At 40.2% G+C, this 141,593-nt stretch overlaps 6 protein-coding genes across 8 annotated transcripts; 3 read left to right on the top strand and 3 right to left on the bottom strand.

Moving 5' to 3' along the window:
- The first annotated feature begins 1,292 nt into the window (after window positions 1-1,292).
- Window positions 1,293-35,197, top strand: LOC102786174 (rho-related GTP-binding protein RhoN-like). The gene is made up of 5 exons (XM_006791210.3): window positions 1,293-1,643; window positions 2,956-3,043; window positions 24,790-24,899; window positions 29,054-29,188; window positions 34,162-35,197. The coding sequence occupies exons 1-5, from the start codon at window positions 1,539-1,541 to the stop codon at window positions 34,414-34,416; spliced, it is 693 nt and encodes a 230-aa protein (XP_006791273.1). The 5' UTR covers window positions 1,293-1,538; the 3' UTR covers window positions 34,417-35,197.
- A 17,270-nt stretch (window positions 35,198-52,467) lies between these two features.
- Window positions 52,468-78,595, bottom strand: LOC102786462 (uncharacterized). Of its 3 annotated transcripts, none has more exons than XM_035907811.2 (21): window positions 78,527-78,595; window positions 77,131-77,219; window positions 76,950-77,003; window positions 76,787-76,867; window positions 76,617-76,705; window positions 76,491-76,527; window positions 76,268-76,392; window positions 73,441-75,999; window positions 73,189-73,265; window positions 71,738-71,873; window positions 71,280-71,337; window positions 68,484-68,587; window positions 67,991-68,196; window positions 67,742-67,829; window positions 65,417-65,494; window positions 65,208-65,248; window positions 64,576-64,659; window positions 60,636-60,693; window positions 57,659-57,732; window positions 56,802-56,862; window positions 52,468-52,701 (listed from the first exon to the last, which is right to left on the bottom strand). In XM_035907811.2, the coding sequence occupies exons 2-21, from the start codon at window positions 77,202-77,204 to the stop codon at window positions 52,607-52,609; spliced, it is 4,179 nt and encodes a 1,392-aa protein (XP_035763704.2). In that variant the 5' UTR covers window positions 77,205-77,219; window positions 78,527-78,595; the 3' UTR covers window positions 52,468-52,606. The 3 variants fall into 3 exon arrangements, with proteins under 3 accessions (XP_035763704.2, XP_035763706.2, XP_035763705.2); XM_035907813.2 differs by having other exon boundaries at window positions 67,991-68,193; XM_035907812.2 differs by having other exon boundaries at window positions 73,189-73,262.
- Window positions 78,596-80,976: 2,381 nt separating this feature from the next.
- becn1 (beclin 1, autophagy related) lies at window positions 80,977-85,890 on the top strand. The gene is made up of 11 exons (XM_006791212.2): window positions 80,977-81,128; window positions 81,212-81,276; window positions 81,996-82,054; window positions 82,149-82,239; window positions 82,413-82,549; window positions 82,644-82,838; window positions 82,926-83,072; window positions 83,230-83,379; window positions 84,327-84,387; window positions 84,482-84,624; window positions 85,169-85,890. The coding sequence occupies exons 1-11, from the start codon at window positions 81,002-81,004 to the stop codon at window positions 85,335-85,337; spliced, it is 1,344 nt and encodes a 447-aa protein (XP_006791275.1). The 5' UTR covers window positions 80,977-81,001; the 3' UTR covers window positions 85,338-85,890.
- Window positions 85,891-86,011: 121 nt separating this feature from the next.
- LOC102787066 (serine/threonine-protein kinase tousled-like 2) lies at window positions 86,012-97,964 on the bottom strand. Its single transcript, XM_006791213.3, has 21 exons — window positions 97,423-97,964; window positions 96,294-96,388; window positions 93,873-93,944; window positions 93,135-93,204; window positions 92,891-92,928; window positions 92,616-92,708; window positions 91,695-91,802; window positions 91,133-91,225; window positions 90,685-90,795; window positions 90,285-90,421; window positions 90,028-90,180; window positions 89,619-89,685; window positions 89,399-89,496; window positions 89,227-89,308; window positions 88,929-89,020; window positions 88,726-88,815; window positions 88,002-88,171; window positions 87,725-87,863; window positions 87,412-87,523; window positions 87,211-87,318; window positions 86,012-87,043 (listed from the first exon to the last, which is right to left on the bottom strand). Exons 2-21 carry the CDS (start codon window positions 96,384-96,386, stop codon window positions 86,864-86,866), a joined length of 2,106 nt encoding a protein of 701 aa, XP_006791276.2. The 5' UTR covers window positions 96,387-96,388; window positions 97,423-97,964; the 3' UTR covers window positions 86,012-86,863.
- Window positions 97,965-101,665: 3,701 nt separating this feature from the next.
- Window positions 101,666-120,100, bottom strand: itgb3b (integrin beta 3b). The gene is made up of 15 exons (XM_006791214.3): window positions 119,975-120,100; window positions 118,992-119,077; window positions 118,117-118,321; window positions 117,726-117,978; window positions 115,738-115,900; window positions 115,344-115,505; window positions 115,147-115,242; window positions 113,644-113,733; window positions 113,084-113,218; window positions 109,927-110,371; window positions 106,241-106,463; window positions 106,066-106,166; window positions 105,768-105,887; window positions 102,697-102,863; window positions 101,666-102,154 (listed from the first exon to the last, which is right to left on the bottom strand). Exons 1-15 carry the CDS (start codon window positions 120,045-120,047, stop codon window positions 102,086-102,088), a joined length of 2,388 nt encoding a protein of 795 aa, XP_006791277.1. The 5' UTR covers window positions 120,048-120,100; the 3' UTR covers window positions 101,666-102,085.
- Window positions 120,101-122,582: 2,482 nt separating this feature from the next.
- On the top strand, window positions 122,583-136,550 carry cpn1 (carboxypeptidase N, polypeptide 1). The gene is made up of 9 exons (XM_006791215.3): window positions 122,583-123,011; window positions 124,582-124,778; window positions 126,357-126,512; window positions 130,564-130,740; window positions 130,858-130,969; window positions 132,905-133,044; window positions 134,072-134,171; window positions 135,879-135,997; window positions 136,116-136,550. The coding sequence occupies exons 1-9, from the start codon at window positions 122,777-122,779 to the stop codon at window positions 136,224-136,226; spliced, it is 1,347 nt and encodes a 448-aa protein (XP_006791278.1). The 5' UTR covers window positions 122,583-122,776; the 3' UTR covers window positions 136,227-136,550.
- The last annotated feature ends 5,043 nt before the right edge of the window (window positions 136,551-141,593 follow it).

The raw sequence follows: 141,593 nt of genomic DNA, 5'->3' as shown, positions 1-141,593 counted from the left end.
CCTGCATAAAACAAGTCAGATCTCCATAATAACTTAATGTTTTCATCTTGATGCATGCTCAATCATCCAGGTAAGTAAATCTCCAAACGTTGATTCAACTTTTGGCGATTTAATGTTTTCTTTCTTTTCCCCGTTGTTCACCTATTGATCATGTTTACATGTCCATTTGATCATTTTTGTGAAGACAGACAAGTTAAAAGAAGAGCTGATGCATATCTTTTTCCTGAAATCGAAAATTAGGATGTTTCCTCGGCAGAGGACGCCCGCTTTAAGTGTCTTTTTACTCTCTTCACATTGTCTTTGAACAAAATAAACTTGTATCTGCTGAGACTATCAAACATACTGTTAATAAATTCAGAACATATGGTTTCCTTTTACATGTCACATTAAACTCTTGACGAGGCAACGTTTTTAGTTTTCCAAGGACAATTTGACAGTTTGCTTTCTTTCTGATGTTTTAGCAAAAGCAGGCAAGCGCACATTGGCTGTGGGATTTAGTAAAATACTGGAAAACAAGCTATTTTTTCTCTTTCTCTTCTCTCTTTTTTGACCAGAAGGTGGAGCTAACAGGCTGCAAATGTTCTTTAGAAGTTCTAATGCGCTGAAGCAGATCACACAGATCTTATCCCTGGTAACAAAGTTCAGAATGAAGCTGGCATCCTGTGTTTATATACAAAAGAGCAGATTAGTCATGCGTGGGAGTCACACCGGAATCCTTCTATCAGCAGCAGTGTTAAAAACCTGATTGTCACTAAACTGTGAAGACTTGCAAAGTAAATCTGCTTATTCTGCCTGTAATCATAAAGATACTGATTTTGCTACCACGGTGTATATTTTGTATATTTGTCCTGATTCTGCTCTGTGAGATTGTATCAGTAACTCAAAGTGACAGTTCATAGATCTATAAAAAGTAGACGTGATTAATCTGGCTTTTTTTTTTTCATTCAGCAGATATTCAGTTGTTTTGAACAGAGATATATGAACCCACCTGGGTGGATATACGACGCGGGGGGTGACGCTGTGTCAAGCTGGGCAGAGTCTGTTATAGAAAGACGTGAACAGTTGCAAGTTTTCATTCAAAATAATAGACTGTTAGCCCGGCTGTATTAGCGCAATAACAGCAGCTGCTCGCAGGGTTAAGCTGCTTTTCTAGCATGGCGCGGATGGAATACACTGAGCGTTAATGTTGTTTACATGGCCGGCACCACGTAGGCTTTAAATGTGAAAAGCCAAACAGGAATCTGCATTTTAAGGACGTGACTTTGACCGAAAGCATCAGCTGTGCGCCTCACTTGACTGGAAGAAGCAGTGGAGCGCAGCAGCGCGCAGAGCATGTAGCCGAAACTACACCAGACTGTGGAGTTGAAGTTTTCTTTTGTTTTCTTTTGTTTTTTTTCTTTATCCGGAGTGTTTTATTCCATCTGTGGGGAAAAAAAAATAAACATTTAAAGCTGCTCTTCGACATTATTATTTGCTTGGAGCTAAATGACAAGGAGGTAGCGACACAGAAGCACTCAGTGATTTAAACAGGGGAAACCATGGAGAGCAAGGGATTACTTCGCTGTAAGATTGTGGTTGTCGGGGACAGCAAGTGTGGCAAGACGGCTCTCCTTCACGTTTTTGCTAAAGACTCGTACCCAGAGGTAAGTCAGCATTTATTAGAAATAGAAATACGCACAGCAGCCCTGAATGGTACGACGGCACAGGTGCGTAAAGTCCCTGAAACCACGCGGCAGTGTTTTCACGTAGAGTGAGATCGCTTCAAGAATACTTGACACTGCGGATCATTGTGGGAACTGATTGATACCTAGTTAAATGTGTGGCCTGCAAACATTTATTATAATGTATTTGTGCCGCTCTCTTTGAAAAATATCACGGACGTTAAAACTCGAAACTGTAAATGGATGTTCTTTTTTTTTTTTTTTTAAAGAAACATGTTCTCGTTGTGTATTATTTCATCATGTCAGGATTTTACCGGGGTTTGTGTTAAGCCTCATCTAAAGGGATGCAACAGCATCATGTAAATTAATAACTTAATTAGAATTCAGTGGCCAGTTATCACTGAATTTTTGGCCTACGTGCGCTTTTGCGCACTGTGTCCGTCTGTTGATGTGGGACTTTGCAGGTTTGACCAGAACAACAGAATAACCGCCTGGGAGCTAGATTGTGTGTTGTGAGATATTAAACCCGGGAGTGTGTAATGTTTTATAGTGGTGACCGAAAACCGAATAGAGACAAAAAGTTCGCACAAGTAATAGTTTGTCTCTCAGAAGTAGTACTCTGTCTTCTATACTTGATTACATGATTTTAATTACACCAATAAGACATCTGAAGTAAGTAATATATATATATATATATATATATATATATATATATATATATATATATATATATATATATATATATATATATATATTAAAAAAAAAAAAGCTTTTTAAGAACTCAGTTTATGACAAAAAACTTACAGATTGTGGATGGATAAACCCCAAAGCATACATTTTCAGCAAAACTAGAAAGGAATGCAGACTAAACACACTAACAACAACAGGAAATGTGTTTAGTGAAGAAGGAAGAACTTGTGCTCCAAAGAAGGAGAATTTTTATGTGATGCAGGAAATGCATTCTGTCAGACTCTTGAACTGTCGGGATTAATCAAACCAAAGCTTTTTGAACTAAAGTTCAGAACTTGCAAATAGGTCAAAGCAAAGTATTGGACTCATCTACTTTCCACACACACACACACACACACACACACACACACACACACACACACACCATCTCTCGCCTCTTGACATTCACAACTGCACTTACCATCCCCACAGCAGCTATTTGAATTAATTAGGAATCTGACTGTTTTGTGTCATGAAAATCACACCGTCTTTCTTTTTTACAGTGGGCATATCATCTCCTCCAAGCTTTGATCTAATTTTAGCCACCACACGCCTCTCGTTTCAGAATTACGTTCCCACGGTGTTTGAGAATTACACGGCTAGCTTCGAGATTGAGAAGCAGAGGATCGAGCTCAACATGTGGGACACATCAGGTGAGATTCCCAATCATCTCTTTATGTTCTCCTTTCAACTCAAGATTATCACACCAAAGTGATGAAAGGTGTGCCGCATCATCAAGCCGTGATGAGGTTACTGAGCGAGGAGCTCCAGATCGGCAGACAGCTGACTCCTTGGAGTGTTCCGCAACTTCCAGGCTGTGGGCCAAAAACATGAGCAACCACAATGTGTCAGGATAATCTGTTGAGAGTACTGACTGTTTTGTTTTTTTTAAATTTCAAAATGAATTAATCTAGTCTGGGACGCAGAAACATAACTTGTGTGTGTTTATATAACTTCAGTCCAACTTCAGAGCTAATCTGACACTTTCAGCAGCAGCTGAAGTGTTATGTGAGGCCTCTGAACAGCTTGTTATTCAACACATACCTACTCCGAGTAACAACCACAGCTAATCAACACATGAAAATGTAAATTAATTGCCTGCATACGTGATTTTGATGAGGATTTTGGCATCTTGACTGAATTCATGCAACATGGCACCAGTTTATTTGAGATAACAAGTGTTCTCTGTCCACTTGTAGTGCTGAGAGCTTGCGAGGCTGTTGCACAAACTCTTAAATGTGTTCACTGAACATTTTTTGATTTACAAAGTCATTATATCTTTTCAAGACTTCACTTTGGAGAGATGATCAGACGGAGGGCCTCTATGGGTCTCCAGATGTGCATTAACTCTCTCCCTTTTTAGCCTTTAGACCCCTTCATGTTTCATTTCTACTTACAAAACTCCCCAAAACTTGTTCTCACGCAGCGTGAGAGCAGCTTTACTGCAAAGTGCTCCATTAACCTCCACCCGTGCAGACAGGGAGACCAGCTAGGCAAGCTGGAGATTAAGAGCTGCTGCAGCTGCTTTGCGGTGGGTGAGGCCGCTCTGCGGTGTTTAAACAACACCCTGCGAAATTACCGGCTGGCTCACGCACACACCTTTCCCTCACTAAAACACTTAAACAGTAATTTACTCCGCCTCGGAAAGAAATGCAATTCACCTTTTTGTGCGAAGCAGGTGCCGTTCAGAATTGTTATTGTGTCACATTATTGGAATCTGAGCGGACATGACGCTCCCAGTTGTGAATGAGTTTATGAGGTGTGAGGTAAAAGAAGGGCCAGCTTCTGTCAAAAAACTCCATAAACATGTATAAGACAATAAAATCTGCTTATTTGTGCTACTGTGAAAGAAAAAGAGGAATTAGATTTTAATGTGGATTACTTTAGGAGGGTTTACAGAAGGATTTACTCAAGTCAGAGGGATTTTTCTTTATATACGGGCACCCCAAAATGTTGCACGTCTAACTGAAAAGGATTTAAAAAGCAATACTATCTGATTTTATTAGAATTTTTTAAACAAAGCTTTATTATAACTAATAAATGGTACTAAAAGCTATAAAAAGGAGCCAATTCTGCAAGCACCAGTAGTTACAGGAATAGTTTTATGTGCTCATTAGATGCCTTGATAAGAATCAGACGAGAGAACTTTTATTATACAAAGAAATGGCCCCATATTGAGCAGCAGTGGTTAACGGGAGCTGATCCAACTCTGACCTTAGGTGGCTTCTTCCAGCTCTCTTTAAGTGAGGAGGAGACATGTGTGTTGCCTTGCAGCATCCCTGCCAGCTATTCTGGGTTTGTGTCAGGAGACCGGTGCATCGGCAACTACATCAGTAACACCACAATTCCCTCTGGTACCTGCTGTGTTTTACTAATAGCTGAACGGGGGGTTACAGTCACCTGGTGTGCTTACATGGAACTTTCTGTATATACACTGATGCAATACCCTTGACTTTTAAACTTGCTCCTGCTTACTTTATGCAATCACAGATTTATGTGATTTGATAAAGAACATGCTTTAGCTGATATGTGTGTTTGTGACATGTGGCATGGCAGTGTGTGCAGTTTGTTTAACCGCAGGTGAACTGACTCAATGAAATTGAAGTTGTGGATGAAACACTAAATATATATAAAAAAAAAACAATCCCAAGCTTCAGAGCGCCAGAGGTTTCAAATATATAAGAGCAAAAACTCATCACACATTTTAAGCTATGAAGCTTGAACTCCAGTGTGGATAACAGGGGAGGAGATAAGAAGAGAAGGATCATGTTGAGTTGTTGTAGAGGCTCACAGATAGGAGAGTGTATTAGGCAAGGTGCCAGAAGCGGTCTCTGAGCTGCCCGCTTATTGTGCAGAAACAAACAGTGGATTTAATTAATCAGGCGCTTGCTGTGTGACCGAACACTTGCCCCCTGTCTCTTTCATTCTTCATCTTGCCACACAACCCACCTCCTGCTTCCCTCTGCTACATCCAAACATGCTTGTAGTTTAAACTCCCTTCCTTGTAGGTTAAACTCTTTTTTTTCCTGCCAATTTAAACTTTACCCTGAATTTATTGCCCACTGGCTCCTTACACTTCCTCAGTCTTTCAGTCATTGTCATGTTGCTCTGTTTCTGTCTTCAGTCATGTGGCGCTGCAGGTGAGACCAAGTTGAGTTCAAGCTCAGATAAATGGCAATGGCATTCCTGTAAAAAAAGAGACTCTTTCTAAATGGTTCTGCACCATTTCTATCAAAACAAGAGTGTCGTGCCAAAGGCTGGAGTTGGTATGCCATCACAAAACTAAATCAATGAAAAAGAAGTGCATTGAGTGTATTGTAGTTAGAATACACTATACCTTCTATGTCTCCTCATCATGACACAGAGACTCATTCACTGTCCTATAGTCCTGTTGGCTGGACTTTTGCAACTCATTATCATAAAGATGTTGAAAAAGAATCTCCAGTTAATCCAAAACAGTGCAATGAGACTTCCATTGGCCATGCATTAAATAAATAACACTGACTATTTTCGTCTGGGCCTCCAAACTCCGCAGATTGAGCCCCATCATATCTTAATGATGGCATAGTATTATATTATCCCAACAGAGCACTTTGCTGGCTGACTGCAGACTTACTTGTGGTTTCTGGAATTTCTAAAAGCAGATTTCAGCTCCTGTGGAACCACCTCAAGATACAGACACCCTATCTACGTTTAAGATCAGAATAAAACATACTCTTTGATAAGGCTTATAGCTGGGGCTTGATCAGGTGACCAGGATCCATCTATTAGTTATGCTGCTATAGGCTCAGACTGCTGCGGGACTTCATGCAATACACTCAGCACTTCCTCTCCACTCACCTCTTGTTACTCCCCATATATCTCATTAAATTCTTGTCTTCTTTCTTCCTTAGTCTGTGTTTTATCCTGTCTCCCTTTGTTCTTTCAAACTCCTCACCCCCCACCACCTCCTAAAACCAGTTGAGGCTGATGGCTGCCTCTCCCTGACTCTCATTCTGCCGGAGGACTCTTCCTGTTAAGATGGAGTTTTTCCTTCCCACCATTCCAAAGTGATTGCTCATATGGGTGATCAATTTATTGTTTGTGCTTTATGCCTAATACTGTAGGATCTTTACCTTACAGTAATGGCTTGGATTGACTGTTTTTGTGAATGTGATTTATAAATAGACCTGTTTTGAACTGGTTTGGATACTTTAGTATTTACCTAACCAATCAACAGTGACTCCCAGAGCAATGCTGTCTGGTTTATGCAACATGGGATGAATGCAAATAAGCTGTCCAGCTCTATCAAAGTTAATCACTGGTTTTAGTACAAGATGATGAAAGACTGGATCTGATTTTGAATCACTGATGTGGTTGATTCATTCAGAGGTCTTGAATGAAGATATTCCCCCCCCCCCCCCCCCCCCCCCCCAAAATCTCTAACGTTCAATGGTTTAATCAGTATTTGCATATACAGAGATCAGCCTTGAGGTTAAATAAATAGCACCGACTATGTTTGTCACAATGCAATTCAAGACTGGGCCCCCAAACTCGGCATATTGATCCTCTACATAAAAAACTTAATTCACAGAGGCCCTCACACATTACATATATTACCTAAAGGATTTGCTGCCCCTTTGCCAGACACCATACGTTTACCCCCAAAGGTTTTGTGCCCATACCATGATGGTTCGGAGATGTTTTTGTTAGCAGCAGGCGTGGCTACCCAATATGAGGTAGGCATTTTTAATGCTTTGGGTGAATGGTATGGGCTTTTATTCTAATTCATCTTCATAAAAAGCCTCTGCATTGTTTAATGGACAATGAATCCCATAGAGTCATCAGATCACAATAAAAATAAAAATAAAAAAAAAACCTAGAAAATAAAAGTAGTCTAAAATTGCAAGCATTATTGATTATGATGACACAGCAGTTGTGTAGCAAGAACTTGTTACTCTTCAAATAAAAAACAAATAAAAGTCCTTAAAAATCTGATCCCAGCTGACCTAATTTTGTCATAACAGTTTATATGTCTAGATTTGCCCTTCTCTGCAGTTTTCTCCTCCTCTCTTTAATTTCATCGATTCTTCCTAATATCCCTTCAGGCTGCCAGCCTCCCACCCGGCTCCTTCTCTGTCTCTGTCTCCCAACAAGTCAAGGTCAGGAGTCCCACTGTATTGGGGCAGTGCCCTCTCAGCACTCTTGCACTTGATTAGCTTACCTTGCGTTTTCTTTGTCTGTCTCTCTATCCATCTTTATCTCTTCCTCACTTTTCACTCACTCCTTTTCTCATTTCCTATACTTCTTTCTCCCAGATTCCGGCATATGGCTCACTGTAATCTGTCTTTATACGCAGCGACAAAAAAAAAGAAAAAAGATTTGGTTCCATACTGAAGCAAAGCATCCTGGAATCAGCAACAAATAACCCCTAGTCAGAATGCACAGTTAGGTCCTTAGATATGTGGACAATGGCATAATCTTTGTCACAATAAACCCAAACAGTGGATGGTCATTCTTGATGATTTTTTTTTATTTAGGGTCATTATCAAGGCTCAAAATTAAGACTAAGACTATTCTAAATATAAGGGTTGTTTTTTATACCTGGATGAAAATCCTTTGCAGTCAGTGACTGTATGAAGTCTCAAACCCTTCATTTTGCTCAATAGCCCTGTACACTACAGAATTCAACCTGCTACTACTATCAGCAGTCACATCATCAATAAGCAGTAGCTACATGGGCCCCATACATGCAATCTACATCTGCATACATTCTGCAATCCTCCACTTTAGTGTTTTTCTGAGTTCATTCAGGCTGAGCTTTGTTTGTTTTTAACCCTGGAGAACCCATGGGGTCAAATTTGACCCCATGGTTTCCCTAGAAAACCAGTGAGGTCGGCTCTGACCCCATGGGTTCTCCAGGGTTAAAGAAAAGTAGCAGATTGTTGATTTGACCACTCCTGATATTTTTGCTGTCTCTCTGACAGGTTTTATACTGTGGACATATATACAGTATTTTTTTAGCCTGAAACCATGAAACTTGTAGCTGCTTTGGAATACAAATGTCCTACTGTAAAACCCAGACTGGTTTTTACAGGGATGAGGAAGTAAAAGAGCAAGAAAACAAAAAACCCAAAAATCCTGTAGAGCCAAGGATGGCGTGCCAACAGTGAGCTCAGGAATGTCTTCAGTTTGGATGTTGGATACTGTTGTGAATTCCGGCAACAACTTGCACTGCACTGGTGCTAGGCTTGGTTCTGCCTTTCAGATATGGAATGATCTCAAATGTGCTTATGGAACATTGTATTCATTTACAAATGAGAGTCAAACCTCTCACAGCATGTGCACATTTGCACTTACTGCAAATGTGCAGACTTGGCAGCTGCCTGCAACTGAAACAAAGAAGGCTGAAGTGACATGGTATGGATTTTTTGTGAGATGGTGGAAGAAGATTGACATGGAAAAATGGGCAAAGGTGAAACGGAGGCAAATTGGAGCTGCGAAACGAGTAGCGCTCGACTGAGTGAGATAACGACCCCTCCTATTAATGAAGTCTGTTATGAACAACAACTTAATTATATTGGACGCATTGGAAGATGTGAACTGCTTAAACAAAATCAAACTAGCATCACAAGCGGCGTGGAAGATGTTTGAGAGTCTGCTGTGTGTAGACGTCCAACAGATCAATCAGATTTTGCACTGCTGTTAAACACAATGTCCACACAGAAGTACCCCATAAGTGATTGAAATCATGGAAAATCAGTGATGATGGTCTCCTCGATTTGCATTAAAATCTCTTAGGACCTTGTATTGAAAATTCCAGTGAACAGCGTACAAAAGCAAAAATAACCATAGATATTTTATTTGCTTCATATGCCATGGAATAACAAGGGAGCAGGTCTCACCTGACCATGAAACTGCTTGTCATTTCATTACCTTTGAGCGTCTGAACATAAACATGGCTGTAATCCTTAAACAGATATCACAATATTTTTTTAAACAGCTTGAACTGAAGCTAAAAGTCTGTACTTCAGTCATGACTGATTGCTTTGAAACCCATTGTAATGGTGCGCAGAGGCAAAATTACAAAAAGTGCACCATTGCCTAAAATACTTGTGGACCTAACCGCATGTGGGAGCTAATTAAATGTTTTCCACTGGCTCCCAGTGTGATTATATTTTGCTGCACTGATTGTCCTGTGTGGCTTTGTTCAAGTCAAACATTTTTCTAACTTGAGCCGAAAGGAATTCAGATTTCACGAGCATCTGTTTTACTCAGTTATCAACCAGTCTTTGAGTGCGAGGCTTAAAAAGGTCATAAATCAGATTAATACATAGACTCCAGGGATGGCATTTACATTCTTAGCTAATTGTATGGTATTAATTATGAATATGCCCTTAAATGACTTTTCCCTGGATACTTAGGTAAAAATAAATCATGGTTTTATTATATTAAACTTCACATTAAATGGAACTTTGTCCTGGTTCACCTTCTAACATTATTATTTTTTAACTATTGTATTTGGGAAAGTATGATATTAGGAAAAGCTAACATAACTACATGTAATATAATATAATTTATTATATTACATATTATATATTATATATATATAATATAATATAATTTGACATACCTCAAGCTTTTGTCCTTGTCCTAACCTCCTGACAGCCACCGGTCCTCTGAGACCAGTGAGGCTTCAATGAAATGGATCAGTCTGCTAGTAACAAAGTGCATAAACATTCATTTAAAACTGATTCTTTGCTAGGTTGTTTGTTATGTGCACACACTCCTTCATCCCTGAATGATTCATAGGTGAGTGTTAAACAATCCTCTCAAAAAGTCAGGTACACGGACTGGACTGAAAATGAGCAGAACGAGCAGCCAATGTTTCATTTTTCAGCCCTAAAAGTTACCCTTAGATCTGATCGCTGTCATCGGCAGCATTTTCTGTTGCAACGTGTTGCTCTTTTGAGATATAAATAATAAACATTTCTCTAAAACGCACCTTAAATTGCTTGCTCAGAACGAAATGGCGCTGGGCAACGAGATGGTAAACATAATGGAGTCAGGTGTTTTCCTCAGGAAATGAGGAGCCCGACATAGCTCAAAGGAAAGTGGATCGTGGCGTTACATTCAGAAACATGACTCTAAATAAATGAAAATGTTACTCTAATGTCAACCTGAAGTATAAATGCGCAGCTGTTTTGGTTCCTGCTCCTATCGAGAAGCTAAAAAATTGCAGAGTGCTTTGTTTCAGCATATTTCACACACGCCGAGTGTGGACACATAATGAAATGTGACCGTTTGGCTTGTGCGTGTTTCTGTCAATGCAAAGAAATGCCGTGTAGCTGAATTCTGACCTTATTCCCCCCCCCCCCCCCCCCCACCCCCCCGGGGCTAGATGACACTGAAATGACTCAACTCTGCATGATGCACCTGCCACAACAACAAAGGTGTTCAGATCACCTGGGTTTTACAGGTAACTGTGTGAACATGTGAGGTATGAGTTAATAAAACAACCGGCTCAACCTGCATTATCACACCTATAGCAAGTGAACAGTGAAGGAATGCACTGCTCTGAATTCTACTTCAAGTTAGCTTCCTGCTCACTGGAACTTTCCTAACTTCCTCGAGTCGACAGGGACATGCCCCGACATGTTAAAACACACACAGATACTTAAACACACAAGCAGTGAAAATACTGTTTGCCCCGTTGAATCCAACCTTCCAATCTATCCCAGGTCAGCAGAGTCTGTGGCAGAGATTTCCTCAACAATCCATCATTCATTTATGAGCTCTTTTTTTATGACCCCAATTACATGTTGGCTCCTTGAAAGCAGCACCCAGATGTGCTTTAAGCGAGCGTCTGAGCAAACGAGTGGCACTGGCTCCATGACAGGATGGAGCGGAGAAAATGGTCTGGTGTGTCGAAGCGTTTCAGAGGCTTTTTGGATAGAAGTGTGGATAGCAGGGAACTGGGTTTGTAGTCCAAGTGCTTTTGTTTTTTTTCTTTCCTACTGAACATGTGCAGGGGTGTGTGTGAGTAAGGGTATGAGTAAGTGCTGAAAGAGATTACACAAGTGGGAAAATATATAAATAGGGACAGTGAAGGGATGGAGGAATGTAGAGTCCTGGTGGAGTGTTAAGTGCTTGGAGTCGTGGATGGGAGACGGTATATGCTGAGTGTCAGTAGGGTTTTATGGTGCGAGCTTGTGCTCCAGGCAGCCTGGTCTCATTCTCCTCTGCTCATGCAGTCCATTAGAAGACCAAGGGTGCATTTAAAATGAGTGGCCTAGATGCGTCTCTACTCCCATTCCCCAGGGACACGGAGTCTGTTTCTCAGCTAGTACCTGTAGTGTGTAACTCAGCAGTCTGTCTAAGACTTTTGAATGAACTTGAGCACAGCAGACATCATCGTTCATTTAAAACATCAGGTAAAACAACATGACATTTACCACCCAGCACAATGCGCAGACTTACGGAGACATTTTTCACGCACTAACGCATATGGCAGGTGGCATATAGAATATACCGCATGCCTGTTACAGCAGCTCTTTCTCATTTTTAATTATATGCCTTTATTCCTCCGCCAGCAATTTGTGCTTAAAATGGGAAATTATGCAGTGCAGATGTACTTTCTAATAATTGGTTGTCATCTCTTTTTTCTTTTTCTTTTCTTTTTAAACCTTCGCCATGACTCCTCTGCCAAGACAGGAACTGAGGCAGAGGTTTGTTTGTCTGTGTTAGCGAGACTGTGCAAAAACTACCAATCTTTATATCATGATATTTGTTGGAGAGCTGAGAAAAGGAAGAAGCCTTTCATTTTTGTTTCGTCTTTGGTTCACCTTTGATAAAATTGCACAATAGGGCATTGGTGGAAGAGAATTAAAAAAATTTTTGTAGAGCAGAAGCTGCTTAGTTATATATTCTCTCAGTATTTCCTTTTTATGAATAATCTATGAAGGGACTGTTTGTTTCTTTTTGTTTTTCATGATACATTTTCATTTTTGTTTACAATTCATTATTTTTGTTTATCACGGGTCTGGAAGCTAACAGGTGTTAGCCTGTGTCGTTGATATAAATGTAGTGAAGTACTGCTGGTCACTTCAATACATGAGTTGCATAAGTTTTAGCTAATGTAATTACCATGGCAACATCATGGCAATGTCATGGCAACTGGGTATATCACTCATGTAGCACGTTGTCTGACAGTGTGTTTAAAATCTTTACTTTTAACCTGATATAACACATTCCAGCAGCACAGGCCTTTTCACGTGACATTGTGTGGGAGACTGCAAAAGAAAAGCAGGTTAATCTGCTGGTTAATCCAGATAAATAGAATGATAATAAAAGGTCAGAGTACAATAAAAGTCCTTGGAACTGGTTAAATGTGCTCCAACATAGCAAAAAGTTAAACCATGAGAAGAAAATTACCTGTGACTGTAGCTCTACTGCTAACTTCCTTTAGCATTTATTTAATCTTTCGTATTCTCTGTTATATTCTGGTTCATTTTCTTGATTTCGTAATATTTAGTTATTATCTTTTGTGATCCCTTTGTTCCCCCAGTCAAACCCCATTATCTGTCTGGTCTTTGTGTAGCTTCTGTTGCTGTGTCAAGTCCTCGTATCTAGTCACAGGCTTAGTATTGGTTATGTTTCCTGTTTTATTGTGATAGCATGTTGTCTAGTGTTCCCTTATTATTAATGATTTGCTCCTACTTTGTTTCCCATGTGTCTCCACTTCCCCTAATCACCCTCCTGTGTGTGTGTGTGTGTGTGTGTGTGTGTGTGTGTGTGTGTGTGTATAATGTCTCAGTCTCTTCTTGTCCTTTGTCAGAGTTTACTGTTCAGTTTCTCGGTGTTGGTCTGGTTCCTGGTCTTTGGCTCCTAGAATCTGAGTTCCTTTACGAGTTTATAGTTTACAGTTTCCCCTTAAGTTCTGCGTTTGAATCATGTAGTTAAATATATCAGCTCAATAAAGGGCTCGCCTTTACTTAGACCTCCACCTGCCTCTGTGTCTGCATCTTGGATCCTTCCGTTCTCACTGAAAAGATTTTATTACACACTTTGTTTAGACACAGAGGCCACTCAAGGGGTATATCCACTTAAGACCCTCTCTATCCCTTATCTATAATGCACGATGCAGCTTTGACCACTCATGTCAACCCCCCAACACCTGCCATTACTCCTGCAGCAGGAGGTGGTGGATGGTTTTGACCTTGTTTCTACTGCATGTGATTCACCATAATTAAAGTACAAGCATGAGTGAGCCTGGTTTTCTGTTTTCTGTATTCACGTTAAGGTAAAGTAAAATCCCTGAAATACAAAGTAATTAAGTGAATGCATCCACACAGAAGACAGGGATGAACCAATAATGAGAACGATGGACCAGTTGATGGAGATGCGCCACAGAAAAATGAAATGAACTGTTAATTGATCAGATTTAAAACACACATAATCTACACAGAGGGACCGTGTCAGGGTAGGGATAGTGATCCTGAAAATGTTGATGGTTCAGCTTTCTCTTACTGAGCTCAGGTTTGCATTCACACTGTGTCCTTCAGATTAGAAGGGGTTTGCTGTTTCAGCTACTTTTCATTGCTTCTAACAAATACACTCTTGGCCCAACTATTGCAAATTGGTGCTCCTGATTGGGCAGTTAAGTTCATGACAATCTTTATAGTGCAAATTGTGCCGGCAATAACTTTTAGCCTAGCTGCAACCAACAATTAGGCACACACAATCGGTTCATTCTCAGTAGATCACGTCAGAAGACTATGAATGTACCGATTCATATACCAAATTTACCTTTAATTGTTATTAGTTATAACATAAGATTTACATTTGAAAAGATTTACTTTTTGACCCAAATAATCATTCAGAAATGATCAAAATCATTTTCTGTCGGTTGATTAAATGTTTGCTTGTCGTACCTCCAACTTCTTAAATGTCATGGCGCATTAAAAATAATTACTGACAAGCACAAAAATGTGTAGTCGTGTAAACGCTGCGTTTAGTTACCACTCGATGACATTTCAGCTCTGCGCAGAAGAAAACTGTGATTCTGTTTCTTAATTAACTCAAATTTAGGCAAAACACTTTAAGAGCTTAAGCAAATGTGTTTTACCCACTTACTAGATCGTGCAAATTTGTGATATTTAAACTACATTCAAAAGGTCTGGTCCAGACAAGTGGTGAATAACGGAGGTTTTTATACTTTAAGTTTAAATGTAGAATGCGGTGCATGGAGTCACATACAGTTGGGCTGGTTGAGGCCCAGATGCCAGTCTGTTCCCTCTGTCATTAATTTAAAAGACTCCTGCTGGATTACTGCTGATTTCAGGCAAAGTACGCTCAGTGGCAGCGCTCTCCCTCTATGCCTGTTGAGTTAGAAAAATAACATCACGTACAGTTTTTCAGCGAAATCCAGCCAGGTTACAGCTGCTACTTGGCAACACTCTAAATGAAAAACTTTAGCTAGGCTTGGGTATAAACAGAGACAGTGTAATCTTGTTCCTGATGGCGCATAATTTGAAGATTTTCCAATAAAGAGCTGGTCCCACTTCAGCGTTCAGCAAAATAACAGACAGATCAAATACTCCAGCATGAGTGCGGTAAAGAAAATCCAAATCTGTTGTCACATTGCTGACAACCACATTGTGCAAAATGTGTCTGTCTGTGCCTGCGACTGCCAGGGCCAGCTTCACTCAGTCCTCCACGCTGCTTTTCAGGCTATTATTGTTCAGTATTCAAGCAGAGAGGTATGCATAACAACAAGCACGGTGTGCTCTGGCTACACGAATCTCTGATTCATGTACACCTAAAATGGATTATTCTCAGTACAGAAGAGAACGGCTTACCTGAGGAGCAGTCCTAGCCTTCTCCTCGTTTTTTCCTGTCAAAATAAGAGTTCCAGTTATCATAAATGTGGTGCGTGACGAGGTCAAGGCATTAATTGATTTATATCAGCTATTAAGAATAAATAGAAAACTTCTGTAACATGAATTTTTTTATTATCTAATGGCAGCCGTCAGTGGATGGATTTACACTTGTCATGGCTCAGCTACCATCATCCTGACCATATATGACCATCTGTTATGACGTGAGCAAAGTTCCATACAAAGGCCATATGATGACCTCTGTGCTGTCTCCATGGCAACTGAGAAAATTCCATCTGTTTATAAACGGTGCTTGACTTTGACCCAATGGGTCAGGGGATGTGCGACTGAGTATGATGTAATTAGACTTTTTCAGGTGCTTCAAACACAAACAAGCACAGAGTCCAAGGGGTTAGAAGACTGATATGATATATGATCACTTAACAAGTTCATAATATTTGATTGATCGAGCATAGGCCTTTCCTTCAATCCCATATGTGATGAATTTATAACACAAGCTTTAATGGCTCAGTTACATTAGGAATAAAAAGAGACACAACCTGCTGGAGAATAGCTCTTTCAGTCACTTTTGATTGCAAGATAGTTACACAGGTCTCCTGATTGGGTAGCAACCTGTCCCCAAACAGTTGCAGTTTAACTCAGACTGACTGCAGTGATTGACAAATGTAAAGGTTTGCAAATAATCACCATCTTATTGATAAATGCATACAAGTCTGTCAGTCTGCGCTGATGAGTGCACAGGCAACACATCTGCAAAGGGGAGTCAACTGGTTGCCACCTGTTATATTCTGATTTTATTCCTACGCAAAAGCAAGATTGCTGAGAGCCTTTGCAGTTTTGCAGTAAAATTGCAATCCTGCAGTAACTACATCAGTATTTTTAGAGCAGTTTCTGACTTTCTGTTTCAGCTCTCTCAGGACTTTAAATGTAAGTAGTTAAATTGTGAATGTGAATTTCTGTGCATGCAAACGGCAACAGATTTGGAGTTTTCACCATTTAGCAGTGAATCGCCATATTATCACAAACAGATTGCAAGTAATTGTCACCTTGACCCTGTTGAAATGCAAACTGATACAGTGAATCCGTCTTATTGCTGTTTTATCGTCGTCTTGATGCCCCGTGGTTCCCGTCTTCAAAGCAACCAGTTCAAAGGCAACGAGATCACCGTTCCATTTGCCGCAGTCGCAATAATTTTGTTAGTGCTGCAGTCTCCAACCGCTGTTTTCCTTAGTGTGACATTAGCACAAGAATACTGTTATCTCCAAGTCTAGATAACCCTGATGACATCATTAGGGTGCTCGGAGATGATGTTAGACATCAAGCATTTGTTTTGATTTTGGCTTTGTTTGCTCCACTGCCCTTAGATTAGAAACATTAAAACGCTCTAACGTGTCTAGAAAACTTTGTAGCTCAATAGCTTTGTAACTCGCTTTGTTTAAGTGGCAGACAAAGAGATAACAGAGGAAAATGAATAAAACTTTTATGTTAAAATGATGATGCTTTAGCTTTTTACAGAGCAGCAGACAAAGCAGCAGACTGTCTGCTCTGCACGGTGTCTCAGAGTGTTTACGAATGTACGCCGAGTGATCAGCCTCGTGGAGCATGCATACAGAGTGGACTGTATCGCTGCCTGGTGCTCAACCGAACTTACAGCCTGATTCCATATTGTCTGCATATTTCACACAGCATGGGTACGTAGCACTAATGCTCAGCCACTGCAGGGGGCATTATTTATATGTTCGAGGCGTAGCAGATGAATGCATTAATCAATGGCATTCATTTCTTGTGCTGTTTTCTGTCTGGATGTATTTCAGGAATGAAAACCCAAACTATTTCTTCAGAAGGGCACGACTAGGACAAACAGGATTTTAATATTAATGAACATTTCTGCGCTGTGATGAAAGTTGGCAGGAAAAAGTGCCATAAGAGGGGATTAATAATGATTTTCTGTGCTAACATCTCAAAAGGTGTGTGTGTGTGTATGTGTGTCTGTTTCTTCAGAATCATGCAGCTATGCATACAAAAGGCTACGACGAGTCTGATTGTCTCTTATCAGCAGCTTTACAGCTTTGAGCTTGACTAACCCGAGACAAAATACAGCACAGGAGGTTTAATAATGAGTCTTTACAAGTTCAGACAAAATATAAAAAAGAGATATCTCTGGAGCACATATATAAAAAAATCACAAACAAGATTTGGCATATTAAACATAAAATAATATAATATTCCTGCCTTATTTTCTTAATTAAGAAACCTGCCCATCGGGGATCGTTTAAGGCTGCTCATCAAGGAATTCTGCTTCATAAACAGTGAACTTCTCTAAAACGTGCAGGTGGCTGATGAATTAAACAAAAAACAACAAACACAATAATTAAAAAAGATTACGAGGCTACAGATTCTTAAACTGGACTGATCAAATATCAGGGAGGATTTTACCGATAAGGCCATTCAGAGGATGGAGCGCTGCACTGGAACCGTTGGTGAGAAACATTTTCGGTGAGGTAAAGATTTTCTTTTCTACCATTTTTCTTAAGAGCAGCACACTGGCACCATGCATATGACAAACGTTCTTGTTTACTACGCGCTTCCCTCATCAGTTTACAGCGATGTGAAACAATTAGTCAGGAAGAAGTGTTGAAATGATGGAAAAGCTTTTTCCACACAAAACTCTTCTTCTTGCAGCTTTTGTAGAGTGAGCTGTTTTTTTTGTTTTGTTTTGTTTTTTATTGATTTACACTCAACAGCCACTTTATTAGGTACACTTTATTAGTACTGGGCTGGACTCTGCTTTTGCCTTTAGAACTGACTTAATTCTTCAATCGACAACGTGCAAACATTCCTCTGAGATTTTGGCTTGTTTTCACTCGACAGCATCGCTCAGCTGCTGCAGATTTGGTGAATTCAGATCTTGTTTGAGATTATCTGAGGTTTTGACATGGAGCATCCCCCTATACATCCCCCATCTACACCACCACCACTAGCACAAGGCACTGGTGCAAGGCAGGATGGATCCATGCTTTCATGTGCTTTACATCAAATTCTAATCCTACCATTCAAATGAGACCAGGCAATGTTTTTTTGAATCTTCTGTAGTCCAATTTTGGTGAGCCCATGTGAACTGTATGATGCTGTATCCCATCTGTTTCAAGGTTTATTTGTTATGCGTTCAGAGATGCTCTTCTGCAAACCTTTTGGTTGAAACAAGTGGTTATTGTAGTTCTAGTTGCTTTCCTATCAGCTCAAAGCAGCCTCGGCAGTCTTCTCCTACCTCTGGCATCAATCTGTATTCTTTGTAAACTCTTAGTGTGAGAAAACTCTAGCAGATCAGCAGTTTCTGAAACAATCAGACCGCGTGGGCTTCTGATGCTGGGTTTGAACTTCAGCAGGTTCTCTTGATCATGTATATGATTAGCTGGCTAATTATTTGCAGGTGTAACTAATCAGTTGGCTGGTGAGTGTGTCCTGTATGGAGTTGAACTGGATCAGAAGACATTAGTGATTAGTTATTTTAATATGTCACTTTCAGTTCTTCAAAATTGGAAAAACATATATGCAGCTGTAGCCCTACATCACCTTCCCAGGTCTACCTCCTGTACCTTGAGGATATTTCCTGACAGTGTCATCTGCATCTCGTTGGAGTTCTGATTATCAATTAATAGCCAACGTTTTAATATTTATTAAACATCAGGATGTGATGCAAATAAAGAATCGTGTTTTAAATAGTCTCACAGCTCTGTGTAGTGACCACTTGACCCTATGGCAGCTTGTGCGCACTCAGATTTTTCAAAGCGTTTTGTAGAGTTTGACTGAGAATCCTTCCTAAAATGTAAAATTCTAAGCAGCATCAGAAGATTTTTTAGAAGGACAAACATCTCGAAACAGAGAACAGCCAAAGGTGGAACACAAGTGGATTACATAAAATTACACGAGTGCTTGGAGAGTAAATGCGTATGAGTTACAAACAAAGAGGGAAAAAGGAAATGCAGATTTTTGTAAGCACCAAACATCAAAGCATGAAAACCTCATGTGGAGTCACAGCATGGTGCTGCTGTTTCCCAGACTGCTTTGCATCACTGTACCAAACATTATACATCAGCCACACATCTGAAACCTACTGACATTTATTTTCTGTAGATTGTTTACATCCCAGAGTTTTCCATTTGTGGAAAGTGCATCTGGTAGTACATTTTGGTTCCAAACTACATCTGCAAACTCTACTTAGCTGTAAATGCAATTAAACATCCAAATCTTGTTCTGCATGATGGCTGAAGTCCGTGTACTCTGAATGCCCTAAATGACACTAACGTCGTTTCTTTGAGATTGCTAAATTCATGCAGTACCCCTGAGGCGTCGCATGTGTCTTTTATGAGTTTGATCAGAGGGTTTTACTCAGAGACAGATGGACTGATCTTGCTACAACAGCAGGAAACTCCCCATGAGGGGCATCATACTACAAGTCCCAGAGAGCGTCAGAAAAGCTCAGATCAATACACATTAGCCTCTGCTCGAGTGCTGAACATGGATTAGCTGACTTCATGGAACCTTGAAGCTTCCAGTGTCTGCGTGTGTGTCTGTGTGTGAATGTGTGTGTGTGTCAGCATGGACGGGACAGACAGCGCGATCAGCAATGCGCCCAATGATGTTTAAAAGATCCCAAAGCGCAAGTCCATCTTTTCAGATGAACTGCAAAAGTTGCAACTGCAAAAATTTTTTCCCTTGATCTGGTATAACACTGACAGGTAATATGAATAACACTGATTATCTCTTCATCATGGCACCTGTTAGTGAGTTGGATATATTAGGGAGCAAGTCAACATTATGTTGTTGGAGTTGATGTGTTGGAAGCCTGTAAAATGTGCAAGTCGAAGGACTGTGCAGGTCTGAGAAGGACCAGATTGTGATGGCTAGACAAGTGGGTCAGACCATCTCCAAGAAAGGAAAGAACAGTAAGGGAACTAGCATCAGGGCGTTCCAGTACAGTTCATGCTTGTTCTGATAAAAAGGTGTCAGAATATAGAGTTTGTTGCACATGGGGCTGCATAGCTGCAGACCAGACATAGGTGCCCATGCTGATCCCTGTCCACTGCAGAAAGTGCCAACAGTGGACACGTGAGCATCGGAACTGCACAACGGAGCAATGGAAAAAGGTTGGAAAATGGTGGCCTGGTGTGATGAGTCTTGTTTTCTTTTACACATGGATGGCCGGATGCATGTCAGTCGCTTACCTGAGAAACATGGGAAGAAGGCAAGCCAGCGGAGGCAGTCTGATGCTATGCGCAATGTTCTGTTTGGAAACCTTAAGTCCTGCCATCCATGTGTATGTTAATTGTTGTGTACCGCCTGCCTAAACATTATTGCAGACATTGGACGTCCCTTCATGGCCACAAAGCAAAAAAGGTTCAGGAATGGTTTGAGGCTTCCAAATTTAAACTGCATATATTGTTCAGCCATAATAAATGTCGTCACATTATATTATTTCATATACAAGAAATAGCCACAAATATCATGCTTTTTGCTGCCTTACCATTAATTTATCCTACTGCTATGGATTGAAAGGATTTTAATGATGCCAGCAGCAATCTTTCTCGATTTGCTTAATAATTCCAATTCAATTTTCTTTCTATGGGAGATTAAAACGTTCACAGATTTTCAGCAACGCAACAGTTTTATTATCTCTGAGTCAGAGCATGGTGTAGAAAACGGAGTAGAGAAGCAAGTTGGATGCGTTTCAGGTTTGCAAAAGGTCAGCGTCTATGAATTTGTTGTAATGGTTTTGCAGCTGTTAAAAAAACTCAGAGCCAGAAAATAATATAAGGATTTGATAAGCCCGGCGGCATGTAATACTTGTGTAGCTGTGTTCAGTTTTGTTGTACAGAGTTGAACTGACAGGATGTGACTCCAGGCGACTGAAATGAAACAGATCATTACACCGACAAAAATGATTTCTGTGAGTTTGAACATTTGTTGGAAATGTTTGGCATGATGCGAATGCACAAGCTAATGAAATATATAGAACTGGACAAGATGTTTTTAGAGGTTTTAATGCAGAAATGACAGTCCTAATCAAGAATCACAAAGGACTGACTGCTATAACAAGTATGCGATGCAAGGTTATTGCAGTTAATTTAAACTAACTACAAACTAAAACTAGATGTGAAAAGAAAATATTTTGTTTTGTCTGATGAAGGACATGTTTATTGAGGCTCTGGGTGTCTACATGGCTGTGATTTAACTGTTTTTAAAATGTTGTGTTTTTTAATCGTATAAAAATTAAAAAAGAAAACCCAAAAAACACGTAAACTAATAAAAAATAAACTAAAACAAGAAAATCCACTCTGGGAACCACCTGGGAAAAAAAACTGAATCAAAAACAAAAAGTCAAAAGCCAAAATAAAATAAAAATAAAAAACTATATTAGCTCTAATGTGATGCTCACATTTTGCAATGCAGCAGCGAAGTGACCAATAAAAATCAAATTAAAACTACATTAAGCTAAGTTCTGATGAGAAAACTAGACAGAAACAGAAACTTTAACAGGAAACCTCAGAGGCACATGATATACATAAAGAAATACTGATATTACAGTGTTAAAAAACAAATGCCTAGATTATGATTTAAGTAAATAAAACAGTTAAGTGTAAAACATAAACCACCACCATTTGAACACATTTCTAAATACACACTTTCCCCCCCTCTAAACTGGCACTTGCTTGTCCAAACTTTGAGAACCCCTGATTCGCAGGAGGATCAGTGCATTTTGTTTTATTTCCATTAACATCTCGACTACTTTGGAGTCAGAATTGTACGTCCTTTGGCATTTTGCAAGTCGGCATGAGTCTCAGTGATGGTACCTGAACAAAACACATTACTCTGCACAGTTGTAGCCTATATAGACCTGGTGTAAGAGGAAGTGCTTACTGTGCATCTCTGCAAATGACTTCTTTTACAACATCTCATCCTACTGCCCAGAATGAGCGAGCAATATTTCATATAGAAAGTTTAAACTTGCATGCCTGTGTTTTTCTTGCTTCTCTTCACAGTTTTCTCTGTGACCTATATTTCTGCCACTGACACAAACCTAAAGGAGAAAACGGTGTCATAATCAAATAAGAAATATGTAAAACTGCAGAGGACCAACTCCAGAGAGAAAGACTCAAACTTTTGCACTTTATGACTGCCATCTGATGCAGCTGAAGAACAGCCATCTCAGCTAGTACGCGTGCGAAGGGAGTCTGAGGAGGTTGTTCGGTGGTTTATGGCAACTGTCAGATGCACTTCCATGCTCCCTCTCTTTCTTAAGCCCTGCTTCCATTAATCATCCTCATTTTCTGTGGACGTTAAAGACGTATCCTGCACCTGCAAAATGCTAAAGCACAAAAGGGGAAAGTGGGTGTGTGTGGTATGTGTGAAAGCTGGGGGCAGGAATTAGTCAAAGAGACAGGGGAGAAAATGGTTGTGCCCTTTAGTTTGACATTTTTGACCACAGCAACACACGTGCGCGAACACATTTTTGCTTTGGGGCCAAATTCTGACGGCGCAACACTAATGAGGGTAAATGTGTCAACTTTTTTCCTTTTGTTGCAGTCCTGTGCCTCCAGGTGTGAAGATGCTGTGTAATCAGAATTTGAAATGTCTTAGTTTTATGTTTTATCAACTATTATGATAGGATTTTAATCCTATAATTGAATTACTAAAATCTGTGAGCTAACATGAGGCTGCCCCCACCCCAAGGATTTATTTCTAACAAGTAAAAGGTTTGATCCATTGTAAGATAAATAAACAACCCACAAACAGAGCACATCTGCTCACCTAAACTTATAATGAGCAACGGTATGCTACAAATAGTTCAAACAGGGTCCCCAAACTTTTAAAATTCTTCTCACTTTGAGTTTTTTATGCAGGTAAGGTATTCTAATAGCACTAAATCAAACAGCATTTATTTTCTCAAGACTGGACCGTTGCCTCTCTGGCATTAATGAGAAGCAACTCTCTCGTTTCCAGCTGGTTCCGAATTCAGCAGCTCTGCTTCTTACTGGTTTCTGCAGACAGACTTCTTACCTACGCTGGCTTAGCTCCACTGGCTTCCTGTGCATTTCTACAATTGATTTTCAGATTTTAATGATCACTTTCAAAGCTTGTCTGGATCTGGCCACAAGGTACATAGAAGAACCATTTTTTCTAATAAGAGCATGCTCACAGCCTTAGATCATCAAAAGACCTTTGAATCTTCATTTTCTAGCATGGTGGTTTATACTATATACGATATACAAATCCAGTTGGGGGTAATGTCAGGAATGGCATCAGGTGTTTATTTTAAAACATATTTTTTTAAAGGGATTCTTTTACCTGTGATGTCTTCTGTCGTCTGGTTATTATCCTTTAGTTGTCTTGCTAGCTGCCTGCTCCAGCCCTCCATATATTTGACTTATTTTTTAATTCCTTTTGTCATATGTGTGTGTTGGGTGGGTAATATTAAATCTTTCACTAATCCACTGCAGTGTGATGTTGTTGCCTGCGATATAGGTAAGAATACAGAACAATGTGAGGCAGGTTGTTAAATGAAATCAACAGTTTTTACCATGTCTAGTGCTTAAAGATCAGTAGCTCAATAGTGAAGTCATGATCATGCACATTGGTGCATTGGTTAGCACTTTGGATTGAGATTTAAAAAAAATCTTGATACATGTTTGATTTGATTGGTTAATAGTAAGTTAGTCTTGTTCTACTGACCACCTCCTTCATAAGTGAAATACATTTCTTTCCCAGTACTGCGTATACTTGGCTAACAGGCCAATATTTTTCTGTCATTTGAGTACAGAATGAGTCATAACACACATTTAATTATTCAGGGTAAAAGAAGCTGTAAACTTGTAACATGAATGAAATCCCACAAGCTTCATTACTTTTCAATTTAAAAGTTGGGCTATTTTAAAAAATAACTTAAAACGAGCCAAATTGATTTCTGTGCTTTGACAGTTGTGTTGCAGAGGATTCGGTCGGGTTCTGTGGGAATTTTCTGTCAATGCATTTTTTTGTTACGTTGCCAAAGCTCTGTGCACGGTGACAATGGCACCGAGTGCTGAAGACAATGACGGCGAGGGAGACCGTGCCTTTCTGTCTGGATAGGAATGTGTCCCCTTGCCCAGGTCACAACGCTCCGTTCAGTCTGGGCCCCCGACAAAAAAACGCACGCCACTCCATAAAAACATACCAGGTGACGCTTTGTTCGAGTCGTTCATTATATCGCTGTCACACGTCGGTCCCTTTGACTTATTCAAGATGGTCAGAGGCAGACCCGAGGACCCTGTGTTGCGAAAGCAATGAATCACACCCACTTGTAGTCATCTGCAGAGTGGGTAAGCTCATGGTAATTACATTTAATCACAGTGATTACCACTAAATGTGCTCCATAATGACTCTCCTTGTGATGATAAAAAAAGTAAACTCTTCGGAAAGTAACTAAATTACATATAATCCATCTGGAAGTGCCGTTCATGTCTGTGTATATTTTCTCCCTGCAGGTTCAGCTTACTATGACAATGTGCGGCCATTAGCTTATCCTGACTCAGATGCTGTGCTCATCTGTTTTGACATCAGTCGACCGGAGACGCTGGACAGCGTACTGAAAAAGGTCAGTGTCACATTGTTAGATGTGTGAATGTGTCCTCTTTTTTTTAAATTTTAAGTGCATTTTGTCTCTAATTAGGGCAGTGTAGGTAAAGCAGCCATCATTACAATACTCACATTAAATATGCAGGTTGAAGGAGTCATCTCTTCTCTTTATACTGGAAATCGATTCCTCTATAGAGTGACTAGATCTACGTCATCAGAGATATTCAGCTTCCAGCTTTCACCATCACGTCTGTGTTCAAGTTAAGGCCACCATGTGTTCGTTCACTGATAACCTGATCCTTCGATCTACGATAGGAGAATAAAAAGAAACGATGAGAAAACATTGCCAGCTGTAGAGGTAGAGACTGGGATAACATTTAAGGTTGGGTAATGCTTTGTGAGAGGCATACACGGACAAGCCAACACATGAGATACAGAGATTAATGGGGATATTGGGAATGAAGTGAGATTCTGGAAGAAAAAAGAGAGAGAGAGAGCACGAACAAATGGTACAGAAGGGAAAAGGGGGAAGCGATAAAGAGTCAAGTAGTGTTCATGTAGCAGAGCATTACTTTGAGAGAATAGTCGTTGTAAAAGGAAAATTAGAGGTTGCAAAAATTGCTTAGGCGGAAGGTTCTCAGAGATGTCAGAACAAAAAGTGCTGTGCACTTATTTGAGACTGAAAGCTTGCAAATGGAAAATACATTTAAAGCAAAGCAAACTGCAGAGAAACAAGACATGGCGGCAGATTGCCATAAAAAATTTAATTAGGTGCATGAGATCGTAGCAGAGGATAAGCTTTGTTTCTAAACTTTGGATAAACTTTGGATAGAGTGACCGCTCGACATGTCACTTTGGCATCCCGTGCATGCATTGTAAGAGCGGCACATTCACCGCGATTACTAAGGTCATTTGATAAGGTCAAAGTTGAAGTTCTCAAGTGGACCCCCTGTAGACGTGAGAATTCGCTCGGCATTGGCAGATATGCGTTTTCGTCTGGTATTGATGAAGTCATTATGAATAATGGCACGGATGAGAGGAATGTGTCTTCCAAACAGAATCAATTAAACCCCTTTTCTCATGTTTTAAGAAGATTCTGGCTTTCAGGGGATTCATTTTTCCTGCTTTATTGATGGTGAAGAAATTGTTTTTTTTTAATACTTCTTCTATCTGAGGCACACAGTTCCATCTGTGAGCACAGAAGCTCCAAAAAAAAAAAGAAGTTGGCTTAAGAGAACGTAGCTAAAACAGCTTGTGTTAGAAAACGCATGAATTTAGATGCACCTAGGTCCACTATAAGACATGATTAAGAGATAATTAATTTGAACCGTGGATCAAACAGGCAAAAATGAGCATAATGGGTTCACCTCTACCTGACTGCTGTGGTACGTGCACGTTCTTGGTTTGCACACAGTGAGAAAGTGAGGAAAGTAAAAACAACAACCTCCGTTTTTCTTTTTTGATAAACCAGCGCCTCGGCTCCAACAGCTCGCATTCTGCCTCTTTGTGCTGCTTACCAATTCTTAACATTAACACAGACAATAAGCCGCTCTTCCCATGGGCCCTTTGTGACTCATCTAAATTGCTGCTGTTCACCAGTTGCGTGCGGTTTGGCACAGGGTCCTATTGAAAGGCAACAGCTCACTCTGCACAACGGCGCGCTAGAGCCCGTAACAGCAGCGACGCAGGCATCCAGGAGAAAAGATCTCTTTGTAAGGGAGAACAAATGGAGCAACAGTGCTCAAAGCGGTCGCCTCTGCCATGGTGTGAGGAGATAATGAAAGGAGTCTCGGAGAGAAGGAGGCGATAGAGAGAGTTTAATAGCTTGAGTCATATTTTGGCCTGTAATGAGAATTGTCTGTCTCGGTCTTTATACAGCATTTATGTCCATGAGCATCCCCCCCCCCCCCCCCTTCTATCCTTTGATTTGTTGATTGCAGTTTTCAAATAAACGATGGAACATTTAAGACATGGAGTGATATAAATTCCAGTTTCAGAGCAATGAACAACAGTGCCAGTGTTTCATATTAATGATACAGTAAGCCAGAAAATGCTGGTGATTGTGTGGGTGTTGCTCCAGCCTTCAACTTTAAGATTTACACATTTTTGATGATGTAGTGTTATAAAGTCTTAATATTTTACTTCCAGTGAGCCAAACTTTCTTGGAATTTTTTAAGTGATCGTGAGTTGTAGTTCTCCGGACTTTCAAAGTTTTTTGTTGAACTTTGCCTGCTTTTTAATTCATTTTCAGTTCAGCCTGTGTAACGAAACCTTTTCGGAGGATTTTATTTTAAAGCTTTAAAAACTCAGAGGATGAACCACAGTGTTATATCTACATGCCGCAGAAAAGCAAAGAACCAATTTTAAATTATATCTTTAGGCACTTTACTATTGGCCTGTCACAAAAACACATAATTTGTTCCCGTTTCCTTCATTGAATAAACAAAACAGTTTGTCAGGCATAAAATAACATATTTGCACCAACAAGTTGTTTCCCAAAGAGCTATTAGCCAAAAACGTGGCATGTTGCAGTAAGACATGAGAGATGCTTCTACACCTTCAGATGATCCGTCTACTGGTCACTGAAGCCTCATCAGAAATGGTCTCAGTGGAAGTGTGGCTGTCATGAAGCTATTATTAAGGAAGGGAAACTTAGAAAGTTAGAGGTATGCCACATTACACTTGACTGAAAGTCAGTGGCATCAGGCCTTATGCCATGATGAATCCAACTTTGAAATATTTGGTCATCAATATGTACAGAGGAGGTAAATATTCAGTGTCTATGGCCCCTGTGTTGGCTTTGAAGAGCTTTGAATGTCCTTCAAGAAGAACAGAGAATACATATAATCCTCAAAATATTATTTGGTCATACCAAAAATCCTAGAATTCCAAATAAATGGTACGAGCTGGTGCTTTTCCATGAAGAGCTCTAAAAGTCAGAACCAGAATCTTAAAACTAGCAAATATTTGTACTTTCCATCAAATATGAAGAAAGGTATCAGGTAAATAACCCGGAATAGAATAAGTTGTTTTCTATGTTATTCTTTTTGTGTTGTAAAATCATTGCAGTGATTGGCTGTACATGAGTATAACAAGTATCATATTTGCTCTTTTTGATTTCTTTTATTTGGTACATTAGAACACAGAGGAATTATATCGGTAACATCTTTATTTTATTTTATTTTTTTATTTAACATTTCTTTAACCAGGAAGATCCCACTGAGATTAAAAACCTCTTTTTCAAGGGAGACCTGGCCAACATAGGCAGCAGCAAGTATCTCATAGTTACAAAAATCACCCAATTAAACACAGGCAAGAAGAACTCACATATAAGAAAATAACATTAAAATTCAATTAAAATGATGAGCAAACTAATTGAGATAGTTTGTGTATATTATTAAGTTATTTTTAGAAATTCATTTTATTATTATTACTTTAGATTTTAGTGTTTCTTTTACAGTTTTTATATGATAAGCCTGTCAGTTCCACATTTTGAATGCCATTAATCTGCAGTGTTAATCTGCAAAGAGACTACACAGATAAACTAACTGAATATCACTGCAGCACGGTGAGAAGTTAAACTGCTGGACAGCAGATTTGCAGATGGGATTAAGGCCCTCTCAAGGCAGGAGATAAGAATTTATGACCTGATGGAAAGGAACTGCTCCCAAGTCAAATAAATCTCAATTCAGCACCTCATTTATGAGCATTTTAATAATTGTAGACTGTTCCCACATGTCTGCATACACGGGCATTTTTTAAGCTGTGAACTAGGCCCCTTCATTCCAATTATGGAGCTCTTAAAGCTACAATTTAAAAAATGGTAATTTAGAGAAAAATGTGCTTTGGAAATAGTTTGAGGAAGATTTTTTTTCCTCATTTTCTCCAGTTCAGAGAGAAAGGACTTGACAAGCCTGCAAACAAATCTTACCTAAAATCCACCGAGCCTTATTTCCAAACCGTATTTACCGACATCAACAGTGCGTTCGCTTCAACCAGGTCCTAAAATCTTATGAAAGGCTTCCCACAAGAGCATATTAGTAAGAAGTTAATGTCCAAGGTTTTCAAATGAGATGCAACTATGAACATAGTGCTCAAGTACTCAGATACTCTCGTACTGTAGCATAATAGAGGTCATGTGCACTGATATATGTTTGTCTCTCTGATGCACAGTGGCAAGGTGAAACACAGGAGTTCTGCCCCAATGCCAAAGTGGTGCTTGTCGGCTGCAAGTTGGACATGAGGACGGACCTCAACGTCATGAGAGAGCTTTCCAAACACAGACTCATTCCTGTCACACATGAGCAGGTGAGGAGTTCACAGAAAGCACCACTCGCCTCTAAAATTTGAATGGAAATTAGCTGCTTGCCCTTTTCTGTACCCCGACAGTGCTGCAGAAATGCTGCCCGTGAAGAGCTGGTTTTTAAGAAAATTATAACTTTAAGAATATGCATGACGTATAGTTTTAAATGCACAGTTCATTGCGGTTTTCAACTGCAGTGACATTTATTCGCCTGTAGTAGAAATTATATGGTATCAGCACAGACAAACGGCACCTATTACTTTCCTCCCTTGTGCACACAGGCAAATATTTTTGAAAGTGCATTTGAAGAATGAGACTTGCGTCAGATCATAACTTCCACAAATGTGAAAGCACAACGACTATAAAGGAGCTGGAACTGAAGGAAGAAGAAGACAAACAGCAGGATGTGCGATAATACGATTGTTTTGTTTGTGTCTTGGAGCAATGAGCAGCCGCACGCATGAATTTTAATAGCTTATTTTCATGTAAATGTGAATTTGCTCTCCTTGGCAGCCTTTTGTCAACAAATTAATATTTTCCCACATCTCTGACAAAGCAAAGGTAACGACCTGTATTGTCCTGTCAATAATGACATCAAAATTGGTTCATCACAATCTCAGATTTGTTTCTTGTTATATATATTTTGCTTTGGCTCAAAATTCATAGAAGCTTCTTATTGGACCGAAACATCAACATATTGTTTTAAGACGTTACTGCAGCTATGCAGGTCATTTAACATGTCTTTTAATACATATGCATTGAATTATTTACATCCATACGTAATCATTTTACCACAAGTGTTAATACACATAACCAGATAACAGTGAAAAAACAAAGGCTGAGTAATGTGCTTGTACACCAACTGAGGATTGGTTTTGCAAGGCCTCCAAGTGATGCCTGCTGCACAAAACACTGGACTCAAGTGGTGGGCACTCAAGAGGGCAGTCCAATGTAGCCCAGCCATCTGTTGCTTGCCTTTAGACACTCACTATAGAACGTTCTGATGTTTTGGGTTTTGGGGGGGGTTTGGACAACAGCCCCTCAACCAGATGCCATTTGCCTCAGGAGAACCTGTTAGAGGCACGTTGCCCCAGACAATATTGCTCATGGGCTGAGTTGGGCATGCAAGCCCCATCCACTGCTATAAATTAGTAATTTTTGTGATTGAAGCTATTCATTTACCATTTATTTTATGTTCCTGCCCTTATTACTATGGCCCTGGGCCGTTTCTAGTGGCTGAAGGAATAAAACGCAAGGGGCAGAAAGAGCTTCGTCTGCACCGTGTCCAGGTTCACTGTCAGGGTCGGTGCTCTCATTTAAGCTTTCTTCCACATTGGAAAGGACAATCCTACTGTAGATGCCACACAGATGAAGTGTTTCATGCATGTCTCTGGGTCTCTGGGTCTGACTTGGGAGGGGACTCTGGTGCAGACCTAGAGGATGATGGTACAGTGAGCCGAGATTAGTCTGAAGTCAGGGCCCAGACCTGGATAAGCAGTAGAAAAAGGATGAAGGGATGGATCAAGTATTGTTAATCCATATTTATTGGTTGTAATAAACATTACATTTGATATGGCCCTATAATCAAAGGCCTTATGATGGTCCTTAATGTTGCTGATTTTATTTCTGTGCTGACAACTTCTACAGTGAAACAACATTCTTGAAAGTGCGGTTTCTTAGTGAACCCTATTTAAAGAGCTGCACTGTAAACAGACTGAAACAAGCCGGGAACTTTACGTTTCACCCACTTGACCAACTGATGCGAACCCCAGGGGAGAGCGCAGTCAGCAGAACAAACTGCAAACCAACTGTGTCACTGTTGCTGTAATTGGCTTAAGGGCGTCAAAATAAATATCTGAAGTGCTGGAGTGTTTCCAGTATTACAAAAATAATACAGCTCGAGCCTTTAATATTTTTCACACGAGCAGAAGTAATGTCGCCCCATATGGCAGCTAGATACTGCTTCAATATGGTGTATCAGTAGCACCGAAGGCTGAACACCTACGCTTTCATTTGTTGTACATTTTCCAAGGAAATGGCATGATCATAAAATAAAGAAATAATGCGACTCAACAAAACATTTTCATTCTGCCATCCTGAGTTTTTGTTTTGCTACCTAAATAACTAGAAAGCACTGCTGGAAAACAGGTGAGCAAAATAGTACTACATATGAAGCCGAAGCTGTCCAGATGTGAAATGGGGATAAACCTTAGAGGGAATAAAGTTTTTGCAACTGCAAAGGAAGGCTTTGAATATTTCATAGTGTGGGGGATATTCTCCGTATGCCCTGGCTAGCAATCAGCTATCAGACCTCAGAGGTTGCAGGCTTTTATTAAGAGGGAGGTGTTAGTGCACACGACCAAGTGCAGGGTTCTGCCATCCACAGAAGCAGGGAAGGGATCGTCTAGCAGCATGAGACAAATGCTTACAATAACAAATATTTAGAGAACACTTTTAAAAATGTCCACCGTGCATGCTTGTTTGCACTCAGAGTAATGAGTGGCTTTTAAAAATGTTGTGCTTTATTTTATTTCATTGGGTTACACAAGGCTTTCCACAGAATTCTAGTGGTTCAATGTGGTTTAAGGACATCTAAGAATAAATAAATAAAATAAAGCATAGTTTCCACTACATGACCCATCTCTCATCCACACACAAAGTTTCGTATGTTTTTAGCTCTAAGTACTAGCTCTCAGCAGCTCTTTAGGTGAGTCAGTTGCTTTTGGATGACAAACAAACATAAACTAAGCTGTATTTTAAAGCTACACTACACGGCATTTTTATAGCAACAGAAAGAAGTGACTGGATGTATTGTGAAGGCTGTTTTTTTTTTTTTTTGCCTTGAAGCGTGTGCACCAAACCTTAGAATATGCTTTCAAACTATTCTTCTCTCAAGCCATTGTCCCACAGGGACTCTGTATGATATTTCGAGAATGAAGTTGAGATGCATGTGAACACAGCAGGCCACTGTTAAGGTCGGATCTTTATGCAGTACTCAAAAAACTCAATTCGGTTTAGGTGAGGGATGGAGATTGAGTTGTGATTGCGCGCGGTAGTCACATGATGCACACTCGCTCGTTGCAAATTCTCAGGACAATTTAAAAAAATGTTGCTCTCGGGGAGCTTAAAGGGTAAAGCCTGTTTATTGGTGGGTCTGTTTAATATCTCTGGCATATATGTCTGCCTGGTAGCATCTGTGCATGTTCAGGTTTGAAGGGCATAAATAAAAATGCTTAGTGTTAGAGTCACACTGGGACAAAGAGTGGTTGGAAATGGGAGCACGAACAAAATTACTGCAGCTGTTGCCTTTAAGATGGTTTCTTAAGAACATCAACAAACACTTGCAGTCTTTAGTGCATTAAGGTGACAGAAAAACTCCAATAAGACTGATTCAGTCTGCTATCAGCCTGCAACTTGAAACAATTCAATCTGCTTTAAAAATTTCAAACCTGATGTAGTTCATGCAGGATGGTGATTTAACTGTAAAGTGCCATAAGTGCTCAGCGACATTGCTGTTATAAAGGAATATAACCACAATACAACCAGTTGGCAGCCAGTTGAATCGAGCCCCATATATCAAAGACACATATTGCTGATTGGCGCAGACTGTCTCGGACTGTTTGTAGTATGTTATAAATTAGATGGCAGTTATTTGCAAATATTTGCCAATCTGTCGGAGAATGACTGCAGTCAGTCCAAGTGGAACTGCAGTTGTTTGGTGACTGTGGTCTCCCGCAGTTTGAGGCTGTGGGATTCTGAAAAATCGGCACTCGGTCTCAAAGTGTGAGGGGAGAAAAAAAAATCAGTACAATCATCCGGAAACCACCGTGCTATTTTCCCTCTGTTGTGACTGACTGACATTAAGTAAATGCAGAATGAGCGAAAACAGCACTGCACATTTAAAATGACAAATCATAAAACTGTACTTGCCAACCTGCTTTGCATATATCCATAGGTTTATTTTATACTATTTGCAAACTGTGTGTCTCACATTGAAATGTTATGATGAAATGAATGCAGAAGGGACCAAAAGGCATGCTCGTAGGCAGGAGGTGGTAAACACAAAGAGCAAGCCTTTTTTTAAAATAAACACAAGATAACACTGCAAGGAAACACACAAGGCGCAAACAAAGCTAGAACACAGTATGGCACAACAAGGAACTTAGTCAAAATGAGGCTTTAAATAGATACAGAAGGTAACTGGGTTGAGTGGACACACTGGGTAAAAAGACAGCTGAAAGTAATAAAGGAAGTAAAACTAAATACAAGACACAACCTGCAAAAGCCTACCAGAATAAAGCTAACAGAGACGTATTAACAGAGATGCAGACTTAAAAGACTCAAAAGGATTCTAGATTAAAACTAAAACCTCATCTTAGTTTTATTTACTAGAAAAAGTGAAGCAATTGCTGTGTTATTCCTTGAGATGGTGTAATATTGTCAGCCATATGTAGTAAATACTAGTTGCATGTGTGACTGCACTCAGGTTGGAGCCACTCAGACAGGAACCCAGTAAGAATGATTAGCCGGCTACAGCTCGCCTCTGCAGGGTGAAGTGTTATACTATTAACTCATTGTTCTGGTTTTCTGACCCACAGCTTGGTTAAGCTTTTAGCACTCTTATGAACCTTTTTTGCAGCAGGAGGCAGAAAATGTTTTCAGTGAAAAAAACTCTGATAAACCAACGGCATACAATTTTTTTAAAGGCAGATAGAGAGCTAGGAACTAGCTATTGAAGGCGCTGTAACATAAAGCTGCTATAGCCACGAATTTTCCTCTAGAGACGAAAATCAAACGAGAAGGAGGCTGAATATTAGATGGAACCTAAAATGTGGTAACATTGCAGCTCATTAAGAAGTAATAATATATCAGTTGTGTGTTTACATCTTGTTTTGCAGTGTTCAAGTGGTCAAAACATAAATTTTAAGTCTTGGCTTTTCATTCTTAATCCTGAGTAACTCACATTGTGTGTTTTCAGGGAACCACTTTGGCGAGGCAGATTGGCGCCGTGGCCTACGCAGAGTGCACCTCAAAGTATTCGGAGAACAGCGTCCGCGATGTATTTCACGTCACCACCCTGGCATCTGTGTCCAACATTCATCGGCCTCAGCTCAAACACGCCGGATCACGCCACGGCCTCAAGCGGGTTTCCCAGCAGCCACCTCGGACTGAGATTCACGAGCGTCCGCCTGCCATTAGAAAGGACCGAGCCAAAAGCTGTGTGCTCATGTAGGACCAGAACCTACCTGCTGCCTGATCTGTGTGTGTGTGTGAGAGTGTGGGTGTGTGTGCTGACGGACCATGCCACACATGAACTTAACTTATTGGTGAATTGTTGTCAGATTCTTTGCACTGCATAAAGGACGATGTGATAAAAGCGAGAACGAATGCTATCCTGAGGAGGTCTTTGAAGGGTTGTTTGTCCATTTTTAGCAAAACTCTGCTTCTTACTTTTCTTTGTGGCTGTGCGCTCATCAGGGGAGGACATCGTAGCGGCAAAAGCAATTTTCTTTAACGCTTGTACCTGAACAAGTGGACAAAAAAACAGATAAATTAAAAACAAGACAGAAAATAGTGCATAGGGAGATGAAAAGGAAAAATATATATATATTCGAAAGATCGTCTTGCAAAAAGCAGCGGTAACCGTGCTGGTGTTGACCTCTATTATTGTTGTTTCCTGTTTTGAAATGCTCCTCTGTCTTCAAGTGTTTAAGCAAATGAAGCACAATACGATGCACGCAAAGCGTTCTGAGAAGTCTGTAAATGTCAGGGAATGAACTCTGCTCTCCCCCGCTGCGCATAACAAATTAAAAATGAAAATCTGGACTCGTGGGCTGAGATGACACTAATTTTCTTAAACCACAAGTGCTTTTAATATTGAAAAATGAAATAATCACTCACCACATAATATTGTTGTGCTGTGTAATTACTGTTGTTCAAATAATCGACACGTCACAGAGGGCGTTGAGATGAATATTATGTTGTATATGTGATAATGAAATAAAAAAAATCGTCTCTGCTAAGTGTTGGAAGATCTTTACTGTGACATATTTATCTGCTGGATGCTTGTCAAAGCTATATAGGAAACTGCACCTCACTTTCAAGACATTTTCTTGCCCAGACAAGAAAATATCTCTCTGAAAAATAAAAAATCATTCTGCCTGCAAAGATGTGGCTTTAAATTTGAAAAAGGTGAAAATAATAAATGAGACAAAAAGTACACACAATGCTTCGGAGCAGCGCAGACCCACAAAACCTGCAAATCCTACATTTCTGTAATCACGAGTCTGTGATCGTGGCAGCAGCTCTGTGAAGCTGTACTTCAGCACAGCAGTGCTTTCAGTTAAATGTGAACATGCTGACTCACCTGTATGTCGGTGACCTGTCATGTAAATGGACTGGCGCCTTTCGACTCTGTTAAGAATTCAAAGCTCTTTCTACTGCAGGTCTCATTCCCACACAATCACAAATAGATTCATTCTTTTATTTATGCTTACATGCACTCGCACTCTGAGGAATGTATCGGGGGCAACTCTGGGTTCAAGGATACTTTGCCATGACTTCCCGAATGGTAGATGAACCTCTGCCACCTGAGCCACAGCTGTACAGTAGTGCTGCTCATCTACAGAAAGACCACCTATGACAATTTGATGTCAGCAGGAAGTTTCTTGGGTAACCGTTCAAATGGTGTGGGCAACTCGGTCATGGGTTGTCCCAGCCCTTTGCACACTTTCATCACACACGTGCAACTCAAACACTCCTTATGATCCTTTTTCACTGAGGTGTCTCCAAACCAGTCTGCTGCGTGCTCTGCTACTTTCTACTACCTCCTCTCCGGGTCTCAGCATGCTACCGTGAGATATTGCAGTCTGGATCAAACTAGTGGACCAATCATGCAGTTTGCAGAGCTAACAGAAACAGACTACTCACATTTGCAATTGCATATTGTTAAGTCATGTTAAAGCAATGGCTCTGACCTCCACATTTAGATAAAAGTCACCTTCTCACTCCAAGGTATAAAGAAAAAACACGGTCTCATCCATGTTTGTCCATGTTTGTGACTTGTGAGTGCAGATCAGTGAATAACCACACAGTATAACATGAATTTAAAGTGTAACCTCAATGTTTTCTCAAACAAGTTTCATTTGGAACAGTTACTGGAGTGGTTTTAAAAAGGTCTTGACTAAAAGAGGCATTAATAATGAAAACCTCGGTGTTTGTACACTAAATAAAATATCAGTAGTCTAATTGCTCGCTCCTTAATGGCAGCAGCTATTAGAAACCTACATTAGTCTGAAATTCAGTGGCTATTTTGAACACACTTATACAAAAAGTTGAAATATATATGTAACATGAATACACTGTATTTCCTGCATGTAAAGAAAAAAAATAATGCAGCTGGTTTTGCTGCTTTTATGAGCCTTGTAGTCTGACCTTTAACTGTTACTTTTGTTCCATTTTATTTCCTGCCACTACGGATAAGGCCCCACAGCAACTCTCTGCCTGTGTGAGTACAGCAAAGTGACATTTTGCGGCATCACTGCCATGTTGCCACGCAGGGAGCGTTAGGTCACTCCACACGCTAGAGGCCAGGCCGGGGCAAACACCCTGTCGGGGGGACACGATGTCCACACCAACGAATGGAGAGAAGAAAATCCGCTCAGTAAACTCTTGTATAATGATTCTCACTAATACGATGTAATTCTAAATAGAGTACATATGTAAATATAGTTACAATACTGGTATAGGTATAGTAGTTTCATGCAGTATTGTCCTGTGGCGGCTGGACTCTGCCGGGGCTGCCCTTTATCACTGACTCTTTACATAACTTATATGGACAGATTTTCTAGGGATAGCAAAAGGCAGCATTGAGTTCCCAGTTTGGTGGCCTCTGTATTACTTCTTTGCTTTGTGTGGAGGATGAAAGCTTGCTGGCTTCAGCAAATGCTGATCAGCTCGTGCTGGGAGTGCAAAGTGGCTGACATCAGAATTAGCACTTCCAAAAATGAGGCCATGGGTTTCAGCCTGAAAAGGGTGGAGCTCTTTCTCCAGGTTAGTGAGGAGCTCACCATCACATGTTGGAGTTCAAACATCTTGAAGTCCTATTCATGAGTGAGGGGAGGTTGGAGCAGTACCTGCAATGATATTGATGCTTTACCAGCTTTTGTGTGGTGAAGAGAGCTGAATATGCTGCTCCTCCAAATTAAAAAGGGCCCAATTACGGTGATTCTAGTAATCTGATTAGATTTCCTCCTGGACATCTCACAGGTGATGTGTATGAGCATACCAAGAGAAGACCCTGAGGCAATCCCAGGACATGCTGGGAAGATTATGTCTCTTGACTGGCTTGGGAATGCTTCGGTGTCCTTGCAGAAGAGCTAGCGGCGTCTGGTTAGTGCTGCCGCTGTGACCGAGACTCGGATGGAAGGCTTGTTAGAATAATAGCGTAAAAAGCGAGTAGTTTCTTTTATAATAGAAGGACCATGAGTAAACAGGAACTAATGAGATTATAATTTCGACTACACCAGCGAAAGCACCCCTCAAGGGTCAGTAAAATCAAGTTAAGAGACCAAACCTGCAGGTTAGAGCCACCTGCAGCCCCAGGCACCGTGTCAGCCTTTGCTGCTGTTTCTTTGATGCTGCACTCAATGTGAAAGACGTCACGTAATAGGCTTTCCAGCCTCTCGGCTGAAGTGAGTAAACATATTTAGCAAACAGTCATCTCTCCTGTCCTTGCAGCCTCACCTGGCTCTGTAACATTCCCAGAGGTGGGAAATAACAAAATGCAAATACTTTGTTACTATGCTTAAGTGAATTTTCAACCATCTGTACTTTACTTGGCTATTTATTTTTCAGGAATTTTTTTTTACTTCCTAGATTTAAGAATAAATATTTTCTACTCATTTTTTTAAAACACATTGTTCTTTTAAATCCTTTCGGTGTAACACTACTTCCTTGACATACTTTCCAGTTCCTCCTGAGGAATCTTGAGGCATTTACAGGCCAGACAAAATACAAAATCTCTCCAGAGGGTTTTGGGTGTGCCTTGGGGTCTCCTCCCCTTTGATGCTGCCCAGAAAGGCTCCAAAGGGAGGAGCACAGGAAGCATCTGAACCAGATGTCCGAATCACCTCATGCTGCTCCTTTTTTTTCCAAAAAAGGGGAATGGCTCTACTTCAAGATCCCTCCAAATGTCAGAACTCCTCTATCTCCTCTGTCAGTGGTTTTATGTAAGACCATTATCAGATGAAGATTTTAATTTGTGTAATGCTTTGGCTTACATCCAAGTTACTGCTAAACACTCTTTGATATTTTACTAAAAAATAGAAATAAAAAAAATACCTCTTTTTGCCACTAGACAAAACAGAAAAAGTCATGAGATCACTAAAGTCAGCAGGCTTTATCCTCTGGGAAACCACGCTGCTAACCCGGCTAAAGATTCCTGACTCGGGTGAAAATATCAGCTAAGCAAGCATCTGTTCTGCACACCAACCTGAATGGAAAAGGACAAAAAGCAGCATTTTCTTCTAATCTAAGGCGATGCAAATGGAAGCTGTGTGATAACAGAACAAGAGTGGCCTGCTTATGAGACCTAAATGTGTATCCCACCACTGCATGCATTGTTTTTGATGAAACAGCACATTCAATAAAACAGCATCCCAGTGGTTAAAGTCTGTATACTAGAAGCTCATGCTTTACAAACCTGTAGCTCATGCATGAAATGTGCAGAATCATCTTCAGAATGACAGAAATTATTCATTCATGTCTTCTTCCCGAAGGAGAAAATTCTCTTTTAGCCTGTTGTTCTAGTGACGGCTGAGCTAGTAGGCACTCGCCCTGTTGCATGCAAGATAAAAAGTAACTTTCTCAATTATGTTTAGGGGTTGTGGCGTCAGCGTGATTGAATTACAGCTCTCAGGTAGGAGGATGATTACAATTAGACAAGTGGTTCTCAGTCCTCAGTATTCAGAGGCCTGCTGTTTCCAATCTAACCGCCTAATCAAAAGGCATTTATCAACTGAAAGTGTTACACTGAGGTAAAAATGAACTCTACCAACAGCCTCTAGGTTTCGAGACGGCTTGCATTGCACGAGTCCCTTGTGGAGTAAATTAGCCACATATAAAATAAGTCACACCCGGTCATGGGAAATGTTTTTATGCAGTTATGAAAACTGTGACATGTAAAATCCATTATGCTTGCATGGGAAAGTTTTTTCGTACACTTTTGAGCGAGACGGGAAACTGGTCGGGTGAATTGCTTCTCCTGCTTTATTATTATATGCACCATTATCTTGATACAAACACGCTCTGCAGGGGGTCCATTTTTCATTTTAATTTTGCTATAAAGTAGCACTGATCACTGACCACCGAGGCTCAACCCTTTTGCATCTTTAATGTCCTTCCTGCCTGCACAGTGTCAGTAGCCATAAAACTGCACCCTAATGCTCCGAGGGTGGGATGTGTCCGACAGGGCTGCTCTGTTATAAGTTCAGTTTTACTCAAATCTCTGCTTTTAAGACCACAAGGCTGGCGACAAGCATCAGCTACCTAATATAAGGCAACGCAATAACAACACCGGGGTAATGGCTGTCGTGTCAGCGGGATTCATTAAAAATGCAGGAGTCATTTAAACAGTATGTAAAATTGAGCAGATTAAAAATATATGTGCCCCGTGTTCACGAGCCGAAAGGCTGCATCTTTGCGTCTCCGGCTCTGAGTAACAATGAAGTCAACGACTTTGTAAAAGCACACAGATATGCAATGCAATACATGCAGGGAGCAGGTTTACAGTAAACACTGTGTACAGACTCGTAAAGGCATCATTAATAAATGGTTAATTGGTAGTTAATTAAATTTTAGGTAAGTCAATGAAATTATACACACTTGGTTTGTAAAGAGAATCCAAATAATGTTCACAGAGCCTGTTAAGATATTTACTTTTGTTTTTGCTGCTTGTTTTTCATAACTTTTACAAGCTGTCTGGTTAGATTTAGATACCAAAAATATCCTTTTAACCCAAAGCGAAGAGGAGAGATTTCTGTTTGGACAAGTAATGAGGGAGACCTGCCAGGGACCGTTGCCAAAGGACAGCTTGTGCAGGAAGGAGGATCGTCTCACTGGTAAATAATAAAAGGCTTTATTGCAAAACAACAATAACCTTTCTTAATCATTAATGTATAGCAAGTTGTGCGCCAGTGTCACCAGCATGGAAATGTTCTTTGCTCTTATCAGCTATGCTATCATGGATATTACTAAACTCACTGACCACTGCATTAGGTATACCTGTTCAGCTGTTCATTATGAAAATATGCAAAATATCAAATGAGCCAATCACATGGCTGCCAATTAATACAAAAGTCTTGTAGACATAGATTGTGAAAATTAAACTGGATGAGCAATAAAAGTGGTTGAAAAGTGGTGTTGGTGACAGACTGTCAGACAGTCTGAGTGTTTCAGATCTACTGTGATTTCCCAAACAACCATTTCTAGGATTTACAGAGAATGGTTTGCAAAAGAAAAACTGTCACTTTTCTGTATGACAATGTCATCTTGTCAGAAGTCAGAGGATGGCCAGACTCCTTTGACTTGCAACAGACATTCAAACGACTTGTTCAATTCAATTCAATTCAATTTTATTTATATAGCGCCAAATCACAACAAATGTCGCCTCAAGGCGCTTCATAGATACAGAGAAAAGCCCAACAATCATATGACCCCCTATGAGCAAGCACTTTGGCGACAGTGGGAAGGAAAAACTCCCTTTTAACAGGAAGAAACCTCCGGCAGAACCAGGCTCAGGGAGGGGCGGCCATCTGCTGCGACCGGTTGGGGTGAGAGAAGGAAGACAGGATAAAAGACATGCTGTGGAAGAGAGACAGAGATTAATAACAGATATGATTCAATACAGAGAGGTCTATTAACACATAGTGAGTGAGAAAGGTGACTGGAAAGGAAAAACTCAATGCATCATGGGAATCCCCCGGCAGCCTACATCTATTGCAGCATAACTAAGGGAGGATTCAGGGTCACCTGGTCCAGCCCTAACTATATGCTTTAGCAAAAAGGAAAGTTTTAAGCCTAATCTTAAAAGTAGAGATAGTGTCTGTCTCCCGAATCCAAACTGGAAGCTGGTTCCACAGAAGAGGGGCCTGAAAACTGAAGGCTCTCCCTCCCATTCTACTTTTAAATACTCTAGGAACAACAAGTAGGCCTGCAGAGTGGGAGCGAAGTGCTCTAATAGGGTAATATGGTACTACAAGGTCATTAAGATAAGATGGGGCCTGATTATTTAAGACCTTGTATGTGAGGAGCAGGATTTTGAATTCAATTCTGGATTTAACAGGAAGCCAATGAAGGGAAGCCAAAACAGGAGAAATATGCTCTCTCTTTCTAGTCCCTGTCAGTACTCTTGCTGCAGCATTTTGGATTAACTGAAGGCTTTTCAGTGAGTTTTTTGGACATCCTGATAATAATGAATTGCAGTAGTCCAGCCTGGAAGTAATAAATGCATGAACTAGTTTTTCAGCATCACTCTGAGACAGGATATTTCTAATTTTAGAGATGTTGCGCAAATGGAAGAACGCAGTCTTACATATTTGTTTAATATGTGCGTTGAAGGACATATCCTGGTCAAAAATGACTCCAAGGTTCCTCACAGTGTTACTGGAGGCCAAGGTAATGCCATCCAGAGTAAGAATCTGGTTAGATACCATATTTCTAAGCTTTTCAGCGCCGAGTACAATGACCTCAGTTTTATCTGAGTTAAGAAGCAGAAAGTTAGTGGCCATCCAAGTCTTTATGTCTTTAAGACATTCCTGCAGTTTAACTAATTGGTGTGTGTTATCTGGCTTCATGGACAGATAGAGCTGGGTGTCATCTGCATAGCAGTGAAAATGTATGCTATGTCTTCTAATGATGCTGCCTAGGGGAAGCATGTATAATGTAAACGGAATTGGTCCTAGCACTGAACCCTGTGGAACTCCATAATTAACCTCAGTGTGTGAAGAGGACTCTCCATTTACATGCACAAATTGGAGTCTATTAGATAGATATGATACAAACCACTGCAGTGCAATACCTGTAATACCTACAGCATGTTCTAATCGCTCTAACAGGATATTATGGTCAACAGTATCGAATGCTGCACTAAGGTCAAGAAGGACAAGCACAGAGATGAGTCCACTGTCAGAGGCCATAAGAAGATCATTTGTAACCTTCACTAAAGCTGTTTCTGTGCTGTGATGAACTCTGAAACCTGACTGAAACTCTTCAAATAAACCATTCCTCTGCAGATGATCTGTTAGCTGTTTGACAACTACTCTTTCAAGGATTTTTGATATGAAAGGAAGGTTGGAGATTGGCCTATAATTAGCTAAGACTGCTGGGTCTAGAGATGGCTTTTTGAGTAAAGGTTTAACTGCAGCCACCTTGAAGGCCTGTGGTACATAGCCGATTATTAGAGATAGGTTGATCATATATAAGATCGAAGAATTAATCAATGGCAGGACTTCTTTGAGCAGTTTTGTAGGAATGGGGTCTAAAAGACACGTTGATGGTTTGGAGGAAGTAATTATTGAAGTTAACTCAGAAAGATCGATTGGAGAAAAAGAGTCTAACTTAACATCAATGGAACTAAGAGTAGCTGTAGATAATATTACATCTGTGGGATGATTATTGGTAATTTTTTCTCTAATGATAAAATTTTTATTTGTGAAGAAGTTCATGAAGTCATCACTAGTTAACGTTAAAGGGATGGTTGGCTCAAAAGAGCTCTGACTTTTTGTCAGCCTGGCTACAGTGCTGAAGAGAAACCTGGGGTTGTTCTTATTTTCTTCAATCAGTGATGAGTAGTAAGCTGTTCTGGCTTTGCGGAGGGCTTTCTTATAAAGCAACAAACTATTTCTCCAGGCTAAATGATGATCCTCTAAATTTGTGACACGCCATTTCCTCTCCAGATTACGAGTCATCTGCTTTAGGGTACGTGTTTGAGAATTATACCACGGGGTCAGGTACTTCTGATTAGAGACCTTAGTTTTCACCGGAGCTACAGTATCCAGAGTCGTACGTAGTGAGGAGGTGAAATTATTAACAAGATAATCGACCTCTGTTGGGGTAGCGTTCAGATAGCTGCTGTGCTCTGTGTTGGTACAGGGCATTGACGATGATAACAGTGGCTGGATTATATTCTTAAACTTAGTTACAGCGCTTTCAGAAAGACATCTACTTTGATAAAGTCCACTCTCCACTGCTGCGTAATCAATTATTGTAAATGTAAATGTTATCAAGAAATGATCAGACAGGAGAGGGTTTTCAGGAAACACTGTTAAATGTTCAGTTTCTATGCCATATGTTAAAACAAGATCTAGAGTGTGATTAAAGTGGTGGGTGGGTTCTTTTACATTTTGAGAGAAACCAATTGAGTCTAACAACAGATTAAATGCCATGTTGAGGCTGTCATTTTTAGCATCAACATGGATGTTAAAATCACCCACAATAATTATTTTATCTGAGCTCAGAACTAAATTAGATATAAAGTCTGAGAAATCAGACAGAAACTCTGTGTAAGGCCCAGGTGGACGATAGATGATAACAAGTAAGACTGGTTTCTGAGTTTCACAGCTGGGGTGGACAATGCTAAGCATCAGGCTTTCAAATGAATTAAAAGTCTGTCTTGGTCTTTCATTAATTAATAGACTGGTGTGAAAAATTGCTGCCAAACCGCCCCCTCGACCTGTGCTTCGAGATTTCTGGTAGTTAGAATGACTCGGGGGTGTTGATTCATTTAAACTAACATAATCATCCTGCTGCAACCAGGTTTCTGTAAGGCAGAGTAAATCAATTTGTTGATCAGTTATTAAGTCATGTACTAACAGAGACTTGGAGGAGAGAGACCTAATATTTAATAATCCACATTTCACTGTTTTACTCTTTGGTTCAGATGTGGATACTGTATTGTTCTTTCTTTGTAAATGTTTAAGTTGTTTGTTGCTGGTTTTTAGTTTGTTTTTTGTCTTTTTGGAAGCAGACAAAGTCTCTATGGAGATGGGTTTTTGGGGGGGTAGCAGGAGGAGAGAAGCTGCAGAGAGGCGTGTAAGACTGCAACTCTGCTTCCTGGTCCCAACTCTGGATAGTCATGTTTTGAGGGGTTTAATAAATTTGTCGATATTTCTAGAAATGAGAGCTGCTCCATCCAAAGTGGGATGGATGCCATCTCTCCTAACAAGACCAGGTTTCCTCCAGAAGGTTTGCCAATTATCTATGAAGCCCACATCATTTCTGGGACACCACTCAGACAGCCAGCAATTTAAGGAGAACATGCGGCTAAACATGTCACTCCTGGTCTGATTGGGGAGGGGACCAGAGAAAACTACAGAGTCCGACATTGTTTTGGCAAAGTTACACACTGATTCAATATTGATTTTAGTGACCTCCGATTGGCGTAACCGGGTGTCATTACTGCCGACGTGAATTATGATTTTACTGAATTTACGTTTACCCTTAGCCAGCAGTTTTAAATTTCCTTCAATGTCGCCTGCTCTGGCCCCTGGAAGACAATTGACTATGGTTGCCGGTGTCTCTAGCTTCACATGTCTGAGAAGAGAATCACCAATTACCAGAGTTTGACCCCCAGCGGGTGTGTCACCGAGTGGGGAAAAACGGTTAGACACATGAACGGGTTGGTGGTGTACCTGGGGCTTCTGTTTAGGACTATGCTTCCTCCTCACCGTTACCCAGCCGCCTTCTTTCCGCAGCTGCTTGGGATTTGCCGGGGAACAGCTAGCGGGGCCTACGCTATCTTCGGCTGCACCAGCTACAGGGGCCTGGCTAGCTAAGGGTGAGAGAAGGGTGCAAAGCCGAGTCTCCAGATCAGTAATCCTGGCCTCCAGAGCTGCAAATATGCTACATTTGTTACAGATATCATTACTGCTAAAGGAGGCCGAGGAGTAACTAAACATCTGACACAATGAGCAAGAAAGTGCAGAAGGGACAGGTGAAGTAGCCATGGTGCTAACGGGTCGGCTACGAGCTAAGCTAGCGAAACAGTACAGAGACAGTGAGTGAATACTTTGGCTATAAATTAGGTAGTGAGTACACAGAAAGTGTGCTTCGGATGAAGCACGTGAAGATTATACTGTGGGAAAAAAAGAATGTATTTAAAAGTTGTTAATTAAACTGCTAAGCAAATAAGCTACTCAGAAACACTACTGTGTTTGAGCAGGAACAGGAAGCGATACTATACCACAGAGCGAGCGAACACCAAGTGACAGCGCCCAACAACTTGTTACAACCAATATATGCAGAAGAGCACCTCTGAACACGCAACACATTGAACCACATACGTAACAGCAGCAGAAGACCGCACTCGATGGCACTCCTGTCAGATAAGAACTGAGGGTACAGGTCACATGGGCTCACCAAAATTGGACAACAGAAGAGAAAAACAAGAATTTAATGCAAAGCACATTAAAGCATGGATCCATCCTGTCTTGCATCAACGGTTTGAGGCAGCTGTGGTGATATAATGATATGAGGGATATTTGCTTGGCACACTTTGGGCTCCTTAATTCCAACTGAGCATCATCTGAAAACCCCATCCTACCCGAGTAGTATGCTGACCATCTCTATACCATCATGACCACAGATTGGAAGTAGTCATCAGAAGATTGGAACGAAATCTCTGAGGAATGTTTACAGCACCTTATTGAATCCATGGCATGAAGGATTAAGACGGTGCTGCAGGCAAAAGAGGGTCCAACTTTATTTCCAGTGAGTAGTGCTAATCACTGTAATTTTCACAGTTAACTATAAAATAATTATTTACTACTGTTTAAATAAATATGCTATAAATATTCCTTAAATTTATAGTAATAAAACATTTCATTGATGGTTACTATGAAGCTTTATTGACTTCACGTTTGTGACCCAGCTTTAAGGAGACAGTGTTTGTGCTGCAGCCAAGGGAGTCAGACCAAAATACAGTTTAAATGCTCTCGGAGCCTTTGGGCCAAGAGGTTAATGAGGATCACAGCGGCAAAGTGCAAAAGCAGACAGGACCATCACGGACAAGTGCGCTCGTTATTCACAGCAGCTTGACTGACATGGGAGCGCATGTAATGTGCACATGAACATCTGAATTACTAAAGCAGGTGAATTAAAGTCGATCCTGACAGGGAAGCATGACTGGGTGGGTTACATTCACATTAGAGATCCCTGTCTTTTTACTCGGGGAAACAACGTCTGTGTCAGAGGTTCATTTTAGTGTATTAGCTCATTTGAATAAAAGCTTGAGTAAATCTTTTTAATTTGATTTTTCTTTTTAAAATCAGCTAATATGCTATTGGTGGGTGAGTGTAATATCGGAGAAGGTTAATCTAAGTTGTTGTGGTGGTTCTGCTGTTGTTTCTTTCATGACAGTGTTCGTGAACAGAAGAATCTCATGCGACCACACGATCTCTTGCCACTTTAAAAAAAAAATAAAAAATAAAAAATAACAATACAAAAAGCAGGAACGATCTCTGCACTTATGCCAAATTTGGCTGGGGGGTAAGTTATTGCCCTCAGGTGTTGGAAGCAAATGGAAGTCAGCTTGTACATGTTTGCACACATGCACACAGATGTGCAGTTTCACAAACAAATAAGCACACAGAAATATTCCAGATGGTCAGGCAGATTGTTTTGTGCTAATTTCCCCTGTGAAATAGGAATATCTTTCACAGCGGGATACCCTGAACTACAGTGATGTATTAAGACTCAACAACTGGATGCATTCGTAAAGCAACCTAATTTTTACACAAACACCTATTCACCCATGCATCCATAATTCACTGTTAAAGAGGCTTGAGCACAGAACTGCATGCTTACTATTTAATTCCTGTACTATAGTAACCTCAGCACCTGCTCATCCAGTTCTTATTCAAAAACTGAGAATTCAAATTATGCTAATGTTCAACTAAAGGTTGTGCTTTTTTTTCTTAAGTCTTGCACTTCGATGCCTTCTTGTCTGTTGGGCCACTATTGGGGCCTTGATTTAAATCTCTGGCCTGACATGGTGACTGCAGTCAGAGTGCAATCACTCTTTGCCAAACACCATGAATGTTTCTGTCAGTAATGATGCCTCAAAATTTTATCCATCTCAATGCTGGGAAAACCATGGCCTTTATGATTGGATGGTGGCCCACTCGCCAGAAGGATAAAGTCCACCACTAAGATTTTGGTAATGTTTTTAACCAGTATTTGCATTTTGAATCTCACAAGCTCATTTAGTTTGTTTCTTTCTTTCAACAAATTGCATTTGATTAGCAGCAATTAACTGCCACTTACTTCTTAATTCCTATGGAAGCAGTAAAGGTGTACTCACACACTGCTTCCACATCTTAGTTTAGTTTTCTTAAATAAATAATGTCACAGAATAACATGTCCTGTTGTGTAATTCACCCAAGCTTGCATTTTAATCATTTTAAGACCTAATTATTTTTATATCCTGTGTCATGTCGGGTCCTGTGCAGCAAGCAGGATGAAGGACCCAAATGCAGGACTCAGAAATGAAAAGTTAAACTTAAATCACAGCTTTTATTGCTTTTTATTGCTGGAAAAACTCTTCATTAACACAAGGAAACAAAACAAGAAACTCAAATCACTGAGGAAACAAGGGAAACCTAGAAAACTAAACTATGAACAGAGAACTGGAACCCTATCATGACACAGCGGTGAAGACATGGTGAGGGTACAACACAACACAGAGCAAGGAAAACACAGGGCTTAAATACACACTGGAGCAATCAGGGAATGGGAGACAGGAGGGAAACACAGCTGGGAGAAATCAGAACTAAAAAGACAAGGGGAAGCAAAGCCAGACACACTGCACACAGGACAGGGACTATCAAAATAAAACAGGAAGCACACAACAGGCACAGACTAGACTGAACAGAGGGGACAAGGAACCCTGACATAATTTTTTTTACCATTACTGTATAAAATCAGCCACTAACCTACAAAAATGTGCAAAAATCTAATATTTCTACTCTCGTTACCTCCTTTTTAAATGTATTATCCAGTCTTGCGCAGCAAAGGGTGATTATTTATTTTATTACCTTTTAATTAACTTCAGAATTAGTATTACTAACACAATCCAAATTGTATTAATTAAGGACTTGCATCCCCTGTTCTTCCTGCTTTGTTCCATGGACACATGTACTTGTACAGTATGTTGGGAGATGTGTGCTGGTTTTGAAGTAAAATGTGAAGCACTTTATAATTTTATCAGAAAATGTACTATTAAGTTGTCAAAAGAGCTTGCAAAGAAAAGCGTCTGGACTTCTTTAAGTTACTTGAAGACGTTTCACCTCTCATCCGAGAGGCTTCTTCAGTTCTAAGGTCAAATGGTGGAGAGTCCCAGATATAAACCTGGTGGGAGTGTCCCCCCCACAGAGGGACAAAAGGACCCCCTGATGATCCTCTAATCGCCTGAGCCAAGGTGTGGAACTGGGTGTGGGTCCCAATCAGCCAGAGTTTCGGGTGAGTTCATTGTGAAACCTGGCCCCACCTTATCATGCGAATTCCTGAGGTCAGATGGCCCAGGGTGTGAGTGGGCATTAAGGCGTCTGGGAAGGGATCTCAAAACTGGATTATAGATGGCAGAGAGTTGGTGTCGTAAACCACCGCCTCTGTTCAAAGATGGTCGCTCACAGTGGACATAGATGGCTTCTTTCACTCCTCTTTCAAACCATCTATCCTCTCTGTCCAAAATTGATAAGGTGGGGCCAGGTTTCACAATGAACTCACCCGAAACTCTGGCTGATTGGGACCCACACCCAGTTCCACACCTTGGCTCAGGCGATTAGAGGATCATCAGGGGGTCCTTTTGTCCCTCTGTGGGGGGACACTCCCACCAGGTTTATATCTGGGACTCTCCACCATTTGACCTTAGAACTGAAGAAGCCTCTCGGATGAGAGGTGAAACGTCTTCAAGTAACTTAAAGAAGTCCAGACGCTTTTCTTTGCAAGCTCCTTTGACTACAATGACCTGGATGACTGAGAACCTTCACAGACATACTATTAAGTTGTGAGAAGGTATCTCACAGAGAAGTAAGCATGACTGTACATTCTTAATATTGTTTTTAAAAATGCTAGAGGCTTGAATTAAAGCAAATTACTAAACTAAACTTTACATTTTCAGTTAGTCATGGGTTCAGTTTACTGCTGACATGATACTGGAAAATCTACTTTTTGTCACCTGGCAGTCGATAAAGAGGATTAGCTTTTCTAAGTGCCACTGCCCCTTTGTCTGTCTATTAAACTGACAAGACACTAAGGCTGCAGTTATTCAGCCAGCTGTACACACAATGGAGGTAAACAGTGTCGCATTGTGTGAGCGTCTGCCATGTGCCGTGTTGTAACCCCAGGTCCCACACAGGGAAACTGAGCTGAATGTACGCTCGGCTGCAGCTCTGCACTGAAAAATCAGCTGACTGGAGGAAAGCAGCGTCCTGGCACGCTGGCGTCTGGCACCACACATCTGGCATTTAAAAGGCCTCAGAGCAAACAAGCTGACATTATTGTTTCACGCAGGCTCCTTTTCTATTTTCAGCCACCTGGTTTTTGATATCTGTTGTTGTCATAGCGATGAATGTCAAGGAATTCAGTATTTTTATTCATTCTGCAACCAAGCGAAAGTCACAAATTCGCAACACAATGCAGACGTTGGCATAAATATTCTTTTCTCGGATGATTTGTTCTTAATGGAATATAAATTCAATTCAAGTTAAAGAACACGGTGCTGAAAATGATGTGGGCTGTGGATGTGGATATGCATTTCAGTCCGTTGAAGTTCATGTTATTACAGACTTTTGAGCCCAAAAACACCTATTATTAAGAAAACATAGGAAGGTACAATCACCACCACTTTGACCTTTAAGCAAACATCTATACGGGCTTGTTATATTGTGTAGCCGTTCAAGCAGACTCATGTCCTTGAGGCATAATTGTTTCCAGCTCAGAAAGTTGAGTGTGGCTGCAGGAGCTGAAAAGGTTTTTTGTTATATCTCTGACCTTTAAACTCGCATGCCTATTTTCACGTTGATTACATTTTTCATCGGGCATGAGCTCTGGTTTGTTGTTACATCGATTACAGTTGCAACAGTTAAGACCACCAAAGCATCCTGATTAACTGTGAGCTAGTGGTACAAGTGCAATATTAGGGTGCTATGCTTTTCACACGGACTGCATATATCTATATATAATGGGAATTAACTAGCCTGTAAATCAACAGTTTATGCAGCTATTCAACTCCTTGAATTAAAGCTGAAAGTTTGCTTTTGAATTTCATCCTGAATGTTTAAGTCTAATTTGGTGGCCTACCGAGCTGAAATTATGCAAACTACATCAATGTGCCTGCATTTAATTTCATTCACCTTCTATTATGTTTATTACTTCTCTTGGTATTTCTCTCACATCCCAGGCAGCCTGAGATTTTTTTACTACTAGCATATGTAACTTGTGTCCCCTGTCACTTATTGCTTTCCTCACACATCCTTGTTAAAGCATAGACGTACTGGTCCATAAGATGTTTGCCTCTGTACACCACCAGAGGGGATTTTAAATCGAGCAATTAAGAAGTGATTAAAGTCGGGACCTTCAACTTTAATTCAAGGGCTTTAACAAAAGTGTAGCATTGACTGTTACATTAGAGTCCCTGTTTTCAGAGGCTCAGAACTAATGAACAAACTAGTTAAAAAGAACTGTTTTTAATAACGGGATGAATATTTTCTGAGCTCTGTCAGGCTTTTACAGCAGCCACCTTCAGTTGTTGCTTGTTTGTGGGCCTCACTGTCTTCAGTTTTGCATTTAATAACTGAAAAGCTCTCTTTTGGGATGAGTTCATTTCTTTCCCTTCACAACCTCTTGGGTTTCTTTTGCAGCATGCTTTGGATCGTTAGACATTTGCTCTGTGAAGTGCAAGCTGATCAGCTTTGCAGCGTTTGGCTGAATCTGAGCAGAGAGTAGAGCCCTGTGCACTTTATAATTCATCCTGATACTCACAATAGCACTCATATGATCAATAAACACCAGTGACCCAGTTCTACTGGCAGCAATATATGCACATGCCATCACCTTGGCTCCATCATGTTTGACAGATGATCTGGTACGCTTCGAATCATCATCTTCCTCTTTTCCCCGCATACTTTTTTCATTCAGGTACAAGTTCACTTTTGTCATTAATCTGAAGGGTGTTTGTTGTTTTAAGATGTTTTCTGTCAAATCTCTCCTTCCTGTTCTTGAGTGTAAAGAGTGGTTTGCTCCTTGTTGTAAAGCCTTTCTATTAACATTCACAAAGGTCTCTCTTGATTGTAGACTTTTACAACAACACGCCTGCCTACATGTTCAAAGTGTTCTTGACTTGGTTAGAAATTGCCAAAGAAAGAAGTCCACAATAATGCACTTGAGTGGTCTTCTGTGGCTTTTCAGGCTTCTTGTTGTTGCTGAGTTGGTCAGTGTATTAATTCTTTTAAGAATGTACCAGATTATTGGTTTGGCACTCCTGAAGTTTTTGCCTCTCTGTGGTGGAGTTATGTCTTGTTTCTTTTAGCCCAGTGATGCCCTCCATCACTTGTAGTGGCATTTCTCTGGGCTCTCCGTGATAAATTACAGTGAAAAGTTTTTAAGAACTACATCGTTCAAAGTCCAACAACTTCAGGTATTCTGTATGCTTCATTTTTTCATGAACTAACAAGGGAGCAGGCCTCACCAGGTCATAAACTGCTCTTCAGTCCAATTAAAAATCCTCGAAAAACAGGGTACCATGTATAAAAACAACAAATTTTTGTAAGAAATGCAATAAAAACAATAAAGTTTAATTAAAGTTAACAAGTCAAGTTGGGGCGTCTATATTCCTTCACAAAACGCTGACACTACAGGAGTGAAGCGCAAAGCTGGCCTCTATTTCCTTTAAATGCTTTGTCAGATTACTGTATCATGGCAAATATTAGAACTTTAGTCTTTTTTATGTTAGTACCATTTTGGAGCAGCAAACTAAATATTTTAGACTGTTGATAAGATTTGAAAAGGAAAATTAAACAAAATATTTCCTGCCCTTATCTGACCCAGCGTAGTAAATCTTTTGTGCCATTTTATTCCCACACAGCGGCTGTTCAATAATGCAGAACATGTTGCAGTTTGCAAACCATGTTCAGGAAACTGAACAGGCATTGTATAGTCCTCATACACAGCACTGACATTTGTGCTTTAAAACCAGAAGAAAAACTCAATTCAGGCCTCTTTAGTCGAGTACTTTATATACATCATATAATGAGACACACAGAAATATGTATAACAGGTGGATATTTTGGAAAAACAAAAAATGGAACAGTTAAATTCCCCATAAGAGGTCATAGTGAAGCCGTGGAAAGATCTCTGGGTTCCTTGGGTTATGTTCTGTAGCTGCTGTAATTTTGAAGGGTGTAGGTCGCAACTGTATCCAACAACCAACCACGGGTTACAACAGTAGCTTGTTTGGAAAGACCTGCAGAGAGGACAGATGTTAATGCCTTCTAAAGATAAAGTATTGAAAGTGTGAACACGCATGAAACAGGACATGAGTGTGGTGTAGGTGTAGGGTTAGAGCAGGTGAAATTCCAACAAAAAGCCTTTGAGGGCTTATAATGTCTCCAACTTTTACATCTGTATGGTTAATGCTCTAATAACAGTAAGAGCTAACAATTGAAGAAGAACCAGTATTCATATTTTAATGCATGAGGCTTGTATTACTCTACATTGTCTCCATTTTCAGCAAATGCCATGAAAAGATCTTCCTGCAGTGTAATAGTCCAGCTCTCAGGCCTTTCTGACTACCCTAGCCTTTCAGTGGCTAAGTCCCAAACCAGCTGCTACTGCTGAAAATATGGATCTAGAAAAACATACAAACATGAATATTTCACTATTAGGAAAAGATAACACTGCATTTATCTGGGACTATTTTCAGCTGGGGAATAATTGTTAAGCATTTATGAGGGGATGATGATGCACTTATTTGTGTGTAGCTCAAGTTTTTAAATTGTATCCACGATATGTAAGGGGTTAGGTTCCAGCACACAAACCCTAACAGCTGTAGTCCTTTAGTGAAAGCATACACTTAGCGACCACCCTATTAGATACATCTTGCTAGTACTGAGTTACCTTCATAAATGCCTAAATTCTTCATAGCACAGATTCAACAAGATGCTGGAAACATTCAGAAATGTTGGTCCAAATTGACGTGATAGAGTACAGTGAACTCACTTTTACGTTCAAGAAACCAGTTTGAGATTATTTGGGCTTAAATGATGCTCTGTTGGTATTATGCAGCCTTAATTGTGCCAAGAAATCAAGGTAGCGTTTTTCTAGTCTACTATTATGTAATTCTGGTGAGTTAGTGTCAAATATATCCTCAGTTTTTTGCTCTAGGCTGACAGGAATTGCACTTGGTGCGGTCTTCTGCTTCTGTAGACTATCTGGTTCAAAGTTTTATACGATCAGAGATGCTCTTCTGCACACTTTGATTATAACAAGTTTGGCCATTCCCCCATGATCTGATATAAACAGGGGATTTTTCTCCAAAGACTGGACATTCTCTGTAATTCCCAGAAACACTCGCACTAACCCACCTGGGACAAACAACTCTGCCACATTCAAAATCCCTTAAAATAACCCCCGCTCCCCAACCCTCAATTCTGATTCTCAGAAATCCGACAAAACAAAATAACAGTCCTTGAGTCAATGTTCTGTACTTACATCCCCAGATAAGGTCTTTTATAACACATGTCTATAAATGCTGCCTTTACACCCATAAATTATAGAGGATGGGTGACTGAGAAAGGCAGTGATTTCAATCAGTGGTGTCCAAGCAGGGGATAGAGGGCGATACATAGCGGGGAACGAGTGGAGGAACTGCTCATTTACCTGCTCTATAGGTGCCAGAGGACATGGAAGAGAAAAAGCTACATTAAATATGTAGCAGTGCAAATTAGGATGCTATGAGGAGGGAAATGGGGTGTTACTTGCTCCCCTTCTCTTTCAAACTGTCAGCTCTCCTCATGCAACATCAGCCCCTCTGTTCTGTGGCCAATTTGTTTTGACATTCCCCACGCTGCAATCTGAAATTTACTCTCGGCCATTTCTCTGCTGCTCAACTCCCTTCACACATGCTTCCCTAAACAGTCACTCTCCTCGCTCTTGTTGGGGACCTGTCTCGTTTTGGTTGGCAGCATCTGCCATTTTCACCGTTCTGTCGCTCTCCAATTGGTCCTTACGGAAAAAATGCATTCGAAACCGCGCAATGATGGACAGACAGGTGCGCTGACATGCACAGAAGCCCCGGATGTCTGTGCTTGTGGGGAATATTCGTTCATTACAGTGAGTTTAGATACAAAACCTCACCCTTAGATTATCTCATACCCAGTCATCAATGTAATAAATTGATTTAAATTCAAAATTTATTTGGAAGACTGAATAGAATAGCATCGCTGTTAAGATGAAGATATTTTGGGGATGGCAAACCTGCAGTAAGATCCACCACCATCCACCACCCCAAACTGAGCTTTATCATAGTTGAAAGTTCAATCATAGTAACACGTTTTTTTATTTTTGTTTATTTTATTTTCAGCACAGCCAAATACAAGATAATGAATAGACCTTGGTAATGTGTACTGGCTAGCACTGGCTAACTAGACATCATCGCCCTTTGTGTCTCTACAATCAGATTAAATCTTTAGTTAATATTCGGTTAACTGAATAAAATACTTTTATTTTGAAACAAACAAAAGCTCGCTGGTAAAATCTACTGTAACTCGGTCACAATAGATTATAAGTAATCAACAAACAGCCGGTTCCCAAATGATTGCATTACACTTTTTCACATTGGCAGTCAATTTCGAGTAGCGGCAACCAACTGGTTGCCCGTTTTCAATCACAAGCCAATTATATAGGTCATTTAGTGCAAGGAAATCTGTTTCCTACAACTTCAGATTGATTGATGAAGCTTTGCAAACAACTGCTTTTCACTCTTTTCTTTTTTTTTTAATTAAATGCAGCTAGATTGCCATCATGTTGTAATCCATCAGAGTCAATTTGCCCTGATGAACCAAACTCATCTGTAATATGTCTGGAATGGGACTCAGTTCCACTGGTTTACATCTGTCCGGCTGCAACTACGTCACTATTTGTCACTAATTTCTGTTCAAATCTATGAAGTTCCGCAGGTGGACTGTGAATGTAAGCAGCTATTGTAAATATAGCCATTTCACACCCATTTCAAACCCAACAAGCTCTTTGCACACTGTTGTAAAACACTGCAGAGACTAAATCATCAGCTAAATTAACTGGAATGCTAAATACTAGTTCCAGTGAAAAGCCAACGTTCAATAAATCAATAAATAAAACTTTGTAATAATAATGATTAATTCAAAAGTTGTTTCTTTTTATTAAGATAAATGTTTGTCTCTTTTTCTTTTTAGCATTTGAGCATAATATTAAAAAACAAAAACAACTGACTCCTTGGCACAAACTCATTTTGTAACGTGAAAATCTTTTACATCCATTATTTGCCTACAAAATGTGTCATCACTTGGTGTCACTTCTTTGTTGCACCATATCAAGGCTTATGAAATCTCATCTTATATAATAACACAAAACTATATTAGTACACTGTGTGTCACACTAGGGCTGTTCAATATAACGATATATATCGGATGACGATATAAAAACGTCAATCGTTTCATTTTACGCTATCGTTTGTTTCGTGGTGTCGCAAAATAAACTGTTTACGGCAATATTTTTTCATCGTTTTGATGGTCACTGTAGTGGCTATATTCATTTCTTAAAGTTCTCTCTTTCTCTTATATTTTATATAACCACACTACAGACAAGCGCCTGTTTTTATGCGTTGTGGTTAGCAACAACGACGGTAACACCATCGCGTGTCCGCTTGTTTATGTTCCACATAAACCTTTCACAATAAAGCTCAAGATCTTGTTGAGACTTTTCAAAATAAAATGAATCACGTGAAAGATGCAGATTATTTACGGATGAGAAGTAAAAAAGAGCCGCCAGGTGCTAAAAAATAAACCTTAGACTCAAACGTTAGAACAGGCTTTTCCCCGCAGCACGCCGTGTAATAAATACTCACAAAGAAAACGGCGGCAGTTACAACCTATGTCTAAAAATGTATAGTTTCATGCATTAGTTAAAACACTCGACTCCAGCTACATGACACGCAGCTGGAAACACTTCCCGTAAGACGAGCTGCCCGAGATTCACAGAATTTACAGAAAATTTTAAATTTTTGTGATTTATATCATTATCAGGACGATAGAATTCTTATATCGGGATATGAGATTTTGGTCATATCGCACAGCCCTACTGTCACACACAATTCTTGTCTGTCTCTGTAGTAGCCCGAACCCCTCGGTGAGGCTGTGTATGAATATGTAACCCCTGTTACGGGGGTCAGTCTAATCTCTGTGCTTGTGAGAGAGACAGAAAGAAGCCAATTAGGTTAAAATAAAGTGAGTTACGATCAGATCAGATATTTAAAAAATTAATTAATTAAAAGGTGAAAATTTATTTTCATTTTCAGCCAAGACTCACTGTTGTAAGTTGAAGATGATGACTCTGGTTTAGGCTGTACAATGATGAGCTGCCGGGACTTCTGCGGAACAAAAGGAGTAGAAAAAACAACCATTTCTCATCATAAAACGAAGCACAAATAGAACAAACAGTTTAGTACTTACAATCAGTCAAAATGTTAAAGCGCAGTATTTTTATCCTTGCCTGTCGATCGATCTTGCCTGAAACTTTCTAAATGACTCACGGCTGATTAAGCAGTGACTTTGATTACTGCATCTCTGACTGTCAGTAATAATAAATGTTGCCTTTTTAACCATAATTAGTGTCACTTCTGCTGAACAATTCAGCATTAATGTGTCATTTTCAAAAATGAAATTAAACCCAGGAGACAAATAAGAGGCACTAATGCAGCTTTTTGAGACAAAGAGTTGCTCTGGGAGGCATCCGCTTTACTGAATGCTGCCTGACTTGTACCCGTAATAGAGCGCATCACGGGGATCGTAAGTGAAACAGAGGCATTAAAGCTGAGATTTCATATACAGGAATTTTCTGCCTTCTCCCTCCCCTCACCACAAACCACTCGTGGCAGATGGCTGCCACTTTCCTGAGCTTGGTTCTGTTGGAGGTTTCTTCCTGTTAAAAGGGAGTTTTTCCTTCCCACTTTTGCCAAGTGGTTGCTCACAGGGGGTCGTCTGATTGTTGGGGTTTTTTTCTCTATTATTGTAGCATCTTACCTTACAGTATAAAGTGTAAGTCATCCTAGATCTAGTTTTAAACCAATCTTAAGATACATTTTGAAGTAAGAGAGGAAAGCATGAATTTAGAACAGCAGTGGCTCTTTGTGGAGTTTATAAGTGTGAGCGGCTGGACACTCTTACCTGTTTACCATCGAGTAGAAGTGGATCTTTCACTACAGCAGCTCCACAGAGCTCCACCATCCACTCCATTTTATCTGTCGGAAACACATGAAAATGTCTGTATTTCAGGAAAATAAAAGATGATCAGATCTGCTTTTACTGCCTCTAACCCCAAGGGGACACACAGCAGACCCATTTCAAGCTAAGCTTTACTTTGATCAGATGGACAAACACAGGTCAGCGGTTCACTCGCTGCTCCAGAGCCATTTGTGCAGTTCACTCGGTCAACACACATTTAACTTCATTCAGAAGTAACGGTGTTTATATTCCAGCAGCGCACAGGAAATACCACAAGTGCCATCAAAAAGATAAATCAACAGCTCCTCTTCCTGGGTACGTTCATTCATGTCAGGAAAACACTGATGAGCGTCTTCTGCGAGCTCTAGATAACATCAATATGTATCAACCCAAGTGGTTAAATAATGCATGAAATCCCAGAAGAAAACAGCTCCGTGTTTGTGCCTTGTTAAAAAAAAAAGAAAAGAAAGTCTTTTAAACGACTCACGCTAGCTAGCAGATGTCAACCCATTAGCAAAGCTTCATCGATCCAGCAAGCAGCGGGGAGGATGCGGCAGGAGCACTTTTAGAGCCCCAGGAAGAAGGAAAATGAAGAATGCTGCCTTCAGGGGTTTTAAGCAACGAGGACCCCCCTGAGACCTTCACCCATGATCTCTCTCTCTCCATTCAACCATGTTGAAAGGGAAGAGCCAAGAATTATGCTGTATGAAGGGCAACCGAACTGCTTATAAGCTTGTGTTGGGAGGTCATAAACAGTTATTAACAGTTAAACAGCACCAAAGTTATAAACCTCTTACAGAAACTGCAAGACCATTCTGGAAAAGGAGTCTTGCGGACGACTTTGTCCATGGTTGAAAGCTCATTTCCACTTTCTGTTCAGAAATAATTTCCAGACTCCATAGCAACTGCTGTGCAATGTGACAAAACCACACCAAAAACATCTCACACGACTCCTAAGTACGTATTCAACCCACCCACACGCTGGAATCACTTGTCATTGTTCTCCAGTGCTGAAATGACAGAGGTTAAAAACAGCACAGGTTTCAAGCTATTCTCAGTGTCACTCAAAAGCTGTGTAAGCTACTTAAACTGTCCTTCTCCTTATTGTCTTCTTTCTCCCGTGTGTCTATCAGAGTCTTGCAGGACGGAGGCACCAATAAGATGGAATAAGGGCGGTCGAGAACAATATTTCTTGATTGAGAAAACAACATTGCAAACAGCAAGATGGAAACAATGCAATAAAACACCACCTGAGGTTTTCAGTCAACTATAAAAAAAGAAAGTTTTAAAATCTTTGTTTTTGCAGCCAGTAATTTGAGACACCATGTGGGTGTTGCACGCCCTGTGGTGTTTTAGAGCTTTGTTCCTGAATCAACCGGAAACAGAAAATAGAAATAGAAAAGTGGAGATGACAGTTAAAGTTTGCGTAAATTTTAATGTGCAAAAGAAGAAAAAAAATGCAGGTTCATTGCACAATAAAAATTCAACTTCTCTGCAAAGCAGAGTCAAAGTGTTTGTGTGTGTTTTTTCTATCCAGGTATGTTTTTACTGCATTGGCAGTGTGTTTAGGATCACTGTCATACTTAAAAATGAAGTACTGTATTTTTCGGAACATAAGGAGCATTAAGCGAAACAAAACAGAACTTTACTCAACTCATTCTTCTTGCTTCCTCCACTTCTGTACCATTGACTTGTTAATGTTGAATTCTATCACAGCTGCTCTATTCCCATGTTGTTGCAGTATATTAATGACTAACCTCATATTGTGGATGGATTATCTCAGTTGTTCTCCTGACTGAAGTTTGGTCCGTTTACAGCCTCCTGCCATGCGATTGCATTTGTCCCTAACCATCAGGAACCCTCACGTTAACTTTTATCGAGGGGAAAAAAGTTAGCGTTCATCCTCCAGCTTCACTGTGTTTATGTTATGCTAACACAGCTGCGTTGCTTGCGATCACGTAACACATCATTATATACCAGCTAGCCCAACTTCAGTAACCGTACAAACGTCACTGCTGTTTAGTTTTCTGTCTTTATTTATGTTGGAAGTGACAGCAGAGCTGTACGTTTGAATTTTTTTCAGAAAGCTCTCAGTCAGAACATGCTATATCATTTTTAGGTGGAAACTAGAGAGCTAACTTCCTGCTAACTTCTAACTCCATTAAATTTAATACATTCTGTTATCATGGGTGCCTGGATGTTAAACTTAATTGTTACACCTGGTAAAGATCATTTTATTAAAGATGAAAGACTTTAGACAGTTTTTAACTCTCAGTGATGCCGCAGTGTTTGTTTGACTTTGGGAACTGAAGCGGACGGAGTTTTGGACCCAGATTACTCCAAGTCCGCAAGGCTCCTGACTACGGTAACCATAATGCTCTGACAATCCATCAAGCGGTGCGGCTTCGTAGCTTACCAAAGTCATACTAAAACATTTTTGACAGATTTTTGAGCGCCCTGTGCAACATAAAATCGGTTCGAGGTCAGTAAGCAGAATTGATACATAAGGCGCACCGCATTATTAGGGGGCACTGTCGATTTTGGAGAAAATTAAAGGATTGCAGAAGTGGAAGTGCGGAAAACACGGTAGTTACCAGTCAGATGTTTTCCAGATGGTATAGCATGATGGATCAAAATCTGTTGGAATTCGTAGTTCCATCAGTTTTGACAAGATTTTCAACACCACTGGCCCCAAACCATCACAAAGCCTCCACCGTGCTCTTTGGCAGCAACTAATAAGGAGTGGTTTGACACTTCTGCACAGTACTGTACTTTTTGGCCACTCTGGAGCATCTCTAACAGTGTTAAATATATATATTATAACACTGCCTGGTTTGCATGTTCCATTTTAACCCTAAATTTACTGCAGTACACAGTAAGGATTCTTTCTGGAGATCTCATGTCACATCATGTTTCTTACCTGCAGTCATGTCTGTAAAAGGCCCCTGGAAGCAGATGCTGAAGCCCTTCATGAGCAGCTGAAAACAAAAGGAAGACTTAAAGTAAGAATAAAAAAGCCGCTTTAAAATGTTTTCAAAAATATGTAGAGTAAAGCAAGTAAAGAGGACATTTACTCAGTGGACTTAACCTTCAAACAATGCTCGACAACACTGGATGAGAGCAGCCAACACTGCTATTACCATTACAGCTGAGTGTGTTTCTGAACTCTTCACCTGTGTAAAGGGTTACAGTGGTAGAGCTGAAACACCTCTCCAAGCATACCCTGCAATTTACAACACCTATTCCTCACTTACTGGGTAAAATAAAGCCTTGAGACCTCGTTGATTTTTTGCCCTCACTGTAATACAGTAAATGAAGCGATGAGTAAAAGAGAACAGTGCAAATAAAGCTACCGTCACCGAGGTAATATCACACTTAAAGGAGGCAAAGAAAAACGAGAGGCTCGACACCAGGGACACGCTGTTTTATCACACTCGGGGTCAATAGGCTTGCTTGAAATGGGAATGTAAACGTGTTTCCTTGAACTATGATAACCACTGAAAGGAAACTCATGACACGGCCTCATCTACAGCGTGTGGCAGGATGGAAGTGTTTGAAAGATAAATGTCCGAGCGACAGGGGAGAGAAATACTAATTTCTCACGCTTCCCTGTACGTCCGTAATCATCATTAGCCAGAGGTGCTCGGTGAGATGAAAAAGTGTTTCTGTTACAGATTTTTAATTTAGACAACAGCTAATGTCCTTCAGGAGGTATTAGAGTGTGATAACAAGCACGCACAGGCACACACACTCACGCAGTTTCTTTGACTGATTTCCAGAGCGTTCTGGTGACAGACTCCCCGACTCTCCATTTCATCTGTTAGTCCGTTTGTCACACTAGCGCAGGTGACAGAAAGTGAATATGAACAGGACAATCTGCCTGGCTCCATCAAATTGCCGGCACGGCGCACATGCCACTTAAATAAGCCTGAAATTACTAGCTAATTCAATTAGCAGAGGTTCTTCAAAGGCAGTGATACGGCCAACATGACATCTAGCCATTTCTAATTTTCCCCCTCAGTGGCAATAGTAGTGGTCCTGCTGGCCTTACACCAAGGGGAAAATTACAATTAGCTCCTCACAACAGGGTCTGAGCTAAGAGGCTGGTGCAACACGAGGAAACAAGTTCAAGTGCTGCTTGTAATTGGGCCATTTTATTTGATTTTCCTCTCTGAATCACAGACTATTCTTTGTGGACTAACACTGTGCTTTTAAAAAACACGAGAGCAGTGGTAACTGCCGATAACAGCAGCAGTTAATGCGCTGATTTGCTGTTTTCGCTTTGTTTTCCTAAATAATTGTTGTGTTCTAAAACAAATTTGCTTCATCCAGTCCATGAACTGAACAGATGAAGAAGATGTGCATCTTCGTGGATATATAACTAATGAAGCTTTGAGTATTTTAAAGGCAGATTTAGGGAGGAGCAATATAAATGTGGCAGAGCCACGAATCCTGTGGTGCAGGATGAAGGTATAGCTTAGATTTTCAATGCTATGTAGATGATACCCAGCTTTATTTATCCATGAAGCCTGAATGCAGTGTGTCTTAAAGACATAAAAGCGTGGATGACCTCTAAGTTTGTGCTTTCAAATTCAGATAAAACGGAGGTTATTGTACATAGTCCCTAAAAATCGTAGTAATCTGGTATCTGTACCTTTTCTAGACGGCATTACTTTGACCTCCAGTAACACTGGGAGGAAACTCAGAGTCTTTTTTAACAATGATATGTCTTTCAGTGTGCACATTAAACAAATATGCAGAACTGGTTACTTGCATTTGTGCAAACATTAGAAAATAGAAATAGGGGAGGAGATAACTCAGTAGGTAGAGTGTTTGCCCCATGATCGGAAGGTCGGGGGTTCAACTCCACCAAATAGCTCCCCTGAGGTACTGGTACAAGGTAGCAAGGTACTGTCCCTACACACTGCTCCCCGGGCGCTGAATTGGTGGCTGCCCACTGCTTCACTGAGTGAATCTGTTAAATGCAGAGAGAAATTTCCCTACAGGGGATTAATAAAATATACAAAAAAAAAATCCTGTCCCAGTGTTATGCTGAAAGACTTAATTCATGCATTTATTACTTCTAGGCTGAACTACTGTAACTCATTATAATCGGGCCGTCCTAAAAGCTCCCCAAAGACTCTTTAGTTGTTCCAAAATGCATCAGCTGGAGACTAACAGGAAAGACAGCACGCATTTCGCCTCTTTACTGGCTCCCTGTTAAATCCAGAATCAAATTTAAAATCCTTCCCTTCATGTACAAGGTCTTAACTAATCAGGCCCCATCTCATCTTGCAGACCTCATAGTACTGTATTACCCCAAGAGAGCACTTCGCTCTCAGACTGCTGGTTTACATGTGGGTCCTAGGATGTTAAAAAGTAGAATGGGAGGCAGAGCTTTAAGGTTTCAGGCCCCTCTTCTGTGGAACCAGCTCCCAGTTTGTTTGGGAGACAGATGGCATCTCTACTTTTAAGATTAGCCTTAAAACTTGGATTTTTAATAAAGATTACAGTTAGTGCTGAATCAGGTGACCCTTAGTTAAACTGCACTAAGTATAAGCTGCTGAGGGACTTCTTATCACGTACTGTTTCTTCTTCTTTTTCTTATTCACTCAGAGAAATACCAATTCAATCTCTGGTTCTCTTCATAGTGTGTCTCCCTCCCCTCACCGTAACTGGATCACGGCAGGTGGCTGCTCCTCCCAGAGCCTGGTTCTGCTGGATAATTTTTCCTGTTAAAAGGGAGTTTTTTCTTCCCACTGTTTCCAAGTGGAATTCACAGGGAATCATCTGATTGTTGGGTTTATTGCTCTATTCTTGTAGGTTCTTTACCTCAGAATATAAAGCGACTTGAGGTGATTTTGTGCTATACAAATCAAACTGAATTGACTGCATTGCAGTTTCAGTGAGCATGCAAATTATAATATCCAATAATTATACAGGTAATATGATATAATGATCATCCAAAAATAATCTACAACTAAAAAATCCTGTGGAGCTATAAGCCTATGTTGTTAACAATCAAGCACACATAGTAAAAAGCTATTGTGCCATTCATCAATACCATTTCTCCTCAAAAGTAACAATAATGTAAAGCCACATACTTGACCCTACCTGAAATCTTTGTTATGCACCTCTTTAACTGTACCTTTTGTAGATGTATCGCTCTTATCAAAGTTTCAGAGTACTTTTACATTTTTTTAAGCCTCAAGCTAAAACATCCGTTTTAAAGCTATAATATTAATTTTATGTGGCACGGGACTGCACAATTAATTGAATTTTAATCTTGATCACGATTTTAGCTTTCCACAATTAAATCAAGACGATCGACTGATATTGCTCCATCAATCGAATGCAAAGCACCGCCAGATCACTGCCTGATGATGTGCCTGCATATGCCAATCACAGCTGTTCCCCTGGAGACGAAGGCTTTCTGGACAGAAAGTTGCACTATATTAAAAGACTGCTTTACAACACATAATAGTCCATTAAAACTAAATTCGGATGTCTGGCACAGCTGAAACGAAGAGCTTGTCCCTCAAAGCAGATCATCATCCATTGTGTGGAAACACTCCAAAGAACACAGCAAATGACAAATAATATGCAAGGACTGCTGGACGAGGGTGCCTGCACTGCAAAGGAGCACAACTCACTTACTCGAGCCCCTGAAAATGCAGCAAACAGTATAACAAATGTATGAATATTCATATTGTTGTCTTTTGTATTAAATTGTAAATAACTGGAGATGAGTTATTATTGTTTGTTGACAATCCATACCACACTTGATCTATGAAGCTTTATGATCAATTTCTATTATATGAGTATATTTATCAGTCCCCTTCAGTTAATAAAGCACTCACATTACTGTCTTCAGTGGTCCGAGCTCTTGAGGGGCCCTGGTGGTTGGGCCCATTCACCACATCCCCTCTCACCTCAAACGGACTCTGGTTAAGAAATTAGCAAAAAGACTCAAATAGGCAAACATGAAGCTCACAGTTAGCGTCAAAATTTTTGGCTCGGTTATTTTCTATTTTTGTTTTCGTTTTAAAACAGCCAAGTGATTATTCAATCTCAGGACTGAATTTAAGCACAGAGTCTGTAAAGAGTAATTAATCTCTTCCCAGAGTCAGGTATGCTCTTATGAGTACACTGAGCATTCTTCAATGTGACAGCAATCAACTTTTAATCGTAAAGAGTGCATTTCTGTGTTCATGATATAATGCTTTTTCTTTTTTTTTTTTCTTAAAACTGCCCCAGTGATGGATAAAATAACTTGAAATACCGATACTAAATGTAGCCTGGCTGGATTACACTGGCCTATCAAAGAAGCAGACTTGCTAAAACAAATGGATGGCTAATCATTTATGGTGGTATATCACAGCAAGCCACAGCCAGAGATTCATCATGTGGCCTTAATTCAACATCGGGGCAAACACAGATGTGACTGTAAGCCACCGCTGCGCTGATTCAACGAACACGCGGGCGAGCGTACCTCATCTAAGACTTTCTTTTGTTTGAAGCACTCAGAAATCCCTACAGAGAGAAAAAAAAGAGCAAAAAATTGCGAGCTTATTATCTGACACACAAAAACTTTACTGTGTAAAGTTTTATTCCAGCCTGCCTTTTCATGCCATGCCGTTTTTTACATTTAAATTTAGACTAATTACTCTTAACTTATTAGTTAAGTTAAGTTATACTTACACTGGAAACTCAACACCCACTTCCTGCCTGCAATTCCCAGGAAGTATTTCAGTGTGCGCTCACATACCAGCTGTTCATCTGGCAGAGAGAGAAAAAGAGCAGACGCATGAAAAGAGATGCAAAATACGAGAGCTCTTTCATGAGGTGATTGTACAAATCATACCTTATACACTGTAAAATTGACCAAGTATCTTTTAAGGCCTACAAGTCACAAACTTGCTAAGTATGAGTCCATGGGGCTATATGAGGGGCTAGAGATGCTCAGCTGGCTCCTTACTACCAACTGAGCATCCTTTGAATACCATGGCCTACCTGAGCCTTGCTGACATGTCCATATCTTTATGACCGCAGTCTATCCATCTTCTGATGGCTGTTTCTAGCTGTATAATGTGTCATGTATCAAAGCTTAAATAATCTCACACTGGTTCCTTGAACATGGCAGTTCACTGTGATCAAAAGGCCCCCCACAGTAACTAGATTGTAATCGAATAAAGCAATATGGCATGTGATGAAATGGGAGATTCACATCATACATGTGCTGCCAACCAATCTATCCCATGAAGAGTTCAGGCAGTTAAGAAGACAGAAGGAGGTTGAATGAAGAACCAGCGAGTTGTACCTAATAAATTGACCAGTGAGTATAAAGGTTATTATATGTGGATAAAAAACTGTCTGTGCTCCTGGACGCAGCGCTAAAAGGTTTCTGTTGCAAAACAAAGGACAATATATGGTTATAACTTCTGCTCACTCTTGCCAGAAATTACTTTTTTAATATGTTATCATTTACAGTATTATCATTATTACATTTAAATTTAATATGGAAATCCTGGTAAAGTGTTGTAAACAAAGTATAGTCATTCTTTTTCATTAAAAAATAAGATTAACTGATGCCCTATAGTTGCAGTCACACAAGACTAACCATCTCAAAGCAAATGTAATCAGTAGCAGTGTTGCAGTGCAGCTCAATAGACTTACAACACTTTGCGTTTCAAGTTATGAGTTATTTAGCTACTTTTTAATAAGCAATCAGTTAATTCTAACATTTTTCTCCTTTCTTCTGTTCTTTCTGTTGCCTCAAAAAGGATAAAGCCTGATGCAATCCAGCTGCTCTCCAACTAGTGTCAGTGCCCATGTGGCTCCGCTCACGAGATTTGCAAGGAGCCATTTCTTCTAATATTTCAGATTTACGAGTGAAAAGGACAAGAACAACATCACAGTGAAATTCAAATTGCGTCTGGGTGATAATAAGTCAATAAGTCTTTCAGGCTCACAAAGAGCTCACTTCAAGTTTGAAGTAGCACTTTCAAGCTAAGAGCATCTTCACAACAGCTCCAAAACATCAACAGTTAGGTTTTAGTTCAGCGGAGTCTGGTTAAGTGGCGAGACGAGATGCTCCCAGTCTGAACTGGGAACGAGGTAAAGTCAGTGTACTCAGAGGTAGATTCACAGTAGACTGCGCACACAGAACAACTGAAATGCACAACCTAACGTGTGTAAAATGACTTAAACACATTTCTTTTCTCAGTAGAGAATACTGTTACATAATTGCTCTTAAATGGCATAAATTGTGAGAGCTAACAACAAGAGGAAGCCAAGACAGATCAGAAGTCAGATGGTCTAACAGCTGAGTCAATACATTCGTGTCAGTGCATGCACAGGAAAAAAATGTCCAACTCTGGCTCATTCTGATGATTTAAAGGAAATCAATCTGCATCTTTTCTTCTCTTTTCAAATCCGTGAAAGAGGCAGACAGAAACTTTTTAATCCAAGAGTCAAAAATGCCCATTACTGCCAGTTCTTCTGAGAAATGCATTTTAAAGACTTTAAACTTATTTTCTGCTAATGGCAGTAACATGAGACCTCCTGCTCCTTTCCCAAAATTTAACCATAAAGATCAAGAGGCCTACGATTCCTATTTTTAGTTGCCCAGAAAACCGCTGCAATTAAAAGGAAAAAAAAAAAAAGGAGGACTTCTTAAAATGTGACAGTTAATATGGTGCTTTGGAGACAGCGAGCTTTGAAATTAAAAATAATCTATCAGAGAGGGTAATTAGCAACTAGCGGATAAATGGAGGAGAGAGTGTGTGGGGTGGAGAGAAACAGAGAGCTTATCTCCGAGGAGCGCTTTAAAAGACGCACGAAACAAGCTGTACCTACACGTAGAAAGAAAATGTCCTTTTCTAATTGCAAATGTCCTTTTAGAAAAAAAACACAAGAGCTAGAAACAACTAAAGTAATGAGGATTTAATTGCTCTGTTGCCTATCAAGCCAATTTGTCCAGTGGCTCCCTTTGACTCTAAAAGGAGAGCATGTGACTGTACTTACCTGTACGCATGATGACATGAGTCACTTCTGGTGTTACCTGGGAAACCACTCGGGCACCAACTCTCTTGGCAAACTTTTTCACCATAATCTGTTGGCAACAGTGTCATATCAGTTTATTTATTCTAAAACTGACTCAGTTTAAAAATCAAACAAACTGACTGATTGTATAGAGCGCTTTGAGTACTCCGGGAGAGTAGAAAAGCGCTATATAAGAATCAGTCCATTTACCATGATTGTCTGAAAGGTCACCTGCTCATTTGGGCCCAATCCTGATGACACAAGCACCAGCTTAGCTTTGCTTGAGTCTTTTGGAGGGCTGTTATTTTCTTTGTCTTCTTGCCCGTCGGACAGAGAACTGCTGTCCTTCTGAGTCTGAGCTGCTGAAGTTGAAGAAGGTGTTTTGGAGACTCCAGTGTCTTTGACACCGACCCCTTTATGCACAGACTTCTGCGCTGCTGGAGAGAAAAAAAAAAACAAAAAAAAAAAAAACACAGGACACACAGTCACCTGACCTGACCCATTCCTCTTTCACCACTTTTGGTGATCCTTCATCAGAGATTAACCTTATCAACCACAGTCAGGCTAAATCAAACCGACTCAAAAAAAACAAACTGCAGTAATGTCAAATTTCTCCTTTATGTTCATGTGGTATTAAATGTGCAAATAGAATAATGAAGCTATCTGAAAAAACATGTTTCTACAGTTCACTTCATATCGATCTAAAAACTACAAGCAGCCTTACCCATCTGTGAGTCACCTTCAGGCTCTGACGGGTTGGGTTCGGGAACACCTTTGCAATCAGATGGTTCTGGGTTTAGGTTCGGTCCTGCTTCTGGAACATCTTTCCTGCAAAACAGACGTGTCTGTAAGCTTGGCATGCATTGGTTTTAACTTTACATTTCCTGGATTTTTGACCTGCATGTACAGTACTGTGCAAAGGTTCTTTGTATTTCGCTTCCAAAGAGCCAGATTCCAATCTAATATTTTAAGTGGTCTTCAGCAGTACTTTTCCAGACTTTCTAAAGGTCTATGAACATTTTTCTTTGGCGACTGGTTGCTATTTTTTCCATTCATTTTGCATTTGGTTTTTGTATCCAGTTGCGTATCCAGAAGATAATTGTTACACACTGTTGGATCTGTGGATCACTGCATATTTGGGACGCACCAATTATGAAAGTTTTGATTTCACAATCGGTGCGTCACAGAAGGTGTAACAAATTGTTACATTTGAAATTGTTACAAATTCAAATGTAACAGAAGGTGATTGTGTAACAAATTGTTGCACAATCACCTTCTGAATTTGTACAGTTCTTCCCCCATAAAACTGTATTTCCATGTGAGTTTTCGTATGTTTCAATAAATCACTGCACTTTTGCCCATCTCCTATAATATAATACACATACTACATATACACATATAAAGAAATCTGAAGCAGCTCAAGACTTTTGCACAAAACGGAATTAGTACCACACGTCTCAAGTGCCTGTTCCCCTTTGAATAACACTCCAGTTCTAATTTCTAGCAGCACTTTAAGTTTGCAGAGCGGGGCTGGGACAAAACATCAATATTTTCCTCATGTGATGAGACTATGATGGCAGCAAATATCATTTTTTTTAATAAAGCATGCAGGCGCTCTAAATGGATACCCAAGCCCATTTAAATGACCAAAGTCACTATTCATGTCTGCTGATGGTGAATCTTACCAAATGAATCAGGACAAAAATAAATAAATAAAAGAGCTAATGGGAGGGAAATGGTGAGAAGCGGGGCAGAGCTAAGTAACAGAACTGACATATCATTAAAACTGAACTCTTCTCCTTCAGTTAAACAGATATTGTGATATTTCATAGATGACTGCCTTGCAATGTATTGAGCAGAGCACTATATCATGCACGATGCATTATATTATCATCAGTTACCCCGGGATTCCCAACTCAACTGCACGCTACAGCGTAAATGTTGATCCAGGACTTGACAAAGAAAGAAAGTTGATATCAGTGACGCATTCTTATATCATTTTCAGAGCTACGCTTTTATTCTCCAAAATGAATAAAGTTGGTAAAGTTTCCTTCCTTTGTTTTCTTTTGGGTTTACTTCTTCACTCAAAGTCTCTGGCAGAGTGCCTGCGTTTAAATTACCTGCACCAGCTCACTGAAAACTTAGACTGCAGTGCCAACTAATTTCCAATTTCACTACTGCAGTTGTGGAATATGTGCTTTTTAATTTAGAACTTGTATAACCAAACCCCTCTGTGTTCTCATCCGCCATTTCTCCCGCTCTCTCTCGCCCAAAGGACAGCACGTAGAACTCTGGGAGGCGAGAGGTTGTATGTGTGTGTCTGTGTGCGCAATCAGGCGCAGGAGATAAATTACTGTGGCAATGCAAGTTTCCCGCTAAGTGCTCTAAATGACATATAAGATGCAGTCAGTAATGACTTTTTTATTCTCCACAGCATAAGCAGATTCTGGGTTCATTAGTGAGATTATCTGCCTGTCCTCTTGAGATGCATCACCCTCTGAGAACCACCAACACACACGTACACGTGCCCGCACACACACACTCGCCAAATTTCTCCTTCAGTTACAGACTGAAAGAGACCAATTACATGCTACTTACTCCAGTTATTGTACTGGCTAATATAGACGTAATGAAATATGGCTCCTTTTAAAATCTATAAACAATATGTAAAACCCTCTAAGGAAAGACTGCAGTGCGATGAGGCGGACGTATTTAATTACACTAATTACTGAAGTCAGGTTTGAGTTCGAAGATTGTCACATGACTGGAGGCCAACATTAAGCGAGATGATTGGTTAATTAGGCTGCTGAGCAAGCAAAGAAAACCTTCTGATGTTATGACTCATAATTCCTCCTGTGTCTTTCACAGACAGTGTTTTATTTTTTTATTTATTTATGTAGTTGTTTCACTTGCCAGCGAAAAGTTACAGGAGCTGCTCAGACACAAAGACACGTCAAAATGTTGCTTTAACGTTAACTTATAACACAAAGGTACTTACACTCACACAAACGACTGGTATAAAATCAGACCGTCTAAAGCCTCGGCTGTTTTTAATTACCAGGTGAATACAACGGATTAAGAAACCAGGAACTCAGGAAAACAAACAGTTAACATGTGGAACTGGTTTCTAACTTTCTAAGAGTCATTTAGCTGTGATATTATCTGTTCCTCTAATCATTTCCTGTATTTCCTGTAAAGACGGACTTAATGTGTTTCAGCTTTCATGAGGTCATGGTGGACGGGGGTTAAAATAGTGTTTATTTGCGGTTTTTGCATCATGTCTATTGTTTCAAGGAATAAGTTTAAGGTTTTTTTTTCCATAGGTAAAAGAAACTGAGCAAAATAAATCAGAAACACTGACTTTTTTTTTTAATGCTATTGTGACTTATGTTACGACTTTTTGCCGATCTGTTTGTTTAGATCAAGAAGATGTTGTGAGGAGGGAGTAAAACTGATTGTGAGTATAGATATTTCTATGCAGCAGCACTAAGCAAGTCTATTTTTACAATCCTTTACTTGCCTGTCTGCGGCGTGCTCTGCGTCCTGGTCACGAGGAAGCGGTCTGTGAGCGTCTGGGCCTGCAAACACAATATTTATATTACATTTTATGACTTTCAATACTTCAAAAGACAGAAAAAAGACTTTGTTTCGGGCATACTTCAGATTTTTGTGTTCATTCAGTTTCAATTTATCTACAGAATATTTCCTTTACAAATTGTCCAGCATGTTTTGGCCAATAAACGTCAGAAAAATTGTGAAAAATGCCCATCTTCATCTTACCAAACCTCAAATATATTTAGTTTACTACCAGGGGAAACTCACTCAGTCTTCATATGTATTTGCCTTTTGAGAGTCTGGAATTAATCAGTTTTGGATAGTTTTCCTTCAGATGCTGTAAACACATAATTATCTACTTATCTTTTTTGTGAACTAATCTTTTCATCTCTGAAAATAAGCAGATGCTTATTATCTTCTTACCCATGTCTCTGGTGCTCTGATGGGTTTGTGGGGGGATTTCTTTGGAAGGACTGCTCTCTTTCTCCTGAAGCACCTCTGAGACCAGGGCCATCAGCTTCTCCAGCCTCACCAGCTCCTTCTGCATTTCTATCTTTTGCTAAAAAAGAAAAAAAAAGGGGGGGGGGGAGATAAAGCATATCAGCTCATAATTACAATTAAGCGACGCACAGAGGGGTAATAAGAAGAAAACAGAAATCTGCAATGCAGCATTTTACTGCATGAAATAAAGGGACACGTGCTGGCAGCATATTTGACGTATTGCACTGATGCATGAAAATAAGTGACAACTGTCAGTCAGTGATGAGGGACCCACGCGCAGTCATTCACATCAATTAAAGGGCATTGGTGGCTTTTGAGCCAGTGAGCATCTATTGATGACTGTCAAATGTTTTCATGAAGGAGCTCAAAAAGCAAAAGCGAAAGCAGGTGATGAAAGCTTTCACCACCAGGCCCCGTTTCCAACAGCGTCACTACGCTGTGCTTTTGTTATTTTAATTTCCTCCTGTGAGTTTACACAGCAAGTGCATTGATTATGTAAAAAAGACGCACTGCTAAACAACAGAAAAGCTCTGTGTTCTCTGATGTGCGTAATCCTGAGCCCCCCGCCCGTTCTAAACCCCAGGGCGTCAAACTTGAACTCCCCAGTCAAATCCAGTAGACAGATAGAAGTGAGAGCGCTGGAAGATGGATGGGGTAGAAAACAAGAATCATCTTCCAGGCGGCATTTCCTCTAACGTAAATGAAATGCAATTTAGAAAGCTGCTGAGGGGGACATTTTTCACTGAGCGAGGTAGTCTGTCATCCAGGCGGCTGACAGTTCGGTGCGGGGAAAATGTGGTGGCTGCCCTCTATGGGACGTAACGTGATGGTGCATCGCTGAAAGCACAACGAAGCCAGGTAAATGCTGAGCAAGCGGAAGAGATTACAGTGTTTAAAATAATGTCAAATCTCACTTTGATGAGAATCACAAGTTTCATATACTTTTCTTTTTAACATCTGGCACATTCATGCTGATATATATGAAACCAGTGAAAGGAATGCAATGTAAATATTGTATATGTACCTCTGGCAAAGAGTTGACGCGATCGGTTTGGTTTTCGTGTTTGTTTAGTTGTTAGTCAAAAAAATGAACTGACTGGCAAGAAATTTCTACCAGAGGTGGAGCGTGGCTCAACTTAGAAGTCAACGTGTAGAGCTGATGCGGATCCAGATCTACATCTCCATTTTTTGGGAGGACTTTCTTTTAATTTCCATTGTGACACACAGCAAAACTGCTTTTTTTTAACCAGATCTTCACAAAGTGTTTTTGATGTCTTAAACAAGAAGAAACCATCAGAACATAATCGAGATCCAGATCTCCTTCCTGCATCCTGTGGAGAGAATTTTAAGATATTCTGGCCGTGCTCGTTTACCTGTGTAACAAGGACTTCGCTTGAAAACTGTGACGATTCTATGGTAACACTGGTATCATTTACTGGAACGTCACCTGCTGGGAGAGAATAGGAGCTTTTTCACATCTTATAATGGAAAGATGTTTAACTTCTTGAAGCAGGAAACCACACAGCAAGCACGCACACATGTGCATTGGCTTAAAGGCTACTTTGATACAAACGTAAAAAAATAAAACTTCAAAAAACTATTTCAGTTAAAGAGAATCGTCTTACATTCTTCTGGCGTGCCGAACAAGTCCACAGATGCTTGACTGGAATCAATGCAGTCGGGGCTGGGGCATGCAGGTGGTAACCGATCTGCTGCATCAGCTGTTCCCTCGCATCTGTCGTCTTCACCGGAGTCGCTCCGAGTCTGATTCCGAGCAGAGGGACGAGCTGATGTTCCAAAGATTTGTGTCAGAGTGGGTAATTCTTCTTTGGATCCACTGCTATCGGACTCGGATGAAGACTCCAGTCTCTGAGCCTTTCTCTTCCTCCTCGGCTTCCTATTGATTGAGGAGTTGATGCTGACCTTTCCACTATCGTTGCTGTTAATCTCTGCTTTGTGGATAGTTTGGACCGGTGACGCGATAAGGTCATCAGGGGTAAAAGAAGACTCTGGAACTGCCCTATGTTCAGCTGTGTTGACTGAGGAACACTTTAAAGTGGCAGGTGCGTCATCTTTTATCCCCTTCACATCCTCACAGTCAGCCCGACTCTCTGTGTTTTGAGAGGCTTCCTTTAGCTCGTCACGTTCAACGGCTGTGAAGCGGAGACCAGAATCTACGACCTGAGGGACCACAGAAAGAGGAGGACTTTCTGCATCAAGTTTTGACTCCTTGTTAGGACTCAGTCCACTGCTAGGACTACTCCTGAAGCGACCTGAACAGTTTTGTTCAGAGATCAAGGCTTCCACTGCTGCCGGATCCCGTTTCTCAGAAACAGTTATTCTCGGCTGGACCGGTGAGTTGGAAGGAGAGATGAAATCATAAGAGGACTTGCCGGAGTCTCCTAAAGGCTTTTCTGCAGATTCAACACCAGAACAACCTTCATGTTTCTTCTCTGGTTCTTTGATGGTGTCTTTGTCTGAAGCGCGGCTGCTTTTCACGTCTGGACTTCCAAGATAGAAAGATTTCCTTTTAGTTGCTTTGAAGCTCTTGAGAAGTTGCTCCGTGTCGAGCTCACTGTCGTTCCTGTCCTCCTCGTTTTCTGTTTCGGTACATTTAGTTTTACAAACCGAGGCCTGTGACTGAATCCTGTTTTGATTGTCACTTTCAAGCGTTGGCCCTACCACGGCTGCATCATCTAGCTGAGCAGAGCCTGAGGCAGCATTTAACTCTTTAACAGCTTCTGTTGGCCTCAGATTCGATGTTCTCTCAGCAGACTCTATGTTTTCAATCTCTCCTATGTCTTCATTATAAACACATCCATTTTTTTTAGCTGACTTTACCACCTTATTTACATCATCAAGCGCTTCGCCATTAGCATGTTCCGGCTGCTTTGCCACACTGCTGTTTCCTTCAGTTGCCTTAGCTTTCTCGCTCGCCTGCTTGTGACCCTCCTGGACTTCCTCAGCAAACAGCTGAAGTCTTCTGCTTCTCCTACTGCTCTTAATGACAGGAGTTACTTGGTCCTCGCTGCTAGGGTAATTCTCAATTTGAACCTGAACTTCTTCTGCTCTCGTTCTAATAACAGGGCTGGTTTCTCCATTTTGAACTCCAACGAGGACAAGGGGCTTCGGCGCTCTGGAAGGCTTGCCTTTTTCGGATCTTGTGTTTTTACCTTTCCTTTTGTCAGTTTTCTTTTGCTCACCACCCTCTGATTTTGCCCGAGCTTGCTCTTGTAAGTCGCTGTCTACCTGTTGCAGAACGTTGCACGTCCTTTTCCTCGTCTTCCTCCCCAGTTGTTGTTCTACATTATCAGGCACAACACTGGAAACGTCATCTCTGCCTCTGTTTTGGTGACTTTCTGGAAAGTCGTTGAACTCGTCCACATGCATGCCTGTATCAATTTCTGCCCCAATCTCCATCTGTTCTGCTGATTTACAAATGCCACTGCCATCATTTATTTCTCCTGTCATTTGCTGCTCATCCTCCACGTTACTTTCGTTTATTTTTGCAAAAGAAGCAAAACCGTTTTCCTCTCTAACACTGGAAGCATCTTCACTCTTCAATATCTCTTCAGCTATTGATGGCTCTGTAAAAACTTTAAGCGGAGGAGAGAGATTCCTGTTCACTCTTCGTCTGTAGACAGCCCCAAACACCTGCTCTTCGAGGGCTTTGGCCCGCTCTTCTTTCTTCGGATTCAGTTCACTGTTGCATTGCCTGATATCGATTGTCGAAGCGGAGGAACAGCTGTCAGAGTCATCAGAGTTTTCATCTGGTTTTTCTAACTCAAGACTTCCTTCAGCTGGAACTTTCATGAGCCACTCTGCAACTTTCTCTAAACTTTTCTTACGCTTATGGTCAAGGATCTTGTCGGGCTCCACATCTTTTTTCTGCTTCTTCCTCAAAGACTTTCTTTGGGATTGGTCTTCGTTTTCATCTGGAATGAATGATGAATAAAGGGAGGCATTCTCCCGGCTCCTTTTGCCTCTATTCCTACGCGTTTTTGAAGTATTCGCCACAACGTCTGACATTTCAGCTTTCACTGGTTCCCCGTTGTCTGTGGGGCTGGACATTTTCTTGTCAGAAGTTAGTGGAGCATCACCAAGCCCGCTATCCAGAGCTTCATTTTCTGTCGTCAAAGGAGCAGAATCTTCAAGCCCCATGAGTCTTGCAAATCCATTCCGGGCTGTTACAGACAAAAAACAGTATAAGAAAATCATGTGCATTCGCAAGCTTTGATTAAGTCATATTCACTTCATCTCTTTACTTGACTCTGTCCTCTGTAAGGACTTTACACATATATTTTTTTCCCAACCCAAGGAAAAAGGTGGTAGAAATGCTGATATCACACTGTGGGCAGCAAATATACACCTTAGTAGTGTATATTACACCAAAGCACTGGCAGTAATGTGAATAATATGACAGTTGATTTGAGGATTTGAGGAAGATTTCACCTGCAATAGTTGAGGAGTGGGATTCTGGAAGATCACCAAAGAGTGCATTTTGTTCATTGTCAATGTCAGTGCCACATGCATCTCCAGATGTCAGAGCTCCTTTAGTAGTTTCTGCACCTGTGACACTGGATAGAAGAAAATACGCAACGCTGTATCTGAGCAGACTGAGTCAATAAATGAGCGTTACTGTGAAAAATAAATCTTAATTTCTTAATGTTCCTACCCTGCACATCGCCCTTGCTGGGATGTTCCAGTGAAGTCTGAAAATGTATAGATGTAATGTTAACAGGTGACATAATGCAAGCCAATTCCATAACATCATTTTATAAAGTCTGTGATATAACCTTACAGTTTGTGCCAGTGTCATGCTCATATGCTTGGATCATGTCCTGCAAACCAGCGACAAGCTTCTGAAACCCAGGGCTCTCCTGTAAGCTCCTGTAAGCAGAAAAACAATTACAAGGAGCTTTCACGTATTATAATACATGTTAAACCATCTTCATATGTATTTTTTCTAACCTTTTGGTGACTGTGCTTTTACACACGGGACAGTTGGCTTTGTTTTGTTTGGATTTGTCCAAAAGTTTCATCATGCAAAATCTGGTAGAAAAATGGAGCTAAAGTCATAAGCATGAAGCCTGTGCATGTTTAACAGAAGCTTTTCAGTTAAGAAGACACTTACTTGCAGAATTGATGGTCACACTTAGTAGATACCGGAGCAGTCATTAAATCCAAGCTATAGACAAAAGAACACCTGAGTGAAAAAACAATCTAAATCTTGTAAAAAATAAATAAATACTACAAAAGAAGAAGAATGATTTTATATATTATTAACACAGGCTCTTATTCTAAATAATGCTCACCAAATGGGACACTGCAGAGTCTCCCAAAGTGCAGAAATCCCTTTCTTGACATCTGAGACGTTTGGGGTTTTCATGGTGATTCTAAAAGACTAAGAGATAAAAATCTGTGTACACATTACTGTGATCAGCATCTATAACACATTAATATCAAGGTCAGATGTATCTATCCCTGTGTCAGAGAGGCATTCTCATGCAGGGTATACCCTGCTGCTCGCCCTGTGGCAGCTGGGATGGCCCCCAGCCCCCGCCGCGAATGGATGGATGGCACATTTAATCATGTGTTTACCATAAACGTTTCTCTGTAGCTCTACAATGTCTTCATACAATAAAAAGCAAAACACAACTAAAAAAAAAACTAAAAATAAAATACAAATGAACACAAACACAATTATTAACTGCAGGGCTGTGAAAATTTAAAGATTTCGACCTCACTTGTAAATGACCTGAGATCAGCAGGCAGCTTGTTCCAAGAAGAGGAAAACAGTAACTGAATGCACCTTCAGCACACTTAGATCTAATTCTGGGAACAGTTAAAAGATATGCCCCTGTTTACCTGAGGGTTACAGACAATGAGCAGGTCAGAGATGTACTGGGAGGTAATGCTGTTTTCAACTGGGAGCCAATGAAGTGGCTTCAGTACTGGGGTAGCACGTTCAAGCTTCTATGCATGTGCAAGGAATTTGTGTGAGTGAATGAGATGAAGTCCAAAGAGTTCTGCCGATGACTCGGATGGTCCTGCAAATAAAATCCAACCTGCTTGGCATGAATGCATGGAGCCTACCTTTACAACCTATTGTTGACTGAATGTTTAACTATTCATTGCGTGTACTTTGCTCACTGTACACACAGCATACACGGTTAGTTTGGCAGATATCTGGACAATAGGAGGATAGATTCGGTTATGTTGCAGAAAATCATGTTGTCTGAGGCGCGATGTTTTATTTGTACTGGGCTCAGTGGAAACCGCACAACTATTTTCTTATTAATTGAATAAGTTATTATATAAATAGCACAACTGCTTCAATTATACACAAAAAGTAGCCTGCCTGCTGAAATTACTACTTCAGCTGGTACTAAAGCATCATTACGTTGAAAACAGCGACCACGCAATGAAGCGGCATTGTGAAGTCAGTCAAAAGCCACTTATTACATATATTGGCAACTTTATAAAACACCGTTTAATGTTCGTACACGGTCGATTAAAGTAGTTAAATCTCAACATCAGGCTGGCTAGCTGTCTCTGTTTTGGGGGCGTAACTTACATAAGTAGCTCTGTTCTGAAACTTCTGAGACTCGGACAATCGACGAAAACATCCCGACAGACTAACATCTCATAAGAAGAAACAGATCGCGCAAGTAAATAACTGTACATATTCATAAACATTCCTAAAACTACCTCTTTTCTTTCAGTTTGGAGCCTCCAACATGAGAATCACCCGCTTCAGTTTTCCCGCAACTACCGTCTTCTTCTGCTTTGATTGAAAGGATGTTTTGCATTTAATGTAACAGCGCCCCCTATTTGACTGGAGAGTAAACCACACAAACACACACACACGTACACAGCTGTGTTTCACAGTTTTCCAGACTCCTGGACTGTTGGGACAGTATTCAAGGCAAATGAATGTGGTCACTAAGGAAGGAAAGAGGCCTTATAACGGTTGGCTAGACAAAGAGCTGGAAAGGATGTGCAGCAGGTTAAGTGATTGAAGATAGAGATGGACATGTGCTAACCAGTGAAGAGAGCGTGCTGAGAAGATGGAAGGTGTACTTTGAGGAGATGGAAAAAAAAAGAGAAAGAAAAAGAAAAAGGAGGATAGGTCAAGGACAGTTAATGAATCATGAAGAGAAGGATTAGTAAGTAGAAGTAAGGGCTGCATGATGAGTAGAAAGGCATTTGTCCTGATGTCATAGCTGTAGAAGTATGGAGCTATCTAAGAGAATGGGAAGTGCCTGGAGTTATGTACTAATCCCAATTTTCAAGAACAAGAATGGTGTGCAGAGTTGTAGCTGATGATCCATACACTGAAGCTCTGGGAAAGAGTTGTTGAAGCTAAGTTAAGAGGACAGCTGACGATCAGTGAGCAGCGGTATGGCTTCATGCTGAGAAAGAGCACTACAGATGCAATGTTTATTTTGAGAGTATTGATGGACAAGTACCTAAAGGTCAGAAGGAGTTGCGCTGAGGATTTGTGTACCTAAAGAAGGCATATGATAGTTTGCCGAATAAAAAACTGATACTGCATGAGGAAGCCGGGAGTAGCTGAGAAGTATGTGTGTGTGATGCAGGACATGTATGAGGACAGCGAGACAGTGATGAAGAGTGACAGATGGATTCAAGATGGGGGATCACATGACATTGTGATCTGTATTGAGAGCAGGGAGCAGGTGAAAGAGAGTCTAGAGAGGACAATGTATGCTCTGGACAGATGTTGGATGAAAATTAGAGAATGCTAGGGACAGGATGAGGAATCAGGAGTCAGATTATGTACTGTGGCCAAAAGACGTTTCCATTGAAAAACAATGTGTTTGTAACTTGCATGCTTTGGCTTTGAAAAACAGACTCTTAAATGCTATATAATAAATTGTTGTGTAAAAGAGGGGTAGATGACAATCAGTTAAATTACCTGAGCAGAATTGTTTCTCAGCAGGTGGCTAAAAGCAGCAGCTTTTTATCCCTCATTCATTTACTTTCACTGGGTGATATAATCTGATTTGCTGTATTTTCTATTTACCAGTATTGACATGTACATGTTTTTAGTGATGCTAAAAGCACATGTTATGTTAAATAACAGTTGACAGTGTTAATAAAATTACCATGCACACGCAAAGCAAATAAAGTAGATTTGCTTTGGTGTATCTATATAACCTTGATGAAAAAATGGTTACAGCGTGGGTCTGTCTCCTTTTACCTGCATTTATAGGATCCCATTTTTTTTGGCAGCAGGCAGTGATCAAATCAAATATTTGCAGTGGCAATGAAATGTCTTAATCAGATATTAGTTTGCGACCACAAAGCATCAGATTGAGCTGTAATAAAACTGCAATATAAGAATGATATATTCTATAGAGAATTATATAATTTTATATTAGTTATTAACTATCTTTGGAGTAAACCTTTCAGTAACAGGCTCCTGCATCCACGGTGTGTAAAGGTCTTTCCTCCCAGCCACCGTTAAACCACATGTATACTTACATATGTTAATACACACACACTCTATGTGTATGTCTTTGTGGTTAAAATTGTACTTCTGTTTTGTGTACATTTTTCTGTTGTTGTGTAGTATTCTTGGGATTGGTCAAGCTGCATCTATCTATTATCAATTTTTATCAATCTATATCTATTTATTCTACGCTGTCCAGCAATAAATGCGAAATAATAAACAATAAAACATTACAGCTGTAATAATGTGAATATAGCAACGACGGGACTGATAAAGTATAAATCACAGTAACACAAGGGCTCTTGCTTTCTCACGTGACTAACTTTTAACATGACGTCAAAACCGCCGTAAACAACAATAAGGAAGTGGAGGCGGGATGGAGTCCCTTTAGGACGCAGCATTAGGATTATAATGCTGTAGCGTTTAATTATCACACACGACAGTGAGTCTCTTTTGTGTTTTTACACCCTGGTTGTATGCTACACAAAACCTACCTGCCAAACTTATGGTTTGGCTGTACCCAACCTGCTGTTAGCAAGTGTTTAGCCAAACAGCTAACTAGCTAGCAAGTAAACGGTGACTAGAGAAGTGTTTATGCGCTGCTTTTAACCTTCGTCACTAGTCGAAGCGTTCCTACATGAGGAGATAGTCGTTAATTTAAAATGAAACGTGGTTTTACTTATTAACTTGTTTTTTGTTTTTAGCCAGCGATGGAGGGCTCCAAAACGTCGAGCACGACCATGCAGGTGAGCTTTGTGTGTCAGCGCTGCTCCCAGCCGCTGAAACTGGACACATCCTTCAATGTTCTCGATCGGGTCACCATCCAGGAGCTTATTGGTATGTTTAACCGCCGTATTTGATGTTGAACCTGCTCCATTTGTCGCCCTATGTATGACCTCTTTCCTCCTCTTCCTCGTCAGCTCCAATAGTCTCAGTGACCCCCAGCAAACAGTCTGACAACAGCGGAGTGGAGACGGCACCAGAGGTAGGTTAATGCCGAGCTGGAAACTGCTCTTTGTAATACATTATTAAAAAGAAAAAGTAAAGGATTTTTAATCAAAGTATAATCAAAGCCAATGAAACTTCAGACTTTCTGATCTATTTGTGGGAGGAGCACGGTCTAACTTCGTCAGGCATTCATTGGAGCAGATGGGGACTATATAAACTGAGTACCATTAAGAGTTGCTGCAAATAAATTTAAGCAAAATGGACTAACTCATGGTACCTTTTTCAGTTTGATTTTCATGTATTTTTGAAATCAGGCTTTTGAAGGATACCAGATAATTTTCATTTACATAAAAAGATGTGGCATGATTATATCCAGTTATTTTCCTCCATTGAAATCTGATATGTTTTCAAAGTTTTCCTTTTTTTTTGCGCAGTGTATAAAGGCTGTATTAGCTCTCTGTCTCTCCTGGAATAACTCATAAATGGACTTGAGAGTCTCATAGCTGTTTACTGTGTGTAGAGGATGTACTACTGAATAGTGTGATTGCTTTTAGTGTTGTGTTGTCTCATTTGTATTCCCTCAGTTACAGATACAGATGTATCTGGTGGTGCTGTTTGTTATAACAGTATTAAGTGCTATTCTGGCTCTGTCACTCTTGGTTTTCAAAGATGAAAAACAAATAATTATTTCAGTTTTATGTGAAAATATGCTGTTGGAAAATGTGTTTGACTCTTAGACTTGGAATCTTTTCACAGGAAACGTTTGTTGAAAACAAGCAGGATGGAGTTTCGAGAAAATACATCCCTCCTGCACGGTGAGCACCCAACTCTTTTTTTTTTTTTTTTTAACTTGCATGTCCAACAAAGCTGACAGAATTGCTTAATCTTGAATGGCGTGCTTTTCCTCAGAATGATGTCAACAGAGAGCGCCAACAGCTTCACACTCATTGGAGATGCATCTGATGGTGGCACCATGGAAAACCTTAGTCGTAGACTGAAGGTGATACTTTTACTGTCGGAGAGTAAAGATATTTGGGTTCAGTTATGTCAGTCTACTTGAAAACATCCCCACAGCGTGTGGGTGCTGAGATTTATGTTCATGCATTGATTTTACGGTGTATTATCTGTGTGAGAAAACCAAATAAGCTTTGCCTCTGATCATATCCCACCAAGGTAACCAGTGACCTGTTCGACATTATGTCGGGCCAGACAGATGTGGACCACCCACTGTGCGAGGAATGTACCGACACTCTGCTGGACCACCTAGACACGCAGCTCAACATCACAGAGAACGAATGCCAGAATTACAAGTGAGCACAAGAATGAGGATCCAGCCTAAGCAGCTGCCCAGTACTGAGAACCACTTAAAGTGCTGATTCCAAATGTTTGTGAATGTATTTCTAGGCAGTGTCTGGAGCTGCTATCGCACCTGCAGGTGGAGGATGAGGAGACCCTGTTGGCAGAGCTACAGCAGCTCAAAGAGGATGAGGAAAAACTGGTTCAGGAGCTGGAGGCTGTGGAGGAGCAGAGGGCTACTGTGGCCCAGGACCTGGCCCAGAGCAGGATCCAAGCTCAGCAGCTCGACACAGAGGAGCTACAGTGAGTGAGCTAGCAGTGGTGTAGACAGGTGATGGGTGAATTTTAAATGATACAGCACCTAACTCCTCTGTCTTCCCCTTTCTAAAGATACCAGAAGGAGTACAGCGAGTTTAAACGGCAGCAGCTAGAGCTGGATGATGAGCTCAAGAGTGTTGATAACCAGATGCGCTACTGCCAGATTCAGCTAGACCGCCTGAAAAAGACCAACGTTTTCAATGCTACATTTCACATCTGGTACACACACACACAAACACACGGTGGCAAACGCATTGTTGTGTATGCTAAGAAATAATTTAGGTCCTTAAATCAATGTTGACTTTCAAATCTTTAACACAGACTATGAGACGAGCCTATTGGCTGAGAATCCGACTCGTTTCTCCTCTTTTTCCAGGCACAGCGGCCAGTTTGGTACCATCAACAACTTCCGCCTGGGCCGACTCCCCAGCGTCCCGGTGGAGTGGAACGAGATCAATGCAGCCTGGGGACAGACGGTGCTTCTGCTGCACGCTCTCGCCAACAAAATGGGGCTGCGCTTTCAGAGGTACACGCTTAATTTAACTTGCTTTCTTCACCATTTGCTGTTGAGCTTAAAACACACTCGCCAGCCCCTTTATTAGGTACACATTGACAGTATAATGTTGGACCCTCTTTTTTGTGCCATAGATTCAACAAGGCACTGGTAACATTCATTGGCTATTTTGGTCCATATTGACATGATAGCGTCACATGGTTGCTGTTGCTTGTCGGCTACATGATGGAAGTCTTCTTGGATGATCTTGGATTACGATCTGGTGACTGTGGAGGCCATTTGTGTACAGTGAACCCATTGATATGTTTAAGATTATTTGAGGTTTTCACATGGAGCTTTATGCTGATGGAAGCAGCTGTCAGTAACTGTGGATATAGTCAGCAACAGTGGACTGTTGAAAAGGATATACCAAACTCCTCAAGGACAGTGCTGCAGCAGCTTGAGAGGGAGATGGAGAGATGGGATGAATTTTTAATTTTGTCTTTTTAAAAGCAACCATACCCATGCTGGTCTGGGAAAAATCTCAGTAGATCAGCAGTTTCTAAAATAGTCAGACTAGGCTGTCTGGCACCAAGAAGCACATCATGTTTAAAGTCTCTTAAATCACTTTTCTTTCTAATTCTGATGCTCAGCGAGAACTTCATCAGGGTTTCTTTACCATGTCTACAAGCCTACATAGCTTTATTACATCACTTACTTGGTTTCTTACAGATTTGCATTCTCTCAATAATGTTTGCAAATCGTGTTTTAGTTGACAAGATTGAATTATTCGCTATTATTTTGTCCTGGAATGATAATTTTCCTGTAATTTGCTGTGCTCATTGTCTGTTTAAATGTCTTAGTTCTGTAACCTTAATGAATCCCAGCCTCGAATCACTAAAATTTCGTGCGGTTTCCAGTTAATCTTCTGTTAGTCTGAAGTGCAATAAACTAGCTCAAATCCTTTATTGTCCCCTCAGATATCGTCTTGTCCCATATGGAAACCACTCATACTTGGAGTCACTGACAGACAAGTCAAAGGTAGTTAATTCTTACACCCGGCTCTCCTGTGCTTATTTAAACAGTTGTCCAGGTTCTTATTCTGACATTTTTTTGTCTACCATTGTGTTTTCAGGAGCTCCCACTGTACTGCTCAGGTGGACTGAGGTTCTTCTGGGACAATAAGTTCGATCATGCCATGGTGGCCTTCCTGGACTGTGTCCAACAGTTCAAAGAGGAGGTGGAAAAAGGAGACACTGGCTTCTGCCTCCCCTACAGGTCAGATATCAGCATTATGTGTGTATTGTACATTTCTGTGTGCTCATTGTGTAGCACACCTATGGGCCATTTAAAATGAATTTATAAATATACATGTAGTTTGAATGTAAATTCTGGTCCAATGTCAGCCCTATTCTACACAAGTGAACCTTTATTATTAGCATCTGAGTCAAATAAGCAAGTTTAGGCAAGCTTCGACCCCACACTCGGAACCAACGTGAAAATCTACACTTTAGTTGTTCCCTGCTAGCACATCAAGGTTGGAATATCCCAAATCATATTCATTCTTTAACAGACTGATCCTTCATAAACTTAAACTCTGTACTGTGAATACAGACATGTGGCCTTTGGTTCAATGTAAGCAAATCAGGAAAACTTTGGATACTCCGGTGTAATAAGCATTTCAGCCTCTGTGAACATATTAAATTTGTGACTCAGGAATGTTACATGTTCAGGTTTTTGATTTAAGTTCAGATTCAGTGTTATATTTATAAACTTAGAAACTAGTCTGACTTTAACTTTTTTTTTCTCCCTCATACCTCAGAATGGATGTGGAGAAGGGCAAGATCGAAGATACGGGTGGCAGCGGAGGCTCCTACTCCATCAAAACTCAGTTTAACTCTGAGGAGCAGTGGACGAAAGCGCTCAAGTTTATGTTAACCAATCTGAAGTGGGGACTGGCTTGGGTTACCTCACAGTTCTACAGCAGATAAAGCAGCTGGACAGTGTCAATATTTGATTAGTCACATTCACATCTGTTGAAGGAATATCATGCAATATATATTTGGATACTTTAGCCAAAGGAAAAGATTGGTTAAGTCTGCACTATACAGCAAAACGCTTTGAGTGATATCGAGCCCTTTTTTTTTTTTATTAAACAAGTTACAGAAAATCCATTAAAGTCTATTTTGCTGCAACAGGGAGATTTAAATTTGTTGGTTCACTTAAAAAAGGTTGTAGATATCCCCCTCAAATTAAGCAGGATGAGGTTTCGTTTAGTTCTTGCCTGCTTTATTAATACTATATGCTTTCAATATTTCCAAGTTTGATGTATTGTCCACTTCCTGTTGCCCCTCACCTTTTAAAATCTAAAGGCTATGTGTGATAGTTGGAGTAGATTTTAGTATTCAACAAGTCAGTATTTCATTAACATTGAATGCAATTACTAGATTTATCATACACATAACTGCTGGAGGTGCACTGATGCTTCAGCCTTGTGTTCATACTCTGTACCAAATGTTTAATAAAACTCTGTTTGGAAGAAAATATCTGGAGTTTTTTTTTTTTTAGATTGCATATATTAAATCACATTGATGTTTGAACTTAATATAAAAACGTTTGCACAATTTCCCAAAATGAAGCGAGACACCACACAGTTAACCAAATATTCTTTTGTTTTTTTAATGGTTTCATCAGTTCAGTTTAATCTTACCTCGCATCACAACAATCACTCAGTCACCACCCACACACCATTCAAGTTTAACAGCGTTAGAGGTGGGGGTGAATCTCATGGAAAAATATGGACTTAACAATTAAAATAAGCTGAATTCCAGTTATCAAGTAAAATATTTCAAATTGGTCAAACAAGTCAGTCTTCTAGAGTCAGCCCTCTTCTGTGTCAAGTCATTTATGACCTTTTAAAGAAGCCACGTCATGACGACGGACCTCGAACTTTGGTCATCAGTCACTCCTCGTCACTCGGAGCCCTTCCTAAAAAAAAAGTTCCAGGTTCAATTCTATCAGAACACATTTAAAACGGACAACTATTAATCTGAAAATACTTTGATAGACGATGTATTTCAAGCAGTATGGGGTGACATTTAATTTATGCTTCCTCTTCAAAGCCTTTTACAAGTATAGGCAAGAGATTTTCCACACATAGCATACCTCTGAGCCTGTCACAGTTGTGCAATTTTTCAGGTGCTTCATATATTCGTCATGTAAAAAAGCCTCTTGAAATGAGCCAAAGTTTTGTTAGTGCATGCATATGGGCAATTCTTTGGGTTCTACTGAGCCCGCAGCCAGAGGCTGGCACATTTACACCACTTGAATAACAGTGGTGGGCACATATTCTACTTCAACGCCACACCATAGATTATTTTGGTTCCATTCACTCTTTTAAGATGCCTCCTTCCCATCATGCGCTCTGCTTTCTCGCCATGAAGAGAGCAAAGGAGGAGCTCCATCAAGGGTGTAACGTCTCCACGTGGCTTTGGGGTTTTGTTCTAGTTTCTTTCAGCTAGCTCGAATTGGAGGCACTGCTGCTGTAGCAGCTGGAGGTGGAAGGAATGGGAGGTGCTGGAGGTGTGCTGCTGCCCAGGGCTTTTCGGATGTGGGGCATGAGGAAGGGGTCACCGGCCAACTGCAGCACATCCACCCTGTCCTCTTTGTGGTAAGCCAGGCAACGTCGAATGAAGGCCTGTGAAGGGAAACCGTGACAAAAGTGACTCATTATAGCTGAACACACTTTTTAAATTCTCAGGCTAACTGCTGTTCTGTTAATGCAACATATGTAATACACTGTGCAAATAGTTATGCCAACTGGTCAACGAGTTTGTTGCAGTTTAAAAGAAATGAATACCAGACCTTTGCTTCTGTGGTGACCGCAGGTTTTGGTGGAAACTGCACCTCGGTGGCTTTTAGTATCGTGTTTTCTTGTAGGATATCCTGCTGCGACTGGTTATGACCAAACGGCTTGAAAAAGATCAAGTTACAGACTTGTTAAGTTCATTTATTCAAAAACAAAACAGAAACCTGACAACTATTGTAATATAGGTTAGTGGTTACCTTGCGTCCATACAAGCTCTGGTAGAAGATGACCCCTACTGACCAAACGTCCACTTTGTTGGATATTTTAGGGGGCTCCTTGCCCACTACAAAGCACTCAGGTGGTAGATACCTGTAAGCAAGACAAACAAAAATAATAAATCAGAGAAAAAAAGTTTTTTTTCTGATCTCTCTTTATTCTTAAACTGCTTGTTGAATACAGAATTAAAATTGAGTTAGCAGCATTACTGTGAAACCGTTGCACATCTGCTAAACTTGCGTAGTCATACTGGTTGCTTGGTGACTAAATGCAGTGCAAAGTGTCTGTGTGTACCAGTAGGTCCCTGCTCCCTGCGAGGTCAGCTCCATGCCATCTGCAGAGTTGTAGCTGTCATCGTCCATGATCTTGGACAGACCAAAATCGGTGATCTTTATCTCTCCGCAAGCTGTGCCGTTGACCAACAGGATGTTCCCTGGTGACAGAACACATAAAATGAGGGTTCACAAGCATCACGAGTCCTACACTGTAAACATAGCCAGAGATCTTATGTTTAACTGAATTAGAATAGAAAACACATTTGTGTGTTGCCCATAAAACTCAGTTAGATTACCAGGCTTGAGGTCGTAGTGTATGATGGGTGGCCGAATCTGATTGAGGTACTTGAGGGCATTGACGAGCTGCATGACAATGGAGCGGCCCTCCTTCTCCGTCATCGATTTGTTCTGCTTCAAGTAGAAATCCAGGTCATTGCCTTCACAGTACTCGAGTACTGTGCAGAACCTGCACCGGATTAGATAACACATGGGTTAACTGTGAAGGCGTCAATGATCACCTACACGTTCAAACATATTCTAAGATGCCTGATGTGATAAAAAGTGATAATATCAGCAACATTTGCCAAGTTTACAAAAGACATGAACAAAAAAAAGATCATGTGCATCTGCCAAATTATTATTACTGGAAATCTATAGATTCATTTTATGGTATTCAAATATTCAAAGCTTCTGCTTTCCATTTCTTTTCATCAAACAAAGCAGTTTTAACATTTTCTAGTATTTACTATGAAAAAAAATAGTATTATTGTTAAAAATAATAAGTAATTCTTAAATATTGTCACCTAAGGCTCTCATCACCTCCATAGCCACTGCCACAGACTACACAGAACAAACTTCCAACTGAAACCCAAGCTCTTAAACGTCCATAATAACTACAGATGAGAAAATAAAAATTGAAGTTTTTGCCACTGAACACTACCGAATAACAAACACTTATAGATAATCATCGCATTCGCATTAGTGCCACATCGTGAGCTTTATGTGAAATGAAGCACTTACGAGTCTGTGTTGAGCGAGAAATAGTCGTAGAGTTTCACTATTCTAGGATGATCGAGTTCTTTGTGGATTCTGTATTCTCTACAGGCGTGTCTGCAACGAAAAAAATTAATGAGTCCGAATGAATCACTTGAGTATAAATAAAAGAAATATTTCCGATCACACAATAACACGCAGAGAGCACATTTACAGAGCGACAGACTCACTTGTGGTAGTTTTCCTTCTTCTCTTCCCTCCAGTTCTTGTTGAGTTGATGGATTTTAATGGCCACGTACCTCTGCTCTGTGAAATCAAAAGCCTGTAAAAAAGGTACATTTCACATCAATACAAAGCAGCTTACTACTGGCCTGAATTTCCCATTGAATTCTCTACAGTAGCTGTTTACTGCATACAGAAGTGTTGCAAGACTTATCTTCCTGTACGTCACTCAAAGTTTAGAAAACAAAGAAGGAACAAAAAAGGTATTCATGAGGAATGGAAACCAAGTAAATAACAACGGCTTACCTTAAAAACTTCACTAAAGCCACCTCTTCCAAGTAGCTGTAACAGCAGATATCGGTCATTCAGTGTGGGGTGGTCTTTAAATCTACAAAGGAACACGTTGTTAAAGTATTTGTTGCTTTAAAAAGACACCACAGAGCTTGAGTAGGGCATGTTAAACTGGGATGATACATACTGCGAGTTGTCCTCATTATGGATTCTCTTAAGCTCTCGAATGTGCAGATTTCTCACACGCTCCAACTGGTCCAGCTCTGCATGGATCTCTGCTTCTTCCTGCATACAAGTGCAGAGATTTATCACCTACCTCATCGTTTGAACGGGTGACTCCAAAGGAGAGAAAAAAAAAAAAAAAAAGTGGGAAAAACAACATCAAAAGCGAAAAGAAACATTGGCACCTTTTTAAGATGACCGATTCGAAGTTTGAAGATCTCCTCTTGCTCGCGATACTCTGCCAGTGACAACCTGTGAGAGATCAGAGAGCCAGAAATGCATTATTAAATAAGAAATAAACAAGATATTAAAAACAGAAAGCAAAGAAAACGTGAGATTTTACTGAAGAAAATATGTTAAATGTCTAAATAATTGTGATTTACAGAGTTAAATATACAGCATTTGACCTCTTACTAAATTTTTTCACCCAATGCTGGTTGAGGTTAACGGCTTACTGACAGCCATCAATACCACTCACCACAAAACTGCATGACTGGCCCCCCACAGACCAGTAAACCTCATTATATTCAGGCTAGAAGCTTATTAATCCACTATTTATAACACAATAAAGTGATCTGCTCCTTGTAACCGTACGTTTCACTCTCTTGGCCGTTGCTTCTGCTTTTTCGTTTGTTGTGCTCCAGGTTGGGTGGAGGCGTTTGGGCCATGGAGGGAGGTTTCCTCTTCCCCAGCAGCTTCCTCTGCCTCTCAATGTCCTCCCGCTGAGAGTTGATTCGCTCTTGCTGCCTACAACATGCAGGGACAATCTGGCGTAAGCATTTCGGTATGCAGAATAGAAAAGAAAAAAAAAAACAATTCAAATGTACGCTTGTGCCCATTTGCGTTCTGACTTGATGAGATTCTGGAAGGCATATCCATCTGTCCACTGCTCAGTGAAGGAAGCTCCGTGGCGTACGGTGGTGAAGTGACCCAGGCGTAGACGGTCCTGCATGCTCTTGTCCCTGCATGCCATCTTCTCCTGTCTTGACTTCAAACACAAATAAAGAAATAAATGAGTAAAACATTGCAGGCACAAAAAAACAAAACAAAAAAACCTAGAGGATATGACGTATCAAATATTATTATCAAATAATACTTTTCAGTTCCACCTTAAATCACCATAAAGCCTTTTACAAGTTACATGGGGGCAATGCTTACATGCATAAACTGACTTCTTTGGTTTTCACATTGTACTACAGAGGTGTCCCAAATCAGGCAAACATACTTGTGCAAATTCATATTCACACCGACCCTCTCAATTAGCAGCTTCTTGCTCATGGTCACACACTTGTTTAGTCTCTCCTTGTAGCGCTCCAGCATCTTCTGCTGCTCGTCCACCTGCCGCCTCAAGTCACAGTTCGCCTGCCAAAACACGCATCATCACTCTGACAACCAATTCTCATTACAGCAAGGATTCGAGGCCGCTTATTAAACTGACACGATGGGGAAAAACTGCCAGAATTTCAGTTTGTAGCTTAAATGAAAGTGGTGTAAATGTCAGCAAACTAGTGGCGTTTAAAAGTTAACGAGCGTGATGAGCTGTAAGCGGACTGGTGAAGGTTAATTACTGAGAGATTTGTCATTGTTAGCCAAATAAACAAAGCAACAGATTTGGACAATAATGACTCGTCTCACAGTTGTATTTTCAATGGTCCAAGCTATCTGTTAAGAGAAACATTTGAGTAACTGCTGATTTTACCCTCAACAGGTCATCTATCCTCCCTTCCTTCTTCTCCAGGTCAGAGTTCTTGCTCTTCTCCAGTGCTGTCAGTTTCACGATCGTCAGGTCCGACTGAGGAAGGAGATCAAAAGGTAGCGAGCCCACAGTAAACATCTCGTTCAAAAGGTGGACACACCTCTTGGGTCACTAACAAAGGAGTCCATCATTTTAAATTTAAATCAAAATCAGCCACTGGTATCGCAAATATTAGAAGTGACTTCTAAGCGCTGACCTTTAAATCAGGCCAATTAGTGTAATTCACAAGAACAGCTGGATGTGTTGCAACTATTATGTCAGAAAACCAGCAGTGTGAGACCTTTAATGCCCTTTTAACTCTAGTATCCACATCCCAACTGTACTGTACTTTTTTAATGGCATAACAAGGTGTGCAGTGTTGCAACCTTACAAGTTTTGTCAGACTCTACAAAACACTTAAACCAGGGACGTGCTTCAACATGACTGAGATTATAATGAAGAAGAAAAAAAAAGAAAAGAAGAAAAGTCAAGGTGTCAAGCAGTAATTTGGGTCAGTCTCAGTTACCTGGATGGCTTTATGGGAATAGGAGTGTGTGGGGGCTGTTTTAACAGAGCTGCAAGATGAAGAGTCTGTGTGGGCTGATCCTGTGGACGAAGGACTGTTGAGCTGAAGCTGTATTTCACAGTGAAAGAAAGAAAAGTAGAGGAACATGGGGGACAAAATATCAGACCCAGATTCACAGACAGCATCAACAGTTTATAGAGAAGCTCAAAGGCATTAAAAGGAAAACATAATGTGGAGAGAATTTCATTTTTTTTTTTTTTTTTTTTAAACGATGGGACTAAATGCTGGTGAAGGTCTGGATATGCTCCGGATCCAGAAAAGCTCTACTCTGGCAGATAATGGTGAGCATTGGCCTGCTGAAACAGCTGCAGATAGGGGTCTAATCCACATTGAAAGGAGCCAATTGAGGTGGTTCAGGCATCTGACTAAGATGCCACTTGATGAAAGTGGCATCCTTAAAGTCAATTATTGCTCCTTTCATTTAGAACCCCAACACCATAAATTACTGCTTACTTCGCCCCCCCCCGTTAGTCGCTGGGGGAAAACTTATGGCATGTAACCAAGTTATCAAATATATAATGCAGCCATCAGAGAAGCTTACACATTTAGTGCGAGCAAATGTTTCGTATAATGTACACACTGATCTTCCGGACTGTTCCCTGCTTTAAATCCCAGCCAGTTAAGCCCAAAACTGAAGGCATGACACCAGCACTAGAAAAGTTAGCTCCCATTTCACTAAAAAAAAAATAAAAAAATAAAAAATAAATAAATTTAAATCACTGTTTGGTGTTTCCACTGACTAAGTGATGCAGACAAACCAAAGATGTGCCAGTTAGTCCTCCCAGAAAAGAAGAAAACTCACAACCATCGGTTGACTTTGACACTGGCTACAGGTGCAACAGAGACGAATGCCGTGCTCACCATAGGATTAGACAGTGAATGTTGAGGAGACGAGCGCACCAGCATAGGGATGCTTCGAGCAGGACTGGTGCCAGAGCCGCTGCTACCAGCGAACTGACCACAGGACAAAGAGAAGAAACAAAGAGGACAGAGTGGTTATTTAGCAAAGGATCAATGAAGGGCAATACTGATATAACCAGGACAAGAGTAGCTTCAGAACTGAAAACAATGAGCATCAATGAAACAATGCATTCAACAAATCTAAAGCATCTTATGTCCTTTCAGTTTGTACTCACATCGCAGTAATCGTTCATTTTTTGCGCTCTTCCCTTTCCTGTAAACAAAAGCAGCCTTTTATAGTAAAGGAAACGTAAATGTGACTCTTATAACTTTGTATTTTAAGACTCCAGTTTTTTTAAACAATTATTTAACACCAAACTTAAAGTGGTGCAACACTTTACAGTTGAGCAGCTGATCATTTCCCAATACAGACAGGCATTTCTGCTTTATACACATAAGTATGTATGTGGACGGACTTGCCTTGGCTGTTGTTGTCATAGGTGTCTCCTTTCCTCTTCCTGCTTCTGTCATTGGGCTTCTTCTCTGGTGTCTGACAAACACAGAAAAGCAGCTTAGAATTGACCACATTAACAGCAAAGAAACTGTATAAATGTAAGTCTTGGAGCTTTAAGTTTGAGTCTCTTAGTTAAAATAAACTTTTGAAAAAATTATAATAACATTAACAGCAGTTTTTTGAGTCGAGTTTAGTATTTAGTAAACTTTGATGTAGTGCTTCCAGTCATATTATAGTCATACCAGGTTTTTAAATTTGCCTATGAGGTGGTATGCTGGCTTATTGCTGTGCCTCATTGCGTCACAGCAAGAGGGTTCAGGATTAAGTCTGGATAATGATTCTTTCTCTGAGGGCTTTACATGTTTTCCCATGTTTGTGTGGGTTTCTTTAAGCCAGCTAGGTTCCCCATTTATCCATAAGAATGAACTAAAATTTACAAAAGCATTTTTCCTCTCTCTCTGGGTTAATTATTGGTTTTCTCTCAATTTCTTTTAAACACATTAAATATTAAATTCTGTTACTATTTAATTAAAGTGTAAAAAAACAAAACAAAACAAACCCAGATTGATAAATTATTCACAAGCACTCCACCATACCAAAGTGTTTCCATACACTACTGCATGTACTACACAAAATACATAACTAATTCGAAACAACTAATACTGAAAACCTGCGAGCTGCACACACATAAATCAAAAACCAACCTCCAGTTCCTTGTCACTGAGTGATCCTGCACTGCACAAAGACTGGTTGGATGATTCGCTGTTGGCCGAACTCTACAGCAAAGAAGAGAGACAAAGACCCGATTGGTTAATCATTAACTACTCTTATGGACAGAACTGAAAATGTGTGATACGGGATATTTAAATGCATGCATGAGATAAAGCAAGACGCCTGTGGCCTGTTTAGAGTCTGTCAGCATTACTCCCCAATTCATTTCATTGCAGATTTCTACAGTGCAGTATTATTTAAAAAAATAAAAATAAAAAAAATAAAAAAAATAAATAAAACACCAACCACTATGGCAGAATTCACACCTGTCACACTATGACCCTTGTGAGTGCGCACATCACCCTGTTAATCTTCACTTGACTTCCAGTTGGCTGAATTGGTTACAGTCATTAAAGGCCAGACTCTGCACAGCCTGATGGGACTAAGAAGAAACAGCAGGCTTTCTGGGGCAGGAGGCTAATGCTTTTTAAGGCCTGCTAGCTTAACGCTTTTCAAGGTCACAACTATAGCAGACAACTCCTCTCATTCCTTTATATTAACATCTACAGTTTGACTGCAATGTCCTAAATAGCACGCAAAGACATACAGTGGATATCTATAATGTTAAAAAAATATATATCCATCCATTCATTTCCAAACTTGTGTTATGTGACCTATAACATGTCATTTAATTTAAAAAAAAACAAACAAAAACAAAGCAAAAAACAAAAGTACAATAACCAGCATTAGTGTCCACACGTTTAAACTAATGCTTTCTTAAAGCACCTTTTGATTTAATCACAGCAATCAATCTTCTTGGGTACACAGCTGCCATTAATTAAAGAAACCCTGATTAACCCCAAATAAAGTTCAGCTGCTCTAGCAGGATTTTCCCAACATTTACTCCGTTGCAAACTAGAGCAAAAGCCAAACATCAAAGAGATGTTATCGTTGAAAGGCATCAGTCAAGAGAAAGGTTTATAATAAATAAATAAAAAAAATAAGTGTCCACAGCACTGGATGTAGCATGGAACACAGTGAAGCCAGTCATTTAAAAAATAAATAAAATAAAAAGGCAGAAATATGGGACAACAGTGATGAAAAGACAAGATGAAAACTGGTCAGAGAGGCTGCCAAGTGACCTACAGCAACACTGAAGGAGCTGCAGGAAATTCTGGCGGTGAGGACTATGGGGTAGGGTTGCAAGACGGAAGCCATTTCTGACAAAGAAAAATGTCCAAGACCAGCTACAATTTGCTAAATCATCAAGTTTAAAATTAAGAAGGGTGGAAAATTTACATTGATCTGAGGAGACTGGCCACACATGCATACTGAAAGCCCCAAACCAAAAAAAAAAAAAAAAAAGAGGAAAGAAAACAACAAAACAAACCTAAAAACCAACAACACAAATAAATAAGTGGCATAATGCAATATCCAAGTTGAAGCATGGTGGCAGCAGTATCATGCTTTTAAAACCTTAAGACATCTGCCAGAAAGCTGTAGGTGAAGACGAATTTCACCTTTCAACACGAAAATCACCTGAAGCATATATCTAAATCAATATTTAGACGAATATTGAACCCTTGGATCAAAACAGTACTTCAACAAAGTGTAGGGTGTACACACTTAGTATATGACATTTTATATATTTTTCCCCTAATACTTGTTTTTCAGTTGAGTTAAGTAAGGTAAAGGTGGGAAAAGTGGGAAAAATGACTTATGGTATCACTTTTAACATCACAAAAACCTGGCATTTTAACAGGGATGTGTAAACTTTTTATAGCCACTGTATACCACTGGTATCATACCCACAGCCTTACATCATTTATCCTCCTATACCACAGCAAGCAGTCCTGACAATAAATTTAAGAGCAAAATATAGGTCAAAGCATTAAAAAAAAAAACCCATAAAAAATAAAAATGGCTGCTTTCTTAGGAGCTGCCATTTTCTCAGATGTGCACCCTCGCTTATTAATACCCAGTTCAACAGCAGGGTACAGCGAAGCACAGCCAATACTGTGAACTTCAGCTGCTGTGCCATTTAAGTGTCACTATCCTCCACTGAAACAAAGAGCTGCCGGCCAGCTCCTGTGTCAGCCAAAACAGAGCTTGTCTTGTTGTACCTTTAGCTCATGAAAACAGATCACAGCACTGAAGAAACCTCCTAAACAGAGGGCACACTGTAAACAGAGAGGACTTCTAAGCATACCTCAACTGAAAGACTAACACAGGTTAGCACAATTGCACTCACAGTGGGGTTGTGGGATGAATTCCAGGAATTAATTCAGCAAGAATTGCAAAATTTAGCAAAAACAACATGCATCGAGTCCAGCATCCACAGAAATGACCTGTACCTGCAACTGTTGTCATTTTAAGCAACAAAACAACCATTACAATGTTAAAAATGTTCCAACCTTGGCCACACCGACTCCAGTGAACCGAGCCTCAAGCAGCTCCTGCCTTCGTGGATCCAGGCTGATAGCCTGGCTATGAAGTCCTTCCATCATGCCTAGAAAGTAAGACATAAACAGTAAATGGACTGGTACTTGTATAGCAATTTTCTAGTTAATTTGGGCACTCAAAGTACTCTTATTACAAGTCTCATTCACACAAGTTGTTTTTACCTAGGCACTTTTAATCTGGAGGAACCAGGAAAACTACTGACCTCCTGATTGGTGGATGACCTGCTTTACCTCCTGAGCCACAAATATTTAACTTATGCGGAAGACCTGGTCTAAGTTAGAATGACATACACTGAATTGTGTGGCACTTTCTGATTTAGGGAAGTGACCCAACAAGCTTGAGGTCTGACTGGGAAAATGTAACACCTTTTGTCACATTTGCATGGTAACCTAGGCATTTATTTGATCAGCAAACGTCACAGCCTGCTGTTCAAAGGAACCCTTTCCTCAAAACACAAACACCAGGGAAAATTTGCTTAAAGTGACACTCTGAAATTAATTTCAAGAAATAGGTTTTAAAAAAGAACAAAAACAAAAAGAAAAAAAAATAGAAAAAGGAAATTAAATCTGAGAGCACATATGAGACGTGTCATAGCTCAAAACCCACCAAAGAATATAATAATAAAATAATGCTATTCATTTCTGAGCAGGCAGCCCAGCAAGCCCGTTCACTTGTGTATCAAAACAATCCTAGAAAGCATAAGTTACCTAAACAGAAATACTATCTAGCTCAATCTCAACATCAAAAGCAATCCCATGGGCTAATAGCTCCCCAATTCGAGCAGCCTTTCAGCAAAACCATCTTGATAATAGTGGGTGAAAAAAACCGTTTCGATACTGTTGACCGATCGAGTGGACGAGAAATGCCAAACTTGGCTAAAGCTAAAGGTGCTAATCAAAATCCTGGTAACAACAACACAAAAGCGATGCGCTCCTATCAACTGTCAGCTTATCCTATGCCAATCGGCAGAACGACTCAAACTTTGCCTATAAAATGTAGGATTTGAACCTATTACACAGCCCAAACTAGCTAGGGTCAAGTGATGAATCGAGCTAACGCCAGCTACAGTAGAAGTCTTACCTGGAGAACCTTTTGCAGTTTTCACAGCACTCACAACCCCAGAAAGGATGTTATCCGTCCAACCGGCGACAGCAAACTCCTTAACACCCCCGAGCTCCCCGCATCTCAAATAAAGTTGTCTGTATTAAGTTATCCATTTACAATTATTTCGAAATCAGGGAAGACATTTGTTAGCTTAGCTAATGCTAGCTATAAAGACCAGTGTGGCTGGCTCCTGTCGGTGTCATCCGGACAGGAGGCCGTGATCCTCGGGGTTTCCTCGTCCGTGTTGGTGCCCCTGCACGGGCAAACCGGGAGCTGTCAGTGCTCTGAAGTCTCCTGACAAGTGCTGTCACATTTCTGCTTCACTCGTTCTTCCTTTTATCGTTACAGAGCGATGCTTGCACCGGGAGGAGTCATCTCGTTACAGTCCATTATTTTAATGCTTAAGAAAAGATCATAACCTCCCGCAGCAAGGCCGCAGTGAGCTCCCAGGAGACCTTTTACAGTGATGCTTCCAGTGCGCCGGTTTACCACATAATGTACGCTCCCCCAAAACGGACTCAGTACTGTAGTCAAGGTTAGATTACAACCGGGTGAAATCGATAACTTCCCAGGTCTCCATACCACAAGGGGCCCTAAAAAGCTTCCCTGAGAGCTGCTTTTTAAATCTGGATTTCAACCACTACAGTCAAACTATGTCCTGCATATACAACATGTTTTTGTTAGCTTACAGGATAATTTAATGCATTTAGTCGTTTGCCTGAACTGTGCATGGATTCCTAGAATAAACAGATGCATCAAATCACCACAAATTAAATGACACCAAAGACATCTGTTGTTGTTTTTTAAACTTGATGAATGAAGTTAGTAAATGTTTAACACTGCATTTGTGTGAGCTTAAGTCCTTATCATCACTGCTATGCAAGCTACTTCACTGAACATATTATGTATTCAGATATTTTATGCTCCGGTAAATTTTTCTTTTTTACTTTTCACATAAAACAGCGGTGTGAAAAGGAGTTTCATGAAGCTTTACCATCAGTTGAAAAAATGAAGTACACAACCGATTGCTTGTAGGTTATAACTTGTAGAATTTAGCAGTAGTAAATGCAATGTTGCTTCAATTCCTTTAGTTTTCTGGACTTCAGTTTACACTACCCACCTTTAGTCAGGTTGAGGTCTGGACTTTGACTGGTTCATTGCAACACCTTCATCTTTTCTTTTTTTGTCATTCTGTTGCAGATTTGCAGCTGTGCAATTGATCATTGTCTAATTTCAACAAGGTTTTAACTGTTTAACAGATGGCCTCACATTTGAATACATTGGTTTACGGAAGAGTTAATGGTTGACTCAATGATTGCAAAGTATCCAGACCCTTCTACTGCAAAACAATTCCTAATCATCACCCTTCCATCACTGTGCTCCCACATGGTATGAAGTGTCTGTGCTGATATGTTGTGTTTGGTTTTCACCAAATGTGGTGCTGTGCATCATGACCAAATATTTCCATTATGGTCTTGTTGCTCCAAAGGACATTGTTCCAGAAGTCTGGTGGTTTGTCCAGATGCAACTTTGCAAACCTAAGCTGTGCTGACATGATCTTTTTAGACAGAAGACACTTTTTCCTAACAGCACTTCCAAAAGAGCAATACTTTATTAGTCTTTTTCTAATTGTGCTTTATGAACTTTTGTTCCCCCTTTCATGAACTTTAACATTTAACATGCTGTCCAAGGCCTGTAGAGTCTGAGGTTTATCTCTTGGGTTTTTGGTAATGTCACTGAGCATGGCATGGTCTAACCTTTGGTGGGATATCCACTCCTGGGAAAATTGTGGCATTGTGTTAACATACCTTCAAACTGCACAAACACTAATGTGAACACTGAGGGGCTTTTGATTTTTTATTAGCGTTACTCTATTTTAAGTTGCAGTTTAAACCAAACCTGTGGTTTGATTTAAACCAGTGTTTCCTTAAATTGCAGAGCACAGATCTTCTGCTGGGCAGACAGAATGACTACTGGGACCATCTGAGAAAACTTTGGAAAGCAACTGATCAAAATGAAGCACTAACCTCCAGAGGTGAAAAACAAAGCCAGAAATGTTAAAAAATGAAAATGCAACTGTGCTTTCATTGATGCACCTTGCTAACCATGCTCGATAACCTTAGCTGATAGCTTAGCATTTAACCCCCCAAACCTGGTTACTGGCCAAAATGCTAAAGTTGAGGCTTTGAAATGCATAGTCCAAAGACAACAGGTGACATGATGGTGTATACATCCATCTTTTATCTACAGTCTGTGCTGTGGGATGTACTCTAACGGAGGCTTAAATTTAATAAGGCCAGCTTGACGTCATATCTGTACATGTGAATTAGTTTCATTCCATTAATCTTTTTTTAACCACCTCACAAGTTGTTTTCTCTTTCTTCCACTTGGTGGAGCTAAATAGCTTTACTGGCTTTGTCAGAGCCAGTGAGCTGGGACGTGTTTTTTACCTATTTTCTTTCTCTGCTCCGTTGAGCGGATGAACTGCACTGTGCACACAAACGAGCAAATTAAACCTGCAGTTTAAGTCCAGGACATGCGAGTAGTGCGCTGCATTCAAAAAATCCTGCACAGTCAAGAGAGAGTTGAGGATGACTTAATTACACTAATAATTATGATAATAGGTTTATCATAATTATTATCATAAAAAAAAGAAAATATTATCCCTTTAAGCTGATGCATGCACAGACTGAGTGTACAGCAAAATGGGCTCATGGACAATATTTTAATAAAGACTAATTAAAGGGTTACACGATCGACTGTAAATCAAATGTATTTATTGCAGAAAAGCAGATCTCTGATTGTCTGTTTTATGTGTTTTTCATTCATCACATTTTTAACATTCAAAACATAAACTCAGCAGGAATTAGTCAGTGTTCTCAAAGCGTGGTTTTAGACAGTTTTTTCTACTTTTGAATCAATATTACAATATTAATGAGAATGGATATGGTTAATACAATAATCACGAGTGCTATGAGCACACAAGCCCCACTGACCTATAGTTGACTTAGTAGACTAGACTTTTTTTTTCTTTAAACACCATGCTTTAACTTTAATGTCTCAAATTATGTGGTTATAACATCCAGTGTATGACAAAGAATGACTAAAAAAAATCATGTTTCATATCTTCAAAGAAAATGATATTAACGCACTAGAAATTTTCAGTTTAGTCCAAACCACATGATGGCAGTTTATCTTTGTGGTTTCCCACTGGTGTCACAAACAGGAAATTCTGTGCCCTACACTGGCTTATAGGAACTGAGTTCACCCATTTTACTTTTTAAAATATAATTTTTACCATTTTGCCACAGTGATATGCAGTCATGTGGATCCTTTTGGTTTTATTTTAATAAGCAAAACATTTCCTTTGCTGCCAAGAGTTTTCTATTCAATGTTAATGTTGATGTTATGTTTGAATGCTTGACTACCTTTACACTGGGAAGTATATAGCACTTCTCAAATGTTAAATATATTCTTATTGCCTCTGCCAAAAAGGTTATGTTGTTGGTAGCGCTTGGGTGCATCTTTTTTCTGTAAACATGATTGCTAGAAAAGTTTTGAATGAATTCTGATCAAGCTTTGTAGGGGTGTAAAATTTGTCAACGTAATGATTTATTGGTCAAAAATTGACAAATCCGTTTTATAAATTAGAAACTATGATTCTTACAAGTGTGGTGTTTATTGTCAACATATAGAGAGTACCATATCTGAAGACTTAAACCTCTTTTTGACTTCTGACATTACCCTAAAGCTTGACAGAGTGATCTTAAGGTCAAAGTGGTAATAATGCTATGTAGAGCTATTTGAAACTATGTTTCTTACTACCATTGTCTGTATTTACAACATATAGGTATATAGGAAATGACATATGATGATATATTGGGATTTCTGATCTTATTTGACTTCTTCAAGGTCAAATAAGATGAAACTTTCATAAAATAACTATCTTCAAAAGTTGATTCTGTTCATTTGGATGTAGTGTTTTCAGTGGGTGAAACGTTTCGTTACTCATCCAAATGACTATCCTTTTTTTGGCAACATTTAGGATGAAAAAGTGGTATATGGGGTTTCTAAATATCACCTTAACGTCTGCATCCAACTATCCTGTCACATATGACCTCACTTTCACATTTCACATTTTCACATTGACCCCAAAATGTGTTATAAACTGCAAACGTCTTAAAGTACGATTAAAAAGAACAAAGATAACAAAATTAATATGCACAAAACACAAAACTATCCCCTTACAAGTGCCTCGGTGAAGGTTTGCACTCTCTTTGTGCTTCTCGTTAAATTTTGTGCTCTTGATTTCAACTTTTACGATTTCAGTGGGCTCTCAACAGATGGACAAAAAGCTACTTTTGGAGATCTAAACCTTTATTATGGGCTGCACAACAAAACAATTCTCATTCAAAACAAAAAAAAACAAACACCTTATCTAACATCGTGGTACAGGTGGGTGTTTTGTCTCAAATCCCTGATAAAATGTCTCCTCGGAATGATTTCTACATATTTACAAGCAAATAATTATTAGTTATTGCGTGACAGTAGAGGCCTGCACATGATTCGCTGCCTTCTCAGAGAGGATTGTCGAAGTGCATTATTTCCATCCTTTATTCTCCAGCTTTGTTCAGTAGCGTCAGTCTTTTCCTCTGTATGTGATGTTCGTAAAGGTTGATGTCGCTCCCTTGTAAAGAGGATTGTGCCCCTGTTAGTCAAACACACAAGGAGATACGAGTCAAGGGGCGGTTTATGGTAATGACACAATAGAAAAGTCCACATTTAAAACAGCTATTTCATGTCATCATTTAAGCAGACATGCTAACTTGAGTGTGTGGTTTTGTGTTACTTGTGAGCAACTTAAACCTACTGTGATTCCTTGTGGTTTGAGGCCTGTGGCATTTAGCTGTGTTCTTTAGGCCACAAACAGGCTTATTACCAGTAAAGGCTGATTAGCGCTGGCTAATTTAAACCCAGCCCTTCCGTTGGCTGCTTTTTTGTTCTGTTGGTAGTAACAGCATGTAACAGATATAATAAAAAACATCTTCAGACAACGGGAGCAAGACACTGCGTGTGTGGGCTTTTTTTGTGTGTGTGTGAGTGTGTGTGTGCATAGGAATGTGCAGGCATGTTTGCATACTTGAGTGTGTGCAAAGACTGCATTGAATCCTCAATGCTTTCTATGATAATATTAAACAAATGCTGCACTTGCAGTTTCCAAATTCACTACTTCAGAGTCCGTTCACTTACTGTTTCCCACTTGGCGCGAGCGCGTTCTTCCTCAAATTTGGCAAACTCCCGTCTGTCGTGGATGGTAACCAGCAGCTTCCAGATAAGCAGAGCGGCCAAGCCCAGGAATAAAATGGCTCCTGCCACTGACAGAAGCACCACCAAAATGTCTGGACCCTTGGGGCAGTCTAAACAGAGGGAGGAAGTGATAAAGGAATGAGCAGATAAGCCAGAGGTCAGGCCAGAGAATTATTTTATAACCATGTTTCATCTCTGGTTCTTATTGATTTAATCTCGCTAATATCACAACGTAGTCCCCTACTAACTGCAGTGAGTTTTTAGAGTCAGGGGTTATAACGCCTGTTATAAAGGCAGATGTACAGCTTTAAACTTAATAGCATGGTTCTTTTTAGCATGACTGACAGTTTTTCTAATTGCCATCAGGTTTTTAAGTGATGGAAGAGAACAAGGAAAGCATAACAGTACTGAACAGGCTGTTAAGGACCAGAGAGAAGAGTGGAAGATGGGCCAAAGTGGAAAACGGTAACCTCTTAAAGCAAGGCCACAATCCTCTCCTCCCTCACTGTGGTCTGGCAAAACTCTCCAGTACTCTGATTTGCACAATGTCACACAACGACGGTCATTACGCTCCTTCAAAGAGTCACGGACATGAGCCACTTCAAAAGTGGAACAACTCATCACATTTGCTAGCCTTGTCCGCATGACTAATTTCTCTTCAATAATTCCCCCAAGTATGTTTTACAGTCAAGTAGAGGGACTGCGAAAATTTAAGTTGCTTGTAAGGTTTGGAAATTTGAGGAGCAAAAGTGTCTTTTATATCTCTCACAATCTCTTACAGTAGTTCACTAATGTTTTGGTTACAAGTTTTGAGGCTTAATTAGTCCCCAGAGTGCAATGTTGCTCCAAAAAAGGTCTGCAAAAGTTCATACAGTATGAGTTATTTCACACGAGAAACTTCTAGATCTTTATTTTTCCACTGCGGTCTACTTGGTCAATTAAAGCGTATGTGACTCAATCAAAAAAGCTGATGAACTGAAAACTATTTGAGCCAAAATGTGATGACAGATATGAGGTAATCAAATATTATTCAACCACCCCCATACGCTCCTAAATTTAGAGTTCTCAGAATTAAAAAATGACATATTTAAAGTTTTTTCTTAAGCTTCTCAAAAATGTGTAATGAATTAATACTAATCACACGTAGAAAGCATCAGCATTATGTGAATTTCTCCCTGAGGATGAATAAAGCATCCATTCATCCAATATTAACTTATTTTCTGGTCCCCAGATGAGTCTCAGTGTGATATTTAGCCTAAAATTTTTTATTTTTAATGCAATCTGATGCAAGCCTACTATGAAGTCTTGTCCTTAAAAAAGTGTTATGGTGCTGCAGTGAATAAATATGTGGTACGCATGTATACACCGGACAACCAAATGATGAGGCGAAAGATGCCAACGTGTTAAACAGTAAGAATTCTCCTAGAGCTGTAATGCTCTATGGGTTCCTCATAATGTCAGTATATCTGTGTGGCATGTGGTTACATGCACATATGCATGTGAAAAGCGGTGTTGAGCAACCAAAGCAACGAGGGTGAACTTTTACGGCCAACATCAAAGCTGCTCTCATCTTCCTCCTTCTATCATTATAAATTAGCTCTACTTCCTGCTCTTCAGCCGACCCTTTAATGCTCATAGCCCATCAAAGTCTACATGGAAATCAGTCTTGGCTGACACAATTGATTAATGTGATTTACCAACTTTTTCTTATGTTGTCTTGATTTTTTTTTTCAAAGCTTAGCCTGCTTTGAAGGTGAGTGATACAGCTTCACATTTCCTTCACTGTTCTTTTGCTTACTTATTTTCTTCCATATCCTCAAGAGGAGAGCACGAGAGGGCTTTCTCTCTACGATATGTATAGTCAGCATGTTCCCGGAGGAGCTGGGCAGCTATTTACAGCCCTCTTTGACACGGCAGGGTGCCCCGTGTTCAAGGAAAATTGTGGTGTATTTCTCTGATACCCAGTTGTGCTTAAATTAAACACACACATTCATTAAAGGTAGACCCAAGTACAGATTTTCTCTGGGGGCAGAAAGCTATTTTACTGCCCCACACTTTTTCTATTTGGCCACTTAACAAGTGAGAGAGCAGGCATCGGGGAAGTGACAGCTTGTAGTTGGGTGAACGCAAGCACTAAAAAGTTTTGCCAGAAATTTAAAAAATGCAGATGATGGTGAAAGTTTGTTGTTGCAGGTTTATCCTCATCTATTCAGCATTTGTGTTGATTACATCTGGTAGCAAATTCAGCATAAAAAAAAGCAACAGATTCATATTTCTAACCCATAATGTTAAATTACATTAAATTAGCAATTAACAGTAGAGATGAATCTATTGACTGGCTAGGGAATGGAATCAGATTACTCTTCTCTTTCATGCACCCACAACACGTACGCAGTGGCGCAGGCAAATAGTTGCACGTGTACTCACAGTCACACACTAACATGAGTGAAGACGCAAGTTTGCCACAGTAAACCATGGGGGGAGTCACTATGAAAACATGTTTAACAAAAAACCTAATCAGATACTTAAAACAACCATACCCAGCTATAATGGACATTTTAAAGAAGCTAACACCGGCAAAGCGCTTAATGCTAAGCCTGGCCAGAGCTCAGAGCCAATCACAGGCCAGCCACAAGCCAGCAGCCTCGGTATGAGCAAAAGAGCAAAGCAGTTTTAAGGAAAATTGCAGGAAAAGAAGAAAAATGTGAATGTCCTGTTATTTGGTGAAGTTATAAACATGCTGGAAAGTGATGTGATGTTCTCTAAATCTCTTGCTGCATAAGTTTTGTAAAGTCATATGTGTCAGGTAAAGGTGCAGCAGTTCATTTTATTTAATTATTTGTACCTCCAGCAGCAGAATACTTTATTTTCAGTTGTTTTAAAAAGAGAAGATCCTGTAATTTACTACAGTGTGGATAACATTGTAAAGTTTCAACTTTACAAACAATCAGAAAACAGCATGGGCCAAATAAACATCAATCTTTGTATCTCCTATCATTGATGAGGTTTCTTACCTGGCTCTTTGACAACGAAGAGGATGGATTTGCCACTGGCATCTTCATAATACTGAAAACGCTCCACGCAATCGTTCTCATCTTTGTAAGTGCAATTCACCGCATTTGTGTCATGGAGCTCTGTGTGAAAAATGTTGACGTTACATTACAAGTTAGACAAAATGACCCCTGTAATGGGATTGTTCCACCTTGTGCATTTATGGAATTATTATTAACATTAACCAGCAGTGCCAAAACACAAGTCTTGTAATCATTACCTTGTGGTAATGATTACAAGACTTGTGTTTTGGCATCTCACCTAATTCATCCACAAGAACAATCTCATCCTTGCAGATTCGAGAGCAGGTTTTGTCCTCAATCAGTTTGCCCCTCTTGAAGTGCTTACACTCCACACACTCCCTGTTAAAATGTAAAATATCAACAATCAGTTGATTTAAAGGAGCTAAATTGAATATCTCTGTATGTAAACTCACTTCTTCATGGTACAGGCGTCGGGGCAGGTGGGACACTTGTCACACGTGGCTCCGTAGGCACCTGGTTGCGTGCACTCGCAGGCTCCGCACACGCACTGACCCCTCCCGCTGCACAGGAGACCCAGGCTGGACATGCAAGTGTCTGTACGTCTGGAGCAGTTACAGTTCTCGCCCTGCCAGTCTGGCGCGCACTGGCAGAAGCCACAGTTACAGACACCGTGCCCTGAGAATAAACAAAAAACAAGAGGAGGACAATGTGACAAGAAATTTTATGTGAAAAAGAGGGCGCAGCACGAGTTGGGGAAGAAGGACGCTTTTGGCATCTGGAATGGTTGTAACGTCAATCATTTGGCATCACATAGTTTACACACTGTCTTACACAAACGTATTTATTTTGTTGCAAGTTTTGACAAAAGCTTATACACATGCTCATTATTTTCATGGCTTTATTATCAAAGAAATAAATGTTACGTACCATTTTATAATCTGCTGGGCATAAGGTACCTTTACAAACTCACAAATTTAAAATAAATGCAATTGGGTGGACCTTGTTTAGGTGGTCAGCATGAGTTAGTAATGGCTGGCCACTGCTTGTTAAATGGTTATGACTGAACTGACCACAAACCTGTGTCATACAATTCTTTTTGCCCCATTTATGGGCTCCTTTCTGTACCTTGAAAAAGATTTACCATGTTGCTTTGCCTTCAAACACTTCAAACACAGCATCTACAGCCATGCTGAAGTCAAGCTAGCATTTTATGGCAATAATAATAGCCAGAAATCTAACCCAAATTAAATTTAAAGGTTTAATTCAATTCCGTTTTATTTATAAAGCACTAAATTCCAACAAAAGATGCCACAATAATCCAGCAAAAACCCAACAATTAGAAGACTTTTTAATTGTAGCTAGTTAAAAATAAGTATTATTTCTTGCAGACATTCAGTGGTCCTGTAAGTTCATGACTTTACACTGGAAACACTGGAAACCAGAAGCGGAATATTAAACTGCTAGAGGTTAAAAACCTATTTCACTGTTTGTCTGCGGTGACTGCATTGCTTTTATATTTGGCTGCGTGATGAAGCGCATATCTGAGCAAATTTGTACACATTGTCTTGTTGTTATTCCACGAAACTCTGTGTGAATGTGAGTGTACATGCCAGTAAGAGTAACGGGGCAAAAACATTGTGGCTTTCCACCACAAAAAACAATGCCCAGATAAACAATGACACAGGAAGCTGCTTGGCACAGTCTAACTGAATAAAGGATGATCCACGGATAAACTGTCATTATCACATGGCCGCAAGACCTCTAGCTTTTAATTAGATCATTCTGTGGAGGAAAATACAATGGTCCACACACTGAATAAGATATTTCAAGACAACAGAAGACTATGTGTGTTCTGCACACACATAGTCTCTGAACATTTCCAGTACTCTCCCTCTTGGCCAAACATGAGTTTATTTTTAACATCATTACACCACACCAGCCAATGAGTAAGAATAAAGGCATTTTCATGTTACTCTGTGGACTTTGGGGTGCACAGGAAAACATTTCCTTGTGAGACCGGCCGAGATGGATGTGGATAGTTTTTAGTGGCATATGAGCTCTACCTAAAAACTACCTAATACAAGGTGCTTAGCAAATAAATTCAACCTAAATAGCATCAGGAGATACTAGTGCATAAGTGTAATGACACTATGTCTACATGATATGAAAAGTTGCATTTGTTTCAAAATATCTGTCATATAATTAAAAACAAAACAAAAACAAACAAACAAACATAGAACTAAACTATAAAAAAGAAACTGAACTGATTGAACCCATGCTGGAAACGAAATTAAACTAAACAGAATGTATAAAAATGTAATGTAACACTGTGAAAGCTGTTCACCAGATGTGGAGTTCAGGGTCAATTAGCTTAGTTAGCTTAGCTTCCTTGTTAGCAAAAAGCAAAGAAATAAAGCTAGCCTGGTTATCCTTGCAGCTGTTGTTTTTAATTTTCTTTTGGCACAAATTAAAAATGGGAAAAATAAAACAGTAAGTTTTTAAGTAAGTTTGTGATCTCTGCACTTGGATAACATTTCCCCCTGCGTTCAGTGTTTATGCTAAGCTAGCTGCGAACAATAGTAAGAAAGTTAAAAAAAACAAAGAAAACTTTATTCTTACTTTGTTTCTGTTACAAGACTGCAACAGACAGTCATAAAAAACAGCTCACCGATCTTATCAAAGCATTCAGATGAAATATTAAAGACATTAAATGCTGTTAATGTTGGGTTTAGTTTAAGGGAAAGTGGCAAAAACTGATTACATGTTGGATTTTTACTAATCGGGTCCTCATTAATGGGGTTTGGAATTAACAACACGTAGGCACTGCATTAATGACACGAGATTGATCATTTCATCAAACTTCTAAGAAAGCAATAAACTTTTTTATGTTTTACCATTAACTCTATTCTAACATGAGCCAAAATGTCTTGCCAGCAAACCCAATGATGCTTAGTCTCACATGCATAATAGCATTTTTTACATGACAGCATGTGATGTCATTCTGATACTTTCATGGTTTTGACTCAGCAGCATGGTTTTTATTTAAAAGCACTAAAACATTGAAAGTAATAAAAGGTAAAGTGATAACCTCTTGTGTGTGTTCATGAATCCCTTCAAATTCTTTAGTACAAAAGGTTTGGATGACACAAACATATAACCTGAGCTAACACTCACACGTAGTGCACATACACCAAACCAGATGTTTATTGTGAATGTAGCCCATATCCAGAGGGGAGAGTTTTTACTGTATATAATTCGTCCCAGATGAGGTGGGTGGCAAGTCAGTGCGGTGAAAGGGACAAACGACCTAAGCTATAAAAGTGTGCGCATTCTACGAAACTCTACCACAACCATACAGAAAAATCAAGATAGAAGTCAGTGGGTCATTTCGACCCACTACAGCTTTCGGGGGGGAACAGCTAAGGTTGGGCTATCTCTTGGCTGGGTATATCTCAGTTGTTTGCCAGCAACTTCACAGACCACTGTGGCCGGCCAAAAATAATAATAGAAAAAAAGTACAGCACATACAATCTGTCCTGCACTACTTGCTGCCCTCACTAAACCCCAATGTACCATTTTGAAGTTAATCCTTGAACAGAGCTACTCCCATTTTTAGTCTTTCTTTAAAAAGCAAATACTGGTAAATAATTAAAGAGAATTAAAGGTATCTACAGCAGGAAATTGAATATTTATTGGGAATAACAGACTATATTAGACTGTCTTAATATTTTTTGTAAATGGACTGATTCTTATGTAGCGCTTTTCTACTCTCCCGGAGTACTCAAAGCGCTCTATACAACATGCCACATTCACCCAATCACACCCGTTCTCACAAGCACTTTCTCTTTACATAGTGCTTTCTAAATACATTCATACTCTGATGGATGCATCGAAGAGCAACTTGGGGTTAGTATATTGCCCAAGGATACTTGACATGCAGACTGGAAGACCCAGGGATTGAACCACCAACCTTCCAATCAGTAGATGGCCTGCTCTACCTCCTGAGCTACAGCCTGTTGACTAAACTGTTGACCATTAAGCACATCACTGATTAATACTCATTCATTTAAAATCCTAAAGCAAAGTAAATACACAAGAAGCCTGCATGTCTTTCTTACTGTAACTCATGAGGCCTTACCCGAGCAGAGTTCTCCCTTGTAACGCAGGCAGTTGAAGTCATCACACTCACACAGCTTTCCCCACACTTTCCCAAAGTCACTGCTGTGGCACACGCACTGGCCACACACGCAGTCTCCGCGGCCGCTGCAGATAGCCGACTGAGGTCCTCCGGATCCTGCAGGTCCACTGCAGCGATCCTGCGCCATGGGGTTGTAATCGCCTTCGGCACATTCGCAATGTGGTCCTAAGCGACCTGGGTGGCACAGGCATATGCCACACTCAAAGGTGCCATTGCCGTTGCTACATTTGGGGCTATCAGGCTGGGCTTTGGCCTGGCACTTGCAGTCGCACTCAAAGGTGACGGTGATGGAGAGGGCGTCCTTGAAGCCCACAGGTTTGATGATAAAGGTTTTCTTTTTTTCGAATGGGCAACCACGTGCACGAGCCTCCACACTGAAAGAGACCTGCCGAAGAGCACAGAAGCGTAAATAAAAAAGGAGACACTTAAACTCATTTTTACTTGTTTCTTTTTTTTTTATGGCATCCAGACTCAGCATTATCTAATCGCTGTCAGAGAAAACAGCACAAAGCAGATGTAACACAAGGAATGCCTCCAAATGTATTCACTCAGAGTAATTGTTCATTCAGTGCTGCATGCCAGATCTGGTAAATGCGGGGAGTTACTACATCTGGAGAGATGGCCATATATGGAAATAATAATAGCAGCTGAGGTAAAGAGAAAGAAATGTGTAGAGGCCAGAAAATGTCACCTGGAGTGAAGAAAGACAAAGAAAAATAGCCATAGATGCTTAGATAAAGAAAAATGCAAAAACTAACAAAGAGAACTATTTAAAAAAGGATCTTAAGACAAAAAAACATGAAGAATAAAAAATAAAGTTAGAGACTCTGTCATCCATTTTCCATCTTTTACTCCTTGACACTATGAGAAAAAGGGAAAATCCAACTCCAAGAAATAAGGGAAATGGAAACATACCAAAAAAAAGACCCATATGGAACTAATTTGTTATTTTTGTTTATAGGGAACAATAGTCTCTCGAGATATTTTGAGTACAAGCCGAATCTTTTAAATATAAATTGTTAAAATATTCCTTGAAAAAACGAAATGCGTTTAGGGGACTGTGTCCTTCTTTAAAAAACTACAGTAACAAAAAAAAAACTACACTGAGAGTAAGTTAATTAGTCTCATGAAGCATGTTTTCCTGAGTGTGGCCTGTACAGTATGTAAGCAACCACGATCACTGTACATCCTTATCTGAAACAAATAAAGCAAGGAAACAACCATGTACAGTCAACTAGGTGCGACAGAGGTTATGATTAACACTTGTAGATAAAGATCACAGTCAGATTACTGCCTTTCTCCCCTTTCTGTGGTAATTCAGAATCTACCTTATTAATCCTAAATCCTCTTTTATGTGGGTAAAGTTTTTGGGCCACCTTTCTTTGGTTACTCATGTTGTGACTACATTGTAGAAAAAGTGCACTATTAATCTGAATATATAACTAGCTTTATATGTAATACTCCATTTAGTCAAAATATCACTTAACAAGCATTGGCCAGCCATTACTAACTCATGCTGACCACCTAAACAAGGTCCACCCAGTTGCATTTACTTAAACTCTTTTATATAACTGTTGATAAAGATCATAAGTAGTATTATGAGTAGATCATGACTATTACTTTTTACAGTAATGTGAAAAAGTTCACCCTCTTTCAATTCTAAGATTTTACATATGAGAACACAATACAAAGTCCTTAGCAGGTCCTAAAATGATTTGAATACAAGTTCGGATGAACAGCAACACTTGAAATATAACACTGTATTATTAGTTATGTGGCAAAAACTAAACCAAAATGGAGAAGCAGTGTATGAAAAACCATGTACGCCCATGTGCGGGCTAACGCCCACTCACATCCTCGGCCTTCTGACCTCAGGAAATCACATGATAGGGTGGGGCTAGGTTTCACAATGAGTTCACCTGAAACCTTGGCTGATTGTGACCTACACCTATTTTCACACCTTGGCTCGTGTCATTAGGTAGAGAATCATTAGGGGTCCCTATGGGGAACACTCCCATAGACCTTAAATCTGGGACTTCTCCACCATTTGACCTTAGAACTGAAGCAGCTTCTTAAGAGGTGAAACGTCTTCAAGCAACTTAAAGAAGTCCAGACGCTTTTCTTTCCAAGCTCCTTAGACTACGATGAGCTGGAGAACCATCACAGACATGTACGCCCTTACTGTTTCCATAGCAAGAGGGTAAATAACAGCCAGGTCGAATTCATTTTCATTTTGGCAGATGGCCGCGCTGCCTGTACTCGAGGTTCCTTCCTGTTAAAAGGGAGTTTTTCCTTCCCACTGTTGCCAAAGCTCTCGCTCATATGGGGGTCATATGATTGTTGGGAGCTTTCTCTGATTTTTTTGTATTATCGTAGAACCTTACAGTATAAGGTGTCTTGAGGCGACTGTTGTTGTAATTTGGCGACATATAAGTAAAACTGAATTACATTTAATTTAATAAACTGATCATCAGTGGTTTGTGTAGTTTGTTGGTCTGGCGCATTCAGTTATGTGTGATTTCCAAACAATATATAATCCATTATTCTACAATGAGAAAGATGATTTATGAATAGCAAACATTCAAGCAGTTACCAGTCTCCCCAGGAATGGACTGTTGGAACGTCCAGTACTCAGAGAAACTGTAAAAAACACAACCCAGACTCTACAAGTTTGTGACAGTAAAATTAGAAAAAGACTGACCAAGTATGACGTGTTATGAACTTTTTCCAGGAAAAGGCCTCTTTCTCCAGGCCTCTCTAAACAGAAGGCTTGAAAATCTCAATCACGGAGGTGGTCATGATGATACAAACTAATGAATCATGGGCCGTGCTTAGTTTTTTACACACAACTTCTGTTTTTGTCCATTAATCATGTGTGGCTGTTCATCTAATGAGATGAGATTTAGTGAGATTTAGAACGTGGTAAAGACCAGAGCTGCCTTATAAGAGTCCAAAAGTAAAAATATGAAAATGGGAACTCCACTCCAACTCACACTGTGGTGATTTTGCTATACTGACCACAGATAGACGTACAGCCACGTCTCTGTAATATGAAGCCAAACCTTGTAGTTGCAGTGCAAAGTCTAGAAGAACTAACCGTATCTCCTATTTTGAGCCCAGAGCAGGATTTGAGGCCAGGAATGACCTCCCCATTCAGGCAGGTGGCATTGAAGGAAAGAGACAGTTCCTCTGGGACGCCTTGCAGCTCCAGTTCCACCTTGGAACGAATTTTCTGACGGCAACAGAAAAAAGCAGGAAACACAAACACGCACACATAGCAGGTGGTTTTCAAGACGGGTCATTTCCTTAAATATGAGTCAAACAAGTAACTCATAGCAAATTATACACGACATCTTACTGACTTCTCTAATGACTTTATATTTGAGTGTATATTGCAGCGCAAACAGCTAGAATTACTTTTCAGCTCATTCACCTGCATAATAAACTCACGTTCAACATAAATAATGAAACCCAGCCAAGAGCCTCCTACATTTGGTCAGCTTCACACTTCAGCCACTGGGGAATTTCTCCCGAGACGCTGCGTATGACTCACATGCTGTGGGTGTGTGTCAACAAGCACATGTCATCCCCTCAAACACTGTCTCGCCAAGGATGTGTGAGCGTGTGTGTCTGCATGTGCGTGTGTGTTGCACTCACTTTGTACGCCTTTAATATGAGCTGAATAACATTTCCCGAGTCATTGGACAGCGTTCCCACTGTGGTGCCAGGAATCAGCTCACTGTAGTTCTACAACGCACACAGACAGAGAGACTGTTCTAATCCTGCATCATCAGGGAGTCTTTTAATCATTTATCGATTGCTGCAAATGTCATCTGCATCTCATTAGTTGCAAACATAGAATGCCCCAATCCAATACCCACCGAATAAAGATAGCTAATTATTTGATATTAAATCATTACTGTCAAGATGATATTTTACTACATTTTCATTAGTTAATTTGTTCCAATGGATTGCTGTTATATTATCCATCCATCTTGTTGTCCCACTCATGGTTGTGGTAGGCTTACCACAGGGTGCTATATGACAGACTGCACAGGATAACACAAAGAGACAGACAACTATTCACATTCACACCTTTGGGCAATTTTAGAATCACCATTTAACCAAACTCTACCAACTGCACGTAAATGGTAAGTGTCTAAGTGCTTTCTATCTAACATCTAACATCAGAAAGCAACTCAAGGTTCAGTATTTTTCCCAAGATACCAGAGTATCCAAAGAAAACCCACAGACTCCACACAGAAAGGCTCCAGCCAGATGGTGGACCTTCTTCCTGTGAGGCAACATTGCTAACCACCGTGCTACCATGCTACTGAAAATTATAAACAGTAATTTATATCGCAAGTAAAACTAATGCTAAAATGTTTGTATGTTTTTTCAGTTGTTTTCTGAGACAGTAAATGACAGAGCAAGTACAAAAAGAAAAACCAATAGTGGGTATTTAGAGAGATTAAGCCACTGTTTCCGCTAGCTTCTGTGGTTTCTCGCAATCATTTTAGAGACTTTTCAGTTGCGAGTTACATCAAATGTGTAAAAACCGAAATATCCAAAATGCATGATATAAATGTGACGTGATCTTTTTGTGACTTTACAGTCACATTTTTCTTTCATTTATCAGTTTGGAATCATTTTATGTAATTATTATATTTTCTTGTTTTATTTTTTATTTCTGTTCTTAGCCTCTTTGACTGATTCCATGTTTTCACCTGTAATTTCCTGCTAATACTAACTTTACTGGGAAGTTCTGTGGGTCAGCTGCTGTTGTTTTTAAATGTGCTGTATTCATAAAAGCTACTTGACTCGACATGCAATAGTTTCCATCCAGTAGCCAAAACTATGTATAAAATACTGTTTGACACCAGTTGGATGTACTAGTGTTTCCAGTTTTGGAAAAACTGACTTTGTCTCCTTCGGTGTCTGAGTAGTGTGCAAACAGTGATTTCCAATGCAACTTCCAAGAATGTTTCTTTTTTTTTTTAAAAACAGTGAGGTTCAGTGGACTTCTCTGAAAACACTACTTCTTATTAAAAGAGGATATTTGTTTTCATTTTTAAAAAATGCTTAGTTTATGTTTGCATTTTTTGTTTTTTGAGCAATTATGTTGTAACAGAAGGGGATCGTGTCCACTGCAGAGCTCACCTGGTAAAGGGCAACCACAGGGTTGGTGACTGCAAAGATGAGGTTGATGTTGTTCTCTGACATCTTCTCCGTGATCAGAGCAAGAGATGGATAATCCTGTGGTAACAAAAGGACAATGAAGTTAGCACATACCGCTTCCGTGGTTTCCCTTTATTGCCGTCTGTGCACACAAATACTCGGCTTTAATATGCGCTAACCATGGTCGTAGACTTGCTGTACATATTATCAGAGTTCAGGTGGCATCGTCCATCGTTGGGCTGCACGATTCCAGCCAGACGACCATCCAGAGCCACGTGAGTCTTTGCGTCTGAGGTGAAGATCAGAAGGTGGGAAGCATCTGGACGCCAGCCGATCTGCTCCTGGTTCCCATCAAACCAGGTAACAGAAAAGGAGGAAAGTAAACAATAAAGAATTTTTCAGTTCTATTCAAACAGCAAATCTCCTTCTGATTAACTTAATTTTACCACCCAGCCTTTGAATATTTCCGAGCTTAGATGTGCGTGACGGAGGAGTAAAAGAATGCCAAACCAAATCTCAAGTTATGTCTGTGAGATGGGGAAACATGTGTGCTCGTGCAGTCTGCCTCTCCACCTTGCACACAGCAGCCTGGATGATTGCATCAAAGCCTCCCTCCGGGGCATCTCGGTTTCTGGACACCATCTGCTTCTTCACCTCCTCCGTGAAGCGGCCCACTTCCTCCGTCAGAGACAAGACATGTTTGTAGCCAAACTGTGGCAGACAGGTGGTATTAATGCTGCCAAGTAAAGAGAAATTAAATGTTTACTTTGACAGACAGCATCAGGGTTCATCCAAAAGTGGTGTCAACTCCAATAACTGATGACATCTCCACCCATCACCACCCTCAAGAACAATGTTTATTCACAATATAATATGTATGTAAGAAGCAAACATGTTCAGAAGTCATTCAATTAGAACAACTACAATTTTGTTATGAAATTGAATGCAAAATCTTTACAAAATGCAGTTTACCTGCAGGTGTCTTCTTGGTTAGTTATGCCTTACAAACCGGCTAACTATATTTTCACATTTTTGAGATCACTGGTATTTTAATGTTAGGTAATATATACATAAACAAGAGCGGTTAAGAGTGCAAGTCCCCCTGAAGGGCAAGGCCTGTACTAAAACTTTGATGCTATATGCTGATGTCAGCATTGTTAACATGGAAATCGTTTTCTGTCAGTGTGAAGTCCTGTAATGTTGCATTAAAAAAACGCTTTAAAAAGCTCAGATATAGAGAATGCTTATGTGCTACAATGACTAATAGTCTGGAGATGATCCAATGGAAACTAAAGCTTTTTCCTAATCTGAGTGACCCTGACCTTTAACCTATGAGCTATGACCTTGAACCATTACATACTAAAATGGTGTATTTATTTTTACCCATACAATAGGAGCAGAATTTACTGGAATCTATAAACTGCAAAAACTTGAGATTTTAAGCTATAGTCATGCAGTGTATGATTTTGCCAAACTTTATGGTATCATTGTGAAATTGTAGGGTGTCATAATTGAAACAATAAAATGTGTGTTGTACAGTTCTCTCCGTGCCTGTTCTTATGATCTAATATTCAATATGGCTTCTTGAAAAATTTTTTAATCTATCGCTAACCTTAGGTGCTAACAATGAAGGTCAAGGTCAAATCTTAGCCCCCAAGCGCTAGTATAGAGTTGTGAAGTTTGATGAAGAGCCATTAAAAACATGTGAGTAATACAACTTTTTTAAATTGATTTTGACATTTGCTGTGACCTTGACAAGATTTTCACCAAAATTAAATCATCTTGAGCTTTTATTGATATCTACCATCACACAAAATTTGAAAATGATATCTTGAAAACTGTGGATGCTATAAGTTGAACTAGAGTTGTGAGCGGTAAAGTCTGGGCACTGTTGGTCTCATGCATGTCAGTTTTTGAGTACAGAGTACAGCGTCACCCGAAAGCCACCAAATAACCTGGCATGGGCAAAAGGAAAAACAAAAAAAAAACAATAAACCTTTAAGAGATTTCTCCTTTGTTCATAATTCATATAAAAAACTCTCTTTACTGTGAACGTACCCTCCTCTCGTTCTCTCTTTCTGCTGCAGCCTACTATAAATTCTTCACTTTTCTTATCTTTTATCAAAACATTCCTACAGTCTGGGTCTCACTTTACATGAGCGGGAAAGCAAATGACCCTGGAACCGTCAAATCAACGTCACAGGAGCCTCTGGCTGCAGTTATGGCACTGGGATGCTCTTCCTCCTTGAGTAGATTACCTGTGGCTGATTCACAGGAGCTGACCAAGCACTTAGGAGCCACATTGAGCCTTTAACAAGTGCTGAGGCTCCGAGACTGCTCGCGTTATTGCTGAGCAACGCTGTGTTTAAATATGTCTTCACAAGACTGACATCATCTGCGTAATGCAGGTACTTAACACACGCAGACGTAAATACTGAAACCACTGAAATCAACACCGGTGGTGACATATGAAGCGTGAAAAAACATTATGGGGAAACAACACCAGCATAATAAACTGTCGACCGATCTGGTTTGAACCCATGATTTTATCTTAGATTTACCTGTAGCAGGGGTTCTTTACAGCCTCTTTTGGTGAAATGTACATGTAAGGTGAGAGCGGCTTGTCCACAAAAGCTCCAAAGCCCATGCGCAGGTTGCTGGTGGTGCGGTTCATGGCCTCCGCCAGGCCTTTGCCGAGCGTCCTCAGGCGGGTGAGATCATCATTCATGGAGTAGGAGAGATCCATTAAGTAGTAGAGATCTACGGGGTAGTCCTCCACCTGCCGCACCTTCACTGTGAAACGTTTAGCATCATCTAGAAAATGAGATGAAGAAATAGTTAAACACTGATTCCTGATTTTACTGTTCTTCTCGTTCCCTCAGAGAGAACAGTTTCACTCATTTCCTGTGAAACTGTGTAAGAAACCTTATATCCTTATATGTAGGTGCTCACCCGGCCTGAGGGTGATGTGTATTTTCTGAGGCTTTATCTGGGTGACAACTTGTGTCGCTCCCGCTGCCTTGTTGCTGAGGGGCCGGTCCTCGATCACCTGCAGTTTGCTGGTTGGAAACTCCAGAGCTGATGTGGTACAGCCCGCTGCCAGCAGATTACTTTTCAAATCACAGCGGGACAGGCCAGCAACTCCTTGGCCAAAGTCCTGAAAAAAGATGTAGGACATTTTAAAGAGAAAAGCCGACTCGTTGATCTGAATGTAGATTAATTTCCAGTTGTAATTAAATTCAAGAAAGGAGAGCATATCTGACTGATTTAAAGGCTAAAGTGCAACGGGGAGGACCAGGAGTCTAAAACAGCCTAATCTTATGTTTCCTTTTAGTACTTCAATAAACTTTGTACCCTAAAGAAGTTCATCCAGTTCCTCTCTTGTAGAGGCTGAAGTCATCCTGAAAAAGTATGTTGACTCCCATACTTAATTTCACTATATTAAATCACTGCACCCATTGGTTTGAACCAGAAAATATGACTGTATCCTCGTACACTAACAAGATGTCAGTCACTGAGTTCTGAGTCCCTGGACTCACATAAGCATCCTACTCAGAGTCAGTGAAGCCGTTAAAACCCTTCATTTTCTGTCCTTCTAACTTTGAAAGAGACATGCTGTCTTGTTCACAAATCCAAACCCAAATATTTTAAAATGTGCATGGAGTCAAAGACTAGAAGTGGCTTCACCACAGAGACCACTGAGAGTGTTCTTCCAAACCAGATTATAGCTGGCTGATGAAGAGATCTGTACCACCGTGTACCAGTCTGGTTGGCAGAAAGCTCAGCTTGTAAATGAAGTGAAGTGGGGGGAAAAAAAGGGACCCCACCTCTTTGGAGCACCACGCACAGCTGGGGTGCACATCCAGACACTCCTTGCATGTGCTGGCTCCTCTGGAGGTGCAGACATTTGAACCTGGAACCAGGAGAAGAAGCACTAGATTGATTTAACTGATACTGATTGGTTCCTTTCACTAAGAGGAACATTTGGGATCATCTGCTTTACGTGGGTGTGAATTCTCTTGTTTTTATGAGAGGCTTGAGAACAGAATTTTAGGTCATTTTTCATCAGAAAGATAAAGCTCAAAGAAAACATTTTTAAACTAGTAATGCATTACCAAGTAAAACCAGTGTCAGACATGTTCATGTGTTATGCTGTGATAAAACAAAGCATTGACTGCAGCCCAAGGTGAATTGTGGCTTAAGATAAATTTGGTAAATTATCAGCTGCATGTGGCAAACACTTTGTGTTCACTAAAGCTAGCACAAGCATCTGTGTTGTCTTGAATATAGGACTATATTTTACTGATATAGTCTCCAACTACTGCACCAACATATGAAGAAAACAATTTTAAAGATCAACTCAAAAAATGTAAACTGTAAACATCTGCATTCCCAAAGGCTAGGAAACAGTGACCAAGAGGGTTTATGAAGATCTGTTCTGTTTTGCGAGCATGCTCATGAGACTGCATGTATGTACCCACTCTGTGTTATACGTTATGTTCAATCCAGTCGTTTGTGCCACTTAAAATAGCTTAATAGAACTGTTATGTTATAGCTGTTGTATTTTCTGCTGCCCTCTTGGTCAGGTCTCTCTTGAAAAATGAGGCTTTTATCCGGATAAATAAAGAATTTGCCAAAAACTGATTGCAGCTTCTACCCTTCTGGCTCAAATAACTTGATATCATTCACAGACGTTTGATGGATTACAGCAGTTTAAATACCAGTAATCACTTTTTGGCAGATGATCACTTTTTAAAGTCTTAGCAGAGTTCCTTAAAGGAAGGAAGAGACAGAAAACAGTTAAACTCACCACAAACTGCTGCTATTCCCGCAAAGAACAAAACCCACACGCACAACATCCTCTGCGTCTGGAGAGCGCTCATCGTGCTGAGGGCTCTCTGAGAGGACACAGCTCGCCAGTCAGCTGAGGTGTGTGTATGAGGAGAAACGAGCAAGAAAAAAATACAACCCTCTGTAATCCAGGCAAGTCCAAATAGAGTCAAATGTCTCAAAGCCACCCCTCTACTCCCCTATCGAGCTCTCATTATTATACTACTAAATATAGTGGGCGGGGAAAGCGCAGCATCCAAAATTGCGACTTTAGGAAGTTTTCTGTTGGCGAAGGGCAGGTTTCGTCATCTGATGTCAGATTAATGGAGTACGTTTTTGAAACTCTGTTAATAAAGTAAGTTTCGTAGGAAGAAACCCAATAAATTAAATATATCTAAAGCCTAAATGTTATTATTTAACGTAAAAAAATCGGTTTCTGCTTAAATGAAGGTTGTTGTTTTTTTTAACACAGTGGGAAATATTAAACATAGGTTTTTAATTAGGATTTACCGAGTAATACCCGTGAACGTCAGGTACACCGACTGCACGCTGCCCACTAGTGGACAATAGCTGTAAGGACTGAAAAAACCACAGTGCTCCTTTTTGGCAGGTCTGAACAATTGCGTGCAGGGTGCAGGACTGGAAGAAATATCCACTGTTTCGTTTGTTCTGGAACAAAATTCATTTAAAACTAATGAAGCTAAACACTGACTGATGGACACATGGCGAAATAATTTAGTTTCTGCTTCTCCCTTTAAAGTCCATAAGAAGCACTAACTTTGAATGAACTGAAGAGTTTTCCCTCATGTATGCTCTTAAAGGCTTTTATGAGGAAAGACAGATCTTTATGCACATGACAGGTTTGCTGGTATTAATGCGCCAGCCGGCTCCTTCAACTAAGGTATTTTAAACTTAACTGGAGCTTATAATTCTTAGTCTGATGTTGAAATACTGTAATGGTACTCTGTGTAGTACCAGCTATGTCCAGCAGATGTCAGCCTTGCAATATGTATTTTTTTTTAGAGCCACTGAAAGCATCTGAATGAGTCAATGATGCATCTATGCGCTGTGTCAGACAAATGCAATTTTGCAGCTACAGTGTCAGATTTTGGCTTTTAGCAGTAAGAATGGTTATGAACACTGAACTGAATTTGTTGGGATGCAAAGCTCTTTAGGAAAGGAAATGTGGGACTGTTCGCAGGTTTTGTTCAAATCAGAAAACCCAAATAGTCCTATCTATTCCCAGTTGTTTATAAAATCACTCAAGGTAAAACTTGACGCTTGACTTCGATGACTTTATGGATGTTTTGACTTCTGGACTGAAAAACTGAGTTTTTGTTTTCGTGATGTTATAAAAAGTGGCGATGACAGATGTGTCTGGTTAGGGTGAGGGATGATTTTTGCTGGATTGTTTGACTCAAATGACAGTTACAGCTGAGCACACTTGGCCTGGCAGGGTGATGTGAACGAGACTGGCGAGCGGGATCAGAGCTTTGAGGCATAACATATGTAAACAGTGGAGCCGCAGAAATACAATCACTGGCAGAGACAGTGAGGACTGGTCTCATTCACTTGAGCTTGTTTATTAGAAAGCCACTGCTGCCACATGCGAATGTAAAAGCCTTAAACAGAAAAGCACATTTTGCCTTCATCCACTTTTGTCCACCGTCACTCAGCCACATCTTTTTCTCTCCTGCTTTTCCCTCCATCCTTGTCGGGTTCTTCCTTTCTTTGTCTTTGTTACCTTTTTCCTTCCTTTTCCCGAGCCTCCTGTTGCTCAATTTTCCATGTGCTACTTCTTCTCTTGGCCTCACGTTTGCTTTCCCCTCTCAATTTTTTTAAGCTTCTACAAGCAGTTGCACAACATTCTGCGAGGAAAAAGCTCCCTTTTTTCTCCAGCAGGCTTGATTGACAGCACCCCTTGCACGCTCTGCAGTAGTCGTAGTGTGTGTGTGTGTGTGTGTGTGTGTGTGTTTGTACGGGATGCATGCATCTCAGTATCGTCCTGTGCCTTTTAGAAGTTTAACTGCAGCATTTAGTCTTTTTGCAAGAGCCTGTGTTGGTATGTTTTTCTATGTGTTAGTGCTTTGGGGAAACAGAGCTACAAAAGCCAGTTCAAAGGTTGCAAAAGAGCTTTCACACTCATTCATCTGTGGACTGCAAGCGCATGTGCATGCACGTACACACACACACTCACATGTGCGTGCACACACACGCAGGGGTTGTGTGTTGACTTAAGAGTTAATGAATGGATGATTGAGGGCTGCAGGGGTTGGGGAAAGCAGTGCCGTGGAAACAACCCCTCTTTCCCAGGAAGGGAGCACAGAACAAGAGTTAGAGACAAAGAAAGGGATGGAAAATGAGTGTCTCAGAGGCAGAATGAAATTCAGAGTGTGTGTGCCGAAAGCTCAGGGGGCTGTGGGGCAAACTACTTAAAGCAGAAGCATTTGAAGCCCCTAATAAAGCAAGTAGCATGTACTTGACAAGCACCCAAAGGGAAAGAGAGAGGGAGAGAAGCAGCTGTTGGAGGAGGAGAGTGAGACAAAGAAGGAGCAGGGGGCTGTCCTTACTTGCTCTTCACTGAGAGGACTGTATGTGGGAGGAGGCAGAGAGAGAGCTGGAGAAAAGAAGGGGCACAAGAAAGAAAAAGAGCAAGCAGGGAGCAAGCAGTATGTGTGGTGTGTGAAGGAGAATACATCTGAAATCCTGTGAGTGGTTTGCATAGTTGCAGGCAGCCTCTTCACCAGCCTCTCCTGCGCTGCACAACCTGGGCTAAGGGACCATGCAGCAACCCTGGACTCTTCCCTGGCTCTGTGCTCTCCTGCTGGGGCTGATGGGGTTCCTGGTGTCGGGCTCAGACTTCCAGCATCACAAATACGAGGACATGGTACGAGCTCTGTTTGCAGTGCAGAGCGAATGCCCCTACATCACGCGCATTTACAGCATCGGGCACAGCGCGGAGGGTCGCCACCTCTATGTCCTGGAGTTCAGCGATAACCCGGGCAACCACGAAGCATGTAAGTAACACCTGATCCGTTGTTTGACAGCCCAGTGACATGCTGTACAATGATTTCATGTTGCATTTTATCCCGAAGTGGATAATTGGCAGAAAACGTGATGGATGGAATTCATTTAACAGCTTAATAATTTAATCCCAACTCCTCAACAAAGCTGATAAAGATCTGCAAATGATATTAATCTATGATAGATTTCAAATGCACAACCTGTGCTACTGGCTCCTCATCTGTCTTGTACTTTTTGCCACACACAATGAGAATAGCTGGCAGGAGACTGAGTCTGCAAGCTTCAGTTTTGTCTCAAGCTTTGGATTTTGCCTTTATGAAGCCGAACCACTGTGCGACTTAACAGTGAGGAGGAAACGGTGAAATGATCCCGAATTGGGTGCTTTGAACATCACTGGCTGTAAACTGAGGAAAACTCAAAAGTGAAAACAAAAAAAAAAAGGAAAAGAAAGAAGAAAGTGAAAGAATCGAGTCAACATCTGTGATTCATTTTGATTTTTCTGTGCCATCCGACCACTGACAAAATGTAGCAGATGACAAACAGAATCACTTTGAGTCATCAAGGATTTAACCCTGAATACACTCCCACAAAAACCACTGAATCAGCTCTTCAGGTATTTAGTTTGAAGCTGCTGTATGATTATATCCAATGTTTGCATTGGAAATTGGCCAAAATGTCATATCAAGGAAATGCTGTGAAAGATTTTTCCATTCTTGCATTTAAAAAAAAAGCTTGACAACTGAAGGGAATGCTTTTTTGGCTCCAGCCAAGCCTGCTTTTTTTTCTGTGTGTTTGCATACTCAGAAGCTTCCTTCAGTAGAATTGAAGGATGTAGGCCTGTTCTGTCGCAAGGTGACCGAGGGTGAAAAACAGGAACTGAACACTTCATGAAGCGGGAGTGACCTGAGGTGTAGTCTGGGTCAAGCCTCCTGCACTCTGTACGAAGTTCATGTGTTTCACATACTGCTGAATGAGTGTGTGTGGGTTTTCTTTCTTTCTTTTTAAACTACATGCTGGAGCCAGCGCTGTTTTGTGAACTCATGGCCAGTTGGAACTGTGCTAAAGAAAAAGAGGGGAGTTGCAATGCCCAGCATGCCATTTGGATGCCTGAAACAATTAGTGAAGGGCGCTGATAGATTTGAAAGTATCAATGGCGAAAAAAAAAAACACAAGCGCTTATTCTTTGATGTGATGGTTTTAGTGTCAAATTTAGCGCAAATTTGTATCTAGTGTTAAGTCATAGGTCTGACCTCTGGTAACCGTGCTTGGGGGGTTTTTGCTTCCCTCAGCAGTGATTAATAAAGGGATCCTCAGGGGGAAGAAACCCTGCACAGAGAGCAAGGCTGATACATTGGTGGCAAATACACATAACTCATCCAGATAATTCAATCAGCACAATTTCCAGAGCTTATGTCTGTAAGAACATCCTTATCAGGAAATTTCTGCGACTGTGGCGTCTGCATGTGTTTCCTCAGGTCATCTGTTTTAAATGCGATACTTGACAGCTCTGTGTGGCTTTTTTCGTAACTTCATGCCCCCTCTGCTTCTCCACTCCCTCCCCAGTGGAGCCCGAGTTCAAGTACGTGGGCAACATGCATGGCAACGAGGTGCTTGGGCGTGAGCTTCTCATCAAGTTCTCCCAGTTCTTGTGCGAGGAGTACCGCGCCAGAAACCAGCGAATCGTGAGGCTGATCCACGACACGCGCATCCACATCCTGCCTTCCATGAACCCCGATGGCTACGAGGTGGCTGCCAGACAGGTAATTTGAGCTTTAGGCTTAGACGTGCCAAAACAAAACTCCCTCTGGGACGTCTCTGGCTGTGTTTTTTCAAAGAAACCGTCCCCCGCGCAAAGAAGGAGAAAAAAAAATCTATATTTTCTTTTCCCTTGGTTTTGTTCTTGGCAGTGGAAATATTAGAAATGTTGAGGTCCCTGAGTGAAACTAAACACCTGCGAGCCACACAGCTCAGTCCATCTGATCTTTTAGGATTTTTAAACAAATACGTGTGTGTGTGTGTGTGTGTGTTTGTGTGAGACGAGCGACTACGAGTCAAACAGTAGTTGATGATTTTTCTCCACTGTTTGCTTGCGTCTGTAATAATCCCAACTATCAGCTTCCCAAGAAAGCCCCTAACTTTGTGTCAGGGGTAATTATGGGCCGTGAAACAACTGATACACACGCAGACTGCTCCAACACAAATACACACACAGTCTCTTGCTGGCTAATGATATGTCCTGAAGCGACCAGCTTCACATGACAGTCCCTCTCCTTGCCACTCAGACGACACATACATACTGCACTGTAATTAGTTGCGTCAGCAGATGTTTGGGTGCAGCAGCATCTGTTCAAAAACGGCAAGGCAGTTTCATTTTAAAGCATCCTTGGCGACTCAGTGTTGTGATCAAGCTTTTAGGGAAAAAAAATAACAAGAAGAAGAAATCTTATCAGAAAATGTAAGCTATAGACACCAACACACAGGTCAGTCAGCTCTTTTGCAAAGTCTTAGAAAGTCTCACGCTGAAATACAGAGGAAAGTCAAACCAATCAAAAAAGAGCTTCTTAAATTGCCCCCTTGCTTTACTTGATATATAAAAACATACAGTGACATTTAAGATTAAAGGTTTAAGCTAAAGATGCAAACAAATAAGAAAATTTCAAGGCACTCATAAAATAAAACAAGTCTACAGTTAGTGATGCCCCTGTGACGCTGCATTTAAGCAAAACAGACCTTTTAACTAAACTGAAATGTTAGCATCCTAACATGCTTGCAATGACAGTGCTAACTAATTCGATGTTTAGTTGGAGTATTGTTTACCATGCTTACTGTAGTGAGGGGGAAAAAAGCTGTTCCCTTTAAGCCAGATTTCTTCTGATTGCCTGTCCCTTGCATCCAGAAGGCATAACAGCAGGTAGGAGGGGCTTCTGTGCCCACATGACATCATTAAGATCCAGCAGTAGAAAAAAAACTGCCTAAGAGAACTTGAGCTTTTTGCTTAAAGTGCTTTGACTTTGGGTACTTTTAATCGATTGTGACAGTCTATCTGTCCGGCTGTTAGCACACTCAGTACCATGGATTTGTTGCACGGTCTTAAAACTCAGTTTTGGGAAAAATACTTGACTGTTGTTGCTCTATAGATAGCCTCTGAGGACTGGGGAATAATAAATTCAGCTTTGTTTTACTGCTTCTGAGAAATTTGAGCTCATAACTTGACCTCAGGAAACCTTAACGTCACAAGCCAAAATATGATCATTTAATCATTCTGGTGGGAAAGAGCAAGATTACTCACCAGTTTAAAAAAAATATGTTTTTTTTTTTTGTGATCTGTGCATCAACAGGGTCCGGAGTTCAACGGTTACCTAGTGGGTCGAGGGAACGCCAGAGAAATCGATCTAAACCGCGACTTTCCGGACCTGAACGCGCTCATGTACTACTACGAGAAAACCAAAGGACGAAACCACCACCTGCCCCTCCCGGACAACTGGGAGCATCAGGTCAGTTCTGCTGAATACACGGAAACCGTTTGAGGGTGTACGTGTGTGTTAAAGTGTCCGTGTGCGTACGCAAGTGTGTGTGGCTCGGAGCATATGTGGGTGAGAGAGAAGGAGGGAGCGAGGAGGAGGATGGATGAGGGCATTTATCATGCTCGTGTGAGCGTGTGAGCGAAGCTGAATAATGAGCAGCTGTAACATAGTTGGGTTATCTTGGCTTTAACTTTGTTGACATAAACAAATTCATGAGATCTGCACTGGATGAGATTCCAGTGCCAGCTGTGTCTCAGCTAAATAATAAAAAAGTCCATATATTTAAATGTGAGTAGACTCAGTAGACTCCTTGGTAGGTCCTCTGTATCATTTTGTGACTTTTTTCTGCGTGTCTGTATAGCCTAGACCTGTTTGCTTATCTTGCACATAGCAGGCTATAGCTCTTAGCATAGACACTGTGGTTGCCCTCATTCGTATTTGGAGTCTTTGAAATATGAAACAGGTGGGGTAACTGGCAACCTAGCTCCGCAAACTGGAACAAACTGGAACAAAAGCGTTGGTAAGTCATATTAGTTTGCATATTTCTTTAGATGCTGGAGCTGAGAAAAAACACCCCAAGAAGAAGAAGCCCCCCCCCCCGCCGCCAACAGCCTTCTTCTTCTCTGGGTCATAACATGCGATTAACTATATGCACTGTTTATGAGGACTTTGAGCCTCAGCTAAACATTTTTTGGTTTTCATCACCATCATGAGAAGTTACAGTGAGCCACTCTGCGGCGTCAGAGTGTTACTGTTACCCTGAGGCACTGGCTGACTCCTCACTTTGCTGCTATTTTACCCAAAACTGTCTGCACATTGCTATGTCTGCACAATAAAAGTACAGATGCTCTCTACATAGAATAGACACTATATAAACCTGCCACACTTACACGGTGACTGAGACTAAGGAAGAAAAATGTGCCTCAGAGTTTCGGCGTAAGCAGCAGAGTTCAGATTGGCTGTGGGAGAGACCTGGCTTCATTCTGGGTGATTGAATGGCCTTTGTAGCGCAATGTGTACTTATTTCAGATCACTGAAGTGTAAAATGAACAGTGGAGAGTAACATGAGAGTGCGTGCTGTCAAACAGTCCACTATCCTGCCAAAAAGTACATTTTAACTATTAAGGTCAGATCCTTGGGGGTGTCTCGACTGCAGCCTCCAGTAGGGCTGTTGTTCATAGTTTCCTTGAAAAATAAAATTCCTCCCTCTTAAGGACAGTCAGTTTTTATTATAACTGATAGATAGCTTCATGTTTTGAGAACTGAAATATGAACCCAAAGTTGATTATATCTTGAACCGTCCAAATTAAAATACTTATAGCTAGATTTACTGATAGACTGTAAAGAAAAGACGGATATAATCCTCGTAGAAGTGTCTTAAACATACATTTAAACCCTTCTTCTTATGGGGAGTCCCAAAAAGAAATCAACTTCACCGACTTACGTGCACGTGCGGAGGAGGGGCGGGGGTATTTCAGCTGTCACAGAGCAAGAGGTGGGTAGAAGCCTACGAGAAAATGACCCTCATTTGGTTTATGACCTCAGTGTTTTCCTTACGCATTTATGGTCTCACTTGCTCGTGTCGAGTCTTATTAAATATAACATGTTCACTTTGTAAATTATTTATTAGGGGGGGAAAAATGAAACAGGGTATGCTTTAGGTCAGGGTGTCAAACATAAGGCCCGGGGGCTAGAAATGCCCAGACAAAGACAAGGGTGTAAATTTGAGACTTCTAACTGTATTTTTTATAAGTTTATTGCAGCTTTTCCTATTAATAAAGCCCTTCCCATGGACATTGATGCTAGCTACACTAATACAGTCATAGACATTTCTGTTGGTCTACAGTAAAAAAACTAAAACATTTTCTCTGAATTAGTCGTGATAGTCTGTTCTGTATTTACAGGACAGTCTGAGCAATGAGCTACCGAAACCTTTTCTGTAATTTTACACGTTGAATTCTTATAATTTAAAACCAGAGTCGTGCTGATGGATTTCTTTAATTTAATACAGTTGCATGTTTGTTACCATGTCAGAAAAACCGAGGTGACCACTTCTTTGTCTTATATTAAAACATCTCATGAATTAAAGGTGTTGTTTACTTCTTTATACTGAGAGAAATGGAAGTTTCACTGGTCCAGTTAAACTCAAAGTGAGCTGTATATGGTCTGTGAAATGAAAAATTTGAATGAGTTTGACATCTCTGCTTTAATCCAGTTGCCAAGTGGATTGCAAGCATGCAATGTGCTTGATTTCAGTTTATGAGGAGTAAATATTATCCTTTAGGAAACAAAGAAAGTCATATCAGTGCTTTAAAATGAGTGCGTGATTGATTTCTCTTCCCTCAAAATAACTCTTTTCAGTGTTTTAAGCAGTTTTGACAGGGCATGTCATTACAGAGAGGTGGTTTCAGTGTAGTTTTCCTTTTCTTTCCCTGTCGCCACACCACAATCTGTTCCCAAGCAAAGGTGGAAAATTGTGTTTTTTAACCTCTAACTGCACCAGAGAGCCAGGGAGTCTGTACATATGACTGTCTCCTGATGCAGAAACACAAAAGGGTAACTGTGCTTGTCTTACAGCTGCTTCATTTATGCTGGTCAGGAATACATTCTCACATAAAGCCTCAAGCCCTGCAGGCTCGAGAATGCAGCTTTTACTAATTTAGCTAAGTGATGAAACTTTCTTCACTGGAACAAGTGCAAGACTAAACTGAGATGTGCTAAAATAAGACTGAGAACTGGGCAGCAGCACATTTTCCAAGTTTCACTTTCATTTCTCTTAGAAATACCTTATTTACAGAGCCCCAGAAGAGTCCGACATAAAACAAGGCTCCTTTTGCAAAAGTATCCACAGACATTTGACTGGCCTCCAGAGGCCATCCCTCACCCAGTGTGAAAACTAACTTCAGACTGTCAGCGATCCTCTAAGTGATCCAGAATGTTTGATTTGCTTCTCTTTGCATTTAATATGGGGTAGTATCCTCTGTTGTTAGTAGAGCTCTGCGATATGGCCGTGTCTGTCCTTCGTGTGTAACCCTACACCGCGGTGACAGCCCTTATTTCAAAGGATGCACAAGTATATATAAAGAGCTACAGATAATAAATTCCTGCCGGCGTTCAAAACAGGAGCCAGACCTCTTGCTTACAGCTGCTCTGTTCAAGGTCACTGGGCTCTGATCAGCTTGATTATTCTTGAACAGAGTCAGACTGTGTTTATTGTCCTACATACCATATTCAAGGAGAGGTATTACGCCTCGTCTCCAAACGTGATAAATGGCTCTGAGAGTGTGAGGAGAGTTAACGCTGACAGAGAAAATAAATGGCAGCCCCAAGTGGAATTTCAAGGTCTGCAGCAATGCAATGGAGATGCCATCTGGCTGAGGCTGATCCTGTTCATGCAGAATTTGATGAATTAATTAGCAAAAAGATCAAAAACCTTTAAATCAGTTTGCATATTATGAATTATATGTACACGTAACTGTTGTGTTTCCACTCCTTTGTTGCTAAGTCCAGCTTCAGTTTGTGAATTTTGTATATTCTTATTAAATTTATCACAAACTGAAATGGTTGGCATTCTTTAACCATGAAGCTAACCATGCCTGATGCATTTAGGAGGAGCTAGGTGAATCATTAAATGTGCTTGAGCAAAGTAGAAGATTCTTTAAACTCTAACCATTTTTGCAAAATGATTAAGTAAAAAAGAAAGGCAGAGAGAAAATATGTCCATAAGGCAAAGCAGAGGAAACCGGGGTTTGTCCAGATAAGCAGCCAACCAGAGAAGCCAGCAGCTTTGGATGAAAAGAAAACCAGATGTCAACCCGCTGATGTTGTTTGGGAAATATCTCAGGTGACTTAAAGGACTGTATGGGATTCTGCATTATAACTTATTTGATGATTTAGAGACATTTTGACAGGTTCTCAAGTGGGATTAGATTGTTTCATTTGGGGAATTGGAATAAAGATGCATGCATGTGGTCCTGCAAGTACAGTAAATCTTAAATGTCCTGCTTCTCATCCTCCCCAGGTTCAACCAGAGACTTTGGCTGTGATAAAATGGATGCAAAACTACAACTTCATCCTGTCAGCAAATCTTCACGGAGGAGCCGTGGTGGCCAATTACCCCTTCGACAAGTCGAGAGATGGCCGCATTCGAGGGCGGACCACCTATTCGGCCACGCCTGATGACAAGATCTTCAGAAAGGTGCGCGACAGATTCAAATTTCCAGATGTGACACACATCTCATACCGTCACTGCCTGTTGTGTGGGGATGAAAACACGTGGACGAATGGGCCCGTGTCCTTTTGTGTGTGATGACAGTTGGCGAGGACCTACTCATACGCTCACGGCTGGATGCACAAGGGCTGGAACTGTGGCGACTACTTTGATGAGGGGATCACCAATGGGGCCAGCTGGTACTCGTTGTCCAAAGGTGAGCAAAACGTCTTCTCCTGAGCAGAAGGTAAGACAACAGCAATGCATAGTAAAAGCACAAGAGACTCACTTGGAGCAGTCTCTAAATTATTGCTGAGGCTGGCTTTCGTAATCGAATTAATTGTAATTCAAACTAAATTATTTACACGCTGTTTACATCTATTTTTGGCCAGTGAGTCTGCATCTGGATTTCTATTATGCTGCTTTGGCACCACAAAAGTTAGTGCTGTAGCTCAACACCAACAACACTAACTGTCCTGACCTCTTAGGTTTCCAGAAAAGTACTGGTTGCCAACATTCCAGTATGTACAAACTCATAATATAATCAGCTACTTAGAAAGTAAACTATTACACACCCCCCCAGACATTTTGGAATTTGAAAGCCAAAGAAGATAATAGCTAAATTATCAGTTTAAATAAAAATGAGCTGAAAAAATGCCCTGCCACACGAGCACACAGTCAAAACACATTGTTCCTTGCCTACATGCAAAATTTCCATGTGCTGTGGAACAATCGCTGTAATTCTCCTGCTAAAGAAAGACAAGGCTATCTGAGTGATGGCTTCCTGCTGTCATTACCTTCAGCATGAATGAAATACACTGACTGGCTCGCAAGGCACGCTTCTCCAGTGTCATCATGCACTGGGTCTGCGCTTGCCTTAAACCCCCTTACCTCTTGCACACTGCCAGCTAGCAGTAGAGCGGTGGACAGGGGGTGTAAAAGGCACCCATTCAATACGATCTGCACCATCAGCAGGCAGCATGCAGCACTCTGAAAAAGTCTTGAGTCACCTCTAATTTCTTTATATTTTGCTTCCAGGAAGCCAGACCTTGAGCAGTAGTTCTCCAAGCTTTCTGAAGGGTCTGTGGACCTGAACATTTTCAGTTGACTCCGTTTTTTTAAATTTGATTTTTCTAGCAATTATTTATTTCATGGTCCAGGCTTTAAAGGGTTAAAGTCTACAAGGCAACCTTAGTGGTGACAATTCCTTTTTTTCTTTAAGTAAAGGATCCTTTAAATTTTAACTAAGCTGGAGAGGACCTCGCCTTTTAGTGAGGTTGAAACGAATCATACGGCTCAGCTGGCCTCCCCACCGCTCTTTTTTTTGTGTAAGATCCCATAAACTCTCTATAAATGGAACTGAAGCTTGAAGAGAGTTTTGAATTTTGTGAAATTTCTTGTAATAGCTGAAAATATGCATTCATTAAACCTCCTCCTCCATGCTGGCAGAGACCCTCTCAGGAGTCACACAGCCTTAGGCGCTCGCACGAAACTTATACTCCTCACCCTCTCACGGTTCGCTTAAAGGCTGGAAAACTTGTGTGATGCTTTTTAATGAAAGCTTACAGTAATGCACTGTTACAGTAATGAATTCTTGGAAGTTAAAAAATACCAAGTTTATCCAACTCTCTGGGCATATATTCAGTTTCAGCTCGGTTAATCTGCAACTGCAACAATAACAACCCCCATTTCTTTGATGCGCAAGTCCTGATCCAGGCTGCTCTGGTTTCTCCTCAGCAGTGTGAGTCTGATGAGCTTTTCACTTGAGTCATACGAGCTTTTGAACTGACTGAAAACGCCCAGAGTCTCACTTAGAAGCAGCATGCTATGTTTATTTTACCAGGTCTTTATGCTCCAAGTGTTATGTCGGGGTCTGTGGGGTTACATATGAACCTTCCCTCCCTTCTGGCTCCTTGTACATTTGTTTTTGATGAAAAGTGGAGCCATATTGTAAAGCCAAAAACAGAAGATTTTTTTTAAAGCAACTTATATAATTTTGAACAGCTTCCTCAAGAGGCAAAGCGTGGTGGAAAAAAACACTTTGAATCTATAAATATAACTAATGCGTCCTGTTGCAAAGACCTAGAAATCTAAAGTGAAGAGCCACATTAATACATTTATTGTCCTCCTAAAATATTTATCTGTGTTTCAGGCATGCAGGACTTCAACTACTTGTACACCAACTGCTTCGAGATCACTCTGGAGCTGAGCTGCGATAAGTTTCCTCCGGCATCAGCACTGCCGAGAGAATGGCTGGGCAACCGGGAAGCGCTGGTTTCATACCTAGAACAGGTTTGCACATGACGAAATTTGGCAAATCAGAGTTATACTGAAAGAGTATTTAATTTATTGGAGCTCAATGCACCACACATACACAGCTACACTATTACACATAAAAACCCAACTGCGAGAAGTCGTGAGTCTGCTGCCCTGGTGTCTTGTGAATATTCGCAGTCGCCTCTGGGATAAAGTGACCAAAAAATTAGATGCGTGAAATTCTGTGTAATATGAGTAATCTGACTTTTAACCTTCTTCGAGGATGGAACAAGGCCGTGGTCTGAGGACAACAACATGTCCTTTATTCCACTGAGATTTAAAAAGCGATGCTTTGCCACTAATAATGTTTCTGTAAGGGTGGGCCCCCAGTTGCATATATTTTTTTGCAAAGCACTGATTAAACAAACTAAACTGGGCCTGCAGATGCTGTTCTGGTCTTTTTTTAGCTGCTGAACACTGCTGAGCCTAAGCAGTGTTAATTAAGTCTGAGGTGTAGAAATGTAGCTTAGGATTCCTTCATATTCACTCATATTTATTAGCACATACAGTATTTTCTCAAAAAAAAACTATATATATAAAAAGTATATTCAAGTATAATCTTTCTCTTTTAAACATTAAGCAATAATTTTGAGCAAAATGCAACTGAAATATATAAATAATTAATCATTTGGGAAAATATGTATAAACTGAATGTATACCGAGAAAGTAAATGAACAGATTCCATTAAATCTAAAGTTTTGTAACAAAATGTTCATGTAATCAAATCCCTTTAAGTCAGTATTTCAGACTTTAGGTTTCAGGGTTTTGAGCGTATGTGCTAATAAACATAAGTAAGTGCTGAAAGCTTTGAAGAAAAATTCTGGATGAGGTCAAACGTCTTCAAAAAAACTTAAAGACATCCAGTCACCTTCCTTTTTTAAGCTCTTACAACTACAGACAGCTTTACACATCAAACAGATGATAGGAATCCAATTTCCAAACCTTAGATTTTATTAAATATACTTCAATATTTGAAGTATGCACATGTTTCATCTTTTCTCAGGTGCATCATGGGATAAAAGGCATGGTGTATGATGAAAACAACAACCCCATCAGCAAAGCAGAGATCTCAGTAGCTGGCATCAACCATGACGTGACCGCAGGTAACAGGGACTTTTGGTGTATATGTGGTTGTTAGTGTTTTTTCTTTTACTCCAAAACTTGATAGGTGTGGAAGCTGGATTTATAGTGACTGATTGTCTAGTGTCCCAGCCAGTGAAATAGAAGACCAGTGTTTGATAACATCTCATTTCAAAATGAGACAAGGACACATACTGCATGACTAATGGCAGGCACTAACAATAACTTCTGCATGAATCGAATGCCTCGAGCAGCCAGAAGTCGACTTTGAGTCTCAGTTCCATAAAAATATGATCCTTTGGAAATAAAACAGAATGAAACAAGACGCAACCTCGACAAGACTTTCAGCGATGAACTAAATGTTAGTATGATATCCAAATTTTAAAAGTGCATTCAATCCTCACACGCAAAAGGACAGTCAAGTGCATCTAATGGTGTGGTGTGGAAGTCAAGCACAGATATAACGGAGCAAGTCATCCTCTACTGGTCAGTGGTGGAAATGCAACTTGAGAGATATTAAAGTCACCTATCAACAGTGTTGGGAAGGTTACTTTTAAAATGTATTCCATTACAGATTACAGAATACATGCCCCAAAATGTATTCTGTAACGTATTCCGTTACGTTACTCAATGAGAGTAACGTATTCTGAATACTTTGGATTACTTAATATATTATCATGCTGTTTACAACTACATGAATGTACTATTGGGGTGATTTATTACTGTTACTGAAGGTCCGCGGCTCCAAACCGTAGTAAAGGGACCTCTGACTAATACGGTGGGTTCTGTGTCGGGCTCGTACCCGAAAACTAGCTTTAACAGCTTAATAGCTTACTTACAACTGGGCTCATCAAGCACTCTTCTTGGCTGCAGTGGTTATTATTATATTTACATGCTTCCAGCTCCCGTTTATGCTCGATGACAGCTCGTACTTTTCCTTTTTCTCCCTCCCTCGCTCACAGACACATAATGGGTATGGCAGTCCATTCTCCCTGCAGCACGGACTACACTGCCTATGATGCTACATTCTTTAGAGCTATACCTGTAGCATTCTGCCTATTAGCTTAGCACAACAACAACAGGCGCTCTCTCACCCAGGAAACACGCAGAGAGAGAGCGTCACCCTGTAACCATGGCAACCGTAACGCTGCCACCTGGAACAACAGAACGTAGCTGTCAAATAAAACCCAAACAGTCCTGACCCGCTACAATATGAAACAGGGAAGTACCGCCGTGTAATCCATTTATTTCAACAAAGTAACTGTATTCTAAATACCACCTTTTTAAACGGTAACTGTAACGGAATACAGTTACTCATATTTTGTATTTTAAATAGGTAACGGCGGTACATGTATTCCGTTACTCCCCAACACTGCCTATCAAGACGTGCAGCCTGTACACTCACCAGCCAGTTCAACAGGTGCATCTCACTACTACAGGGATTAGCCCCTTTTTTTGCCTTTAGAGCTACTTTAATTCTTCATGCCACATATTTAACAAAGTACTGCAAACATTCCTCAGAGGATCCATATTGGCATAATGGCATCGCGTAGTTCATAATCAGTTTCCAATTTGGCACAAACAACTTTCTTTATTTAGTGTGAATTATTTTTTATGTTAAAAACTACCGTCATTGTCGACATATTGGTGGCACTCCAGGAATATGTTTAATTAATTAAGATACAGCAACTGTACGAGTCTCATAATTTTCCTTACATGTGCTCCTCCAGGAGTTGATGGCGACTACTTCAGACTTCTGTTGCCAGGCACTTACACTGTAACAGCCTCTGCGCCCGGTTACCTCCCTTTCACCAGCACTGTCACAGTGGGACCAGCTGAGGCCATACAGGTTGGTTTCTGCTCGTATGGTTGGTCTGACCAAACTTGCAGTTATTGTGTGGTGTGTGTGTTTTTATGTCTTCTAAATAAACTAACTCACACCTTTTATTCCACCTGGTCCCTGACAGCTTCATTTTTACTTGAAACCAGCACCAAAACAAAACCTGAAGGTGAAGCCGCACCACGGCAGGAGGAACCTCTCATCTCCTAAAGCTCCCTTGAAGCTTGGCCCAAGATGAGGCACGGACAATCATTTAGATGGCACACAGTCATAAACAAATACACAGAAGAGCTCATACAAAAAACATACACATGCATACGCGTATGAATTATGTAAATGATACACGACCTTAACATACCTTTGTAGTCCTAGCGTCTATTTCCTTTTTGGGTTTTGTTTTTCTGTATCAAGAAACTGTTGAAAGGCTGGTGTATTTATCCAACAGTTTTAATTTGTATGAACACAGCTAGCCTGTATTTGTAAAGGATATTTTTTTGGTTTTGATTACAATAATTTGATGGTAAGTGAAAATGAAATTAAAGAAATGTTTTTACCATCTGTATTTAAGACGTCTTTATTATTGCTGGTTTATTGCTCTGAAAAACAGGGAATTTAAAAAAAAAAAAAAGTGCACTCAGGCACACATTTAAAGCATGTAATAGATATTAATACACTGATTTGCTGAAATGGACATTCATTTTTAAATATTTCGCATTTATTGATTTCAAAATATTTCACAGAATTGTCTTTTTCACATTAAAAAATACTTAATTGGCCTTTAGACTTGATCTTAAAGGTTAATATTATTTACCTTTTTTGGTAATAACAATGTCAAGTGAGGCTTTGTGCAGGCAGGTGGTAAGGAGGGCCCAAAGTGCAGACATTCAGAGGCAAAATGTAAACTCGAAAGTAACAAAAATGACAATAGACACTCACACAGGTAGACAGACCACACAGTAAGATGAGGGTAGATCATGACACAGACAAATGAAAACACAGGGCTTAAATACACAGAGGGAGCAATCAGGGAATGGGAGACAGGAGGGAAACACAGCTGGGGCAAATCGGGGCTGACAAGTCAAAGGAAGCAAAACCAGACACATTAACATGAGATACGGACTACAAAACTAACTACAAAAACATAAACCAAGAAGTACCAGGGAAAATACAAAACAGAAACCAAAACAGAAAAACAGAAACCAAAACTTTCACAGTAATAAACCAAGATGAGAACACAAATAAAGGTACAAAACTGAAAACACTGGGTCAACGACCCAGGTACCCTAACAATCAAAGGGAATTGTTGCTGCAGTTGCAGTCATCTGACTTTACATCTTGCAGCAAAATAAATAAATAAAAAATACATAAATCTGTTTTAATCATTTATTTTTGTATGCAAGTGCCTATAAGGAGCTTTATAAGGAATTTCAGTAAAATATTTATTTTAGAAGTTTTTTGAAAGTATGAAGTATCAAATAAATAGTAATAATTAGTAACAGTAAAAACAAAAAAGGTAACATAGTACAAAAAGGCTAAAAATACATACAAAATGATAATAAATTTCTATTTATTCTTTATTTACCCTTTTAACTCCTGTTTTAATTTATATTCCCATTTTTTATTATATTTTTACATTTACACATTTCTTCATTTATTTATCTATATTTGTAATTCTTCTCAACAGACTGTAAATTTTTCCTCAAACTAAAATATCTGTTTTCCTTTCTCACATAGTTCTATTTTATTATACATGCGAGTCTTGCTAAAGAACAGAGCTGATTAATCTATTTAAATGAATATTTATTTATATTTATTTTATTTATTCATTTGGATTCTTTAGGACTATTTCTGTGTGTGATGGAAATAATATATGGACTCATAGGAAAATGTGCATTTCAGGGTGCATACAGTAGATGTCCCTGATGCATAAGAAACAAAGCAGGACTTAGTCAAATAGTTACATATTCTTTCTGTTGAATTGAATTTCTCAACAAAAGGACGCCTTTGTTTTTTTACTCCAAAAGATATTCCCTCACACGGGATTTAGATGGGTCCAAAATGTCCCACAAATGCTCCGCACATAGCACATGTTCAAACTTCATTCAGGGAGCCCTTGTTCCCATCATTTGTTCCCACCATTTGTTATCATTAAAAGACACCGATCCCCTCAGCACAGTAATGTTTCCTTACAGGGTAATGATGGTCCCTCAGAATAACTTAATAATAAGAATAACCTAAATTTATTTCTGCCTTTATGTGGACCGTGGCAAAAAGTTAAATCCCCTCACTTTAGAGTTAGTGGCTTAGATTTTTGGGTTTTATCTTTATACAGATTACAACACTGTTATAAGTACATTTGAGATGTCTGTGATGTAATGTTGTTACAATTTCCTTTTGTATGGCAGCAGGATGCACTCAGACATAGTTTTTGATAGTTGTAGAGCCATATCATAGTGCTGACTTGTTGTTATTTATTTGGTCCTATAAGAACTCACTGAAGTTTGTCTATTTGAGACACATGAACAAACTGCTGATCAGTGTGGTGCTTCAAACAAATGATACACAACAAGCTAAAGTCACAAGACTGAGCCTCAACTTCCTGCAGATGGCAGCAAAGGATCCCGTTAGGTGGAAACATAAACGTCACTGACATCATATTTCACGATAACATTTTGTAGGCAAAAAATTGTTGTGTAATTTTATGATATGTTTTGTGGACCAGAGAACAAACCTCTAAACATGTTTTTCAAACTGGAGTCTCAAACCTGCTCTTTCAACAGGTTTCCCTCAGGCAGGTTGAAACTAAAGTGAAACTATGTATGATTTATGATTGTGTGTGTGTGTGTATGTATCTATCTGCTCCAGATATCTGCCTTTCTGTGTCATTCCCATAACAAGCACAACAGCCTCTCTCTGACAAACAGGAAAGAGGAAAAGCGTACTTCACCAGGCATTCTGTGAATTTATGACCCCGACTTTCCACAGAAACACATGAGGAAATCCATAAATAGTTAAATACAAAGTAAAAACAGTAGATTACTGTAATTCAGCAACACATTTTGTAAGTGATAATGCACGGAGAATCACACATATCCGTATGTTTCTTTGTGTTTAGCTTCTGATCTCTTCTGTTCTTTGTAGATTTAGTTGATGTGTTAAATTTCATCACCCAACTTCAATAAGAGTGGCAAATGTTTTAATAAAAAAAACAGATATTTCCCCTTTTTATTTTCTGAAGAGAGAAAAATGAAATGGTGCTTGGATCACACGACTGCACAGTAATCCTAAAGTCAAAAAATGACTATTGTCTGCTTGAGATCATCATGTGACGTTATCATGTGACATTAAAGCTTTTGTTATGGTAAAATTGAATCATAATAGTCATGAATTCATCCTTACTGACATCAGTTCAGGGATCAGTCTGGTAACTACAATAACTTTTCTTTTGGCCAGTCAACCATCATAGCTCATGTTTCTCAGAGGCAACACAATCGGATGATTGTGTGACAGCCAGTGTATTCTCTTCACACAAACCATTGTAGTGACGCTTAACTGGCAGGAAAATATTGAAAGACAACAATAGACCCACATTTTGCCCTTGGATGAAAGTGGCTACTGTGAAAAGAAACAAAGCTGGCGATTCATAAGTGGTTAATGATCTGGAGTGTTCCCAGCTGTAGTATGCATGTGTGTGCGCACGTGGGGTTGCACTTGTGTAGACTGGTTAAATGTGGCGTCAATGAAGCCCACCAGCAGTCCACCAGTGCCAGGCATCTCCCACACTGATTTATCCACATTCAATGAGTCAGGATGATGGAGACAGTCAATCCATCAGCTAATCACATGGCAGCAACTCTGTGCATTTATGCATGCAGATAGCACAACCAGCTGAAAGGTGATTGAACAGAGTACTGACAGAGATTAAAAGACAGAGAGCTTTTCTCTCATATTGGCTTCCTGTTAAATTCAGAATTTAATTTAAAATCCTGTTCCTCACATACAAGGTCTTGAATAGTCAGATGCTATCTTATCTTAATGACATGATAGTACGGTATCACCCCATTAGAGCTCTTCACTTTCAGACTGCAGGCTTACTTGTGGTTCCGAGAGTATTTAAAAGTACAATGGGAGGCAGAGCCTTCAGCTTTCAGGCCATCTTTTGTGAAATCAGCTTCCAGTTTGGATTCAGCAGACAGACACTCTTTAAGATTAGGCTTGCATATAGTTATGGTTGGATCAGGTGACCCTGTCCTTCCTTAGTTATGCTGCGATAGGTGTAGGCTGCGGCATTCCCATGATGCATTGAGTGTTTCTTCTTCAGTCACCTTTTTTACTCACTATGTCTGTATACACTTCTCTGCATTAAATTATTAGTTATTATTCATCTCTGGCTCTCTTCCACAGCATGCCTTTGTCCTATTTGCATCTGCTCACCCCCAACTGGTTGCAGCAGATGGCCGCCCCTCCCTGAGCCTGGTTCTGCTGGAGGTTTCTTCCTGTTAAAAGGGAGTTTTTTCTTCACACTGTCACCAAAGTGCTTGCTCCTGGGGGTCATAGGGGTTTTCTCTGTTTTTTTTCTCCGTTTTCTTTGTGTTATCATAGGGTCTTTACCTTACAATATAAAGTGCCTTGAGGCAACTGTTGTTGGGATTTGGCATTATATAGATAAAACTGGATTTTAAAAAGTTGAATTTAATTTTAAAAAATCCTTGCTCATGTCAGAGGACTATGGCCAGACTGCTTTGACCTGATAGGAAGGCAACAGTAACTCAAATTACAAGTCATTACAAAAGAAGGTTTGCAGAAGGCCTACAGCAGCAGAAAACTATAGGCATCCACTCCTGTGGGCTAAGAACAGGAAAATGAGGATAAGATGCAAATGTCCTCACCACAGTTGGTCTGACATGATAATTCTTGAGGTAAACATCATGGAAGCATGGATCCATCCTGTTTTGTATCAACAGTTTAGGCTGCTGGTAGTGGTGTAATGGTGTTGAGGATATTTTTCTGGTATGCTTTGGATCCATTAGCACCAAATGAGCATTGTTTAAACAACACAGACCACCTGAGTATTGTTGATGATGATGTCCATTCCTGTATGATCAAACTGGTTTCTTGAATAAGACGAGAAACAAAATATGGCAAGAAGAAAGTGAGTTCAGCGTACTCACCAGATCTCAGGCCAAAAGAGCACCTTTGGGATGTGGTGTATGGGAGATTCACATCATGGATGTGCAGCCGACACACATACAGCAACTGCGTGATGCTATCACATCAATATGAACCAAAATCTCTGAAGAATTTTCCAAAACATTTTGTTGAATCTTTGCCATGAAAAATGAAAGCAATGCTGATCACAAAAGGGGTTCCAACACAGTGATAGTGTTTTCTAATAAACCAGCATAAACAGAAATGGTAAGCATTTCTGTTTATACTTGTTTAAGTCCATTTCTATGTAGGCGACAGTGTGTCCGATCCTGTATCTTTTCCTTTTCCGTGTCCTCTGCTCAAAGCTAAAGCATCCAACTGACTGTTTCCTCCCATTGTTCTGCATATACAAGATCACATATGAGGAAGCTGTCATTACTGCAGAGGCAGCAAAAAC

The sequence above is a fragment of the Neolamprologus brichardi genome, chromosome 8 (assembly GCF_056152115.1).
Source record: "Neolamprologus brichardi isolate AB-2024 chromosome 8, ASM5615211v1, whole genome shotgun sequence".
NCBI lineage: Eukaryota > Metazoa > Chordata > Actinopteri > Cichliformes > Cichlidae > Neolamprologus > Neolamprologus brichardi.
The sequence above is the reverse complement of the archived record's forward strand: the minus strand, read 5'-3'. Positions and strand labels throughout refer to the sequence as shown.

Bases quoted from the DNA above. Each gene is read 5' to 3' on its own strand.
- LOC102786174 (XM_006791210.3), top strand. From the start codon at position 1,539: ATGGAGAGCAAGGGATTACTTCGCTGTAAGATTGTGGTTGTCGGGGAC. The intron at 1,644-2,955 runs GTAAGTCAGCAT...CTCTCGTTTCAG, and splicing joins CTAAAGACTCGTACCCAGAG to AATTACGTTCCCACGGTGTT. The intron at 29,189-34,161 runs GTGAGGAGTTCA...GTGTGTTTTCAG, and splicing joins TTCCTGTCACACATGAGCAG to GGAACCACTTTGGCGAGGCA.
- LOC102786462 (XM_035907811.2), bottom strand. From the start codon at position 77,204: ATGAAAACCCCAAACGTCTCAGATGTCAAGAAAGGGATTTCTGCACTT. The intron at 73,266-73,440 runs GTAAGACGATTC...ATTCTCTCCCAG, and splicing joins GTTCGGCACGCCAGAAGAAT to CAGGTGACGTTCCAGTAAAT. The intron at 60,694-64,575 runs GTGAGTGCTTTA...TTTTGTTTTCAG, and splicing joins GGACCACTGAAGACAGTAAT to CTGCTCATGAAGGGCTTCAG.
- becn1 (XM_006791212.2), top strand. From the start codon at position 81,002: ATGGAGGGCTCCAAAACGTCGAGCACGACCATGCAGGTGAGCTTTGTG. The intron at 82,240-82,412 runs GTGATACTTTTA...TATCCCACCAAG, and splicing joins ACCTTAGTCGTAGACTGAAG to GTAACCAGTGACCTGTTCGA. The intron at 82,550-82,643 runs GTGAGCACAAGA...ATGTATTTCTAG, and splicing joins AACGAATGCCAGAATTACAA to GCAGTGTCTGGAGCTGCTAT.
- LOC102787066 (XM_006791213.3), bottom strand. From the start codon at position 96,386: ATGATGGAAGGACTTCATAGCCAGGCTATCAGCCTGGATCCACGAAGG. The intron at 93,945-96,293 runs GTTGGAACATTT...TCTTTGCTGTAG, and splicing joins CTGGAGTCGGTGTGGCCAAG to AGTTCGGCCAACAGCGAATC. The intron at 87,864-88,001 runs GTAATCTAACTG...TTCTGTCACCAG, and splicing joins ACACTACGACCTCAAGCCTG to GGAACATCCTGTTGGTCAAC.
- itgb3b (XM_006791214.3), bottom strand. From the start codon at position 120,047: ATGAGCGCTCTCCAGACGCAGAGGATGTTGTGCGTGTGGGTTTTGTTC. The intron at 110,372-113,083 runs GTTAGTTCTTCT...GCTCTTCGGCAG, and splicing joins GGCTCAAAATAGGAGATACG to GTCTCTTTCAGTGTGGAGGC. The intron at 105,888-106,065 runs GTGAGATGCCAA...TTTTTCACACAG, and splicing joins TGTTCTTGTGGATGAATTAG to AGCTCCATGACACAAATGCG.
- cpn1 (XM_006791215.3), top strand. From the start codon at position 122,777: ATGCAGCAACCCTGGACTCTTCCCTGGCTCTGTGCTCTCCTGCTGGGG. The intron at 130,741-130,857 runs GTGCGCGACAGA...GTGTGATGACAG, and splicing joins ATGACAAGATCTTCAGAAAG to TTGGCGAGGACCTACTCATA. The intron at 135,998-136,115 runs GTTGGTTTCTGC...GGTCCCTGACAG, and splicing joins GACCAGCTGAGGCCATACAG to CTTCATTTTTACTTGAAACC.